The sequence below is a fragment of the Spinacia oleracea genome, chromosome 5, assembly GCF_020520425.1.
Source record: "Spinacia oleracea cultivar Varoflay chromosome 5, BTI_SOV_V1, whole genome shotgun sequence".
NCBI classification, from domain to species: domain Eukaryota; kingdom Viridiplantae; phylum Streptophyta; class Magnoliopsida; order Caryophyllales; family Amaranthaceae; genus Spinacia; species Spinacia oleracea.
In genome coordinates, this window is record NC_079491.1 from 52,723,679 (window position 1) to 52,867,857 (window position 144,179).

The 144,179-nt window shown below is 36.1% G+C and overlaps 6 protein-coding genes, 2 long non-coding RNA genes and 1 other non-coding gene across 16 annotated transcripts; 2 read left to right on the forward strand and 7 right to left on the reverse strand.

Annotated features, from left to right (window-relative positions):
- Positions 1 to 18,067: 18,067 nt before the first annotated feature.
- LOC110775016 (uncharacterized) lies at positions 18,068 to 21,478 on the reverse strand. Of its 2 annotated transcripts, none has more exons than XM_021979620.2 (6): positions 21,301 to 21,478; positions 20,553 to 20,730; positions 19,308 to 19,907; positions 18,777 to 19,212; positions 18,582 to 18,663; positions 18,068 to 18,414 (listed from the first exon to the last, which is right to left on the reverse strand). In XM_021979620.2, exons 1-6 carry the CDS (start codon positions 21,328 to 21,330, stop codon positions 18,208 to 18,210), a joined length of 1,533 nt encoding a protein of 510 aa, XP_021835312.1. In that variant the 5' UTR covers positions 21,331 to 21,478; the 3' UTR covers positions 18,068 to 18,207. The 2 variants fall into 2 exon arrangements, with proteins under 2 accessions (XP_021835312.1, XP_021835313.1); XM_021979621.2 differs by lacking the exon at positions 21,301 to 21,478 and adding an exon at positions 20,925 to 21,256.
- Positions 21,479 to 29,984: 8,506 nt separating this feature from the next.
- LOC130462257 (small nucleolar RNA R71) lies at positions 29,985 to 30,090 on the reverse strand. Its single transcript, XR_008922357.1, has one exon. It is a non-coding gene; the product is annotated as a small nucleolar RNA R71 (small nucleolar RNA).
- A 9,957-nt stretch (positions 30,091 to 40,047) lies between these two features.
- LOC130462075 (uncharacterized) lies at positions 40,048 to 43,828 on the forward strand. The gene is made up of 4 exons (XR_008922207.1): positions 40,048 to 40,125; positions 40,700 to 42,255; positions 42,356 to 42,451; positions 43,667 to 43,828. It is a non-coding gene; the product is annotated as an uncharacterized lncRNA (long non-coding RNA).
- Positions 43,829 to 44,718: 890 nt separating this feature from the next.
- Positions 44,719 to 45,513, forward strand: LOC110775018 (uncharacterized). The gene is made up of 2 exons (XM_021979623.1): positions 44,719 to 44,865; positions 44,977 to 45,513. Exons 1-2 carry the CDS (start codon positions 44,719 to 44,721, stop codon positions 45,511 to 45,513), a joined length of 684 nt encoding a protein of 227 aa, XP_021835315.1.
- Positions 45,514 to 58,493: 12,980 nt separating this feature from the next.
- Positions 58,494 to 60,033, reverse strand: LOC110775017 (uncharacterized). Its single transcript, XM_056830350.1, has 2 exons — positions 59,666 to 60,033; positions 58,494 to 59,373 (listed from the first exon to the last, which is right to left on the reverse strand). The coding sequence occupies exons 1-2, from the start codon at positions 59,903 to 59,905 to the stop codon at positions 59,263 to 59,265; spliced, it is 351 nt and encodes a 116-aa protein (XP_056686328.1). The 5' UTR covers positions 59,906 to 60,033; the 3' UTR covers positions 58,494 to 59,262.
- Positions 60,034 to 66,578: 6,545 nt separating this feature from the next.
- LOC110775014 (putative hydrolase C777.06c) lies at positions 66,579 to 87,760 on the reverse strand. Of its 2 annotated transcripts, XR_002529633.2 has the most exons (11): positions 87,388 to 87,760; positions 85,344 to 85,479; positions 84,547 to 84,674; positions 79,102 to 79,249; positions 78,909 to 79,014; positions 77,094 to 77,152; positions 68,059 to 68,094; positions 67,859 to 67,968; positions 67,445 to 67,506; positions 67,299 to 67,354; positions 66,579 to 66,992 (listed from the first exon to the last, which is right to left on the reverse strand). XR_002529633.2 is itself a non-coding variant. In XM_021979619.2 (10 exons), exons 1-9 carry the CDS (start codon positions 87,567 to 87,569, stop codon positions 67,449 to 67,451), a joined length of 963 nt encoding a protein of 320 aa, XP_021835311.1. In that variant the 5' UTR covers positions 87,570 to 87,723; the 3' UTR covers positions 66,579 to 66,992; positions 67,445 to 67,448. The 2 variants fall into 2 exon arrangements, 1 of the variants encoding a protein (XP_021835311.1); XM_021979619.2 differs by lacking the exon at positions 67,299 to 67,354 and having other exon boundaries at positions 87,388 to 87,723.
- Positions 87,761 to 95,415: 7,655 nt separating this feature from the next.
- Positions 95,416 to 96,435, reverse strand: LOC130459142 (uncharacterized). Its single transcript, XR_008922088.1, has 3 exons — positions 96,318 to 96,435; positions 96,098 to 96,214; positions 95,416 to 95,748 (listed from the first exon to the last, which is right to left on the reverse strand). It is a non-coding gene; the product is annotated as an uncharacterized lncRNA (long non-coding RNA).
- A 1,696-nt stretch (positions 96,436 to 98,131) lies between these two features.
- Positions 98,132 to 99,881, reverse strand: LOC110788435 (MADS-box transcription factor 17-like). Of its 5 annotated transcripts, XR_008921364.1 has the most exons (6): positions 99,595 to 99,876; positions 99,399 to 99,498; positions 99,258 to 99,299; positions 98,615 to 98,989; positions 98,321 to 98,369; positions 98,132 to 98,206 (listed from the first exon to the last, which is right to left on the reverse strand). XR_008921364.1 is itself a non-coding variant. In XM_056828950.1 (5 exons), the coding sequence occupies exons 1-5, from the start codon at positions 99,648 to 99,650 to the stop codon at positions 98,178 to 98,180; spliced, it is 276 nt and encodes a 91-aa protein (XP_056684928.1). In that variant the 5' UTR covers positions 99,651 to 99,881; the 3' UTR covers positions 98,144 to 98,177. The 5 variants fall into 5 exon arrangements, 2 of the variants coding, with proteins under 2 accessions (XP_056684928.1, XP_056684927.1); XR_008921363.1 differs by having other exon boundaries at positions 98,615 to 99,299; positions 99,595 to 99,856; XM_056828950.1 differs by lacking the exon at positions 98,615 to 98,989 and having other exon boundaries at positions 98,144 to 98,206; positions 99,595 to 99,881.
- An 8,709-nt stretch (positions 99,882 to 108,590) lies between these two features.
- LOC110788437 (uncharacterized) lies at positions 108,591 to 116,247 on the reverse strand. 2 transcript variants are annotated; one of them, XM_056828655.1, is made up of 4 exons: positions 115,765 to 116,247; positions 113,183 to 113,544; positions 109,720 to 109,784; positions 108,591 to 108,710 (listed from the first exon to the last, which is right to left on the reverse strand). In XM_056828655.1, the coding sequence occupies exons 1-3, from the start codon at positions 116,172 to 116,174 to the stop codon at positions 109,756 to 109,758; spliced, it is 801 nt and encodes a 266-aa protein (XP_056684633.1). In that variant the 5' UTR covers positions 116,175 to 116,247; the 3' UTR covers positions 108,591 to 108,710; positions 109,720 to 109,755. The 2 variants fall into 2 exon arrangements, with proteins under 2 accessions (XP_056684633.1, XP_021848767.1); XM_021993075.2 differs by lacking the exons at positions 108,591 to 108,710; positions 109,720 to 109,784 and having other exon boundaries at positions 112,946 to 113,544.
- Between the last annotated feature and the right edge of the window lie 27,932 nt (positions 116,248 to 144,179).

Here is a 144,179-nt window from a genome sequence, read left to right on the forward strand (position 1 = left end):
ATTGGTTGGCCAAGTTCAAAGCCAAAATAGATTGTGAGAAGCAGAAGGTTCACTTGAGGTCTAGCCTAGGCAAAGTAGTGTCATATCGTCGTTTTGGTAAGCCTAAGAACATAGGAATCATCACGGCAATGGAACTCGTGAAGCTAGTCAGTAAAGGGAACCCAACCTTCTTATGTAATGTGAGGAACCTAGAGCATGTGATCAAGGATCAGCCTGAGGATATTGCAGTAGTCAAGGAATTCCTTGATGTATTTCCAGAAGAGATCCCGGGGATGCCTCCCAATCGACCTATTGACTTTACCATAGATTTAGTGTCTGGAACCGCCCCTATTTCAAAAGCACCTTATAGAATGGCTCCAGCAGAAATGAATGAGTTAAAAGGCCAACTAGAGGATCTATTGGAGAAAGGCTATATTAGGCCAAGTGCATCGCCTTGGGGAGAACCAGTGTTGTTTGTGAAGAAAAAGGATGGAAGTATGAGGCTCTGTATAGACTACAGGGAGCTCAATAAGGTCACAATCAAGAACAAATATCCATTACCTAGGATAGAAGACCTATTTGACCAACTAAAAGGAGCAGGAATCTTTTCAAAGATCGATTTGCGTTCGGGTTATCATCAATTGAGGATCACTGACCACGACATACCAAAGACCGCATTCAGGACTAGTTACGACATTATGAGTTCACTGTTATGCCTTTTGGGTTAACCAATGCCCCTGCAATATTTATGGACTTAATGAACCGTGTATTCCATGCCTATTTGGACAAGTTCGTAGTGGTTCTCATAGATGACATCCTAGTGTATTCGAAGAGTGAAGAAGATCATGCGGAACACTTGAGATCGGTGTTGAGTACCTTGAGAGATAACCAGTTGTATGTCAAATTCTCAAAGTGTGAGTTTTGGTTGGAAAGAGTTGCATTTTTGGGACACTTTGTATCTAAAGAAGGAGTGACAGTTGACCCTTCTAAGATTAAAGCTGTTAGTGAATGGCCTACACCCAAGAGTGTGACTGACATTCGTAGTTTTCTGGGATTAGCTGGCTACTATAGACGATTTGTTCAAGACTTCTCTAGGATAGCCAAGCCCATGACTACCTTGATGAAGAAGGAAACCAAGTTTGAATGGAGTGACCAGTGTGAGGAAGCATTCCAAGCCTTAAAGACGCGATTGACAACCGCGCCAGTGTTAACCTTACCAGATGAGAGTGGTGCATACGATGTGTATAGTGATGCCTCTAAGAATGGTTTGGGGTGTGTATTGATGCAAAACGGGAAAGTTATTGCGTATGCGTCAAGGCAATTGAAGCCATATGAATCCAATTACCCTACCCATGATTTAGAGCTAGCGGCTATAGTATTTGCATTGAAGATATGGAGACACTATCTGTATGGTGTGAAGTGTAGGATATTTACGGACCACAAGAGTTTGAAGTACATCTTCACACAGAAGGATTTGAATATGCGCCAACGAAGGTGGTTGGAGTTAATTAAGGACTATGATTTGGATATCCAGTACCATGAGGGAAAAGCCAATGTAGTTGAGGATGCCTTGAGTAGGAAATCAAGTCATAGTGTTAATGCGTTAGTAGTTGCTAACGAGCTGTGTAAGGACATGCAGCGTTTGAACCTTGAAATAGTAAGTGGTGGAAGCCTTGTGGGAATAATGAATTCCTTAACCATCCAACCGTCAATATTTGATGAGATTAGAGAGAATCAAGCTGGTGATGTAAAGTTGGAGCGAATCAAGGAAAAGATTTCGCAAGGTAAGGAGTTAGAATTCCGAAACCATGATGATGGAAGTTTGAGGTACAAAGGCAGGTGGTGCGTGCCTCAAAAGTGTGGAGAACTGAAAGAGAGATTGATGAAAGAAGGGCATAATACGCCATATTCTATGCACCCAGGGGGTGACAAGTTGTATAAGGACTTGAAAAAGGTCTATTGGTGGCCAAGGATGAAGAACGAAGTGGCTGAATTTGTGGCTAGATGTCTGACTTGTCAGAAGGTTAAAATTGAGCATAGGAGACCTCAAGGGAAGGTCCAACCTTTAGAGATTCCAAGCTGGAAATGGGACTGTATTTCTATGGACTTTGTCACTTGTTTACCTAAGTCAAAGACTGGGAATGATACAATTTGGGTTGTGGTAGATAGGTTGACCAAGTCAGCAGTGTTTATACCAATGAAGGAAACCTGGAAAATGGAACAACTTTCTAAAGCCTACATTAAGAATGTTGTGAGGTTACATGGAGTTCCTAAGGATATCGTATCAGATAGAGATTCAAGGTTTCTTTCGAATTTCTGGAAAAGTGTGCAGAAGAGCTTTGGTACGACATTGAAAATGAGTACAGCCTTCCACCCAGCCACGGATGGCCAAACTGAAAGGACTATCCAAACCCTGGAGGACATGCTTCGGGCATACGTTATTGATTTCCAAGGAAGTTGGGAAGATAGCCTAGATTTGATTGAGTTTTCCTATAACAATAGCTATCATGCGAGCATTGGAATGGCACCATTTGAGACTTTGTATGGACGAAAGTGTAGAAGTCCACTTTGTTGGAATGATATTAGTGAAACCGTAGTGTTGGGACCTCAAATGATAGAGGACACCATGAACCAAATCCGAACCATCCAATCAAAGATTTAAGCGGCGCAGGATCGCCAAAAGAGTTATGCAGACTTGAAACGTAGGGATGAAGAGTTCAACATAGGTGATAAAGTGTTGCTCAAAGTGTCACCAATGAAAGGTGTCATGAGATTTGGGAAGAAAGGGAAGTTAAGCCCTAAGTACATAGGCCCATATGAGATCTTAGAAAGAATCGGAAAGGTAGCTTATAGACTAGCCTTGCCTATGGACTTGCATAGAGTGCATAATGTGTTCCACATATCTCAGTTAAGGAAATATATCCCGGATAAATCGCATGTGTTGCAACCGGAGACCATAGAATTAGACCAAAGCCTAACCTTTGAGGAAAGACCTGTCAAAATCCTTAATAGCAAAGTGCGTAGTACGCGTACTAAAGATGTGAAAATTGTCAAAGTGTTGTGGTCTAATCAAGAATCTGAGAAGCCACTTGGGAAGTGGAGGACGAAACGAGAAAGAAATATCCCGAGCTTTTTCCCGAGGTTAGTTGAGTTACGGGGTCGTAACTCGTGTCTTTTAAGGGGGGGGTAGAGTGCGATAGAATTTCGCGCTTTTTACCTTGTTTTCCCCTATTTTATACTTAATTTAGTGCTTTCTATTGAATTTGCACTTATTATTGTCCTGTTTAATCATGTAAAGAGTACAGCAACTTAAAACTTTTGTAAATGAACGTATTAAAAAGTCTCAGAAAGTCTCAAGTTGAGTTGAATTTTGGATTTCCGAACCCAAGTTTCGGGACGAAACTTCTTTTAAGGAGGGTAGACTGTAATACCTCGTATTTTTATAATATTTATAAATATATTTTATTATATTTATAAAGCATTTTGTGATTTATTAGCATTTAAATAGTATTTAAATGTATTTAATGAATTTTAATTAATTAGAATATTTATTATTTTAATTAATTACGAAACGAATTTAATTCTTGAGTCGGGAAATTAAATGAGTTGCAAATGATTTTTAAAAGCTTCGGGTTTTAAATAAAAGTCCAGTTCGTTTTATTAATCAAGCCCAATCCAAACAGTTTAATTTAAATCCTAAGCTAGCCCAATTCTTTTAATTCCTAAGCCCAACTAAAATATCCTAAGGCTAGCCCATCAAGGGATTAGGGAGCCTATAAATAGGACTCCCCATCATTAAATAAACCCCTAAAATTTCATAAAGCCCCTTTTGATTTCTTGCACCTCACTCCTCTCCCTCTCTTCTCTCGTCCGCACGCACGCATCCGTGCTCGTGCCTCGTGCGCTCGGCCTCACGCCCCGAACGCTGCCTCGTGCCCTCGTGCGCTCGGCCTCACGCCCCGCACGCTGCCCTTGTGCCCTCGTGTGTTGTCGCGCCCAGCGCCCAGCACTCCCTCACTCCCTCTCTCGCCCTCGCGCGCCAGCGCCCACACTCGCTCGCTCGCTCTCCCTCGTGCCAGCGCGCGTTGTCCCTCTCGTCCCTCGCCCGCAGCCTTGTTGCGCTGCTGCTGTGCCTTGTTGTTGCTCGCGTGCTCGCGCACGCCTTTGCTCTCGCCCCTGCTCCCGCGCGCACGCCCAGCGTGCCGTGTGCCATGTCCCGCGCGCAAGCGCTGCTGCCTTTGTTCCTTTGCCCGCGCGCGTGCACACACGAAGTGTGTGTGTGTGTTGTTCGTGTTCGTAATTCAATTCCTTTTTCGCCCAATCACCCTAATTCGTGATTGTTCCGTGCTATAGGCCGGATTGTTATAATTCTCTTCTTCCTTACCTATTCTATTTAAATTCCGTATTTTAAATTATTATGTTAATATTGTTTTGAGAAATTAAAATGCTGGGAACCGGTTATGAATACCGTGGTTTGAGGATTTGTGTGTTGTGATTCATTAGGTTTGTTTTAATTATTAAAGGATGAATTTTTAGATTTGTTTATTTAATAAAGCATGGATTTTTATGATATTAAACTAGTGTTATTGGGATTTTCAAGTTAGGGTTTTAACCTAGACCTAATGAGTCAATTGATTAGCATAATTAGGTGATGATTTTAATTATGATAATCAATTATATTTTCAGATTTGAATAAAGGTTTAAAGTGTTGATTTTTATTGATTTTAAAGGTGGAAAAAGTATGTTTTGTACTAGGGATTGATTTTGCAAATTGAGACGACTTTATTATTGAAAAACGATTGAATTCTAAAGTCTAAAGGAAGTTTTAAATTTTATAAAGTTGCTGGAAATTTAATGAACATGGAAATAATTTAAGTTTCATTATTTTGATGATAGGAGGTGATTTCTAGTTGAGTGCTCGTTATTGCAAAGTGGCCCCTACGCTTAGGTATTCAAGGTACGTACAAGTCTAGGGCGACCACACCTTTTTGTCAATGACATTACATGATTGTTGATTATGTGAATTACATTATGTGAAATCATGTTTATTTTGGTGAACGAGCATGTGTTTTGTGATGTTGGATTTATTGAATTAATTGTTGAACAAGCATGTTGAAATTATTATGAGTATGGATTTCATTGTCAATCATGTTGTTCAATATTTATGCATGTATGGTTCAATTCACATGCAAGGGATGGATTAATTATTTGTATGCTATTGTACGGGATGTCTAGCATACTTTGAGCCATTTATTTATACCTCGTTGTACTACTTATTTTACCACATGTGAAGGGTTAGCTCACGTAAGCCACCGCACATGTAGGGTTCAGTTGGGAATATTATGTATGAAATGAATTAGGATTTGTCGTGCAAGGGCACAACCCTCATGTTAATATGCATGATGTGGAGTCTCACTTTGGTGAGGAGGAGCATGGTAGTAATATCACAAGTGTCTTGCTTGGTTGGTCACAAGTCTTAAAGCATTAAAATAAGATTGTTTTGGTTGTCGTTTATTAATTGTATGTATGCATGTTGTCGAGTCTTGAGTTCGCCTTTATTAAAATATTAATAAACGTAAAGTGCAACTGGAACAAGCTTCAAAACTCTTGGAACGTATATACCTTGAGTATGAACAATGGGGGAGTCTTGCCGGAAAGCTCGTACTGTTAGGTTATGATACATATGACAATTCATAAATCATGCGGAAAAAACCATTAAGCCAGGAATACATATTATTTACACATAATCATATAGCATAATTTAGATGCATACTCTTTGTTGCGTGCCTTCCCTAGCTGCGCCCGAACCGAATAAGAACAAGTCTTTAGGACTCCAAGTGTCGTCCCTCCGTAGATAGTCCACTTCACGTCCGGATCCGCCTTAAGATTGACCAACTAGAATCGCCCTTAAGGTACTATTATTTTCGGCTAAAATGGGCAAGAGTTATGGCTGATTTTTCTGCTTAAAAATCCTAGTTTTGAATACTTGAAAACTTATGTATAAATAATGACCCATAGGCCCTTATTTATAGAGGTATGGAAAAGGAATTGTAATCCTACTAGGATCTGGATTTGTTAATTAGAACTTTATTAGGACTCTAAATAACAAAGCAATTCTAATAAGATTAGGATTTTAATCTTCGCACGAATCCCAATAGAATTAGGATTTCCGGCATACGCATCGCACAAGCCGTGCACCCGCGCAGGCCTTGCGGCCCACGACAAGCGCACAGCCCATGTGCGGTGTTGCGTGCGCGCGCGCGCCCTTGGCTGGGCCTGGCCTTGCGCTGGGCCTGGTCGAGGCGTGCGTTACGTGCGGCTCGCTGGGCGATGGCCTGGCTTCGTGCTGGGCCTTCGTCTAGCGGGCCTTGTCCGATGCTAATTCGTACGATACACTTCCGATTAAATTCCCGATTCCGGAATTCATTTCCGATACGAACAACATTTAATATTTCCGATTCCGGAATTAATTTCCGTTTCGAACAAATATTTAATATTTCCGTTTCCGGAATTATTTTCCGATTCCGATAATATTTCCGATTCTGACAATATTTCCGTTTCCGGCAATATTTCCGATTCCGGCAATATTTCCATTTCCGATAATATTTTCCGATACGTACCATGTTTCCGTTTCCGGCAACATCTACGACTTGGATAATATTTATATTTCCGATACGATCCATATTTCTGTTTCCGGCAATATCATCGTTTCCGGAGTATTCATTTCTTGCCTGTGACGATCTCAGCTCCCACTGAAACCAAGATCCGTCGATTCCGAATATCCATAGATGGAGTATTTAATGCCATCAAATACTTGATCCGTTTACGTACTATTTGTGTGACCCTACGGGTTCAGTCAAGAGTAAGCTGTGGATTAATATCATTAATTCCACTTGAACTGAAGCGGCCTCTAGCTAGGCATTCAGCTCACTTGATCTCACTGAATTATTAACTTGTTAATTAATACTGAACCGCATTTATTAGACTTAACATAGAATGCATACTTGGACCAAGGGCATTATTTCCTTCAGTCTCCCACTTGTCCTTAGGGACAAGTGTGCATTTCCTAATTCCTTTGTCGCTCGATGCTTGCTCTTGAACATAAGGTAAGAGTTGTCATCCTTATTATGTCCAGAGGTGTTTCTCGGTTTCAGAGTTCAACTGATCAAATAGACAGATAATCATAGCCTATGATTCATCCGAGCACGGCCATGCATTTCACAGTTTCTAGCTCTCCGAGTGGCCTTGTACAACTTTTAAGCATCTCATCCCGATTTATGGGAGGACAATCCCAATCTTGCGATCTTGAGATTAGACTTCGTTTGATAGGTGATTACCTGAGCGTTGCCTTTATAGCCTCCTTTTACGGTGCGACGGTTGGTCAACGTCAAAGCAACCAGTTCTCAAACAAGTAATCTCAAATCACTCAGGTATTGAGGATTTAGTGTCTAATAATTTTAATGAAATTTACTTATGACAGATTCTCATCTCTTACAGTAAAGTTTCATAGGTCTTGTCCGATACTAGTCTTCCCAAAGTAAGTATCTATGCAAATGATTATGACATTGCCATGTCCACATAGTTCAAGAAACAGAACTACTAGTCATCTTGCATTCTAATCGTCTAACGTTTTCTATGCGTCCAATTTTATAGAAAACTCCGACTAGGGACCATTTTCAACCTTTGACATTCAAGTTCACTTGATAGACATTTCTTAGTCACAGGACTGGTCCTGACAGTCTATCTTGAATATATCGTCAAATTGAAGGGACTCATCATTTAATAAACCACAAATTAAATGGAAAAATGAATTCTTTTCATTTATTGTGAATGATTAACCAATAATGTTTTACAAAGATTTAAACTCTAAAACTTTAAAACATTAAACAGAGACATCAAAGCCATTCTCCAATATGCTTGATTCCCATAGCTGCAGTGTGCGAGTTGTGCTTCGCCTGCGGCAGAGGTTTAGTTAATGGATCTGATATGTTGTCATCAGTACCAATTTTGCTTATCTCGACTTCTTTTCTTTCAACGAACTCTCGTAGAAGGTGAAATCTACGAAGTACATGCTTGACTCTCTGGTGGTGTCTAGGCTCCTTTGCCTGTGCAATAGCTCCGTTATTGTCACAATACAGGGCTATTGGTCCTTTAATGGAGGGGACTACACCAAGTTCACCTATGAACTTCCTTAGCCATATAGCTTCCTTTGCTGCTTCATGTGCAGCAATGTACTCCGCTTCAGTTGTAGAATCCGCAATGGTGCTTTGCTTAGCACTTTTCCAGCTTACTGCTCCTCCGTTGAGGCAGAAGACAAACCCAGACTGTGATCTGAAATCATCTTTGTCGGTTTGGAAACTTGCGTTCGTATAGCCTTTAACAATTAATTCATCATCTCCACCATAGACCAGGAAGTCATCTTTCCCAAGCCAAATCTTGACAGAGTTCAACATAGGAATGTCATTTCCGATAAGTAATATGTCGTCGACATATAATACTAGGAAAGCAATTTTGCTCCCACTGACCTTCTTGTATACACAAGATTCGTCTGCGTTCTTGATGAAACCAAAGTCACTGACTGCTTCATCAAAACGTATATTCCAGCTCCTGGATGCCTGCTTCAATCCGTAGATTGACTTCTTTAGCTTGCATACCTTTTTAGCATTCTTTGGATCCTCAAAACCTTCAGGCTGTGTCATAAACACAGTTTCTGTTAAAACGCCGTTTAAGAAAGCAGTTTTGACATCCATCTGACATATTTCATAATCGTAATATGCAGCGATTGCTAACATTATCCGAATAGACTTTAGCATTGCAACTGGTGAAAAGGTTTCATCATAATCCACACCGTGGACTTGCCTGTAACCTTTTGCAACCAATCTAGCTTTGAAAACTTCAAGTTTCCCATCCTTGTCCTTTTTCAGTTTGAAAACCCATTTGCTTCCAATGGCTTGGTAGCCATCTGGCAAATCGACCAAATCCCATACTTGGTTTTCAGACATGGAGTCTAATTCAGATTGCATGGCTTCTTGCCACTGCTTGGAGCTAGGGCTCGTCATAGCTTGTTTGTAAGTCGCAGGTTCATCACTTTCAAGTAATAGAACGTCATAGCTCTCGTTCGTCAAAATACCTAAGTACCTTTCCGGTTGAGATCTATATCTTTGCGATCTACGCGGGGTAACATTTCTAGATTGACCATGATTCTCACCAGATTCTTCTAAAGATCTCTGAGTTTCATCCTGAATGTCATCTTGAGCATTCTCTAAAGTTTGTTGTTCGACTCGAATTTCTTCGAGGTCTACTTTTCTCCCACTTGTCATTTTGGAAATGTGATCTTTCTCCAAAAAGACACCATCTCGAGCAACAAATACCTTGTTCTCAGATGTATTGTAGAAGTAATACCCATTTGTTTCCTTTGGATAGCCCACAAGGATACATTTGTCAGATTTTGGATGAATTTTGTCTGAAATTAATCGTTTGACGTATACTTCACATCCCCAAATCTTAAGAAAAGACACATTTGGAGGCTTTCCAAACCATAACTCGTATGGAGTCTTTTCGACAGCTTTAGACGGAGCTCTATTTATAGTGAGTGCAGCTGTATTTAGTGCATGTCCCCAAAATTCTAATGGAAGTTCGGCCTGACCCATCATTGACCTGACCATGTCTAGCAAGGTTCTGTTCCTCCGTTCCGACACACCGTTCCATTGTGGTGTTCCAGGAGGAGTCAATTCTGATAGAATTCCACATTCTTTCAGATGGTCGTCAAATTCATAGCTCAGATATTCACCGCCTCTATCATACCGCAGTGCCTTTATCTTCTTGCCTAATTGATTCTCTACTTCACTCTGAAATTCCTTGAATTTGTCAAAGGATTCAGACTTATGCTTCATTAGGTAGACATAACCATATCTACTGAAGTCATCAGTGAAAGTGATAAAGTAGCTGAAACCACCTCTAGCATTTGTACTCATTGGTCCACATACATCTGTATGGATTAAACCCAATAGTTCATTTGCTCTTTCTCCAACTTTAGAGAAAGGTTGCTTTGTCATTTTGCCAAGTAAACATGATTCGCATTTACCATATTCCTCTAAGTCAAATGGTTCTAGAATTCCTTCCTTTTGAAGTCTTTCTAAGCGTTTCAAGTTTATATGGCCTAATCGACAATGCCACAGATAGGTGAGATCTGAATCATTCTTTTTGGCCTTTTTGGTATTTATGTTATATACTTGTTTGTCGTGATCTAATAAATAAAGTCCATTGACTAATCTAGCAGATCCATAAAACATCTCTTTAAAATAAAACGAACAACTATTGTCTTTTATTAAAAAGGAAAATCCCTTAGCATCTAGGCAAGAAACTGAAATGATGTTTTTAGTAAGACTTGGAACATGGAAACAATCTTCCAGTTCCAAAACTAGCCCGGAAGGCAACGACAAAAAGTAAGTTCCTACAGCTAATGCAGCAATCCGTGCTCCATTTCCTACTCGTAGGTCGACTTCACCCTTGCTTAACTTTCTACTTCTTCTTAGTCCCTGTGGATTGGAACATAAGTGTGAGCCACAACCTGTATCTAATACCCAAGAAGTTGAATTAGCAAGTATACAGTCTATAACGAAAATACCTGAAGATGGAACGACTGTTCCGTTCTTCTGATCTTCCTTTAGCTTCAAGCAATCTCTCTTCCAATGCCCCTTCTTCTTGCAGTAGAAGCATTCGGATTCAGAAGTGGGTTGACTGACCTTCCTCTTTACAGATTTGGCGCCAGTTTGCTTAGTTGGGCTGGCCTTGTCGCCACCTTTCTTAGCATTCCTCTTCTTTCCAGATTTCTTGAACTTGCCCCCACGCACCATAAGCACATCCTGCTTATCACTTTTGAGCGTCTTTTCAGCGGTCTTCAGCATACCGTGAAGCTCAGTGAGCGTTTTGTCCAGACTATTCATACTGTAGTTCAGTTTGAACTGATCATACCCGCTATGAAGAGAATGGAGGATGGTGTCTATAGCCATTTCCTGAGAAAATTGCTGATCCAGCCGACTCATATTCTCAATGAGTCCAATCATTTTGAGAACATGTGGACTTACGGGCTCGCCTTTCTTAAGATTGGTCTCAAGAATTTGCCTATGTGTCTCAAATCTTTCGACTCGAGCCAGATCTTGGAACATGTTCTTCAACTCACTGATGATTGTGAAAGCATCTGAGTTGATGAACGTTTTCTGCAGATCCGCACTCATGGTGGCGAGCATTAGACATTTCACATCCGTGTTGGCATTAATCCAACGATTGAGGGCTGCCTGAGTGACCCCGTCGCCTGCGGCTTCGGGCATCGCCTCATCTAGGACATACTCCTTTTCTTCCTGCATAAGAACTATTTGCAAGTTCCTTTGCCAGTCAAGGAAGTTTTTCCCGTTCAACTTCTCCTTTTCGAGAATTGATCGAATGTTGAATGAATTGTTGTTTGCCATATTAAAAACTACAATTGAAAAGAATAAACAAATAAATAACCATTCACAGTTTCTCTTAATAAACTTAAATTCTAGCATACATGCATAATTCAATGTTTATTAAGCATTTTATTCAAGTTATGTGTTCCGGCAGGTGTGAATAAAATGATTCCAAGATCCTAAAATCATTGAAGAACTAAGCACAGTTTGTCGACTTAATCCTAAAACATCTTAGGTAAGTAAAAGCCTTTTGCTAATAGTCTAGAAACTATTCTTGGTTGATAGGTACGTCTAAGAACTTATTAGGTAAACCTATCGATTTTGCCACGACATAAAAGGACTCCTTACTTATATCGTTGAGTTTCACCAAAACTAACATGTACTCACAATTATTTGTGTACCTTGCCCCTTTAGGACCAATAAGTAACACCTCGCTGAGCGAAAACTATTACTAGATTGATGTAAAGGATATCCAAGCAAGTGTATATTTTGGCATGGCACCTTTTAACTCAATTTTTAAGTTTGGAACTTAAGGCTCTTACTATGTTGGTTAGATTTTAAGTGAACTAAAATCCTTAATCATGCAACATAATCAAGCCACAATCTTATACATAATTAAGACATATTTAAAGCAATAAATAACTTAAAGCATGCATAAGATAAATGTGATCTAGTATGGCCCGACTTCATCTTGAAGCTTTGACTTCAAAGTCCGTCTTGAAAATCTCCGTGGGAGGCACCATTTTCTTCAAATAGGATAAGCTATAATTAAAACTAATTACAACTATTTGATGGTATGCAGACCATATTTGAATTGAAAAACAACTTTGGTACTTTAGACCAATTACATTCAAATTAATGGTGCGCAGACCATATTTTCTATCCTATTTGGGCCATACTAGTCAGTTCATAACCTGCAAAACAGTACATATACAATATATACCATTCACCCATTCATTATCATGAATGACCCACATAGCTGGTTAGTAAAACACATTATGCATCACGTAAACATTTGCAGCAATTAATCAAGGGCACCAATAATCTACCAATTATTCAGTCCTTATTAATTCTAATCAAGTTGTTTTAACCTTAAGGATTTGTAGACCTAATCAAGAGTTTATGACTAAAAGGGCTCCCACTTAAACCAATAAATTCATATGCTTTACTAATTTTAAACATAAAAATGTATTTCTAGTCTAACCGGAAACATACAAATTTAATTAAAATTTAAAGCTCATATAAATTTATAATTGAATCCAAAAAGTTTAATTTAATTTCAGTCGTATTTAAATTAATTCATGATTTTAATTTTAGTCAAATAATTAGAATAAATAAAATTTATTATAATTACAATATTCAAAATTAAAATCCAAGAAAATAATTTAAATTATTAATTTTAAAATTAATTAAAATTACGTAAACTGAAAATTTCAAATTAAACATTCAAAACGATCTAATCGCAACGCAAACACCCTACGCATCGCACGCCCATGGGCCACACGCACACAGCCATCGCTGGCCATGTGCGCGCAGCCCATGCGCTCGTCGCATAGCTGCTGCATCTTCCATCGCAAGCCATCGCACAAGTGGTGCTCGCTGCGCGCGCGCCAGCGCTTGACGCACGCGAGCCATCGCTCGCTGTGCGCGAGCAATTGCGCGCGATCAATGCTGGGCGCAGCGCTCGTGGCACGCGAGCTTGCGCTCGCTGCGCGCGAGGCTGCGCGCGCTTGCGCTAGGCAGTGCGCGTTGTGGCGCAGCTCGCTTGCTGCCCACACGCGACTGCCATGCCTTGCCTTTGCCCATGCCCATTCATCCATAGCTCGTGGCCCACGACACAAGGCAGGGCTGCTGCCTTGTGCTCGTGCACCATGCCCCTGCTCATTGCATTCGTGCCGCACGGGCGACGAGCTCCCTTGCTCGTCGTCGCATGCCCGCACTATACAACACCCCTTAAGGGTAACACGAAGCGTCCATTGCTTTGTGCGTGCAAGTTATATGAACGAATCGCATAAAAATTTAAAATTTTTATTTAAAATTAATGACAAATTAATAAATAATATTAATTTCATAATTTTAGGGCGAAAAATCGAAAATTTATTATTCAATTGATTTCCGATTATCATGGATTCAAGCCTAGGTCATAAAATTTAAAATTTATCATAAATTTACAATTTTTATGGTGGTTTTTAATCATAGGTTTCTAATTAAATTATAATTAATTATGAAAATCAAATTAATTCTAAATTATTCTAATTTTCAACAAATTAATCATAATTACAAATTAGATTGCATAATTAACAAGGCTAGGCATTCAAACTTTTTAAACATATACAGTAGGTCAATCAAAAATTCAAGATTTATCAACAAGAATCGCAAATATTTAATTTAACATCTTAAATTTACGAAATTTTGCATTCGAAAAACTAAAACCTTCGAAAAGTCATAGTTAGGCTTCGAATTTGAGAATTCTGGGTTTGGCAGAAAAATATTAATTTTGTCAAAATTTTAGAATGCCTTTTACATGCGGAATTGACACAAAAATCACTCGATTTGGATGAGTAACGAAGAAACTGCCGAAAAACTGCGTACGTAAAATTAAATAAACGCAATTTGCAATTAATTAACAATTACGAAAATTAATCACCCCTTTTAATTCTTGCAAATTTGTAATATTTAACCATGTTCATGCAATTTAGATTATGAAAATAATAAGAGGCTCGTGATACCACTGTTAGGTTATGATACATATGACAATTCATAAATCATGCGGAAAAAACCATTAAGTCAGGAATACATATTATTTACACATAATCATATAGCATAATTTAGATGCATACTCTTTGTTGCGTGCCTTCCCTAGCTGCGCCCGAACCGAACAAGAACAAGTCTTTAGGACTCCAAGTGTCGTCCCTCCGTAGATAGTCCACAGCACGTCCGGATCCGCCTTAAGATTGACCAACTAGAATCGCCCTTAAGGTACTATTATTTTCGGCTAAAATGGGCAAGAGTTATGGCTGATTTTTCTGCGTAAAAATCCTAGTTTTGAATACTTGAAAACTTATGTATAAATAATGACCCCTAGGCCCTTATTTATAGAGGTATGGAAAAGGAATTGTAATCCTACTAGGATCTGGATTTGTTAATTAGAACTTTATTAGGACTCTAAATAACAAAGCAATTCTAATAAGATTAGGATTTTAATCTTCGCACGAATCCCAATAGAATTAGGATTTCCGGCATACGCATCGCACAAGCCGTGCACCCGCGCAGGCCTTGCGGCCCACGACAAGCGCACAGCCCATGTGCGGTGCTGCGTGCGCGCGCGCGCCCTTGGCTGGGCCTGGCCTTGCGCTGGGCCTGGTCGAGACGTGCGTTGCGTGCGGCTCGCTGGGCGATGGCCTGGCTTCGTGCTGGGCCTTCGTTTAGCGGGCCTCGTCCGATGCTAATTCGTACGATACGCTTCCGATTAAATTCCCGATTCCGGAATTCATTTCCGATACGAACAACATTTAATATTTCCGATTCCGGAATTAATTTCCGTTTCGAACAAATATTTAATATTTCCGTTTCCGGAATTATTTTCCGATTCCGATAATATTTCCGATTCTGACAATATTTCCGTTTCCGGCAATATTTCCGATTCCGGCAATATTTCCATTTCCGATAATATTTTCCGATACGTACCATGTTTCCGTTTCCGGCAACATCTACGACTTGGATAATATTTATATTTCCGATACGATCCATATTTCCGTTTCCGGCAATATCATCGTTTCCGGAGTATTCATTTCTTGCCTGTGACGATCTCAGCTCCCACTGAAACCAAGATCCGTCGATTCCGAATATCCATAGATGGAGTATTTAATGCCATCAAATACTTGATCCGTTTACGTACTATTTGTGTGACCCTACGGGTTCAGTCAAGAGTAAGCTGTGGATTAATATCATTAATTCCACTTGAACTGAAGCGGCCTCTAGCTAGGCATTCAGCTCACTTGATCTCACTGAATTATTAACTTGTTAATTAATACTGAACCGCATTTATTAGACTTAACATAGAATGCATACTTGGACCAAGGGCATTATTTCCTTCACGTACTCCTACTAATGATACAAGACGTTGTTTCATTTATATTATGCGCAGGAATTTCGTCGGTATGGCCCGACACTCGGTATGGCCCGATTTTATTATCATTATATTTGGTGTTTGGTTGACTCCCATCACCTTTTCCCTTTGTGGATTATTCTTTTGGCCCGTTCGAAGCTTATTCTAATTAAATTATGAGTCAAGAGTCGAGTCAAGAGTCGAGTCTTGTATCTCATGATTGTTTGAATTGTTATTATATGGCTTTTGCATGTTGGTTAGTATTTAGTGAGTGATGCATGCTTAGTTTCATTACTCTATGCTTGTAAGTACTCAGCTTTTGCTGACTACGTGTTTTGTGTGTTTCCGGTCATGGCCTTTGCCTTAATGACCCTATGATGATCCATCATTTGCACTTGCATTGGTTGGGAGTAGATTAATATAGCAGGTTGGTAGATCAAGTACGATCGAAATCATGTGGCTTGGGATGATTGAGAGAGTTGCATGTTTTCGTCTTTTGAAACTATTTTCTTTAATATTTTAATTATGTTTGAAATGTTTGGATTATTTATACTTTGGGTTTTGGGCCATTATGGTTCCAAATTGTAGGAGGCCTCGATATTTTATTAATTATTGTTTTTAAAAGTTAGTTGACATTTAATTCCGCTGCGTAATTCTGGTAATAGCCTTAACCGTTATCACGGTGGCGGTAATGCTTTAGTAATTCATTTATTTTAAGTTGGAAAATGGTTTTATAAAAGCAAGGAATTATTAGGGTGTTACATAGCTTGCTGTTTCTCGCTTATATTTTCAGTGTTTAAAAAATCACCTTTTGATTTCCTTAAAGTTAAAAAGATCCCGTAAAATCTTATTCATAGTTAAAATGAAGACAAAACGTTGCTCCAAGGGTTCGAACACGTCACGCAGGCTGAAGGAAATATAGGAAGCATTGCAGTGACCACTGTAGCAAGGGGTATCAGCACATACAATATTGTAACATTATTTTATTTATCTATTTGAATGAGAACAGTTCATTTTTGTTTGATTTCTAGAAAACGAATATGATCCCTTAATTTCAAATTTACAATTTGTTAATTTACGAAACCATAAATTAAGTCAGTGTTTAAAAAATCACCTTTTGATTTCCTTAAAGTTAAAAAGATCCCGTAAATTCTTATTCAGAGTTAAAATGAAAAAAAGATTGTTGATATCAGGGATCGAACACGCCACGCAGGCTGAAAGAAATATAGGAAGCATTGCAGTGACCATTGAGGCAAGGGGTATCAGCACATAACCTTTGGTAAAGTAAATTGTTTTATCTATGGCTGCCATAATTGTATTAGAATCACTTTTTTTGATTCTATAAAACAAATGACCCCGTATATTCAATTTACCTTGATTTCATTATTTTTTAAATGATCCCGTTAAATCAGAGGCATATAAAAAAAAGATTGAAGAACTTTAAGATCTAGGTTATTCATCTGGGTTCCCAACCCGCCGCCTACTTCCTCACTGACCGCCTTACCATCACCGTCATCACCACCCTGAACAAACCTCCCTTCTCTTTCGAATCTCTTATTTCTTTTTCCTTCTAATATTACCCCTCTTACCCTAGATTCCGGCCGGAAATAAGAACACCAACGACCCACCGCCGTCGTGGTTTGACTCCAACAACCGCCCTTGGGTCGAAGACCACAACCGCCAAAACCCTAAACCGTAATCTGGGTTCATAAATCTGGGTTTATGAAGAACATAAGAAAATCAAAGTTTAATTACAAAAACTTTAATTCAACCAAAAACTTTAATTCAAGGAAGAACGTGAAGAAAGGAAGAATATGAAGAACAGAAGAAAATCAAACACCAAGAACTGAGGAGATCACGAAGAACGGGAGGGAACACTGAGAATGGATGAAAAAAATTAACCCAAAAATATGTTTTCTCTCTCCTGTTGAAAAAAAAATATGAAAAAAAAATAATGCATTAATTAAGTTTATTGTAATCTGTGTAAAATTTGAAATTCAAATTTGAAATTAAATTTGAAAATTTGAGAAATTTTAAAAAAGGAAGACATCTTTAAAGATGCCATTTCAGCCAATGAATGACATGATGTACAAGATTCCATGTACTCTAGGAGTACATATAGCACCATCCCCATATTCTACTTTTTCATACACTTTTCCACTTTTCCAAACAATATATTTCACTTTTCTTAAAATCTGTGATTTTAGTCAAACAAGACTATAATTTTGGAATGGAAGCAGTAGTATTAAGTTGGAAATTCATTTGCTTTCAAGTGAGATTGTGTTGTGTGTTTGAGTTTTGATCGACGCACTTTTTTTATTTTTTGTAGGAGTATGGATATGGACATTTGAGATGTCCCGTGTGATGTTGCGTCAACCTTTCTTACTAGTACGGAATAGTAGTTTTACCAACCGAGTATATCTGCATACATGAAGACAAAAGGAGTGTTCCGTATCAAACAGGTAACAGTCTTTGTTTGAGAGTACAAAATCTGGAACCCAGTGCAGTTTTGCAAACATTATAGATGGTGAGATCCTCAAATCAATATTATAGATAGAAAAAAAGTAATCAAAGAGTACAAAGAAATCATCTAATATTAATGATCATGTATTCATGTTAGGGGAAATTATCTTCTCCCTAGCTACGATTTAGAAGCAATCTAATTCTTAATATCTATCGCAACAAACCACAACATATATAATGGGATGATGGGGTTCGACCTGTTTGTCTGATGTATTCTGCTTGTGCTTCAGTTTTCTCAGCTTGACGCTTCTTCTGGGCTTCAGCTGCTACTCGTTTTTCTTCTGACCTTTTCTTAGCCGTGGCAATCTTTTTCATCATCTTCACTTGAGAGTGTGTTCTAAGCCGCTCAACTTTAGCCTGATCATCATATTCATAACAACAGAAAAGGTCAAGCAACTAATTAAGCATTAACTTGGAATCAAAAGATTGGATATCAATGCAATCATCTTAATACATCATGATTCACTATAATATTTGCAGGTTGGGATTTGATTTGAGAAAATAGCTACAGATATAGGATATACCTCTATTCTCCTCAACTCTTGCTCCAATTTCAGTTTCTGTTGGCTCTCCCACGCTTGGATTTTGATTTCCTCACGCCTATACCTGATATTAAATTAGCATTTTACTGGTGAGATAAAGTTTCCCCAAATGACTAGAATTCCCACAAGAATATTTATCAAGTATAAAAATCCAAGTGATGGAGCAATGTAAGAGACCTTGCAGCATGCTTTGATTTTTCGGCCTCTTCCCAAGCAGCAGCGCGTTTCTGGTTTTGAATATGTTCAAGTTCAAGTTCGTCAGGCAAAGAGATTTTGTCTTTCTCATCTTTACTTGCCCAAGCAGCTATATTCATCTTGCCAAGCTGAACACCAAGGGCTACAATTTCTCTCCTAGTCTTAACTTTGAGCTCTTGTTCTGATAACTGTTTATCACCTTTCTCAGTTAGTTGTTGTGTATTAATATCAAATGTATGCTCAACAGGAGTACACGTTGGTTCCCCTGTTCGAGGAGTGGATGGAATAGATGACGTGGGACTGCGAAACGGGGTTAAAGACCCATTAGGTGTGGCTGTTCTTGAAGGCTCTAGACTTGTGGCTGGTGTCATTTCTGTTCCCATATCCCTCATTGATATCTCTCTAATACCAGGGCACCCTACATTAGTACAATAACACAATTGATGAATATAACAAATTCCACCATAAAACTCAAAAATCCAAAATACTGCATAGACAAGATTTTTTTTATACCTGCGACCTCATGTGCTGAATTCATCACATTGCCAACTTGTCTCAAATCCTTGCTTTCATTTGATTGAACAGGAATAGATTCAAGTCCAGGGTGAGCAAGACTGAACCTTTCTAAACTAATCTGACTTGTAAGTTGGCAAAATTCATTCGGTTTCATTTCTGGCAGTCTATAGCTAGCAGACTCCGGAGCTACCCTAACCATGTTGATTCCACTCAAACGGGGACCTCCATTTTGCGAGCTAAGGCTCTTAGAATTATTACTCTGATTGACTTGCTTACACATTATCCATTTCTCAGCATCATTCCACTTAGAAGACGTAGGCCTAGAGAGTGACCGTGTTAAGGATCTATGTGCTCTTCTTTCCCCATTATGGAACTCAAAGCTTGATGAACTAGCATTACTGTCATAATCAAGATTCTCATCTTCATTACATTTCAAAGGGTGGACTGCACTTGAATTCCCACTATCACTTCTAGCCGTTTGGTGTACCTTAACATTACTCGAATCCATTTTTTCTCTTGCCGGGCAATGATTCTGATTTTGTAACGAACTTGAAATTGTTTGCCCACTCAATTTCTGTGGAGGTTCTAGACTTATACCTGTTATATAAGGACACAACAGCAGCATAGATAATGTTAATTCATTTAAAATGTTTACTCACTAATTATGCTGTCCTAGCCTAATTACCCTTATTTTATACAACATATTAGACATTTCATAAACTATTGTTGTTTGCGTTTGCCACTCCGTTTAAGTGGAATATGTTTGCAAATTCAACTATGAAATGCCAAAATGTTCAAATTTCAGTGGACATCCAAAATAGTATCTGTCACTATTAATTGCACTGAGGGTGTATACAAAATATAAAATACTCCCTCCGTTTCTTTATGTTTGAACTTTTACACGTTTATTAACGTATAATAAAGATTCTTTTTATTTTTTTACTGAAAATAAACTCAAGTAAAACTTCAATCCACTAATCATTACAACAACCAATAAGATTATTTTATTTATCAAAATGAAAGCACAGAGATTGCTAACTTAACATACTTGGTAAATTGTAAAGAAATTTAATGAGTTGATAAAATTGGACCAATTAAAATTAAAAGACTCACAAAAAATGATAATATAATAAGTTTATAAAAAGAAAGATTCTCACACGTAACAAACATTGTGAAACACCATAAAAGAAATACGCAACAAACAAAAAGAAACGGAGGGAGTACAAAATAAGAAAAACATACCCGAGTCATAAAAATGAGCATCATTATTGGAGGAAAGCAAGCTGTTGTTAACAAACTCAGAGTCTTCAAGTCTTGAAGGAGAGGTTCTTGATGAATTACAATTTGACCCATCCTTTTTCTTTTGGTGGGTTACTCCCATTAACTTTGCTCTCAGTTTACTAGGAGATATTATACCAGTCTGCAATACCCACAAAAATAAACATTTAATTATTAGCCAAAAATTTCCCACATTCCCAAATAATATTTGACTGTATTTATTTACTGAAATCAAGACAAAATCCCATTCACAAACAAAAATAAATTCTAAAAAATTTCCTCCACACTCCTTCAAATTACAGTATCAACTGACTACTCGTTGAATTTAATTGTCACCTCACTCATTCAAATTACATTGGCTGATTGGCATGACTAATTATTCGGGAGAGAGGGTGAAATGGCGTGTCTGAAATCATTCGAAATGATTAAAGGAATGAAGAATCTAAGTTAAATTTGAATTCATCCTCCTACTCATCAAATCACTTAGTAAGAATAATAAATTAAGACCAAATAAAACAAATCCACTCAACAAATTCCCAAAAAGCAATTTGACTGCAATGATAATTGGTTCATAAAAATATCTAAAAAATGGCACTACGATGGACGAGCTGAAATCAAAATGGTTGAAAAGTGCAAGTCAAATTCAAATAATTCCCCCACCTAACCAAAATAATAAAACAAAAAGTTGAAGAAAAAAAAGGGTGGAACTGACCTGAGGTTTATCAATTCTTTCGTAGTCCATTAAAACACTGTGTTGATCGATCTATTGTGTTTGTTTGTGACTAAAAGTGTACGAGTCTGAGAGAGAAGAGAGAGAAGGAGAGGATCTGGAGTGGATTGGATGACACAGAAAGTAGAATAGATGTGTTTTTATTAAGTGAAACAGACACGAGGGGAGAGTGTGAGAGGCCACCTAAAAGTGGGGGTTCCCATCTTTTGACCACCCTCGTCACCCCTTTGACTTCCACCTCCCTCAATATGATGTGTTTCCCTTTTCAACCCGAACTTGAACCGTCTCGAAAATATTAAACCGATTAAGATCCAAACTCGATAACAAACTGTCATGCGAGAATCCGAAACGTTTCTACCCGAATCGAATGGACCCAAAATCCGTAAATGACTCGATTTTTTTCAATCCGAACTGTTTCAAACCAGAAAAAACCCATTTACAACCCGAACAGTTTCAACCCGGTCCGTTTACAACCCGAACTGTTTCAACCCGGACCGTTTACAACCCGAACTGTTTCAACCTGGACCGTTTACAACCCGAATTGTTTAAACCCGGAACTTTTACAACCCGGACTGTTTCGAACCGAACCGTTTACAACCGGTAACCCGTTTACAACACGAACTATTTCAAGATACATGTTGATTTAACTTAATCGACTTAATTCCTTAACAATTGAACTTGTTTGTCTCGTTTTGCTGTTGAACATGTTAGTCTCGTTGCTGTTTAAACTAATATATTACTATATACTAAAAGAGACACCAGAAATTACACATGTCATTTCCTGGTGCGATTTTTTCCCGAAAATTTTTTAAAATTTATTTTTTTACTTTAAAATATATAAGTTACATTACGTTTTTATTAGAAAACTATAATAAAAATATATTTTAATTACCATAGATGTGTACTTCATAATATATTATTGGAGGAAAACTAAATCAATATTATTTTATCATGTATGATATAATTTTATTTATGTATTATTATAACTTTTAATCTAATAAGAAATATAAAAATATTGATAAATGAAATTTTAATGTTAGTCTACTATTAATAATATAGTACATGGTAACTGATAAGTAAGAATGTTAATTAAAATAATAATACATAGTAAGTAGACTAACATATAAGTTTATTTATCAAGATTTTACTCAATTCAAAATATGTTGTATTTGACTAACTCGGTTATGCTCGGGTCTTTTCGAAAATTAGTCTTGAGTCATTCGGGTTTGGTTAACGTTGTTAGATCGTTCTACATACAAGCAAACGACTATAATTTTAACTTTGTATAGTAATATGCAAATTTAGTTCATTTGAATATTTTTTTTACACAACTTTGAATTTATACTTTTTCATATATCCTTTTTACTTTCATGTTTTCCTAATATCACAAGTCTTTTAGTTACTATTAAAATAATAAATTATTTTAGTAATAGCCGTGCGTTGCACGGGCTCTAAACTAGTATTAATATATGGTAAACTTGTTTTTAAAATCTTTACAAATTGAGTACGTTCGTTCTCATTATCGATTATTAATTACAACGTTATTAGTTATTATTTCATCAATTAATGTTTCATAAATACGAAGTGACAAATTCTATTATTCATTATTTCATCGTTATCCATGATAAGACTAAGTCGTATACTCCCTCCGTCCCTTAATACTCCCACCGGTTTGACCGGTGCGGAGTTTAAAATATTTGAAATGACTTATTAATTTAATGGGTGTTAGTTGATAGTGGGATATTTTTTAATATAGTTAGTGGGAAATGTGTAAGAGGTGGAGAGTGGTGGGTGGGGTGTGAATTTTTAAATGATTTTTTTATAGGGAATATGGGTGTAGGTGGGGTTAGTAAGTAAGTGTGAGAAATAATATAATATTGGTATAAATTTCCATTTATAGAAACGGTGCAAGTATTAAGGGACGGCCTCAAAAGGAAAGCGGTGCAAGTATTAAGGGACGGAGGAAGTACTATATACTCATTAACTCTACTTGTCTTAAAATTTAACACTTTTAAAATTTAGTTATCGTTGTTGTCTTTTAATTAAGACATTCATATTATAATATAAACGTATTGAAAATTGTGATTTTAGTACTAACCCGATATTGTTTATAATTTGTATCTAAATTGCCCTGACCAGACATGAACCCGACCCAATATGATATGAACCTGTAACAACCCGGCTAAATCCTTTTACAACCCGACGTGCTCCAATCCGAACCGACATGACCCGATCCGACAATAATCCGACCCGGCCTGACCCGACCCGATAAAACCCGATATGAATTCGACCCCATACAACCCGTATAAACTCGTTTACAACCCGAATAAACTCGTTTACAACCCGACCCAATATGACCCGAACCGACATGAACCCGACCTGATATTAACACGAACCGACATAAACCCAACTCGATATGCCCGTGTCAACCAACCCGAATCCAAACGAACCGTTAATTTTTCAACCCAACCCGATAATCTAATGAACCCATTTAAACCGGAACCGATAAACAGACCCAAAACCGATAAACCCGACCCGAAACCGATCCGTTTGTCCGAATTTGACACCTCAAGCTCTCGGTATTTAGGGCAGAGGTTTGGACAAGCCATTTAGTTAGCGCAGAGATTGGAAAAAGTTTAGTTACTAAACGGAGTAATATTTAAACCCTGCACAAGAAAACAAAATAAAAGTAATGTGTTAATATTCGGACAAAAAATCACAAATCTGTGTAGTCTTGTACGGTTTGTATTCTTTGTAGTTTGAAGTATAGTTGTTGCGATATTCACATGTTGCCTCCCTTTCGGCAGTAGTCAATTTTAAATAAACAATTTGTCCTACTTTAAACGTTTCATACATTAATTGGCCGTAATCATAATTATTTATTTATTGTGTTCATACTCTTTCTTATACAGAAAATAGTTGAGTGGATTTGGTGTTTGTGAACTCCTTTCAACGCCACGAGTTTGAATTTTTCTTTGCATGTTTTGAACTAACTTATAACCATAATCTAAATAATAAATATAAATATGAATACTTTTCATTGTTGACTGACATCAAGATTATTCAAACAACAAGGAAATTTTGTTTTAAATTCTCCAACTTTATTCCATTATTAATGTGTTTTTCTTATTGGCATCAAATTCTTCCAAATTCCAATTATCATTGACTGTGTAAGTATGTTCGTCATGCAATTCGATGACTTTGAAATTGTATAAAAGTAAACGATTATTACACTTTTAAGAAGGTATTAATTTTGTTTATTGAAATGTATAAAACACCACTTTAACGTTATCATTTATTTGATGATCGGAAAATTGAGCACTATTTAGGCTCTGATCTTCTCAGTTTTATTTGGCTGAATGGAGCTGAACTAAACTAAATGGAACTAAACTGTACTAAGTTGAACTTAATGGAACTGAATGAACAATAAATGATAAATAATAAATAATACACCTTTTGTTCTTGATTATTAGTCCTGCTTGAAAACTTGACACTATTCATAATTGAAAAGAATGTTCTAATTTCTTTTTCATACGTATTTCAAAACATATTCATGTTAGATCTTGTTTTATTCGTCTCAATGTGTAGTTTCAAAATATCAATTTTTATATTATTTTAACATACGTATTTGGAGATATTTACGTTAAAATATTGAGTTAAAACGGGTGAAAAATTCAAAATAAGATTAATATTTAGAACGAATGGAGTAAATAATAAAATAATAAATAATGAATAATGAATCTCTATTATATAAGTGAAGAGGTGAGACTATTTTAGTAAATCCACTTTTAGTGTCCCTCTTGGATTACTGAAATATCTTCCACACTTATAGAATAGAGAATATAATGACAACCTACCGAATAGAAAAAAGCCCAAAGAAGCATTTTCATAAATCTATCCCCTTAAATAAATTCTTACAATTTTAATCAATCTGTTTATATGCGTTCGGCTCTATTTAACTTATATGTTTCTTATATTCGCACACATCACATGTATATTATACTTTTTACATGTTATTTATTCTTATATTCGCACGCATCGCGTGCATCGAAGACTAGTATTAAACAATGAATCGTGCATAACGAATACTAAATAAAAAATCATATACAAAAAATAAATACAAATAATAATAATACTAATAGTATTAGTACTAGTAATAGTAACAGTTATGTTGTGAAATAAAGAGGAAGAGGGGAGAAATAGGGAGAAACAACTGTGTATTTTATTCCTTGAACAATAGCGTATATATACATACAATAGAATAGGGTTTTCTTGGAGAACAATAAACCTTAGATCTAAAATATTTCGGAAAGATACTAGGGGTATAATGGGCGCGCATCCACATAATATTTCATAACACTCCCCCTTGGATGTCCATTATTGAAGATTATGCCTCGTTAAAATCTTAATAGGAAAACCTTGTGGGATAAAAACCTAGTGAAGGAAAAAGAGTACACCATTCTTCATAATACGCTTGAGATGTTGCCTCATTAAAAATCTTACCAGGAAAACCCAATGGGACAAAACCTTAGTTTAGGGAAAAAGAGTGCAACCCGTATTTCTCCCCCTGATGAATACATCATTTGAGATCTTCTAGTGCAATCAATCCAATATTGTTGAGTAACTTCTCAAATGTATCAGCATGGAGTTCCTTGAAAATTGATTCTCCAAAGTTTAACTTGAATCTTCAGTTCTTCACTTGAACATATGAGGTGAATATTTATATCACCAATATTTTAAAAATAATACTTGTATGATCATGTGCTTTTATCTATCTTATTCGATAAATTTGTTTTTGATTTTCCCGATGCATAATATAATAATATTTTAGCTTCACCTGAATAAATTCGTTTTCTTGTACAAAACTTATCCATACATATTGGACATATATACCTTATTATGGAGGTCATAAATTAGTTTTCGATCAATAATGATCAAGCTTTCTTTGGTCATATGCTTTCATGGAAATACATGACAAATAACAATATCATCGTCCATTGTAAGGACATTATATACCTTTATCTTATATTTTAAGATAATTCATATCTATACAATAATTTTTTCATGAATAAATTAATATGTATATTTCATAACTCTGAGGTGCTCAAACTACTGGTTGAGACGACATTCCAAAAACACTCTTTAAGAAGTTTGTTTGATAACATCAATGTTGTGACATTCATATGCAAAACGTAAAGGGCAAGATGTTTAAGAACATCATGTATAAGTTCTTCAGGAACTCTTCTTATTTAATTTTCATGATTCACAACATGCTATCAAAACAACATTATATGTTTGTTTCGCAACTATTAGTCAAATGGAGTAGAAGCCTCTTTTATAAATTTTGTAAATTTGTTTTACCATTCTTTGGATGATATTCATATGCGGGATCATAATAGTTTTGAAACTTGTTCATGCAATATGAAATTATAACTGGATAAATCAAAATCATACCATGATAAAATATAAACAAACTAAATGCATGATGAATGATGCGTTTACCTACAACTTAAACATGCACATGAATGTAAGACTTAAAAATGTAAGACACTGTAAAGTGTGGATTTAAAAATCCATTTTATTTGCTGGACTTCTGGTCCATGATAAACTTTTGCTCATCATTATTTATATTTCGTTGGACTTCTGGTCCATGATAAGCCAATGATCGTTATCATTATGTCAACATCATAATGGGCATATATAATTCAGATCCCTTATTCACAAGTCCATTCCTTCATGCATATGCAAATTATTCATCGGTTCCATCATATACCGGTATCATATAATTCTTCCAAAATACAGTTTGCATGTTGTTTTACAATGATATCTGAATACATTTCCAATTGGTACCATTTTAGTTTTTCTCATATCATAGGCCATCTATTATAATTCACATATCTGTATCACTTTTGGGGCATTTCATACACTATGGTATTAATATTATTATTATTATTATTATTATTATTATTATTATTATTATTATTATTTATTATTATTATTATTATTACTATTATTATTATTATTATTCAAAAGTCTCAAGATTGTCAACTGCACTATCTTTTCATATAACAAATCTTAAATTGGAACTGATCATACAATCTACACTCCAGGTGTAGTGATTAAAGGAAAAATTAGCAAGATCTATCTCAATGTATGCACATAATATCACTATCACTATGACCAAAATGTATCTCTCTATGCCTCTGAATGGGTTGTAACTGTATACAAATCTAATCATATATGTGCAACATATCTTGATAATATAGACAAAAGTTGGCATATAACTTTTCAATTACCATTATAGGGATCAACTTATAAATTCAATTTTTGCAATTTTTCCAACTTACTCCAATTCTTCTCCCCCTAAGTTGGTAAAATATCTCAAATATAGGGGCATCACGATTCTTAACCAACTTATTATTTAATTGTGTGATGAGCGGCATTTATGTCACTCTTAGCTTAGGATTTAATTTCTTATCGTTTTTATTATGATTTGTGTGATTTTTGTGTAGTTTTAGTGCCATTTATATGCTTTATTCCACCTTGTTCTTTTATAGGTATATATTCAGAAAACGTGGAGTTCAAGGGTAGATTGTGCAAGAATCAGGCATGTGCGATCAAACAGGAATTCCGTGTGCTTGCACACTGAAGGAAAAGAGTCATAGAGGAAGATTCCAGTCTGTGCGCCCACACAGAAAATTTGTGCGCTCGCACAGACCTGATGCCAGATTTTGGGAGTAACTGACAAAAGTGCGCGCTCGCACGAGAATCAACGGCGCGCCCGCACAAGTTGTTCATGCGCCCACACAAAAGAAATGTGCGACCACACAAGGGCTGGAAAAGGAATGGTTGAAAAGAAAGCTTGTGCGCCCGCACAAGAATTATGTGCGCTCGCATAGTACTTAGCTTCTGAATCGTCACTCTGTGTGGATGCACAGAATTTCTGTGAGCCCACACGAACTTCTTGATGCGCTCGCACAAGGGTATGTGCGCCCGCACGTCGGCGCGAGATGGCCCTTTTTAGGAATTTAAACTTCTACTTTTTGGAAACATAGTTTTTGATTTTATTATTTTCATAAAGTTAGTTGCAAATTCTAGTGAGAGAAATTCAAGATTAATTCAAGTTTTGCTTTCAAGTTCAATATTCTTCAAGCATTTAGTAACTTCTCTTCTCCTTAATCTCTTCAATTCTTGCCTACTTTCCTTAATTGTTTTGATTGTTGAATTTTGCATTTTTTTTCAATTTAATTTCAATTGAATCATTGGAAATTCTAGTTTAATTGTTGTTTGATTTGCAATTTCGTTTTTCAATTCAATCATGATGATCAATAGCTTTCAATTTCTAGCCTAATTACCCCCTCAATGTGTAGTGAGTAGTCTATGCTAGGGTATGGGGTGAAGTTTGGGGATGTAGAGTTGAATTCATGATGATGTTGTGATTGAAAATGGATTTGGTGATTAGGATCTCCATGTCTAATTAGATTGGTAGTTTCAAATCCTAATTCTAGTTAGTTGATTGGAATTGTTGTATGCTAGTTTGTCAAGAGATTGAGGATTAGCATAAGCATATGGGATGAACTAGTTCTATTTGGTAGATGCCTAGTCTAGAGGTCACACGAGAGCTCTCCTTCGGATTTGCCAACTCAATGCACTTTATCCGAGAGGTGCCGAATGCAATATTTGGTTGTTTTCCCCCTAATTGTCATTCCCTTGCAACATTGATTGATTGGAATCCTACATTTCCTAATGAACCCAAACCAATCCCCGATTTCCCTAGCCTTTCCTTATTGTTTGCTTATCGTATTAGTCTTGATCTCCTTAGTTCTTTACAATTAAATTCAAACTTACTTCTAGGCTAGCTTGATAGTTTAAACTCGTTAATCTCCGTTCTCTTGGGACGATCCCTAGCTTACCACTATAGTCAATATAGTTGGTATATTAGGTGGTTTATAAATATTGTTTGTTAGGGCGGTATCCGTTTCAACGACCGAAAATCGACTTATCAAAATGGCGCCGTTGCCACGGAATGGTTGTTGTTTTTGAGTTTAGTCAAGTCTAGTTTAACCAAAATTTCATTATTGTTTTATTTTCCTTGTCATTGCTCACGTTTCCTTGAGATTGTATGCAAGATAGGGGGCGCACTCATCATAAGCCTCTCTTCCCTCTCGACCAAGAGTTAGAGAGGACATTGCCGAGTTTAAGGCGAATTCGAACCCGATCCTCAAGCTACAATAGATTTGATCCTTTGAGCGAGATTCCGGACCAAGAGATTTCAAGTCCTACGGTTGAAAGTATGGCTCTACCGGTGAAGAATTTAGGCATACCAGGTGCTTTTGAGGAAACTTGTGGAATACAAGCCTCGACTACCAATGCCAATAATTTTGAGATAAGGCCCGCCTTGATCACCCTAGTCCAAAGCCACCCGTTTTGCGGGAAAAGTAGTGAGTCGCCGCATGAGCACTTGAAGCAATTCGAGCAGTATTGCGACACCGTTAAGCATAAAGGGGTGACTTCCGAGTATGTTAGATTGAAGCTATTCCGGTTTCCTCTATTGGGGAGAGCCAGTGATTGGTTTGACAAGGAGGTCAAGCCAAACTCACTAAGAACTTGGAACGAGGTCACAAGTGCATTCCTTAGTAAGTTCTACTCGCATGGGAAGACCGCGGAATACCGACACAAGATACAATCCTTTGAGAAAAAGCGTGATGAATCCCTATTTGAAGCTTGGGATAGACTCAAGGAGTATCAAAGGGAGTGTCCTCACCACGGAATACCAAAGTCTCTCCTCCTCCAAACCTTTTATTTGGGACTTAGCCCGACCTCCTAAACAAGCCTAGATGCGGGGGCAGGTGGTCCAATCATGAATAAAACGGAGGACCAAATAGAAGAGATCATCGAAGATGTCGTGAAAAACTATCAAGCATGGAACGTGGGAACGAGGAACTATGAGGGTAAAATCAAGTATGAAGATGGAAAGGGTTCGACTTATGCTTTGGAGCAAGCCAATATCATTGAAAAGCTTAGCTCGAGACTTGAGAAGCTTGAGAGTGCTCCTAGTCAACCACCATCTCCATCAATAATTCCTCTACCGTCGGCCACCCTTCTCACTAAGGGGAAGGGCAAGGTTAGTTCCTACAACACCATGCCTCTTGATACATCTTTTTGTGATATTTGTGGTGAGCACGGTCATTTTCCTAGCATGTGCCATTTATTGCATAATGTTTCATATGTTGAACATGGCTCATCTTATGAGCAAGAATTTGACATGGAATATGTGTAGACACCTACTTTTGTCCCCATTTCCGAAAGGGAAGGTTCGATGATGGAAACATAAATCTCCACTTGACAACGGATCTCCTATAAAATAACGAATCTCAATCACCCTTCTCGTTTCACCCGAAACCTGCTATTTATAGAAACCTGCTATTTATGGAAACCTGCTAAAAATGGTAACTATCGTAAAGGGTAGCTTCTAAAAGTGGCAAGTCATAAAAGATAGAAAACTGTCAGAATTAGGTGTTGCACTCCAACATAAATCCTAAATGAGATAGAAAACTACGAGAATCCTATTCCTAATATGATTCGGAAATAAGAGTTACGTATTAATTAAAATCCTAACGAGCCTAGAGTTCGTAACGGGCCCAGACGCATTCCGTCGTAAAATTGATACGCACCAAAAGACTCGATTAAGTCTCAAACACTACGGATTTCAGGAATCCGAATCTGACTAAGAAAACAGCCCAGACCCTATTTTCAACGCCTGGCTTTGGGCGCCGAAATCTTCGGCGCCCAGGCCTGGGCGTTGAAAATACCTGGGACGTGTTTTTTCCTAATTCCTCGAGGATTAGAGTTCTACAATTCTATCTTTCCACGAACTCTTTTCTATAAATATAGCCCAAGTTCGACGTGAAAAAAACACAACAACACACAATTCATATTCTGAGTATTGACTCCAACCCCTAGCCTAAGCCTCACGCTGCAAAATTGTTCACGCGTTCTGTCGCAATCGATCCATAAATCGAACAGAACGTATCCTGTCCCATAATTTGAGATTCGTTAAATAAAAAGGAGAAATAGCAAAGTCAAAGTGGTTAGTTTTCTGAGAACCGTGACGCACCTCTCAAGGGTGCGTCGTAATGTGTCCCTTTTCTATGATTTAATTGCTTTCCTCGCCCTTTTTATGAACTGTTAAACTAACTAAATCTGATTGTTCTATCACGCCTAACAAATATAATATTTTTGGGAAATTGGATTATCATGCTAGGTCCCTTAATGCTATTTAAATCAGATAATCGCGATCGATCTAGTATTATATGTTGCATATTGCTAAAATCAACTCAGATTAGTTTAATAGTTAACGCATGTCCCTTCAATTATTTATGCTGAGCTAGTAAGGATATCCTGCCTCTGGAGTTATCGACGAGCGATTACTCCTCTCGGTAGTTACAGTCCCCCGAACCCTCAATCTCTACCTTGCGGGTGTATGTTGAGAGATCCCCACACCAGGGATCACAAGGGAACCTACGGCCGTCGTGGTCAAACATAATTGCACTCCCTTTATGTCACGATAACCGGGTTTTGTCAGTTTTTCTCATTGTCGTTAAAAACTGAATGGCGACGCCTATATTACTAGTCAATTGGGTGTAAACTCACAGGAAATCCAATTACACTTGATTGAATAAAAAGAAGCGTCACACCCACGAGGGACGAGGTCACGCATTAGCCTCGTGCTTTTTCGACCCCTTCACAATATGCAAATTATTTAAATGAAAGGTCTAGGTACGATGGTCCCCCAAACTCAAACTTCAATAGACAAGCTCCTAGAGGCCCTCCTATGCATGACTATCAAGGTGGATCCTACCAAGGCCAAGGCCAAGGAGGAGGGTTTGATAATCAAGGTCGGGGTAACTATAGGGGGCAAGGCTTTCAAGGCTAAACTCCCTATGGTCAACCCCATGGCCTAGGAAATTAATCTCCTTACCACCAAGCTAGTTATAACCCAAACTACCAAGGTGGAATGGGCTATAACTACCAATATGGGCAAGGTAGAGGAGTTTCTAGTGGGGGCTATCCATTGAATTCGGGAAACGAATATGGAAATTCTGAATATCCTCCTCCCGGATTCAATGCACCTACACTACAGGAAAATAATACATATGTAGGCGGAATAATTGTGACGGTGTAACAAAGGGTCGCAAGAGTTTTGGGGCGCGAATACTACTTTGCAAATTGCGACGGTTTAGAGCGTCGCAATTTATTACGACACATTAAAGCGTCGCTATTTACCATAAAAAACACGTGAAACCCACGTGTTAATATTTCGCCAAATATTTTCCCCAAAAAGATATCCCGCCTAACTCTAATTACCCTGCTCCCACACCCTGCTCCACGATTTTCTCCCTCAAACAACCGACTCAACCCTCACTCTCAACAATCAACTGCTCTCTGAAACATTCCTAGAGAATCGCTCAAGCTCTCGGAATCCCCTCAATTTCGTCGGCAAATCCTCAAATTCGTTCACAGTTTGTAGCAATAATCTCATTCCTCTCAATATTTAAGGATTGAAATCCCAGCTGGTTAATTCGTATTCATAATTTCCCAAACAAAAACATCTCAAGCATCTATAAATTAGTGTTTTTTTATAGAGAAATTCGTCTGAGAAATTCGTTTGTGGGTTGTAGAATTACAGCTTGTTTGGTTTGTCAGATAGATTCGCCCAATTCATTCAAGAAATTCTTGAAGGTTTGTTTATTTTTTTACTTTTGTCGCCGGAATTTGTGTGTTTGAATTTTTTTATTCATACTGATAGTAATTTTCTTGCAATTTAACAGATTTATGCAAGAATTCACCATATTGTTATTATGTTTTAATTTAGGGTTAATATGTAGCTAGTTTCGATCATGGCTGTATTTTAATTACTTTTTAATTTCTATTGGTTTTCTTAGTCATTTATATTGCATATTGATCCTAGTTGTTTTATGTTTCTGCTTATTACAACAGAGATGCTGATGTTGTTGTTTAATTTCTGTTTAAATTTCAATGCTTTTACAAAATCATCAATAATGGCCGAGTTTTTCATAGAACCGTAGCTTAAATTTCCACCCCTTTAATTTTTATTCTTTTTTTGGGTGGGATTTTTGTTGATGAGCTTCTGCGATTACCGGTGCTTTGCACGACTACTCTTTTGCAAGCCAACTGAACCATGTGCTTCCTCTGATAGTCAATTATCACACCGTATGGATTGCGTGTATGCTCATTACCTTCTGATGTATCAACCAAATGTTAGGGATTAGGATTGACTCGGTCTTGCTCTTCATTTTACCTGCTCTATTGGTGGTGAATCTCCATTAGTTTTCTTAAACATCATGAACTCCTTTTTTTAATGGTAGCTTGAGAACTTTGCCATCCTGAAACCAGGTACAGAATGTGTTTTTCAAGCTGCCGAAATTGGCACTTATGTCACATACTTCTTCAGAGGCATGATTTCTAAACTAAAATGAAGTTAGTAACCAAAAAAGGGGTTTTTTCAAAAGCCAGACCAAAGTTTCATGAAATCATACATCTGAGAATAGATTTACAGTCCACTTATCCAAACAAGTGGTTCTTTAAATTTTTTTTTTTTTGGTAAGTTGAATCTTTAGGTTCAAAAACTTATCTAGCGTCGTGAAATATGTGCTGTTAACTTTCAACAGTAGTGTTGTATGTCTTTGCAAAATTACCATGAATTTGCTCTTATAACACACACTGACACTCTTGCTGTATACTACTTTTCAGTTTTGAATCTGCTGAGCTCGGGACATAAGAGTTAGCTTAAAAGCCCTTGAAGCATCCTGGGTCGTGTATGCTTCTTTGTGCCATTCATTTCCCTTAAAATAGGAAAACGTAAACAATACAAAAAAACACCATTATATGAATAAACTTATAATATCTTTGCTGTTTGTTTTATTTGTTACCCTGGATTGTTGTTTTATTAGTCCCTATTATGAATTTATGATAGATGACTCAACCAATGTTTGTTGAAATTTGAAAGCTTGAATTTTATGTTGGGTTGGACGTTTTCTTTTCATTAGTTTTGATACTTGGTAGCTTTAGAGTATTGGTCTTGGCTTCGGATTTTTGCGTTTTTATTAGCAAATCTGGGTGCAGGGTCCTCGACAAGTCATTTCAAGAAGCTCCAAATGCAAGATTCTTTTTTAAGGAGCACTTTCGTCCTCTGTAAAGTCAGAAACACTTCCCAAAATATGACTGTTTGGCCACATTTCTGTTTTTTGCTCATACAAGCTGGTTTAAGAGCTTGGCAAAACGGGGTCTTATAATCTTATGGTGAAATTTATTTTTCTCTTAGGCTCCGTTTGGTAAGGAATAAAACGTTTTCATGGAAAACGATTTTCCTCATTTCAATTATTTTACGTTGTTTGGTTTGGCAAAGGATGGAAAATAATTTTTCTGCAGATAGTAACTGCAGACTGTTGTGCGGTATGTTGTGTTGCCGGGTTGCCTCTACATTTATGTTCTTATTGCCAATTGTGCTTTTGCAAATGCATCATGTGAAGGTTGCATACCTGAAGTTTAGGCTTTACTATCTTTCTCAATTTCAATGTTGCTAGCTACTAAAACCAATACTATGGCCCGTGAATTTGTTTTGGGTATTCCCCCCTCCGACCTCTTATTAATCAAACCGATTAGTTTGTGGGTGGTTTCATTGGATGAGATTTTTTATATTTTACTCCTGTTTATAACATCTGATATGGTTGAATTTCCCAAGATTTTTCTTGCATTTGGTGATTTCTGACTGAATATAAATGCATATTGTTGTTTTGATAGGTTATCCTAACCCACAATAGGTAAGCTGTATATAACTAGACTTTGCAATATTTGTGAATACTGGGAAAATAAATTTACCTTAACTAGTAATACAAAACCATAGTAATCAGTTAACAAGAGATTAGACCCTAGATATTAGGTAATTTCATTAGACTTAGATGCTACTGCTTGATGGCATTCACAGTAACAAAAATTTGACTGCTATCCCTGAAATCGCCTTGCAGTGGGCTCTTGTTTTTCAATTAAGGAGCTCAAGGTACTTTACCTTAGACAATGTAGAAGTTTTTGATAGATTATCAGGCTTTCTTAGGATTAGCTTTTCTCGAGTTGACATGTTTTATTCTATGTTTCAGGTTGCTTACATTCTTGAAAGTGTTGGTCTTGAAGGACTATGCTATACTTGCATTCCGAAGTAATATTTTAAGGTAATATGCCACGGTGGATATTATTTATTTTTATTAATGTATGCAAGTAATTATAGTTGAAATTAGCAAGTTGTCTAAACAATTGAGCGTTCTCTTTTGGAGATTAATTTTAATCAACATCTCATTGCAGAACGTCATATTGAGGGACTAGGGCTTAGGGTTCTAGAAGAAGTGCTGGTATTTTAATTACTTTGTATTAGTTGGTCATTGACTCATTGGTATGTTGGATTGGAGATTGTTGAAGTTTGTGATAACTTAAAAGAGGATTTTGTGATTCAGCTAGCTGTTATGTTGCCTTGCGAAGTTTATCAGGATTGATCTGTGCTAAGATGATCGGTGTTAATGAAGTGCTGGCTTGTGTTATATTTGATATTAGACTTGTTTATAGTATGTGTCACCAGTGCTGCAGAAGGCAAACAGATCCTTTGGCAGTAAATTAACCTTAATTTCAGATGACTTTGCTAATTTTTACGTGTCTTGGTTGCAGCGGCTGCTGGATTGAACAAAGCTGCATCCAGTGGCACATCTCTAAACACCCGAAAGTTGGATGATGAAACTGAGAATCTTGCTCGTGAGTGCCTTCTTTTTTACCTTGAATTGACAATTGCAGACATAGTGAAATTTGAACTTGAGGCTTTTGCCGGTGTTGTGTTTTTGCAATAATGGATTGAAAATATGTGGATTGACAGTTTCGACACAGTTGTGCTTCACATTTATTCATCTACAAAAAAATACACCCTCTTCCTCTTAATCATAGGCCTCGTTTGATTGGGAAAAACAAATTTTCTCTATTTATTAGGTTTTATTTATTTTATATAGAGGTGCTTATTTTACTTATATCTATTTTAAAGTTTATTTATTATTATTATTATCGCTTATAATATTATTTTTTTCCCTATAGAGAAGGCAAACAAGATCAATATGTTTAGCTACACTTTAGGTTCTATTGTTAGAAAGAACGACATTGTATTCTTCTGTTGAATTATTTTGAACTTGCGAGTAAGGGTTTATGGTACAGAGTCGTTACCTAGATTTTTTTAGTGCTTCTCTATGGAGCTGTTTAGAGTATTTTTGAACACACGTGAACTTTTTATCTCTCTGTTGATTTTAGAAAATAGATAATGCTAATAACATCACAATAGATCAGTCCTAGGCTATTTACGACATAGAAAATAGACCAGTCCTGCTCTGATCAGTCCTGATCAGATCAATCCTGATCAGCTCAGTCCTGATCAGATCAGTCCTGATCAGCTCAGTCCTGATCAGATCAGTCCTGATCAGCTCAGTCCTGATTAGATCAGTCCTGCTCTGCTCAGTCCTGATCAGTTTGCCTGTGCAGAAAACAAAATAAAAATCTGATGAAAAACAAAGAAATATAGATTTCTCACTCCATTGTTTTCATTAAATTTTCACATCAAAATGTTGTTTACACTTTTTATGCATGTTACTTTTCAATAGTTCTGAAAATCCTTGCTAGAAACGCAGGATCTGAGACTTCGTTGCTATAAGCTGAGGAACTTCCCATCACCAGAATCTGTACAGTCGTAATTTGTGTTTGCTGAGTAATTCATAGAATCGAGCTTAAATTTGCACGTTTTTTACATTCTTTTTTAATTAATTTATGTAATTAATTGATGTGAAAATTAGCCCTGTCTAAATCATTGAGTGCTTATATTATTCAATACCCAGGCTTAATTTTGTGTGATTCAATAGGCTTTTTTCTGTATCATGCTGTTTTAACTTCGCTTGGGTACGTGTTAGATCGATTGAGAAGGGTGCTGGTCCTGATTTGCTAGTATATATTCGAGAAATCAGCTTCTGCGAACAAATTGCTTCTAACTGTTTCAGCTGTACAGGCCGTCATCCTGCAGCCATTGGGTAACAAGGGAATTGCAATTATACGAGGTGATACAATAAGGGGGTTTTCCAGTGCTGACCAGGTGTGCTTTTCTCTGCTTCATAAGTTCTCATTTGTTTTGTATACTGAGGTTCTTGTAAGTATTTTACTATTAATTAGATACGAGTAAGCGACAGAGTACCGTTTACTTTGGTTTCTTTTGGCACAATGTAGTTGGATTTAGCATAACCCTCCTCATATTGAACAAATTTATTGTTTAAAAATATGATTGCTGTAGAATGCAACCAGAAAATACTGCCAAGAAAGGCCCTAGGTGTGAATTTGATTGGCTAGACAGACCATTTTTGTTGTTAGAGTGTATGGTTGATTTTCAAATACTGGTTTTTGTGAATATTTGTTCAGTTCCTCGACTTTTGCGTATTGGTAAACGGGTTCAAACTTGCTAAATTATATCATTGGGAGAAAGGGGAATCAAATAATTTTGAGCTTGTAACTTTAAGCATGTTCCTTAATTTCTTGAACTATTAGGGGATGCTGTTATTAATATAGTTTGTACTATGTTGTACCGGCTTACTTAACCTCTATCTAATTGTGACTTTATGTTGTCTAATTTTGCATTATTTCGTTACGTAGTGGACGGAGTACAAGTTAAAACAGAAGGGGAGGGTAATTTGGTAATTTTAGTTGACGTATTTATGCCACTGTATGCTAATATTGAACTTTGAACATTTCCACCACCATATTAAGTTATCCACATCCCTTTAAACAACTACAATTGTTATGTAACTTTGTATTTCATACCAGAAAATCCATTTTCCTCCAAACTGGGAAAGTAACAACTTTCAAGTTAAGTAAAGTGGCTCTTTTATAACCTTTTATCTATCTCTTTTATAACCTCTAACCTTTATTCAGTTATAACCTTTAATCTATTTGTTTTACCTTTAATTATACTGAAAATTTTAATGTTAGAATGGTTTCTGTGATTCTTTGTTAAAGAGATAATGTGTGCTTCAATTGAAACGTTGATGCAGCTGTTCAAAAGGTTACAAGAAATGGTTCTTTTAGCTAGCCCTTTTTCAGTAACTATTTGAACCTGTATTAATGACTCTAAGTCAGTTAGACAATAGAGAATACATGCTTTTTAGATCTAACTGAATGGCAGCGAATTATGAACAGTCACGTAAAAGGCTGTAGAGCCAAAATGTTCTTTCCAAGAGCTTAATGGAACATTTGTCGCCAGGTTCACCGAAAATATGTTCAAATTTTCAGCAATTTGAGGGATACATCTAAAATCTAAAATTTTACAAGATATTCAATGTAGAATTTGTAATGTCTTTGAAAACTGTTTGTAGTTGGACCGGTTAGGATTTAGCAGTACTTTTCACCCTCTCTATTAGACTATTTAAAATACTTTTAATACAAGATACCAACCCCGGTAAAGAGATATTTTCCTAAGTTTCACAATGTATCATGTTTCACACCACCCACTGGCGAAGGAGGATCACTAAATTGACGTATTTTTCTGCATAATCCTCTTCTTAGTACGGTCCTCATTAGACAGATGGATAGAAAAACTATACTTCGTATAATTTAACACCGAACTTCTATTTGAAAAAGTGAAGCCAATCCAAAATATGCATTTCTTCAAAAAAGTCAATCTAAGTTATAAGACTGTTCATTAGATTCTTCTATTATTGCACTCTGTAAAACCATTAAGGGGAAAAGAAACAAGAGAGATTTTTCTAGGTAACTGTGCATATTTGATTCTGTTTTTCCTGGGTTTTTCACTGAGTTGCTGTTTCTGCTTGTTAGTAAGGGTTGTGATTGAATTAGAATGGAGGGTAGCATAGAATTTGGTGAGCAGATTTAACTGATGATGTTGTATTATCTATAGTTGTTGCTGGAGTAGCAGCTGATATGAATAAGGGAGGTGGGAGTTCTAGCTACTTAAGTACTAACCAAGAAGGGCTTGGGATTAAATCTCCTGAAATTTCAAAGACAAGGCCCATGTCAACCCCCGGTAGACCTCCCAAGATCCCTGCTGAAATTACCAAATTATTGAAATTTCTGTCTCTCTAAATTCTATCCAATGTCTTCTGCACATTCCCGTCCAATAAATTTGATATGCAAACAGGATTGCATAACGCTCCTTCTATGTGATTATCAGCAACTGCAAGGTGCCCAATAATATGATCGAATTTTCACCTGGTATGACCTCAAAATCTACAAAATGCAGTAGCCAATAAATATATATTTCTTCCTCCTTTTTCCCCTCTAACTGTTATTTTTCTTCTGTTTTATGGTACAGTGAGATGCTAGAAATAGCTGAAAGACATGAATTAGTTATGGCCAGGGGGAGGGAAGCTGTATGCCTGTAGGAAAATAATCATTTTAGTCTTATCTTATTGCTTCCATGTATGCCCTAAAGAAAGCTTTGTCATTTTCAGGGTAGTTAAGGACGACCAGCCTGTATCATACCGGACAACCACAGCAAAGGTGCTCAGATATTTTTAGTTTCCAGATGTTGATGCTATTTGATTGTAGTATGTCAAATAGCTTCGAGTTTGTGACTTCCTTAAATTATTACTGATTTTCTTAAATTTCTTTCAGTCTGTATACCAATGGATAATCAAGCCTCAGAGTGTCGCCAAAACTAATGAGATGTTTCTTCCTAGGCGAATGTCATTTATTTATGACATGGTAAGTTGCTGGATAAGTGTTATTGTACTTTTATCAGTTTGTGTGGAATACCTCATTTAGACACCAAGCTGATGTTATATAAACTTGGATAGGACTATAAGGGGTGCTCTCTTTACCATCATCATTCTTTGACAATAGTATATGGTAAATGAAACAAGCTTTATGCTGCTGTCATAGGCTTGTTCTTTTTTAGATCTGGTGTTTATCTATGATTCTTTTGTATTAAGAAAGTTTCTAGTCTGTCAAGAAGTTTCAGTTCTTATTTCTGATTCTATATCATAATATAATTAGCATACTGATTTTTACTTAACACCTGGAAGACTATCCTCCAAGGATCTTTATTTAATCATTTCAGTATTCTTTTGGATCTTTGTTTTGTATGATCTCACTGAAAATCATATAAAACATTTTCTATTTAATATAGCTATATTTCTTTTGACTCTTATACATATTATGTATAAATTTACTATAATTTATAGTATACTAATACTCCCTTTTTTTGCGAACTATTTGATTTTTACCTAAGAATCACAAATGACATATACCTCTATTTTTCATTTCTTTATCCTGTCAGGTTGGATGCAAAGCTCTTTGTGTTGACTGATAGATTGATTAATTCTTGAATGAGCCCTATGAAAGCGTGATCCAATGTAACAACTTTGACGGATCCGAAACATGATATTGTTTCATGGAGCACAATTATCACAGGATATGGAAGTCATGGAAAAGGGGAGATGGCTTTAAAGATGTATTCGGATTTTCTAATTTCAGGGAATCAACCAAATCGTGTCATTTTCCTTTCTGTTCTCTTCTCTTGTAGCCACAATGGGATGGTTTCTAAAGGTTTGAGCTTATTCAATTCTATGACTCGGGATTTTGGAATTAAACCAGAACTTGAGCATCGAGCTTGCATCGTTGATCTGCTCTGTCGAGCTGGAAAGATTGGGGAGGCATATGAATTCATTTGGAAAATGTTCTCTAACCCTACAATCGATGTTTTGGGCATACTTCTCGATGCATGTCGGATGAAGGGTGATGCTAAACTTGGAGAAATTGTTGCAAGAGATATGATGATGTTGAAACCTGCATGTGCTGGAAATTATGTACAACTAGCTCATAGTTTTGCTGCTATGAATAAATGGGAGGGGGTGAATGATGCATGGACTCAAATGAAGGCTCTTGGACTTAAAAAAACTCCCAGGTTGGAGTTATACTCAGCAACATGGGGAAATTACCACATTTTTTAATGGTCAGAGTGATCATCCTCTCAATGAAGAAATGATGTGGGTCCTGGAAATTCTTGGTTATCAAATGGAAGAACTGAGGTTCAAGTTCAACCTGAGTAGCTGTGATCTGAATAACATTTTCAATGAAATTGATGTTTAAGGCTACGTTTGGTAGGGTGTAAAACGTTTTCATAGAAAACGATTTCCCCTTTTCAATCATTATACGTTGTTTGGTTTGGCAAAAGATGAAAAACAATTTTCCATATCTCTCTCAAAGATGGAAAAACCTTTTCCATTTGAAAGGGAGGGAAACCACTTTTCCTCCTTACCCCCCTTTCCCATTCCCTTTTCCATTATGTTCTCTATTGGAGAGAGAAACTAGATTGGAATTGTATTTTCCCTTGGAAAATGTTTTCCATGGAAAATTATTACACTGAAAAAGTTTTACACCAAACCAAACGGAGCCTAAATTACATGAAATTTTTGGGTGAACAGGTCCTATTCGAACATAATACTCAGCATACTTGGAAAGTTAATTTGGTGACAACAGTCTGAGTCATTCAGTCATCCTAAAGATTCATCTTCCAGCTGATGTCTGGTACTGCAGACCTGTGTGCCAATTACCAAGGTCTGGGGTAAATTTCCCAATCAAAGTAATACTAATTGAACATATAGTTGGTTAACTTGTGCAAATATATAGGGAAGATTTTATTGTAGAAGTGATTCTTTGACAGTAAATCGGTTCACATTAGAGATGGGAAGTATGTATCTTATCTGTACGTGTTCTATAATTCCATTCACGTTTATGTGTTGACATATTGATGGTTAACTTGTGCACAGATCGATGCAGGGGTGATTGTATAGCTTCTACAGGTGATTCTTTCATCTGTAATTGCTTCTACAGGTGATTCTATGCTCCATAAAAAAACTAGTCACTTTAACTGATAAATTTAGTATACTTCTTGGTATGAGTTATGAAATTTGTGTTTTCTATTGCGATGCAGATCAACCATTTCTGCAGGTGTATGTTCGAGTGTCACAAGTATGTAACTGGGAGGAAAGTCATGCAGGAGACAATTGTGAAATGATCTTCATGTGATGTAAGTATCCATCATTCCATCCTGTTCCTGTAAGTTAGTGATTAATAGAGTATATATTCAAGTAATTATCCCTGTCTCTTGCGAGTAGTTGATATAGCATCAGAATTCTGTCATCTTGAAAGTAATTTCTGGTAGTAAAAATATTTGCACAGCTACAAGTATAATAAGTTTGCAAACATATTTAGGCTAAACTTTCGACTGCCAGATTAATTATAGATTTATTTCAAGTGAAATCATGGCAGTTATCAGATTAGCTTAAGTTATTGTTCTTGGTTATTTTTACCTCAATGAAATACCTCAAAGCATCAACTAATTCGCTATATAACCTGCCAATCTTTGCAAAGCTTAACAGTTTTGGTAATAATTAGGCTTTGAACATGACAGTGGGAGGAATGTTGAATGAAGCTATTAATAATTTTAAATGACACTAAATATGGATTAACAGAGCTTTTAAAAGACACTAAATATGGCTTAACCATGGTCATTAAAATTCCACCTAAAAAGGATTAGGCTCCAAATTCGATCGTGAGCTCATACCACAACAAAGTACCCAATTACCATCATAATGTGTAAGCCAATTCTAGCGTAGAATGTTAAAATAGAGAGCTAGGCCGCTGGTAAACTCTTGAGCACCTGTCTTTTGGTTGTGTCTACAGTAAGGCTGCTTTAGACCAGATTAAGCAGTGGCTAGGGATAAGAACTTCAAGAATTGATCTGTTATACCTGCTGAAATGGCTACAGAAGGACTGCAAAGGCTCTAGATTCCAGAAAAGGGTGCAGTAAACTGCTGTTCCTGCCTTAGTAATACTAATATGGAGAGTTAGAAGTGATGCAATTTGGAATTTTGAAGTTATACATACTGATTCTTTTGTAAAAGTTGTAAAGGATACCATAAAGAGCAGGATAGGAAGAATCATAGGGAACTAAGTGTAAATATCACAGATCTCTAGATGCGACACCTAGACTTTCTTTTTCTTTGTTTCATTTTCAGCGGAGATACCTTGACCTTTTTCTAATAATGTTCATGTATGATTGAATTTGCTGAACTATAATTTATCTCATTATTCAAAGATCGTAGATTGAATACGTGTTTGCTTGATCTACCTTGAAAAATATAATTTTAGTCATTCAAATGATATTGTTCATTTTCCTTTGATTTTAAAATGTGTTCATCATGCTTTTATATATATATGACATATTAAATTTTCTTTGCAGATTATTGATGATTCAAGTGGTCATGGTATATGTAGATCAAGATCAACAAGTTATCTTGAAGCTAAGCTAGCATAGCAATAGGTTTACTTGGTAATTAGTTTGTACGTAGTCAGAAGGTAGTTTTTATTTAGTTTTAGACTATCTTGTAGAAGAAATGATGATAGGAAGTTGTTTTGTTTTAACATATTCCTTTTATTTCAGTTAACTAGACTCTGGAAATTAACTTAATGTATGGATGATTTATATTGTTATATGTCACTTTTTCTAAATTAATCAAAGCACGACATTACGGTGTTTTATGATAATGTATTACGTAGAGTATTTTATTACTATCATCTATGGTCAATATATATTTTATAAATAATTTGTGATTTTAGATTAATTAATATGATGCAAATTATAACGCTCCAAAGGGTCTAAATTATTTTGGAGGGAATGAGGAGAACTCGCACGAAAGTAAACATATAGGGACTCTAATAAGAGTCTAAATATTTCGGGTGTCTAAAGCGTCTCTATATGGTTTATAGTGGCGGAGAAATGTATCTATAAGCGTGCAAATAGTGACGCTTTTTGCAGTCTAAACTATCTATAGAGTCCCTATATCCCAAATAGCGGCGGCGAAATTCATCGATATTTTGCAAATTGTGACGCTTTAAAGCGTCGGTAAATAGTGGCAATGAAAATAACGACCCTCTCCCAAAGTGTCGCTATGTGAAATAGCGACACTCTTTACCGTCGCAATTTGTCCCAAAATGCGTCACAAGGTGCCGCGTTTTTTTGTAGTGCTAGGACCTATTGCAATTAATTTCCACCTAATCCTTTCGGATTTGGTAATGCTCCTCCACCACTCCCGCCCCCTAAGTCTAATCTTGAGGCTCTCATGGAGTCGTTTGTGGGGGCACAAGCCAAAAAATGTGGAATTTGAGGATGGTTTCAAGCAATCCAATACTCATCTCAAGATGATTGAAACTCAACTAGCTCAACTAGCTAATACCATCAAAGAGCATCAAGTGCACACATGTCTCCCACCCCAAGGTCAAGCAACACGGCAAATGAATGCCATTGTGACTAGGAGAGGGAAGGCTCTAGGTGATGGTGTTAGAGCTAGTAATGTCCCCGAGTCAAAAAGGAAAGAACAAAAAGGGGTTGTTGAGTCAAATGACGATGATGTGGTAGAAGAGGAGCATCACGTTGATGATGTGAGTGATGTTCCGAAGCCAACGGAGGCTAGTCTTTTACCTCTCGCCACTCCTAAACTTCCCTACCCCCAAAGGTTTATGAGACACAAATTGGATGTTCAATTCTCATAGTTCCTTGAAGTTCTTAGGAAGTTACATGTTTCCTTTCCCTTTACGGACGCCTTGAAACAAATGCCTACCTACTCTAGATTTCTTAAGGAAATTTTGAGTGGGAAGATAAATTGCGACGTAAAGGAAACGGTCAATTTAACCGAGAATCGTAGTGCCATTATTCTCAATCAAATGCCCCCAAAACTCAAGGATACGAGTAGTTTCTCTATCCCTTGTGCAATCAAATCCCTTGAAATTGGGAACGCATTATGCGATTTGGGGGCTAGTGTTAGTTTGATGTCGTACTCGGTATTTACTAAACTTGAAATTGGAGAATTGGTCCCTACCAATATTACATTGCAACTTGCCGACCGATCGGTCAAATATCCTATTGGAAAGGTTGAGGATGTACCATTGAGGGTAGGTAAGTTCATTATCCCCGTCGACTTCGTTGTGCTTGATATGGATGAGGACTCTCATGTACCTATTATTCTTGGTAGGCCGTTCTTGGCCACGGCGGGGGCCATCATTGATGTGAAACAAGGGGTAATCACCTAGAAGGTGGGAAAGGATAGTATTACTTTTAATTTGACTCATACTATGCACTATCCTAGCTCACCTAGTGAAAATTCTTTCTTTGTTGACTCCCTTGATCCCCTTGTACATGACATGCATGAGCACTTGCTCATTACTAATGATCCTCTTGAGTTTGTTATCTTGAATAGGGAAGGTTTAGGGAATATAGGAGTTGAAGCGGCCACATACAAGGAGCAATTGAAATCTACCCCACTTGATAACCAACCCGGGGAATATTGTCTTTTGCTTGACCGGGAGGATGTTCTTGATGACCTAATGCAACGAGATGGTAAGGAAGCTCCCAAGGTTGAGCTCAAAGCTCTACCTTCGAGCTTGAGGTATGTCTGCCTTGGTCCTAATTCCTCCTTCCCCGTCATTGTTAATGATAATTTGGATGACGAGCAAGTCCTCAAGCTCGTTCATGTTTTGAGGCGGCATCAAAGCGCTTTGGGGTATACCATAGATGACTCGAAAGGTATAAGTCCGACACTTTGCATGCACCACATTGAACTTGAGGATAATTCCTTCCCTCATTGGGATAGACAACGTAAGCTTAACCCACCAATGGGTGAGGTGGTTAAGAAAGAGATTGTCAAACTCTTGGCGGTCGGGGTCATCTACCCTATATCCAATAGTAGGTGGGTATCCCCGGTCCATGTTGTTTCCAAGAAAGGTGGGATGACGGTGGTAAAAAATTCACAAGGTGAGCTAATTTCTACCTGGACGGTTACCAGGTGGAGGATGTGCATTGACTACCGTCAACTTAACCTTTCCACCAAGAAGGACCATTTTCCTTTGCCCTTCATAGATCAAATTCTTGAGCGACTAACAAAGCACAAGTACTTTAGTTTCCTCGATGGTTATTCTGGGTTCTTCCAAATCCCCATAAACCAGGAAGACCAAGAGAAAACTACTTTCACTTGTCCATATGGAACATTTTCTTATTGGAGAATGCCATTTGGGCTTTGCAACGCCCCCAGGACATTCTAAAGATGCATGATGATCATTTTCGGTGACATGCTTGAGAAGGAGATGGAGGTTTTCATGGATAATTTTTCGGTAGGTGAGGCCACCTATGATGAATGCCTCCTCAACCTTGAAAAGTGGCTTAAGAGATGTGAAAAGGTTCATTTGGTGCTTAATTGGGAGAAGTGTCACTTTATGGTGCAAGAGGGGATAGTCCTAGGGCATAAGGTATCACACCTTGGTATTGAAGTGGTGATATGTGTGTTTTATATAGAGTTTTACCCCTGTCCCTTAGTACTTTTATGCATCAAATGAGCTCTTAGGAGCTGTTTTTAGTACTAATATGTGTCATTGAGTGTGCCTTGAGTTTCAGGATTGATTAGTGAGGAATTGGTCTTTTTAGACCCGTTTCATGATGATTTAGGCCACTACATGAACTCGAGGAAGTTCGGGACCATTATCGTCAACTTTCGGGAGCCTTAGATGCTGATGGTTGATCCCCGGGAGTTAGACTCGGTGATATGGGAGAAGAATCATCACTTTTGCAAATCGCCCTTTGAGCTAAGGGCGAAATGCGAAGACCGGGCAAAATCAAAGAGATTTGAAGACATCGTTGCGCGCCCAATCGGGCGGGGCTCGCCCGGTCCGGATCGGGCGGTCAATCTGGCACTGCCGTGGACCTTTTGCAAACCGCCCGATCGGGCCGACTATCGAGCACATCGCCCGATCGGGCGACGCCAACCTCCTGCAGTTTTTCGCGAGTTTATTTTCCGTTTTTGAGTGTTATTTTGGGCAAACTATAAATACTAAGCCCTTTTATTTTAGTAGACATCTCTTATTCTAGGAGGGTTATTTAGTTTTATTTTAGTTTTCTCTCAAAATTGTTCCAAATATTTAGTTTTAATTTCAATCAAAGCTTTAATTTTTATTTCCTCCTTTCGTTCTTCGTTTAGGTATTGATTTCTATCTTGCTTTATTAATTGCTTTTTATCATGTTTTCCGTTATATTAATTGCGCTGTTATTTGTTACCATGAGTGAGTAGTCTATTTTCTAGGGTTTAAGGGACCATGAATGCATGATTGAGATTAATTGTGGACATGATTAATTGATTAATTAATTGAAATTTCTATAGCTTATTATTATTGCTCGTCAATTATGTCCGGCCGGACTAATTTGATTTGAGTTTGATTAACCTTAGATTATGCGCCGAGAGGTATAAATCTGATGTTTTTGATCTGTGGCTATTAGATAGGAATTATTTCTAGTACATAGCGAGAGCCTGCTAGTTATTTTATCCTAAGGAATTCATAAGATTCGAGAGATGCATGTTTTCCTAGTTATGATTGTTAATTGATTGTTGTTGTTCGTTGTCTAATCCCGGGCTGCATTTGTGGTGAACAGCTGCCCTAGATTCCCTTAATATTGTTATATTCCATTTTGATTATTACCTTAGTTTAGCATACAAACCAAGCCAAACCCTTTGTTACCAGTAGTCTAGATTAGTTAATTAGTAGTAGAAAGAACATTGTTTCCCTGTGGATTCGATCCTGACTTCCCTTGCTACCTGATATGTGTGTTTTATATAGAGTTTTACCCCCGTCCCTTAGTACTTTTATGCATCAAATGAGCTCTTATGAGCCGTTTTTAGTACTAATATGTGTTATTGAGTGTGCCTTGAGTTCCAGGTTTTATTAGTGAGAAGTTGGTCTTTTTAGACCCGTTTCATGGTGATTTAGGCCACTACACGAGCCCGAGGAAGTTCGGGACCATTATTGTCGACTTTCGGGAGCCTTAGATGCTTATGGTTGAGCCTCGGGAGTTAGACTCGGTGATATGGGCGAAAGATGTTGATGATTGCAAATCGCCCTGTGAGCTGAGGGTGAATCGCGAAGATCGGGCGAAAGAAAAGAGATTTGAAGCTTTCTGTGCGCGCCCAATCGGGCGCACTTCGCCCCGTCCGGATCGGGCGGCCTTCTGGGTGTAGCTGCGAACATTTCGCAAACCGCCCGATCGGGCGGAATTTGGCCCGATCAGGCCGACTATCGAGCGCATCGCCCGATCGGGCGACGCCAACCTCTGATGCTTATGCGCGTTTTCTAATTCCGGTTTTAGGCTTTATTTTGGGCAAACTATATATTCTAAGCCCTATTATTTTTAGAGACATCTTTTATTCTACTTTCTAGCACTTAGTTTATTTTAGTTTCTCTCTAATTTCTTCAAACACTTAGTTTTTAATTCTAATCAAAGATTCAAGCTTTATTATTTCCTTGTTCTTCAATTTGATATTATTTCTTACTTTAATTTATTTTGTTGCTTTAATCATGTTTTCCATCGTATTAATCGCTTTGTTATTTGTTATCATGAGTGAGTAGTTTAATTTCTAGGGTTTAGGGGATCCATAAATGCATGATTGGGATTATATGTGGACTTGATTGTTGATTATTGATTATAATTTCTATAGCTTATTATTATTGCTCGTCAATTCTGTTCAGCCGGACTATTTTGATTAGAGTTTGATTAACCTTAGATTATGCGCCGAGAGGTATAAATCTGATGTTTTTGGTATATGGCTATTAGAGAGGAATTTTTTCTAGTACATAGCGAGAGCTTGCTAGTTGTTTTATCCTAAGGAATTCATAAGATTCGAGAGATGCATGTTTTCCTAGTTATGATTGTTAATTGATTGTTAATGTCCATTGTCCAATCCCGGTCTGCATTTGTGGTGAACCGCTGCCCTAGATTCCCTTAATATTGTTATATTCCATTTTGATTATTGCCTTAGTTTAGCATACAAACCAATTCAAATCTTTTGATACCAATAGTCTAGATTAGTTAATTAGTAGTAGAAAGAACATTGTTTCCCTGTGGATTCGATCCTGACTTTCCTTTGCTACCTAGCTAGTGAACTTAGGTTATTTTTGATAAGGTGATACGACTTAAGCCTATCACTACCCAGCTAGTGGACTTAGGTTTATTTTTGATAAGGTGATACGACTTAAGCCTGTCAAGTGGATAGGGCGAAAATTGAGGTAATTGAAAAGCTCCCTCCTCCGGTCAATGTTAAGGGCATCCGCTCCTTCCTTGGGCATGCGGGTTTCTATAGAAGGTTCATCAAGGAATTTTCGTTGATTGCAAGGCCCCTTACTAATCTCCTTCAAAAGGAGTGTGATTTTCAATTTGATGCCGCATGCCTTAATGCTTTCAATAAGCTCAAGCTCGCTTTGGTTTCCACTCCTATCGTGCAAGCCCCGATTGGTCCCTCCCTTTTGAACTAATGTGCGATGAAAGCGACTATTCAGTTGGGGGTTTCTTAGGTCAAAGGAAGGATAAAAATATCCATGTCATTTATTACATGTCCAAGACACTCAACCAAGCCCAATCCAACTATACCACCACCGAAAAAGAGTTCCTTGCAATTGTTCATGCCTTCGAGAAATTTCGGACCTACTTGGTGGGTTCAAAAACCATTGTGTACACCGACCATGCGGCCAGCCGGTATCTTATGGCCAAGAAAGAGGCAAAGCCTAGGCTCATTCGGTGGGTTCTCCTCCTCCAAGAATTCGACATTGAGATTCGTGACAAAAAGGGGGCCGGAAATGTGGTTGTCGATCATCTTTCTGGACTTGATCAGTTTGGCAATGGGGATATTGATGATTTTCCAATTGACGACGCCCTGTGCGATGATGCTTTGTATATGGTTGAAAGCTCCTCTCTACCTTGGTTCGCCGACCTTGTGAACTACCTTGCTTGTGGGGCAATCCCGGAGGATTTCTCCACTCAACAACGGAGGAAATTGAAGTATGATGCTAGGAGATATGTGTGGGATGAGCCTATTTTGTTGTGAAGAGGCCCGGATGGGCTATTACGGAAGTGTGTACCTAATGATGAGTTTGCTAATGTTCTCCGCATGTGTCACTCCTCTCCTTGTGGGGGGCACATGGGGGAGGATAAAACCGCCTCCAAGGTCCTACAAAGCATGCTATGGTGGCCCACTCTATTCCAGGATGCTTGGGCCTTTGCCAAAACTTGTGATCGTTGTCAATGCACGGGAAATGTATCTAAGAAGCAAGAGATGCCCCAATCTTCCATTATCGAGCGAGAGGTGTTTGATGTTTGGGGCATTGACTTCATGGGACCTTTTCCTTCTTCATATGGCAATTTGTACATATTTGTGGCCGCTGACTACGTTTCTAAATGGGAGGAAGCAATCGCCTCACCCACCAATGATCATAAGGTGGTGCTTTATCTTTTCAAGAAGATTATCTTCCCCCGTTTCGGAGTCCCTAGAGCGGTGATAAGTGATGGAGGATCTCACTTTTCTCATGGGAAGTTCAAGGCCCTTTTGAAGAAGTATGGTGTGAGTCACAAAGTCGGTTTGGCATACCACCCCCAAACTAGTGGTCAAATGGAGGTCACCAACCGCGAGATTAAGTCGATCCTTGATAAGATGGTTGTTAAGAACCGGAAGGATAGGGCCATCAAGCTTGATGATGCCTTATGGGCTTATAGGAAGGCTTTCAAGACCCCGATTAGGATGACCCCGTACAAGCTTGTGTATGGCAAGAATTGCCATTTGTCGGCCGAGCTAGAGCATAGGGCCATGTGGGCCATAAAAACATTGAATTTCGAGCTTACTTGTGCGGGTGAGCGTCGTTTACTTGACCTCCGTGAGCTTGAAGAGCTCTGAATGAATGCCTATGATTCGCCAAGTATCTACAAAGTTCGTTCCAAGCAATATCACGATGCACTTATTGATAAGAGGGAGTTCAAGGAGGGGGGTAAAGTTCTCCTCTCTAACTCTCGATTGAAATTGTTCCCGGGAAAGCTCAAGTCCCGTTGGAGCGGCCTGTTTGAAGTGGTGAGATTTTCCCCCCATGGTGCTATCGAGAATTGGGGTCGTGATGCCGGAAATTTCAAAGTAAATGGACACCGGCTCAAGCATTATTTTGTAGGTGATTCTAATGGCACTTTTGCCATTATGGACCTCCAAGACCCCCCATGAATTTGGGGGGCACCGTCAAGCTAGTGACGTTAAAGAAGCGCTCCCGGGTGGCATCCCGTGGCTTCTTGATTCTTTTTGCGTTTTTCTTTTTGTGCGCTCTCTTGGTGTGGATATCATTTCATCCACCATTGCCATGCCCGATTATCAGTTTGGTGAGTTTGTTAGTTATTCCGGATCTTTGTGGGACTTGCTCCCACGACATCTCCGGTAATATCCTTCTAACTCTCTTGCATTCTTTGGGATCAGGCATACTTCATGTGGGGCATTGGTTGGATGGGTAGCTGTGCCCCCTCCTTGTTTCGTTTTAGGCCTTGAGGACATGGCCTAATTCGAGCTTGGGGAAGATTTTATTGTGTGGTTGCCATTATTGTGTGGTTGCCATTATGATTTCCATATGTTAGATTGCGTGCTTTTGTGTGATTTCGTGCATATTTCTTGTTTAGTTTCATTGATTTTAGGTTCTTTTGTTTTCTTTTCCTTTTGTTTTCTTTTCTTCCTTTTTGTTTCTTTTCTTTTTCGTTTCCTTACCCTTTTCTTTCCTTTTTCTTTCTCTTAGTCAAGGCAAGTTTTTCTAGATTTTTAGGATTTATTCTTGATTCGGGCATAATAAAATTGGAACTTGTAGGTTAGAATGCTTTTATTCCTATTTGGTAGAGGTGTGCACGGTTTTGAATGTCTTGGTTCGAGTCTAGGATTTAGGTGTAAAGGTAGTCGGTTAGAACTTTGGATAGCATGAGTCTTGAACCTTTGGTTTGTGGTAAGACGGTGTCGTTCTCTCTAGTGACTTGAAGCCGGAGAGGAGAGTAATTGCTACCCATATGTGAGGATCTTGTTCTTTCTATCCCAATTCTCAAAAATAAATATTGAGTGGCATGGATCCTTGGCATTGACTTTCCCATATCCTGAATTTGACTTTTTCCTTCCCGATATCGCGACCGAACTACTTTAGGGAACGATAGAGGCATTTCTTTCGGTGACTATTTTTCTTTTTATAGATTAGGACATCATTTTTTTTTCTCTTATATTTTTGTTTGCATTTGCCCCCTTGATAGCCATTTGAGCCTTACCCCTTCATTTCTTATAAGCTCATTACAAGCCGATTAGCCTTTGTTTTATTTTCACCCTTAGAAGTGATAGTGAAGCTAGTGTAATTGTGCTTTGTGGTTTTGAATGTTTATGCAAATGGTGAGAAACGATGGTTGTTGGTTAGAATGGAAATTTTGGAGAAGTATTTTGTATATATTGAATAAGAGGAAAAAGCAAAAGCATAAAGTTTAGAAATAGCCAAAAACAGAGAAAAGCAAGGCAACGAGAAAAGTTTCATTTGAAACACAAAAAAAAGAGAAAATCAAATCAAGAAAAGTGCAAAAAGAAGTATAGTTTAGTTTTGTTTGTTGAATAAGCTTGGGGGTGCCCCAAATAAGGGGTGTGAATTTGTTTTGGTTCTATTTGCTTGAGTAAGGTTCATTTTGTGCTTCACTTTAGGATTGAGCTCCAATTACCAAATTATCCACACCCTTACCCCTAGCCTAAACGTTACACCATAAAATCCCTCTTGGCCCTTTAGAGTTGAGTCATTGTCGATGGAGGGAGGAATTTGTCAAGTTTATGGAGCGGGATTGTCATGCCGAGATGTCGAGTAGCTTTCTTTACTCTCTTGAAATTCTTGTCTTTTCCGGCGCCTTTGCGGCGTCACGAGAAGCTATCTTTGAGGGTGAATAGGATCTAGAGAGTTAACGCGGTAAGATCGGTTGAAGGGGGATAGATGAGTGCAATTCCTTAGTTATCTATGCTTCACACTTGAATCTTTCACTCGATTTAGGACATTAATTAGCGTGCATTCGTTTATCGATTTAGGAATATTTGTATCCTTTTGTGCTCGTTCCATAATAAAAGTCCGGTTCTTGGATTTTTGTAGTTTTATTTTGCTTTCTTTTCTTTTCCTTTCCTTTCTCCTCTTTTCTTTGCTTTTTCTTGGTTTATTTTCCTTTTTAGGTCTTTCCTTGTCCAATTTTTAGAAGAGTTATGGGTTGAACTCTTTGGAAACCCTTGCGAGATCCCACTCGCCCTCATGAGCGATTGTGGGGTTTAAAGAGCTTGTTGCATGTGCTTAAATGCAACCGTGATTTCTACGAAAGTGAGTTAGCTTGTATATTCTTGTAGTTCTTGTTTTCTTAGTTTCTAGATTCTCAATAATGAGCTCGTTCTTCCCTATTTTATGCTTAGTTTGCTAGAGACTAGAAAACGCTTAGCTTGGGGGAGTTTGATGAGCGGCATTTATCTCGCTCTTAGCTTAGGATTTCTTATCGTTTTTATTATGATTTGTGTGATTTTTGTGTAGTTTTAGTGCCATTTATATGCTTTATTCCACCTTGTGCTTTTATAGGTATATATTCAGAAAACGTGGAGTTCAAGGGTAGATTGTGCAAGAATCAGGCCTGTGTGACCGCACAGGAATTCCGTACGCTCGCATAGTGAAGGAAAAGAGTCATAGTGGAAGATTCCAGTCTGTGCGCCCACACAGAAAATATGTGCGCTCGCACAGACCTGATGCCAGATTTTGGGAGTAACTAACAAAAGTGTGCGCCCGCACGAGAATCAACGGCGCGCCCGCACAAGATGTTCATGCGCCCACACAAAAGAAATGTGCGACCACACAAGGGCCGGCAAAGGAATGGTTGAAAAGAAAGCTTGTGCGCCCGCACAAGAACTATGTGCGCTCGAACAATACGTAGCTTCTGAATCGTCGCTCTGTGTGGACCCACAAAATTTATGTGCGCCCACACGAACTTCTTGATGCGCTCGCACAAGGGTATGTGCGCTCACACGTCGACGCGGGATGGCCCTTTTTACGAATTTAAACTTCTACTTTTGGAAACATATAAATAGTTTTCGATTTTATTATTTTCACAAGTTTTAGTTTTTGGATAGTTTAGAATTACATTTTCAGAAAGTTAGTTTTAAAATCTAGTGAGAGAAATTCAAGATTAATTCAAGTTTTGCTTTCAAGTTCAAGATTCTTCAAGCATTTAGTAACTTCTCTTCTCCTTATTCTCTTCAATTCTTGCCTTACTTTTCTTAATTGTTTTGATTGTTGAATATTGCATTTGCTTTCAATTTTGATTTCAATTGAATCATTGGAAATTCTAGTTTAATTGTTGTTTGATTTGCAATTTCGTTTTTCAAGTCAATCATGATGACCAATAGCTTAATTTCAATTTCTAGCCTAATTACCCCCTCAAAGTGTAGTGAGTAGTCTATGCTAGGGTATGGGGTGAAGTTTGAGGATAAATTAGGGATGTAGAGTTGAATTCATGATGATGTTGTGATTGAAAATAGATTTGGTGATTAGGATCTCCATGTCTAATTAGATTGGTAGTTGTAAATGTTAACTCTAGTTAGTTATTTGGAATTGTTGTATGCTAGTTTGTCAAGAGATTGAGGATTAGCATAAGCATATGCGATGAACTAGTTCTATTTGGTAGATTCCTAGTCTAGAGGTAATGAGAGAGCTCTCCTTCGGATTTGGCAACTCAATGCACTCTATTCGAAAGGTGCCGAATGCAATATTTGTTGGTTTTCCCCCTAATTTTCATTCCCTTGCAACATTGATTGATTGAACTCCTACATTTCCTAATGGACCCAAACCAATCCCCGATTTCCCTATCCTTTCCTTATTGTTTGCTTATCGTATTAGTCTTGATCTCCTAGTTCTTTACAATTCAATTCAAACTTACTTCTAGGCTAGCTTGATAGTTTAAACTCGTTAATCTCCGTTCTCTTGGGACGATCTCTAGCTTACCACTATAGTCAATATAGTTGGTAGATTAGGTGGTTTATAAATATTGTTTGTTAGGGTGGTATCCGTTTCAACGACCGGAAATCGACTTATCATTGTGAAACAAATTTCATTTCTTTGGGAGGATCATTTTCAACAAAATTTATCTCTACTGGAGAGTATTATCCATGGGGAGGAGTATATTGTGCAGTTGTGGATCGTTTCTTTATTCTTGTGCTGACTGATAATACCTCATCAAGACATTTTTATATAAACATAAATAACTTTCATGTAATTCCACTAGATGGTGATCTTCTGGATCTCCAAAAACTTTAATAGTGAGAAGTAACCAAAACTTTTCTTTTCAAAGTTATTTTGATGATCTTCCGGTCATCTAGTAGTGAATAACATATAAGATATTGTGGTGAACTTCTGGTCACTTATTACAAACTAATATATAATCTCTTGAAATTTTCTTCTAAACAAACTATTAAAATCACAATCCAAATATAGCTTAATCTCAATGTTATGTCATGCCATTTAATTCATTTCATACATCGAACATGAGAGAACTTCAGCACATTATTTCTTTCATATCAAATGAAACTTCAGGTTTCCATAATGGGTAATTATTAAACCCGGATGGCCTAATTTAATTATCACATCCAATCACTTTTCTGAATTTAACTTTTGGTCAGTTTTCCAACACTATGATAACTTTATTAGACATACTTTATGCATGACCATGAATATGATGTGGTATAAGAACACCAACATGTGTTTCTTTCTACTATTGGCAAGACAATCAACTAATGTTTGATCCAATAATAACTCATACTCTGTCAGAGCATTGATTATAATCTCGATATATGCTAACCTTGTTAGACATTTTATACTCTTCTGGAGTATTGTATATAATCATGGTACATATCAATTTTACTAAACATAATCTCTTCTTGAGATCTATCAGAATGTATTACTTGCTCGAATTTCCCATTATCAATAGTTGCTTCTTTCCCTTTTTCGAAGATTCTTATATTTGGAACCTATTGATCTACCACGCTTCAGGCGTTCTCTAAGTTCACTAGCAACTGATGTTTTACTTTTGGGACATCAAATATAATTGGAGCATTTATATCTGATATATAGTCAATGACATTTATTCATATCCATCTCAAGGAATGTATCATTCGAAATATATAATTATCATGTGACCAGCTCTATTAAATAAAACATTGATATTTAAGTTAATGTATGTACCAAACTGACCATCAATGCATTTTATTATTCATGTGCAAGGAATACATAAAATAGTGGAATAAATATTATCTCCCCCTAATCCTTGCATATGGGGGTATGGAATTAATCTAACAACCTTTAGAACTCTTGCACCGTTTTAGCCATAAATTCTATTGGCAATGTCATGTATCAACCAAAGTAAAACTATTCTTATAAAACTCTTACCTATTTCTCTTGCCCAATTATATTAATATTTATATTGAAAATTCTTAAAAGTATGGGCATATTGAATATATTTTACAACTGAGCTGCTCACAATGTCACGCTCAATTTCTTAAACTAATAAAACTATTTCTTTCTCAAATAGATATTATATACGCGATCATGTTTGCAATTCTTATGAACTTTTCTACGAGTTATATAAAAATAACATCATGCAAACATAATTATTATTCTTTCAAGTATGCAATGTCTCATTCACTTCTGGGAATGAGCTAGTAAGTCTAGTTAGCTATGAATCACCAATTATCAGCTAGAATTTGGTATCAAGAATATCCACCCAAAATACAATATATAAGCTATTCAAAATATTTTTGTATATTCTATTCCATGACATTGCGCTTATAAGATCACATTAGTTATGTGAATGGTGGATAATCTAGTCAACATACTATACAAAATATTAGACATTTTAGGTCACGTACATGTCTTCCCATTATTCTTAAGGGTTTCAGGTCCATGTGTACAAGAATTTCATGTTCAATTTACATAGCAATCCAATCACCCAACTTCATGTAGGTATATAAAACGAGTATAATTGAATTCAATCAAAATATCGATACTAAAATCATGATGGTATGTTTCATAATTGTATCAACACATAAGTATACTAATAACATGACCATGGTATAAGTTAATTAAAATACATGTATATGAACAAAATTTGGAACTTCTAGCCCAAAATAAAATAAAATAACGTAACGGAGCAAGCAATTATAGAGCATTATCTTGCAAGTTACTAGTATTACACTAATTGTCTTGCATATTTTGTAAGAAATCATAATTACTATGTCATATAATAATCAATTAGTTATTGTCCTTACAACTATAATTCATCAAATGCATCTTCAAACAAATACTAGCATAATTTGAGGTCAACAATAAACAATATGTGATCAACAAAATTATGACGTCATGCATGTATTAGGAACATCATGAAATATTCTTAATATCAATTTACATACATTATAGTATTGTCGTACGTAGAAACAAACCAAAAAAAAACTCTCAGATACGTACTTCACAAATTATTAATATCATAGAACAAACAAAAAAAACTCTTGACGGATTTAAACTGATACGAGTATATGGACTGTATGGAGATAATTTTGTTTGTTTATTCCAGACATTTGATTCATATGCGGATCCATATAGCAGATAGACATCACTTATTAATCATGCATGTAATTCAGTGGAGTGTTATACGGATAACAAATTCAATATAAATCATTCATTATACATGCAATCTAGTGGACACCAATTGTAATCCGCTTACGAATTGATTATGAGGGTTTGAGACTTTAGACAAAAATCATATCTCAGAAAATTAGTCAAGTTAATCACTTTACTATAAATCACTACATATTAATATAAATCAATTACTTTACACATCAAACAAATCATTAAATACTAATACTTGCGGTGGATAATTAATAAGAAATATATGGACTTAAACGAACATATTCAAGGTGCCGCAATTTCTTTGTTTATAATTAATCAAAACGGGCAAATAAATAAATAAAACAACTGTCAATTAATCATGAATATGATATTTATAATTTTTCAATACTAGGAAAATTTTAATAACCCGTACCTCATTGATAGATAACTTCCTTTGTTTCCCGTTCCCTCAGTCGGTTAGGGTTTGGTGCTGATAACGTATTGTGAAATAAAGAGGAATAGGGGAGAAATAGGGAGAAACAACTGTGCATTTTATTCTTGAACAATAGAGTATATATACATACAATAGAATAGGCTTTTCTTGGAGAAGAATAAACCCTAGATCTAGAATATTCCGGAAAGATACTAGGGGTATAATGGGCATCCACATAATATTTCATAACATAATAGTAATAGTAGTTGTTGTGGGTTTCCAATGAGCTGATGATGAGGAGGTATCCGGTCCAGCACAACACGATGTCCGGTCTGACTTGCAAAATAAGAATATATTCCTCTCGGAATATTCCCTCCGGTCCCCAGAAATAGTAAAATTCCAAAACATTTCCAATGGGTTGAAATTACCTTGAAATAGTCCAAAATTAAAAAACTTTCCTATACTGGGTTGAAAATCCCCCCAAAAATACAAATCCCTCATTCGGTACTGGTTGAAATCCCCTTGAAATACTCCTAATTTAAATCTTCAAATTCCAAGAGCTTCCAATGGGTTAAAAACTCCCCTGAAATAATATAAGTTCTAAAAGCCTACGAAAAACAGGTTGGAATTCCCCTAAAATAATACAATAGCTTCCACGGGTTGAAATTCCCCTAAAATAAGCCTTGTCCAAATCTAAAATAGAATGAAGCTCTTCTAGAAATATTTCCAACGAGTTACAAGTCCCGGTACAAGTCAAAGTACAAAAGGGAGAGACCCCCAAGATAACTAAATACAAAATCCAAACTCATCACCTTGTTGTAATTTCCCAAAATGCCGTAATTACAAAAATAAACAAAAATTATGAAATTCGATTAAGAAAGACCTATCCTACCGTAGCGATTATTCAGATCAACCTCAACAAACTCAACGTCAGAATCGTCCATTTCTTGCTCCGAACTTGCGTCGTCATACCATACTTCAACCTTAATTAACCCAGAAATTACAAATAAAATAATCGCAATTTCTCAAAATTAATCAAATATGATCTTCACTTCCAAAAACTGTTTTAAAATTTTAAATCAAAACCAATTGAAAATCATTTAAATTTTAAAATAATAAATCCTAATTTAATGATTTGATGTTGGTGTAATTGGTATTTTCACGAAGAAACAGAAAATGGAGAAGAAAAAATGCAAAAAAATGCAAAAAAAAAAATGCATTTGAGATATAAGAGGGATAATTGAGCAAAGAGAGGAGAGAGTATAAAGGAATTACCTGAGGATGAGATCGAAGATGAGAGAGAACTGAAGACTTGAGATCTTTGAGTGAAGGGAGAAGTGAGAAAGTATGTGAGAGTGAACGGCGGAGGAAGTACGCGAAAGTTTTGTGTTGCAACTGTAAAAGTGTAAATGGTGTATTAGTCTTTTTGATTGGAGACAGAAAAGGTGGGATTACCGAAATGCCCCTCCCCTCTTCACTTATGTAATAGAGATTTGTAATGATCTTGTGACCCATTTGTATATAAAAAAAAAACGTTTGCGTAAAAAATTTAAACCCATAAATTTCAAATTTCCTTTTATATTTTTTAATTAAATATTTATTTAATAAAATTCTAAGCTCAACGGAATCTTATTTATCCGACCTTCGTCTATCCCAAATGATTAAGAATAATAGAAGAGTTCCCAAATAATGAAAATTGTGAAAGTTAAATACCCAAAATTGGATTTTTTTTTTTTTTTTTTTTATATATTCACCTGTTTCAGAATAAATGGAACATTGTGAGTTTTTTGTTCCTTTTTTTAACGAGAAATCGGCAAATTCAAAACCTTATGAGTTAATAATATATCTCGTTCTTATTTAAAGGCGGTGTATAGTAAATATTGTACATCGAAGTAAAAATTAACTCAAAATGTTTAAAAGTTATCTATTTTTTAAGATAAATTTGTTCATTATAATGAAATTTATCCCTTAAAGTTCATTAATAGTGTGTAAAGGAAATCATTCAACCCTTTAAAATATTTATTCATCAATTTTTTTTCATAATATAAAAGTTAATCAAAACATGTTACAAGTTATAAAAAACTAGGTAAAAGTTATTCTGATGTTCCTCTATTCCATAATGTTCCATAATGTTCCTCACTTTTCCTATATACGCGGTCTCCAATTCACTATTTTGACAATTAATATTTTTAGTTTCACATTAGTTAAAAATTATAAAAAATTGATATTTAAAAAATTTACATTGAAAGTAATCCAATAAGATCCCATAAGTTAATATTGTTTCTATTATTTTATTTACCATTTAAGGTCAATGTTTTTAAACTTTGACCATATAAACAGTAAATATGAGAAACATTATAGAATGGAAAAATATAATAAATTTATTGTACACTTTATGCATGCAAGACCTTTAATAATATTCATTACATTAAACACCTTCAATGGTTTTTTTTATTTGATGGTGTTTGTTGGGGCGGAAAAATACCGTTCTCGTGACGTGGAAAGGTGGACCCATTCAAATGATCATATGGCAGCCATCAAAGCAATAATAAAGGCAAAGCTGAAATCAAGGGATGGTTACAAGCATTGAATGATAGGCTGAAATCAAGGGACGGTTACAAGTACTAAATGATAGGGGAGTTACACCCAATAAATCCATGATTAAATGCTTGTTTTATTTTACACTCAAAGATTCATATATAAATACGAATTGTAGGCTCATTTCATGTATTCCATTGACACTTCATAATAATATTCTACTCTTGCTCTCTCAAACCTATTATCGTATTATAAACATGATCATACACTACCTTATTGCTTAATAATATACTACACCTCTCCCCTTTCCGTAAGAGCTTTCCATCTTTGTTCCCATTATCTTTATATTATCTTGCTCATTCGGATTGTTAGCATCCCCTCCCTCTGACGAATTCGACCCTAGGAAGAATTTGTCCAAAACAATTTGGCGCCCACCGTGGGCTGACAATCAAGAATAGCCTGATAATCTTATCCGTTCACTAAAAATAACACACTTCTCCACCATGTCCGCATTCCCAATCTCATCCAATGATGTTACTCGCCGTCTCAAGACCATGGAGACGCACATCAACCTTCTCTAGAGGGAGGATGAAGTTCTACAAACTCATATCAGACCCGCAACCTCCATCGCCACCAATTCCAGGCACCAGTATCGTCGAGACACCATCGGCCTTAACCGTCGTATCGATCTCGATTGGCGTGTCGCCCACTAAACCCCTTTGTTCGAACCATTTGGTGCCCCAAATGGTCATGTCCTCGAGCAGATCCATGAGTACGAAACCTTGGCAAACCCACCTCGTCATCAGGAGATGTGTCGAGACCGTGTCGTCATCAAAAGAAGTGTCGAGACAGTTTCGTCATCAAAAGATGTGCCGAGACCGTGTCGTCATCAAAGTACGGGTCTAGGGGCAGCATGTGTATGATAACAAAAGATGTGACGAGACAGTGTCGTCATCAAAGTACAAGTCAATGTTGGAGCGCGCGTCGATAGAGATGTGTCGATATTGTGTCGTCATCAAAGTATGGTTCGACATCAGAGTGTGGAGTGATGTCAAATAACCCAGACATGACGAGTTCGTGAAGTGGTGTCATATCTATGCTGACTGACTAGATCGTCTTCATGAAGACCTCAATCCTTGACGAGATAGAAAATGGGTAATGGATTCCCCTACTATCAAATTTAAATAACTGTTTTGCTTCGTTCCATTAAATTTGTGACAGGTGACAGTCATGACATTGTCATTCACCAAGAGAGCGACATGCCGGAAATGAGGGAGAACATGGAAAACACCACTTGACGCTTGAAAATTCTTAACAAACAATGATGCTCCTCGACGGATAATAGAGTTAGCCTCCACTCTTAGTCATGTTATTTTAACAACTCACCTTAGTGTTGTTGTTAACCGGTTCACCTTTTCAAATGACTAAGCAAACGAGATACGCAAAAGACCATGTTGTCATTGTTTGTCGTCACAGATCCCAAACCATTAATGTCGTCAGAAGGGTTAATATTGTGACACCCATAAGTCATCTCCTGATGCCAACTCCATGTCGAGGCAGTGCTGGCTCAACATCAACTAGTAACGTCTCTGCAAAAGAATGTTTTTAAAGACGATCAAGACAGTGTGGTTCACTAACAAGGACACGAAGACGTCAACAACCATCAGAACGCCAAAACCAGAATGTCAAGGACATACGGAAAATTCATCATAGAATTGCAAATACTCGACATCAGACATTGGCATACGACATCTTATTTGTGTCTAAGTCCAACTTAAATACTTTCTTGAAGTTGCCACATGGGGACGATATAGTATACTTTACTCATACTCATGATCTTAAATATTGATCATAATCTTATTTATATGCTGCAACTAACAATGCAATTATATAATTTATTTTTTGTGACAATATCGCACACAAGACTTTGATTGCAGGTATAATGTTGATGATGTCTGCTTACACTGTCGATGACATCCGACGAAATTGTCGATGATGATTGACGACACTGTTAACGATGACAACACCAGATTGGATTACATCAAAAACTTGTCAAGATCAACAAAAGTAAGGAACTACCAGTCTACTACATCATCATGAGGAAGCCCGGATTATCTGGCAGGATGTCCAAATGGGGCATACAACTAGGATGTTACGACATCAGGTACGAACCTCGTACAACGATCAACTCACAGGGTCTTACAGATTTTATGGCTGACTTCAGCACAAGTATGCAACATGAAGTCGACCACGAAGTTAACATGTTGTCAGATGCCACTACCCCACCAACATGGACTTTGTTCAAGGATGGATCTTCCAACATGCGGGGGACATGGCTAGGACTTGTGTTAAATTCGCCACAAGGGGACATGATAGTACAATATATCTGCTGCGAGTTTAAAGTTACCAACAACAAAGCAGAGTACGAGGCCCTAATCTTAGGATTGATGCTAGCTCGCTACATTTACATTCGACGACTTGAGGTATGCTGTGATTGATTATTGATTATTAGTCAAATTAACGGTTCTTATGCAGCAAAAGATTCCAAGATGCAAGCCCACCTCGAGGCAGCCAAGGCACTTGTCAAAAAAAATTAATTTGTGTAACCTCCAGCAAATCCCAAGAGACCAAAACACCCAAGCCGACGCACTAGCAAACCTAACATCAACCGACCAAACTAACCCATTTTTTCTATTGTACACCTCATGCATCCAACCATCACAAAAGAGACCTTCTCAATCAATGAACAACCTTCCACAAGTCAATCACCAACTCCCACATCATGGAGAGACCCATATATCCATTGGCTCATACACCAACCAACACATGATATTATGGTCCGACAGGACGACACCCAAAACAGCAACCAACCACACTCCATTTTCATTACTGTTCGGATGTGAAGCGGCGATCCCACCTGAAGTCGAGATTCCAACAACACGCTGCCAAGGATTGAATGGCGTCATACCAACGAAATATTGCAAGAAGTTACAACAAGAATGTACGAGTTAACTCTTCCAGCAAGGCGACTAGGTGTTAAGGAAAGTCTTCCCCAACACCAAAGATCCGCAACATGGAAAGTTGGCTCCAATATAGGAAATCCCTTATTGTGTCGAAAGACGAACAGGTCATGGTGCATACGAACTGGCAGAAAGAGATGGAAAACCAATACCGAGAAGTTGGAATGCGACACACTTAAAGTTGTATCATTTCTAGTCACTAACTCATTGTGTACAAGTATTGTTTTCTTTTTTGCAAACACCCCACTTGCAGAAATGAACAGGTCACTGTTGCTGGAATTAAACCGACGACTCCGAGACGTGGGACAACACAAACCCGTCGCAATCACTACGCAGAGGATAACACCAACGTTAGACGATTCCTAAACCAGCTAAGTAACTCAACAACTCGATCCTCTCTTATCTTATTTGTCCATTTTCTTACAATTATTGACTTAAGCATCGGAGGGCCGTTGGCACACCCAATGGTCAACTTTGACGACTCTAGCTCGTCTTGCAGAACAAACAATCTTGACGATCCATCCTGGAACAACTTCAAGGCGTATACATACATTACAGAAATCCTGTTGAACCATGAGAAATAATTTACAATTGCAATTGCAATTACAAAGTTACACTTACATTTACAATTTACATCTTACAAATTGGGCCATACAAAATGCTTGGGAAACGTTGACCAATGCAAAATGCCTGGGAAACGTTGGCCAATACAAAATGCCTGGGAAACGTTGGCCAATATAAAATGCCTGGGAAACGTTGGCCAATACAAAATGCCTGGGAAACGACTTACACATTACATATTACAAACTATAAGTTACATTGTACATCTTACAGTTTATATCTCTACAGAAATACAGGATCATATTTCCTACACCTTACATTTTGCAAGTTTACACATCTATTTGACAGCACAACATCCGTCGTGCTGAAGTCATCAGAACAAGGTCAAGTGTCGAGAAACCTGCAAAAAAGACAGCAAACCAACAACAAACAAGCAAACACACCAAAACCCGGCCCACATATGCCACACACAATTAATACCTGAAATCCATAAAATATTTCAACAGATCTGTTCCCTAAAAACAAGCCAAAACCAGACTGCCGCCCTCAAGGCGAAACACGGCCACAATGTTTTCTGACCACCTACGGGTCGTCCAAAACCAAACCAAAGTATTCTTAACAGTACCTACAAACACTTATATTAAAATTTTATCGGGGGGGGGGGGGGGGGGGGGGACTACTCCAGAGGATCTTCCGGGCCTGCATTCTCCCTTTGCTCGACATTGTCGGGTGCCAACTCGACTTCGGCGTTGGGACTGGCTGCAATTGCGCCCCCCCTCAACGTCTTCGTCGTCACTCTCGGCACCAGGGGGGACATACTCCTCGGGGAATGCAGTTTTGAACTGGACAATGTCATCCTTTGGAGTCCAAACCATCCTGCTTGCCATCCAAAAAAATCCTTCATCAAACTCAGGTTGAACATCGAAGTCGACATTCTTTGTTTGTTTACCATCACCTGGTACCGTCTCAACGTTGGTGTTGGGACTTGTGGCAGTTGCGCCTACCTCAACATCATCATCTTCATCCTCGGCACCAGGGGGGACATACTCATCAGGGAATGCTCGACGAAAGTCGTTGATATCAGCTTGAGGGGTCCAACCATTATGCTTCCCATCCAAGAATTCCTTCATCGAGTCGGACCTAGTCTTCCACATATAATAACTGGCACACTCCCAATTTTTCTTCTTGACCTTTTCCAACGACGCCTTCAACTCGGCATTTTCAGCAGACAACACCTCCATGTCGTCATTCAGAGTTACAACATCAACCGACGACTTCAGCTCGTCAACCTTTAGCGGAACGACCTACCAACCCCTATAAAAACTCCAACCATGGACGACTCAGTCTCGTCACCCCATATCTTCTACTTATTTATTTTAAATTACATACTAATGCTAATCGTGTACTTGTTAATGTTGTAATTTTCTCAGGAACGGTTGGCATTCTTATTGTCATCTTTACATCTTACCGGTTGGTAAGAAGTCGGGAAGTTATTGTCCTTCCTTTTTGAAGATTAAATTCATTCTCTCCTTTGAGCTTCTTGGAAGAATTCAAAAATGGGTTTGGGACAATTGTTGGGGCGTAAAAATACCGTCCTCGTGACGTGGTAAGGTGGACCCATTCAAATGATCATATAGCAGCCATCAAAGCAGTAATAAAGGCAAAGCTGAAATCAAGGGATGGTTACAAGCATTGAATGATAGGCTGAAATCAAGGACGATTACAAGTAATAAATGATAGGGGAGTTACACGCAATAAATCCGTAATTAAATGCTTGTTTTATGTTACACTCAAAGATTCATGTATAAATAGGAATTGTAGGCTCATTTTATGTATTCCGTTGACACTTCATAATAATATTCTACTCTTGCTCTCTATTATAAACATGATCATACACTGCCTTATTGCTTAATAATATACTACCCCTCTCCCCTTTCCGTAAGAGCTTTCCATCTTTGTTCCCATCATCTTTATATTATCTTGCTCATTCGAATTGTTAGCACCCCCTCCCTCCGACGAATTCGACTCTAGGTAGAATTTGTCGAAAACAATGTTCTTTATGAAAATGATGAGACAATAACTTTTAGTTGTATTACCCTGTCAAAAAATATCGCAGTAACATATATGGGAAAAAGTTGAATATTCTAATAATATACTCCCTCAATATTTTTTAGGGGTTACGAGTTGACCAACACAAGTATTAAGATTTCGGGCAGCATTTTGTATACATGACTAAAGCAACTACATTAGCCCAGAGCTTTTTTTTCCTCTGTATAGAAGTGTATCTCTGTATGAAGGGAAAAGGAATCAGTGAATACCAAGATCAAAAGCTTGAGAAGTCCATCTGCAAGTGCACGACGAGTTCGTTATGTCATCTTGAGTTCAAACCTTTGACCTGATATTGCCGATATCTTCGACCTATATGAATGAAATGTCCGATTGCCCACCAAAGAAGACAAGAAGCAAGTATACTTGTACCTGATCTGCAATGATACCAGTTTTAACGCAGTTTAAAAACCTGGAGGTGATTTAGCTGGCTGCACGAAATTAAGCTCCCCATGAAGTTGAACATCAGGGTCGCACTTCATGAAGTTGCACTTCTAGGCAATTAAATGTTCTGAGAAGTGTATAAAACTGTTTGGTTGAACACAAGAGGTAATAACTAATAAATTACCAACGGGGCTAGAAGCCTAGAAGGCAACTCTTTTAGACCCAAAATAAAAGATTATTTTTTTATTCTCATTTTGTAGGAGGTAGAACTTTGTTAAAAAATATATATATATTACTACCTGCAGTGTCAACCAAACAACTCAACCTTCAGTACTGCCCTAGAAAAGATAACTTCCTGCACATTTATTATCAATAAACAACCACTTAGTTGTTTTTAATGATCGCGATTCACCATAAGATAGTGGGGTTTAATAAGAGATCTCACCTTGTCAAAGATCTATGGGGATTCTTAGACCATCGTGAGCTAGTTGAACCTGAATTCCCTCCCTTAATGCAAAAATGAGAGAAAACCAATCAAATAAATGTGTTATCAACTTGTCAAAAACTCCACAAAATTTGAGAAGTGAACAAAATCAGTATCCTAAACTCTTGCCTCAGCCCCATATAAGTCACAAAAATATTTAAACATGAAGCCTATTAACCAGTTGGGACAAAGGTATATAATATGTTCACAATAAGTCCTCAGCAGTCAGCACAAAAGTAAACACTAGCAGCTATGCTAATCTAATGATGTCCTTCTGAACGAATACAAACTTCTAAGAACTAAAACGTACACAGGTTTTATCTAAATCTTGTGGCAGTTGAGAATTTAAAACAACAGGGAATATCAGTTCACTACCTGCTTGACCATTCAGCAAGAAAAGTGTTGTCATTATGGTGATCAAATTCATGGGTCATTCCAATTAACAGAGCACGCTTTGGACAAATTCTCTTCACCGCATCAAGAGTCTGAGGATAACCAAAGCCACTGTAGTCATATCACACGATTGCACATACGAGATCACATAATATATTGTTGGACTCATACAGGTAGGTTACCTGAGAGAAGCACAGGTGAGTATTATGCGACCCATTCTGCAAAAAAAAAAATGGAAAACGACGGAGCCAGACATTAATAAATTTACGTCTAATATACCAATGACAAACAAATAAATATAGACTTATCATTTGATAGTGAAGTTGCTGATATAAGGCTAGTGGTCTGAGATACAAGTCATGCGACGGCACCACATGTATAACCACAACTCCATACCATGTTGTATATCCCTAATGAATTAGCAATTAAGAATATCATTTGTCTTTACAAACAGAAAATACTTATAGATTTTGAATTAAGAAGGAAAAATAGACGCTATCAGTCCCAACTAATAACTACGGCCGATCAACTTTTAAAAGTCTCATCTTTTACTAACTCACAGCGATCCTAGCTTTGGGGCTCTCCACTTAAAATGGTCCTCAACATGAGTAACCTGTTAAACCGGTTAATAGTGCCAGGTATCACGTGTCACGTTCACTGTTACCTGATTCGCTAGTATGACACTATACGAGTACACAATTCGCTACTTAAGTTTCTAAATTAGAGAAAAATTGTACCATTTTCATGTTATAAACTTATATTTCACCTTCTCGGTTCGCGGTTCGTGGAGCGATTCGAGAATCAGGTAAAACTGTGTTTGCGTTATTTAAAAAATAATTTTGTTCTTTTAAAAAAGAAAAACTACTTTTTTTAAAAAAAAAAATTGACCATGGGCTTAATTATTTTATTTTTTAAATCCTATCGGGGGCCTAAATTATTTTTTTAGTGGACCCGAGGCCTAATTAAGGGTTTTTTTAAAATAAATAAATTCCAGTTGGGGGTTTCGACTAGGGACTTAATTTGTTTTAATTCCGACCGGGAGCTTATTGTTTTTTAATTTCATCCCTAAGTTTTTTTTTCATTTTGATCGCGGGCATAAATTTTATTTTTATTCATTTCATTTTTAAAAAAATAAATAAATTCATGAAGTATTTTTTATAAAAAAAACATAATTTTTTTTTTTGGTCAAGGACCATTAAGTGGAGACCCCCAAAGTTAAGACCACCCTGAGTTAATAAAAATTTGTGATCTTTTAAAGCTAACCGGTCATATGGCCTCAATTTTCCCTTTAATTAAATTACTTTATCTTTTAAATATTTATCTTTGAAGTAGGTAAGCCGAGTGAACCAAAGCTTGGGCTAGTAACTACTCCATATATGGCTACAAGGGAATAAAAACTTAGACTCATACGAGGAATACAATAGATCCTTCCCGATCACGAGATTGAAGCACAGATACCAGAAGCTTAATTTGTAATGTAATCTAATTCTTATCAACCATAGAACTCTAAGATATAAATAACTTTTAATGTAAAATAATCATTATTTTAGTGAAAAACCAAAATAAGATTCTCCTAAAACCAACAATGATAAAAATGACAACTACTATTTTATCATTAAACATTTTCCCTCTTAAAGTCATATTTTATTATTCCCTTGTTATGCTGTTTACGTACTTTCTAGTCAAATAGAGGATCGACACCATATGTACTTGTCATTATTGATCGGTTTGGTCAAACCATCTGCTAGGCTATCTTTGTGATTTTTCTGTATATCTACACTTCCTTCTTCCATCTTTTCACGAACAAAGTGATATTGAACTCGTATGTGCTTTGTCTTTGAGCGAAATGTTGGATTCTTTGCCAAGTGCAAACTGCTCTGACTATCACAAAATAAAGCAATCTTCTCTTATTTATGTTCAAGCTCCTCCAATAACATTTGTAACCAGATGGCCTCTTTGCTATCTTGTGTAGCTACAATGTATTATGCCTCTGTTATTGAAGTAGCCACGATGGATTGTAGTTTTTTACAGCTCCTCCAGCAAGAGTAAACACATAACCCGTGGTGGATTTACTTTTATCAAGATCACCGATATAATCTGAATCTGGGAACTACTTGAGGTTTGAATCAAGATTAAAGGTATGCAAATTCACCGCTGTCTCGGAAGAACTACTTCAACAAGATCTCGTGCATTCAACATGCAAGATTGTAAGCCAATCTTTACACCTCTTCCTATTAATTTAAAGTATGAGTCCAAGAAATGAAGCGGAGAGGATGGACAAGACCAGACATTGCACAAGCAATGGGAGAGGTTAGTAGATATATGGCAAATCCTGGTATAGAACATTGGAATGCTGTAAAAGAGGATCCTAAGATATATCAAGGGTACCTCAAATGTTGCATTATGTTATGGGGATAAGAGTTTAGTGTCAAGAGATATGTTGATTCAGATTATGCAGGTGATCTTGACAAAAGTAAATCCACCTTGGTTATGTGTTTACTCTTGCTGGAGGGGTTGTAACTTGGATTTTAAAACTGCAATCCATCAACAATAGAGGCATAATACATTGCAGCTACACAAGCTAGCAAAGAGGCCATATGATTGCAAATGTTATAGGAGGAGCTTGAACACTAACAAGAAAAGATTGTTTTGTTTTGTGAGTCATTAGTCAGAGCGCTTTGCACTTGGCAAATAATTAAACATTTCACTCAAAGACAAAGCACATACGAGTTCAATATCACTTTGTTCGTGAAAAGGTGGAAGAAGGAAGTATGGATATACAGAAAATTCATACGAAAGATAACTTAGCAAATGCTTTGACCAAACCGAACAATGACAATTACATATGGCGTTGATCCCCTATTGGTCTAGAAAATATGTAAACATCATAACAATTAACAAGGGAATAATAGAATATGACTTTAAGTGGGAGAAAAAATAGTAAAGTTATTTTTTTATCATTGTAGCTTTTAGGAGAATTTTATTTTAGTTTTTCACTAAAATAATGATTAGTTTACTGATAGACTATGAAATAGCCAAATGTAAATATTGGCAAATAATCTAATTATAGCAAGTGTATAATATCACTTGTGTACATCTAAAATATGAAATCGATACCTCACAAATAAATAATATTTTGTGGATAAACAAACAACCCTAATGAAGGAAATAATAAATGTAACGTAAGAAAATATAAACTTTTCTTAAACTAAACTTTTATATGATGTGAATTGTATTGAATGAATTCTACATTACACTTCTACACATTTATAATGAATTAAAAAACTAATTAAACAATGATTTACATTGTTTCTATAACAACCGACAATCTTGTTTCCTATAATTAACTAAACATTAACAATAGAAATTCCATTCTAAGAAACAAACATTAACAATAGAAATTCCATTCTAAGAAATAAACATTAACAGTAGAAATTCCATTTTAAGAAATTTTATTTCATTCTCTCCTTATGTTTCTCTTGTCGGTTCACATTTCTCACAATTCTCCATCTCGTTCATAATTTGAGAATATTCAATTTTTTGGACGAACAAATTGCATCATTCTTATCCGGTTGCACCATTTTGACAATGATTGCCTGCGTACCCTCGATTGGGATCAAACCAATCGTAGTTCCATTAATTCTTCCATGTAGTGCTTAACATGTGACAATGTTTAGCAATTCCAAACAATGTTGCTTCCTGACACAACTTTGGTTAACACATCTGCGGGGTTCTCATTTGTATGCACCTACGTAAGAGAAATACCACCTTCTTCTATGACATCTCGAACAAAATGATATCTCACATCTATATGCTTGATACGAGCCTGGTGAACCTGATTTTTAGCCAAATGAATTGCACTTTGGTTGTCACAACTCAGATTCACACATTCCTGCTTCAACCCCAAGTCATCTAGAAGTCCCCACAACCACAATGCTTCCTTGACTCCTTCTGCAGCCATGTACTCGGCCTGTGTAGTAGATTGAGCCACCGTGGCCTGTAACATTGATCGCCAACTAACTGGAGCACCATGTATTTTAAATACATAACTAGTAGTAGATCGTCGTTTATCTAGATCACCGGCATAATCAGAATCAACAAAACCATTTACCTGACATGTATCTCCACCAAAGCACAAACCCGTGTCAACAATACCTTTTAAGTACCTTAAAACCCATTTCACAGCTTCCCAATGTGCTTTTCCTGGATTCACCATGAATCTACCGACAACATTAACTGCTTGTAAAATATCTGGACGTGTACACACCATGGCGTACATTAAACTGCCAACTGCACTAGCATAAGGTACATTATCCATGTATGTCTTATCTCCTAAGGTAGTGGGAGATTGTTTACCAGAGAGTCTAAAATGTGGAGCCAATGGAGTTACCACTGACTTAGCACCTTTCATCCCAAACCTTTCAATTACCCGCTCAATGTATCCTTTCTGGCTCAAGAACAATTTTTGGTTTGATCTCTCTCTTCTAATCTCCATACCCAGGTATTTTTTTTGCAGCGCCTAAATCTTTTGTTTCAAACTCTTCACCGAGTTGAGTTTTTAAACTATTTATCTTCACCTTTCTTTTTGAAGTAATAAGCATGTCGTCCACATACAATAGAAGGTAAATATAACGGTTTTTTCATGAAATGCCCCTGAGGTTTGCAATAATGCACCAAATACCCCTGCGCGTTTCAAAATTCATAGAATACCCCTATTTAAACTTAAAGTGCACCAAATACCCTTGGATTTAACGGCCGTTAGTACTCCGTTAGCGTTAATTTACGTTTATGCCCTTATTCACCCAATATTCTACATTTTAACTTTTAAAAAAAAATCTAATGTCTTCTCTCTCATCTCATCTCCTCTGTTCTTCTTAATTACTCGCCCCTCTTCTTCTTCTTCTTCTTCTTCTTCTTCTTCTTCTTCTTCTTCATCGTTTCTCTTCTCTCGCCACCGTCTTCTCCTTCCTTTGCTGCTGCCGCGCTTAGTCCTCTCCTTTCGCCGCCAACCTTCAACCTTCGTCGGCGGAAATGGCGAAAATGGTGGATTCGCAGAACTACCGAGCTTGTATTTCTGAGTAATTTGAGGTGAATTAATGCCAATCCTAATTAACACTTAATGAACCCTAATTAACTCTAAATCCCCTCTCTCCTCTCACCCACCTCTCTCCTCTCAATCGCACATCTCTTTTTCCTGGGTATCAAAATGGTGAACCCAACCACAATTTTTCCTTCTCAAACCATCTTCATCAAAAATCAATTGCTAACTCAAATCCCAAATAATCGAACCCAAATTTTCTAGTGAATTGAAATCGTGAATTGAAGTTTGATGAACAAGGGGAGGTTTCTGTTAGGTATGGTGATGATGAATATTATGAACAAAGATGAAATTGAAGATGAAATTGTGGATATGTGGGTTAGGCATGTGCCCATGAACATGAATTCAGTTAGGGTAAGGTGATGATGAAGACAGTAGGACATGAATTCATATTTCTGTTGAAATTGAAGATGCTGAATTCAGATTTCATGTTGCCCCTATTTTCTGGGCTGATTTTTTTTGGAATTCGGGGGTTGGATTCGAAGGACGGAGAACAAAAATTGATAGTGTAGAGAGCATAGAGGGTAGCGCAACAATTAAGAGAGAATATAGAACTAGATTTTCGTTTTTTTTTTTTTTTTTTGCAGATTTTCGTTCTCGAATTCGTTCTTCAGCATTTATGTTCTTCTCTTTGGTTCGAGGGAGCATATGAAATTATAGGAGATTTTGGAGCAACATTTGTTTGTGTTTTTCAGATTTTGATTTTCGTTGGTTTTCCTATTTTAGATTTTGGAGCTGAGTTCTTCGTGAGCATAGAATAGCAGCGGCAGTAGCAAGGGGCGAAAAACAACAGAATTTAGGTAGATTAGAGAGAGATTATAGACACTGGAATTCGAATTTGTAGTTTAGATTTTCGATTTTAGGAATTAAACTCTCAAAATTTAATATTCTCTTCTTCAATATTATGGGTTTTGTTCTTCAATTTTCAGATGTATTGTTCTTCAAATTCAATTATTAATGGTATAAGCTGTTTGGGTATTTGGTGCAAAAAACTTTGTAAATAGGTGTATACTATGCAAAAAGTTTATAAATAGGTGTATTTGGTGAATTATAAACATGACTTAACGGAGGACTAACGGAAAGTCATAATAGGGGTATTTGGTGAACAATACGGAAAAAATAGGGGTATTCAATGAATTTTGAAACGCGCAGGGGTATTTGGTGCATTATTGCAAACCACAGGGGTATTTCATGAAAAAACCGTAAATATAATCACCTCCACGAAGTTTACGAATGTATACACAACAATCATAATTACTTCTAGAAAACCCTTGCTTTAACATAAAGGAACCAAATCGCTTATACCACTGCCGAGGATATTGCTTTAATCCATAAAGTGATTTCCTCAAGCGACATACCTGACTCTCTTTACCCTCAATCTTGTATCCCCTCAAGTTGACCATCGACACATAGATTTCCTCATCCAAATCACCGTCTAAGAAGACTGTCCCCACATCAAGTTGTTCAAGCTCAAGATCACCATGAGCAACAAGACTTAATACCACCTGAATAGAAGTATTTTACCACCAGAGAAAATATCTCATTGTAATCAACACCTTCTTTCTGTGCAAATCCCTTGGCCACTAACCTAGCCTTATATCTTATACCATCGGTCTTGGAAGGATCCTCATTTCTTTTATACACCCACTTACAACCAATAGCATTTTTTCCTACGGGCAATGGGACTACCTCCCATGTCTTTTATAAAGAGATTGCATCTCTTCCTCCATAGCAACCAACCAACTCTCTCTATCCTTGTCTTTGATAGCTTGTTTGAAGGTGACCGACTCATCATCCTCCACCGAGAGTGCATATTCTACCAAATTAACCTGCCTATAATGCCTCAGAGGTTTGTCTGACCCAAACTTCTGGACTTATTTAAAATTTCTCTTTGGCCTAGTGGTTGCCAAAGATTCCTGTTTCTGTTGTTGTAACACATGTACATTTTCCCGCTGAATCTCCTCATGTTCAAGATCATCCTCCTCATGAGTTTGATTAACACCAGAATGCTCCACCTGAACATGACAAGAATCTGGTTGGTCTCTAGATTATATCTCCACTACTTGAGTATTTAAAATAGTCCCGACATCTCCATTATTTGGCACCATAGCTTTAGATAAAGTTATCATAGATCTTTCATCAAAGGTCACATCCCTGCAGATTACAAATTTAGAATCCTCTATACTCCAAAGGCGATAGCCATTAACGCCTTCGGGATACCCCAAGAATATTGCTTTATTGGCTCTTTCATCGAGCTTGTTATCCTTGACGTGATAATAAGCTGTGGACCCATAGACTATAAGTCTCTTGTAATCTGCATGTTCCCTGACCACATCCTATAAGGTATATCACCATCTAAATAAGAATGTGGGGATCGATTCACTATTAGCAAGCTGTAGCAAACGATTCTGCCCACCATTCTTTGCCCAACCCAGAATTAGAGCGCATACACCTACCCTTCTCAAGTAGTGTACGATTCAGTCTTTCTGCGACTCCATTCTGTTATGGTGTTTCTCTGACTGTCCAGTGTCGAACAATGCCTTATCAAACCGTACAGTTTTTAGCTTTCGACCCGTTCTGTTCTCAACCATTGCTCTCCACCGCTTTAAGATATCGAATACCTCATTCTTATGCTTGAGAAAATAAATCCAAGCATATCTAGAATAATCATCAACAAATATAACAAAGTACCTGGAACCACCCTTGGAGTACACAAGAGATATTATACACTTGCTATAATTAGATTATTTGCTAATATTTACATTTGACTATTTCAGTCTATCATTTACATTAAATGTTATTTAAAAAATAGCTTAGAGTTCTATGGTTGATAAAAATTAGATTAGACTATACATTAAGTTTTATGTAATCATTTACATTATCTAATTTCAATACAATATTTTACATAGTAAGCATTATCATTTCTTAGATAATTGTTTCTTCTTAGCTTATAAAACTATTTTCTTCATTATTTCCAATTTCAACTTTAGTTGTTAAACACTCAAATTCCCTAACACATGGGACCTAAGACCTGTGACTTCCCTTGATACACACTAAACAAGCATCACAAAGTTCCAATCTTGAGAAAGTTTGTTCCTCCTATATACTTGAACTAGGGTGTCTATTTTACTTCCTCCATTTCCTCGAAATTGCAACATTTGAGAGAGAAGGCACATTTTTTTACTGGAAGGAGCTGTCTCAAAGAGCTGGTGGTATTTTTTGAGTTGCCATACTAAACCATGTGTTGGTGCCCTATTTTCTAGAAGGATACGACTCCGGTGCTACACCAGACATGATTTGGTAGTTTAGGCAGAGACACGTTCCGTTTGCGATGTTAGTGGGTGGTGCTTGAAAATATGAGGTGACTTCATTGGTATATGGCAGTATTCTTTAGTCCCACCTGATTTTCATTCAATGGACCTAAGAATTTATTTGAAATGCCAAAATTTTGTTTAGTGTATGATGTATTAGAAGTTCTAGCTTTAAGTTTATTGTAATTATTCTGAAAAGGTTGTTCGAAGGGACTCCAAATTGGGTCACCTCTCTATTCTGCTTGCAACCAGGCTGCTGTATTTACAGATGTTTTTATATAGAACTTATTGCTGTATGATTAGTTTAAAAGTTACCAGAATAGCCAGCAACTTCAAGTTAGTTTAGTATATAGACTACAAGTACTACCATCAATGAAATAACTGGGAAGATTAATGGAAGTCTTGCAAGTAATAAAATGGACTCCTTTTGCTTTGAATTAGATTTCTCACTTGGGAAGGGCACGGAGATTACAAAAAGTAAATTGAGAGAGAAAAGTAAGAGAAGTTGTGGGAATGCAAAGATCAAAATCTCACCTAAAACGGCAATATAACTCTTCTATGGGACATCCATTGAAGGGCAAGTGTGAAATATATTTAGAGATAGAGGGAGTAACACAATTCATATAGCATGCGTTAGTTTTTCATGATCCGAAAATAACCAATCAGAGATGGAAATTTAAAAGGGAAAGTCAATAAATAGATGCTTATTCAACTTGGCAATCAGATTCTCGTCCACAGTGTACACATAACCTATATACCAGTTTCATCGCAGTGAGTACAGAAAATCCAAACAAATTATCTTACTAACCTTGTAAAGTGTATCCAAGATAAGAAGGTCCAACTGCCCACCACCACTTTTAGAGATAACTGCGAGACAAATGATAAGTTTTGTGTAAGACCGTCTTACACTCATAAAGCCGTAACTATCAACCAGAAAACCAGAACTATTAACACAAAAATCATAATTGTTGACACGAAACCTGTAACCATTAACACAAAATGATAACTATTAACACAAAACTAAATATTAAAACGAGAATCTTATATTCTTATATTAACACATTTTTTAATTGGAAAAGATAACTAACTAAAAATAACTATTCGTATAAAAAAATACTAAGCATTACTATATGACAATAAGAGTGTAACTTTCTAATTATAAAGTATAACTAGTTGATCATAGAGTATAATTGTAGTCTTATAAGTGCAACTCTCTAACTATGAAGTATAACTATTTTATCATAAAGTGTAACTATTGTCTTATACTCATAAGACAGTCTTAATTTAAAGCTCATACAGACAAATAGCTTTATCAATTTGGTTGAACAAGTATTGATTCAAAATCCAAATCATTCAAACAGGTCAAGCAAACCCACACGAAGTGTGATATTCAAAGAGAACCGTGAATTTCAATCCCAGTACTTAGGATTAAGGTATGTAGTTGATTTCAATGTGTCTGCATACTGCTAAAGAGTAAGAACCAATCCCGATAACCAATATGTCCAAGTCTTGTGATTATTCTGATTAAGACATTTCTTCAGGGAATCATACAAGGGATTCCAGATCACAAAGGGCTGAAAAATCCAACAAGGGATAGAGAGACTTTACATAAAAAAGAAAAAAAAGGACCGGAATAACTACAATTTACTTCTCTTTTACAAAGTCAAATAAATTTACTAATACATAGAACGTGAAATATCCCAGAAAGGCCCGTCTAATGGAAACCACCACCCAGGTAACGCCCGCGTATTTCAACGAGAACACCAGGTGTCATGCTCTATGCTTTTAAACAGACTTTACCATTTTTTGGTCATGGTTTCCATTTCTCTCTAGGTACAGGTTAGTGCAAGTAGTGGGTCTTGCAAACCCAAACTACGACATAAACATGGTCAAGTTTGGAACACTACAGCCTTTTCTGATGACCATTGAGGTTGTCAAGAGTAAGTGGGGTGGTTCAAACTCCCTTCATTTTACTTATTCAGAATCCAATAGACTGCTTTAACTATTCACCTTCATGCCCAGGTTGTAGGGTCTAGTGTAAAATGAATGAGAACTGTGATTGTACCTCTTTCTCTCTCGCATTCATACACAACTGACACACACACCAGCGCAGGTAAACACGCAGGCGTGGGAGCACGAGAGAGATGCCAAAATTTAGTAAATCCAAGTGATAACACAATGTTGCTTAGTTCAGATGAAGAAATACAAGATTATATTTTATGATTGAGTGGTGCCTTGGAAGAGGGGGATTCTTCACTCCTGAACAGAGTGAAGACAAAAAATCAATCAAACATAGGCAAATGGAGAGAGAATAAACCATGAGGAAGGGTAAGTTCGGTGGATCTAAGTGATAACAATTGTTGCTCAGATGAAAAACGGAAATAATACACTCACTAGCCACTGTGGCAGGACCAAACCATGAGATATCATATACACAAGCTTTTCGCACTTCAGACCAAAGATGTGGATTTATCTAAGAAACGTGTTCAGTACATGAAGGGAAATATCAAGTTTGACGATAAAGTGGTGCCCTAGTAAGACGAAGATGCTTGAACATTGTGAAGACAAAAGATCAAACAAAACTATAAAATCTAAATAATATCAAATGGTGAAAGATACTCACGAGCCTCTGTGCTTGGGATAAAACGAGAGACATCAGATATGTAAGCTACTTCGCACTTCTGACCGAAAAGGAAACCCAATGCAACGTAATCTTCACCATGCATCACCTATACAATTTTATCAATTGACATAATCAGTAAAAAGGAATAGTAGTTAAAAGCATAAAAGAGAAGAGATGGATTGAAGCAAGTTACTGGTAAGGGGGCGAATTGCAGGCCCGATGCGAAAAATGGTTTCTCGTGATCGCTCTCAATTATTTTCCAGTCAAGCTGAGCTACTCGTCTAATCTCCTGGCCTTCTTTAAGTTTTTTCTGGACCAGGTAAGGAAATTTCACAGCAACACTGAGGGAAAAAAAGCAAAATGACGATTATCTAGCTGAGCAGCAGTAGCATTTAGTTTAATCTGATTAGGCATCGCATTTGTCCAACGTCAAGATATCAAGAAACCAACTTAGTTTTGTATGATAAGATCTCATAAGGTGGTACACAGCATCACCGTATAGTAGACATCTAAACGCCTATGAAGCAGAAAAAAGAAGGTTTCATATCTGATTGAAAAAGGATGTAACTTCACTATATAAGTTCCACAATTTTGCTTGCGTCCTGACACCCCTTGTTAAGACGTGGATGGGATGGATAAACCAGATTGAGGTCCTCCAAGAATTATCTAAAATTCTGAATATAAAAAGTTAAAAACGAGAGTTAAGTTTTGGTTTTGGAAGAATTCTTGGCAACAAACAAAGACTTTTGACCATGACTCTCTAAAATTTATTTTTTTAACGGCTATGAAAAGTAAAGGAGTAAAGAGATATAGGAAGGCACCGAGAGGTCCACCAAAGCATGCTGAAAAGAACTCCAATCTAGCTTCACATCCTAAAGGACCACGTTAGAGAATGCACCATAAGCATGACTACAAGGAAAGTTAAAAACATACCCTTTTCCATTAGTTCCCTCACTAGATTTTGTAATCTCTGGATTAGTCAACAATTTTCTTTCCAAATGGATTAACTGCGATTTCTGCATATATTATACCTTGTGCCTCAGAAAACATACTCCCTCTATTTTTTTTTGTTCTACTCACTTTCTGTTTTGAGGTGTTATTTTTGTTCTACCCACTTCAATTTTTTACTAGCACCTTTTTACCATTTTAGAAAATATCTACATGTCCAAATAGTAGCCTAAGTACCGCACCTAAAAAAATGTAAACAAAAGAATGTGTTTTATGGGTTTCTTTTATTTTTCCTCCAGGGCGAAGAACAATAAACAAATGATGTAAACTAAAACCAAATTCTCAATGCACACAACTATTTGATTCATGAACTAATCCTTTAATCCACACTGAATAAAAGTAATGGAAAATTTGAATCACAAGGACAAATCCACAAAAGAGAGTGACTAAAAGACCAAAAAGAGAATTTCTCATTAATATGACACTACCAAAAAAAGCAAATGAGGTTCTTGACCCTTACATCATCTATCTAGGGTGGCTTACAAAGATAAAATTCCCTTAAAGGACATGATGTCTTATACATTGGGTATGACAATTTAAACATTGACCATTACAGAATAGTATGTTAGAGAACCACAATCCAATACACAATGATAATGAAAGTACAGTTTGTAGATAATGTAAGCATATATATTGGTGATTCTTGATACCCAAAAATGTAGCAATATCTCCGAAGTCCTAACTCCAACTCCTAGACATTTCCAATGGATATTGGTCCCATTGCCCCACAAGAAGGTTGAAATAGATGCATGATGGTAGATGCATATGAAAAGGTCATAGAAGGGGTGCTGCTTGCCAAGGATTCTTAATAAAATCCCCATTTCTTATCTCCAAGGAGGGAGAAGAATAAATATAATTTCCCAAGGGCTTGTGTAGATAATACGAGTACTCCACCTTTCCTTTATTCAGGAAGTCGAGTTCTAGCACGAATCCTCAAAGACATTACCTCATAAAAGAGATGTTCTTAGACACCAAAGTACCAAAAAAACACCCTTCTCCCTTCAAGTTTCCACACACATTCTTAACTCATCAGGTGATCTCTATCCTCATTTCCCACCCGTACCTCTAACCAAAGAAAATCTCTTATATATTTTCAATATCTCTTTGCTTCAAGGCTTCAAAACAGATGGAAATTTTATGGTTATACTACATGATAATAACCCCGACATCCCTAGAAAAAGGGGAAAAAAGCCCTCTTCCACCTAACATGGACGTAACTCCTATAAGCTCTCCATGATAATGACTATACAAAGATCTTCATGGTTATTTGTGGTTGTACCCTCAATATACAAAGGGCCCAGGTGGGCATGGACCAAATTTAATATCCCAAAGCATAACTTTATCAAATGGTTGGCTATGTTGGGCAGATCGAGTAACCTTGAAACACCCAAAATAAAAAGCATAATCTACCACATGTTTATGGACCTTAGAAAAGCCACAACAAAAATTAATTCTCTAAATCTAAATTTTATGGTAAATTGGGTAATGGTGATAAAAGGACAAGAAATCTATGAAGAAAAATACAATTAACAAGCTACTTAAAATGGCCAGAACAATTTGAAACCCGATTAATGCCTTGTTTCAAAAAATAAATTTAACCTTAAGTCTTCTTTTAACAAACTATCATACTTTACCTCTTCATATTATATTGTTTTAGCTTTCATACGCTATAGAAAATTAGAAACCCTAAAGAGGAAATGGCAAAACCACAACTTAGTGAGTATTGCCTACCTACTCTTCCATGTGGACTATCTCCATCTCTCCCCCCCCCCCCTCCCACTCTCGTCCCCCAACCTTAAGTCTTCTTTTAACAAACTATCATACTTTACCTCTTCATATTATATTGTTTTAGCTTTCATACGCTATAGAAAATTAGAAACCCTAAAGAGGAAATGGCAAAACCACAACTTAGTGAGTATTGCCTACCTACTCTTCCATGTGGACTATCTCCATCTCTCCCCCCCCCCCCCTCCCACTCTCGTCCCCCCCCCCCCCCCCTCATGTCTCAACTGTTAAATGCCAATACCAAACCCTGTTGCATTCATAATCCCAGGTATACCAACTACATTCTTTCTGAATTCAGTGCCCGCTATTTCAGAAGATTTTGAAGTCCACTATCTAGGGATACAAAATCATGTCTCCTACTAACTCAAAGATAAAGATTGCTTGAAAACTCCAGCCACCACCAATAATCTACCTGACATTGATCACACAAACCCATCTTCATCATGGTTGTACCGCTTAACAAGTTATATATTTTGTCTTGAAAACATAAGCCTATGAATAATTTTGGGTTTATCCGTGTTTTTTCTTCAGTTTCTATTTGTGGTTGATCAATTTTTGATATGTTAATGAAAACAATTTATGATGATAGTTTGTTGCAATTATTGATGATTTTTAGGTAGGGAATGCTGAAATTGAATTCATTTTGCAAGGTCTAATGCCTTGATTATAAGGTATTATGATGTTCTACTTAATTAACGTTTGAACTATTTCACACACAAAAAGAAAAGAAAAATTGAACTACTTCAAATCACTTGATAATGAACTTTTGTACTATGTACCATTTCTGGATGATATGGTACCAGATGTGAACTACCCCAACCAACCTCTAGTGGTAGATGCAACCTAACCACTCAAAATTAGTATTTGGAACAAATCAACTAGTAGTCTAGTACAAGAACTTTTTTCATTGGAAAGTGAAATAAGATGGATTTCTAAGCTTTACTCCCTTTGTCCCATTTTAGTTTGCACACTTCCCTTTTTTATCTGTCTCAAATTAGTTTGCCCTGTTTCAAAATTGGTAATTGGCTCACTTTTCTTTATTAACTCTCTTCCCACTATTAAAAGTAAAGGTCTCCGACTGTCTCTCTTTCGATATAAAGTACCACAGTATTTCCAATCACATCTACCATTTTATTAAAACAACACTTGATCACCAAACACCAATATACCTCCTATAAGTATTTGCCATGATAAATTAACACACTATATTAGGGTACAATTCTTTAATTAAGTAGCTAAACAACCAAATCTAATTAAGAAAAAGGTCAAATATAAATCATATAATTATTCCAAGCCAAAATTTACTTGTATAGAATATTTTTTTCTCTAAACAGTCACCTTGACAACTAACCATATCACATACTTCCTCTGTTTTTTTTTACTTGCACCATTTTCCTTTTATGGGAGTTGCATATTAGTTGCCCCATTTCCTTTTATGGTAGGTTTTCTGTATTCACACACTAAATACCTACTTTACCCTTACATTTCACATTTACCATTGTTACCTAACCTTTTTCCTCTCTTATTTTTGTCATCATATGGGCAATTTTGATGTTTAAAATTTCTTTATCTTTGGGCTCAACCCAAATGGTGCAAGTAAAAAAAAAGGGAGTTTATATCCAGTTTGAAAAACCACTTGTCGCTCTAACAACAACGTAAAGCCACAGCCAGTATTAATTCCCAAATGAATACTACAGAAATTATCCTAGGCTTTAATTCTACAGTGGGAAATAAGACAGAAAATTTGGTGCTACATAAGTATAGTATAGTCATTACAGTGTAATCTAAAGATCTGTGATCCTAAAGAAATTCATGCACTTGTTTGACTGGATAGCTTCAAACAGCCATACATCCAAATTATTATACCTACTACATCCTCTCTTTTTTTACTTGCAACATTGGTCACTTTCACGCATGTCAATGCACAACCTTTATCATTAATATCTTTAATTCTTTTTAGAAAAATTATAAAAACTGATATTTTTAAAATACACATTGAGACGAATCTAACAAGATCCATATGACTATGTTTTATCTTAAGTATAAAATCATCAAGTGTAGTCAAAGTAGAATGTGCCAATAGTGTAAAAAGTTCAAACGTTGCCAGTATTAAAAACACGGAGGGAGTAAGTTTAGCATGGCATCACTCTAAAATAGTTGTCACAAACATCAGCTCTTTACCTCCTGAAATGGAGTTGTAGATTCTGAAATACCAAGGCCAGTTACCGGGTCACAACAAAACCAACCTCTTGGACGTATGTGACTTCATTCAAAATTGTGCTTGTGCAACAAAGATCAATCACCAAACCTATGGCTTCACAATACTCTGGTTTGTGTTGTATTCATTTTCTTCTGTCGACTACCGACAAGCTTTTTCCCAGAATCTCCCTCTGCCACCTTTCCCCAGCAGAAGTTAGACCCATTTCTCATCAACTTCCTATTTTAACACTTATGTCTGAGATATTTTACCTTCAGACTTGGTATCAATCACCTTGACAAGACTCAACTGGGTATGATAAGACAAGTATTGATTGGTGGTTGGTTCATACTAATCCCAGAAAAATAAGATTTTCCAAAAGACATCACTCGAGGCAAACCTCCAGGTTACATAGCACAAAAGAACTCACTCTTACTTCCCAATTCTTCAACTCCCAGACCTGACCTCTCACTTGCAAGACAATATCCAACCTATCAAATGCAACCTCACTATCGTAACTCAATAAACAATAATAAGTATGTTGGGAGCACAATAGGTGGTTGACCAGTGTAAAGCAAAGACATAGAAACTACGACTATGGTAGTGAATATAATATTCATCTTGGTACTCCTTAAGAAAGCTCCATACCTATTCATAGAATCCTGGGTGAGGTAAATTGGAGTCGGACTGATGTCATTAGTGGTACTGAATGGTTGTACAGCTCGGATGTCGTCCAGACCAAGAATTGCATCTGCATGCTCATGCGTCAAAATTATCTGCAGTTGATCCAATACTGACATCTTAGACTTCAGCAAGTGAGGATATAAAAATCAAAAAAGATCATGGCAGTTATAAGGTTGGAATTTAACTCGAGATAAAGTTTTACAGGAAACAATCTGCTAAGCAGGGTTTAGCTCAAATTTTAATTTTATAGTTCTAGTTGATGCAAATTCTTCCACGTGGTATCATACTTTGCAGGTTTTTCATATGTAAGATGTAACTTTTCTTTTGTTTAAATGTTTTACCCTTTAGCATGGCATAAATAATCTATAGAGATGGAAGTTACACCTCAACCAGAAATCTCTCCTTCGTTACAAAAAAACCAAACATACTACCTCTGTTCCTGAAAGTTCTTTACGCCTTGCAATATGTGTTCAAAGTATGAAAACTTGACCGTAAATTCTCACTTGGTCTCGGTATGTATTTTCAGGATATTAACTTTTTATAATTTTCACATACGGAATTGGATATATTAGTGGTGATAGGAAAGGGGGTAGTATTTGATAACAATGGAAGAAGAGACAAACAAATAGACAAGATCTATACACACCCAAAATACAGACAAAACACTCTTCATTCAAATGTTTAGGAATAATATAAAAGGTTCATAGAAGTTGTAATTAGCATCGAATTTCAAAATTTTGAAGGTTCAAATGTTAACTCACAGAATCAACCCGTGGAATTTTATGTAAGGTGAACCATCGAAGTACTGCCTCTCTGAATGTCTTCCCAACGTCAATCAAGATATAACTATGCTCACCATCAGTCTGGCAATAATCAATAAGTAGAGATGTATTGCCCCTGAAAATCAAATAAAAATAAAATTACACAGCAGACCTTACAGTCCTTAGTTTTAAAAAAATAAACAGCTTAATTTTATCTTCAAATATGGACAGAAATTATCCAAAGGTTAAATACCAGGAAGACAACGTTGTACACATGATAGTTTATTGTCAGCTCCTTACAATAACCTGAAGTCTGGCTACGCAACAGAGACATACATATAAAAACATTCATTTCTTACACTTACAATTTATAGAGAAATGAAGACCCAAATAATGCCAATGACAGCTTGAGCTGCAATATGGATAGCTTCATTGGAAAATCTTTCTTAAAAGGAGGTGAAGCGAAGGCAAAGAATGCCGCCTAATCTTTATTCTTTTAGCTAACAATTCATAGTTACAAAGACTGGAGAATTCACAATGTTCTCAAGAAATTATATCTTAGCAGCTGTTAGACGTAAACAAATAAGGCATAAAGTAAACTAGCAAGCCCTCCTCCTCCCCTCTTCCTATGTATAGATCTTTTAAAGTTTAACACATTCTTGTTAAAGGAAAGGATACGTGCATCGTGACTTGTACAGTTGTAGTGTTGTACGAACTCCACCAGTAGCAAAATACACATTGGATATCATGTCAGTTTAATAATCGTTAACTGAAACATCTATAATGACACCATAGATCATAATTGACCAAGTTAATAAATTCAATGCCTATTGAATTCCTTGCTTTCCTCTACTAGTTACCATAAAAAATAAAAGAATAAAAAAACCATACCATTCCCCAACTCACCGTACCAGAAATATTCTGTTGGCTCTTTCCCCATCTCTCTTCCAAAGCTCCAACTACCATCATCAGTCAAAACTAGGAATAGTGACTAGTCCTTCAGATATCACTTTATTACCACAAGTGATCTACAAATGCCACTCTTCCCCAACACCAAGTTTCCTGAGCACGGTCTCAAGTCTCAACTTTCAACGAATCACCATGAATCATACTGACTTTAAGCGCCCAGCCGCCCACTAGTAAAACATAATAAATCCTCAACAACCTCATTCTCATCTAAGAAGGAAAAGCATGTTGCCCATAGTTCAGAAAAGGATTAAATTCATACTCTTGCAATAGGGGTCATCATTCTCCTGTAACTTGTCAATCCATTTTGCTAGTGGTACATCAGCATTGTCAAAATAAATCTCTGAATTCAAAAGTAAGCCGAAACATACCTTTGCAGAAAACTATCATTATCATTTGAACTTAACTTGTTGATTCTCCTAAGCATATACTATCCAAAAATAAGAAATCAATGTATGAGACTATTGTGTTGGGAGAAAAAAAACAATTCTAGAGAAGTGATTTTCCAATTTCCTTTGTTTGGTTTGTAAAGGGTGGAAAACATTTTCCTTTTGTAAGGCTGGGAAGCCACATTCTCCTCCATACTTTTAGCTCCCTTTTTCTCTCCTCACATCCATCCTCTCTCTACCATTACTATTTATCCCCACTACCCTATCATCTACATTGTTATCCTTGTACGCGGTACGCCTAACCCAAAACGCCTCCAAAGTTTTGATGGAGCAATATGCAAAACTATCATAAAATTCTTTTTCGAAAACTATTCTACAACAAATCTCAAGGTTCCTCAATAAGTACATTACTGAAATACTATAACACTCCACGTCACTCTAACTTCAAAAGCCACAATACACTTTTCGTCGTGATCTAACAATGGAGTAATTTCCAGCTTCCATAAAATTACTAGCACACTCAAAACGCTAAAAATTAAACAAAGAAATTAAGAACAAAAGCAGATCTATTACCACATTTATAATCGAAAAAACTGCAGAACACGCAAAAGAAATCCCTATGAATCAAGATAAACTGAAATGATACGAAAGTTGATTACGAAAATTGATTACGAAAACGAGAACAATACCGATAATTAGGGTTTTGGTCGGGGGAAATGGACAAGGACTGAACACAAACAGAGCAAGGTGGATCAGAAGGCTGGATCAAGCACATCGCATTTGGTACAGCACTGGAGCAACCTGTTCCCATGAATATCAGCGCCGATGAAGACGGAGACGACTGCTCCGCGGCTGCGACGCCGTTCTCCATTTTCCGGGGGAGGAGAGAGAGAAACTCCGTGGGAAAACAGAGAGATGGAAACAGAGTTGTTGGTTTGCTGATGTAGTGGACAGTACAGAGGGGAGCGTGGATCTTGATGGTTCAGTCAGTATATGCTTGACCAACGGCAAATTGGATGGTTCACCACTTCACCCCATTGCACAATTACAGCCGTTTTGTTTACCATAGAAAAAAAAAAAGTTTCAACACTAAGTCCCTGTTCTAGACCTGATCAAAAGGCGGACTAGGTCGAGTCGAAGCTTTAAAAATCAGCCCGTATCTTGGGTCGGGTCGGGCCAAAATTCAGGCCGGTTTTCCATGCCCAAACCCACTGTTACGGGCCTAAAACATCGGGCTTTTCGGCCAATTTCGGGACGGGCCAAATTTATAACTAAAAATGTAGTTTTTACATTTTCCAAACCCGTCAAATTTTTTTAGTTTTCGGGCCGGGCTCCAAAATCGGGCCTAAAGTGGCTGACCAAACCCAAGCATTTCACATATTTCACTTTGAGTAAATATAGCCATATTTTCTCAAATTCTTGTGAAATGGGTAAGTCATAAAATCCATCTTTGGCTCATGAACACAATTGTCTAGGCTCTTCTAACAATGGTCCATTTCGATGTCATGTTCAACAAGCAAGACTCACGTGTCTTAAATTAACCAACTTTCAAATATCCATTCCATGGAATCTTATAATGTTGTCTTGTTGATATGGTCGTATGACATTGTCAAAGATATGTGGAACACAAATCAAAATACTTGATTTGAACCTTCTGAAGTTTGAGCGTGAAGAGATTTGTTTGTTTATTAATCAATCATATGACTCAACCCTTAAATGACCATTTAATAAACACTCAACGAATGTTTTTGTTTACTTTGAATGTGAGTTTTTCCGTTGTCCAAACAGAAATTGTTTATAATGATTAATGGAACAATAGTGCCATTAAGTTCCAGCCTTTAGAAGGACTTTAAAACAAACATGATGACCCTACAGCTAATGTAGCACGACTTTGCTTCATTTTCCACTTGTAGGTCAATAACCAGACTTAGCTCCCGGATTTTGAGTTTCTAACGAAAGTTTGAACCTCAAGCGGTAATCTAATACCATAGGAGTTTATTTGCTAAGTCATTTCTCTTTAACATAAACTTCAAGGTAGAAATAGAATTTCTGAATTCATTTCTTTTGTTCCCGTTTCCTATCCTTTCTAGCATGTTTTCTTATAGTCCAAAAGATTTTACTCTTAGCTTAACCTTCTTACTTTGTTACGTTTACAAAGTTCCTTTCTTTTATTCACTTTGAATGACCAAATCGAATGAGTCTAGTTCATTATTGAATCAAAAGAAAATTGGTTGTTAACCATTGTTTACATGAGCCTTTAGCTCAATACTTCATTATCCAAAACTACCCAGTATTCTGAATATATGAGGTCTAATTAGTCTACCATTCAAACTTTAGTTTGAAAACAACCATGAAGATCACTATAAGAAAATAGCACCCAAGATACCCTCTCATTCTCCTTTTCTTTGAGAATCGCTCTCAAAATTAGTTACCAATCGATCGAGAGAATATTGTCGTTCTATTATCCCAACGCAATAAGGTTGAAGACTTACAATTCTACAAAATGAACTAGCTAGCAAAGAAAAACATTTATCATACTTTAATAACTTGAATAAAAGCACTCACGCAATCATTAAAGCTAAAAATGAATGAAACGATTCCAAGACCCTAAAAGTCCTAAATCCTTAAGCAGCTTTGACATGTCTTAAGTCTTTTAAGATTCTAGGTAAGCAAAACCTATTGCTAGTAATCTCCAAATTACTCTTGGTTAATAAATTTATTCCATAATTTATTCCTTTGCCACAACATATGCCATTGTTGTTTGAGTTGAAACCACAATCAACGTGTTCCTTTGGGATACCTTACCGTCTAAGTCAATTAAAATAGCACCTCGCTTTGGCGGAAACCTACTACCTTAGATCCTTAGATTTTTGTAAGTGCTTGATTTGGAAGGCAATTTTAAACTCAATACTACTTTGGACCTAGTTGTTTCTATGTTGGTTCGATTATTTAGTGAACTAAATCTAATCGAGCATACAAACAACATTCATGCATAATATACATTCATTCACAATATGTATAGTGCATAAATTAATTTTGGTGAACTAGTATGGCCCAAAACTTTGTCTTGAAGCATCCAATCTTCTTCACATTGTTAGCTTGGCATCGTCTTGAACTTCATTCAATAAGCTAACTTAAAGTTCTAAATTTTCTGGAAATACTTTAAATAATTAAATAATTACATCAAAATTTCAATGGTACGCAGACCATATTTAAAACTTTACATTCAAAGATAAAACAGTACGCAGACCGTATTTAACTATCCTAGATTGGCCATAGTAGTCACCTTGAATACCTGCAATATATAAAATATATTCTATGCATTTCATCCATTCGTATCCTATAACGAATGGCCCAAATAAATATGCAAGTATTTACATGATTTATTTAAAACTCACGTTCACACAAAACGCGACCTAAAAGAGTAATAAATTCCGAATTATTAATCCTTAGAATTATTCTAATTAAAATTTAATTTAATTTAATTAAATAATGGTGCCCTACGGAAATAATTATTTCATTTAATTTCATTAAATGGATCCCACTCAAACCAATATTTAAATTTGGATAATTTAATTTTAAATATTTAATTAAACTCACGGCCCGGCCCAAGTTAAATAAAATAAATAAATAAATATCCACCGTTAGCCATTTCATGCAAAAAAAATATATTTAAGCCCAAACGAACAAAATAGCCAATTTTGTGCAACACGGGCTAGGCTTGCGCCCAGCCCAACATCGCCAAGTGCATTGTGACCATACGAGGCCTCGAGGAGCAACGCCCCTGCCTCGCAAAGCCCACCGCACAACACCGCAGCCATGATGTTGTTTCTTGCTGCTTTGCTTGTCGCTGCTCGCAAGCTAAGGCCAGCGTTGTGCCTTGCTTGCTCGCTGCTTCGTCGCTGAGCCAAGGCACAGTTGTTGCCTTGCTCACTGCTTAGGCCAGCGCGCGCTGGCATGCCCATCTCGCTTGCTGGTTGCCTCACGTTGCTGCGCCAAGCTACGGGGAGGCAGCGCGCATGGGCTACGCCCAGCCACACGCACCGCACACCCATCGTTCCGCGTCTTTGGCTCGTGCCATATATACGAGCCAACTAATTAAAAAAAAATTAATTTCACGAAAATTTATTTGCATGACGTTATTTTTCTTGAATTTAACAAAGTTAATCGTTATATTTTCGAAAAATAACAAATTGGGTGATTTAATTAAGTTTCCAACAATCCAATTTCGCAAAATTTATTAAATCTTGGCTAACAACATTCAAATTTAAAGAACGATCATTATCAACAAAAATTTGAACATATTTGATAATCCAATCCAAAATTTCAAATCGTTCTGAACATTTAAATTTCAGATTTTTATCAATTTGGTTTAAGTGACGATTAAAATTAACGAATCTAATCAAAATTTTAATCCAATAATTTTTAAAAACTTCCATTTATCATGAAATTATATTCCCTTTCCCAATTAAACAAATTTCCAGATCTAAATTATTAAAAAAATCAATTTACGATCTAAAAATCACCAATTTAGGAAAAAATAAAATTAGGGTTTATACTTAACATTTATGGCTGAAAATTTCACCATAATTTTAAATATACCCAAGAACAGTAGGGAAAAATTTCAATTGATTCCGAGTAGGTTAGGTCGTGCAATTAATTGAAAAACTTTCCAAAATTGTTAATTTAATTCATTAATTAACAAAAACGCGAAATTCGAGGCCTGTTTTTGTGATTCTGTTTTCATGAGTTGATCTTAGAAAGTCGTTTTCAATAGATTAGGGTTAGAAAAATTGAATTTCCGACAATTTTCGAATTCAAAACATATTCTACGATCTATCCAATAATCCAGAAATATTTCGTAAATTCATGAAAAAGTTCAGAAAAATTCGACAAAAACAAAAACATATTAACATGCTAAAAAGTACTTAAATACATGTTGCTCTGATACCACTGTTGGGGAATACAGTTAAATACATATTAACGCAGGGGAATAATCCCCAAAGCCAGGAAGCATGTATAAAGTACAGATTAAGCAAACTTACATTTGAAGCGTGTTTTCCCTAGTTCAACTATTCACGAACACAAACAAAGAACTCCAATTGTCGTTCCTCTACTTGGTTCACCGACACGTTCAGATCCGTCTTGAGATTCGTAGCTTAGACGTCACTCAAGAGTTTTTAGCTTTTAGGGAAGAACAGTACGAACAGAGGCAAAGAGAGAATTAGGGTTTCTCTTTAATTAGGTTTTACTGAACGTACGTGAATTAGTTTTTGTGTTGTTGTTGGAAAAAAAAAATAGGAGAGGTGGAGTGTTATAACCCTAAGGTTATAACCACTACAAAAAAAACGCGGCACATTGTGACGCTTTTTGGGACAAATTGCGACGGTATAGAGTGTCGCTATTTCACATAGCGACGCTTTTGGAGAGGGTCGCTATTTTCATTGCCGCTATTTACCGGCGCTTTAGAGCGTCACAATTTGCAAAATATCGATGTATTTCGCTGCCGCTATTTGGAGTATAGGGACTCTATAGATAGTCGCAATATTTAGACTGCAAAAAGCGTCACTATTTGCATGCTTATAGACACATTTCTCCGCCACTATAAACCATATAGAGACGCTTTAGACACCCGAAATATATAGACTCTTATTAGAGTCCCTATACGTTTACTTTCGTGCGAGTTCTCCTCATTCCCTCCAAAATAATTTAGACCCTTTGGAGCGTCACAATTTGCATCATATATATCAATTAATCAATTAATCTAAAATCACAAATTATTTATAAAATATCTATTGACCATAGATGATGGTAATCAAATACTCTACTACATTATCATAAAACACCGTAACGTCGTGCTTTGATTAATTTAGAAAAAGTGATTTATATAACAATATAAATCATCCATAAATCTCCAGAGTCTAGTTAACTGAAATAAAAGGAATAGTTAAAACAAAAACAACTTCCTAACATCATATTTTCTACAAGATAGTCCAAAACTAAATAAAAACTACTTCCTGACTACGTACAAACTAATTACCAAGTAAACCTATTGCTATGCCAGCTTAGCTTCAAGAGAACTTGTTGATCTTGATCTTCATATACCATTACCACTTGAATCATCAATAATCTGCAAAGAAAATTTAATATTTCAAATTTATATATATATATATATAAAGCATGATGACACATTTTAAAATCAAAGAAAAATTAACAATATCATTTGAATCACTCAAATTATATTTTTCAAGGTAGATCAAACAAACACTTATTCAATCTACGATCTTTGAATAATGAGCTAAATTATAGTTCAGCAAATTCAATCATACATGAACATTATTAAAAAAAAAAGGTCCAGGTATCTCCGCGGAAAATGAAACAAAGAAAAAAAAGTCTAGGTATCGCGGCCAGAGATCTGTGATATTTACACTTAATTCCCTATGATTCTTCCTATCCTGCTCTTTATGGTATCCTTAACAACTTTTACAAAAGAATCAGTATGTATAACTTCAAAATTCCAAATTGCATCACTTCTAACTCTCCATATTGGTATTACTAAGGCAGGAACAGCAGTTTACTGCACCCTTTTCTGGAATCTAGAGCATTTGTAGTCCTTCTATAGCCATTTCAGCAGGTATAACAGATCAATTCTCGAAGTTCTTATCCCTAGCCACTGCTTAATCTGGTCTAAAGCAGCCTTGCTGTAGACACAACCAAAAGACAGGTGCTCAAGAGTTTACCAGCGGCCTAGCTCTCTATTTTAACATTCTACACTAGAAATTAAGCAGGAATACATAAATATTTATACTCCTGCAGACACAAATTTGGTGTGCGTCTTTGTGATATTGGGTCTGCTATCCACCTGTTGTAGCCCTTGTAGACGGGTTTTCCTTTCTCATGTTTATCAGTCTGTTTAGGTTAAGATAGTGTTGGTAATGATTTTTTAAATGATTTGGAGAGTCCAGCTGTGACAAATACTGAATCTTAAAGAAATTAGCTTCTACTTCTGTCTAGTTTTCCCCCCTAATACATTGTCTGTAAGGATAAATCATGGATGATACCTCTAGACTCAGTTGAAGAGTGTTTCTTCAATAAACCATGTGCTTCTCATACAATACTATTACCTCAACACAAGTAACAGTAAACAAAACAGATAGAAGAAACTTCTGTATTGAGCAACAAGACATCAGATAGCCTGTTCATATAACTAGTATGGAGCTGCTACATAAAGATAAGTGAACAGACCAAAAACAAAACAGACTATAGAATTCAATCAAACATAAAACAAGCTTTACTATGCGCAACTATAACTCTTTATAGTAGTTGATTTCAGACTTATCTATCACTTATGGTCAGAGTTCGACTGAGCTTTTATCAGGAGAGTAAGTTGGTGCTGTCTTGGCTTGGCTTACACATTATGATGGTAATTTGGTACTTTGTTGTGGTCTGAGCTCACGATCGAATTTGGAGCCTAATCCTTTTTAGGTGGAATTTTAACGACCATGGTTAAGCCATATTTAGTGTCATTTGAAAGTATTTAGTGTCATTTAAAATTATTAATAGCTTCATTCAGCATTCCTATGTTTATTTCAGATTGTTTATGTGATGTGGTGGTTTGATACTTTAAACTTTGAACACTGATTTTGTTTGCAGCAACTATATTTGCTTATGGACAGAGAAGAATTGGCAAGACATATACAATGCGAGGAATTATAGAAAAAGCTGTAACAGATATTTACAACCACATAATGAATGTAAGGTTCTGATCATAGAAAGTAAAAGCTCGGTTTAAGCTTAGTATGTTTCGTCCTATAGTTGACATGTCAAACTAATCGCTTCTCCCATGATTACAGACCCCGGAAAGAGAATTCACTAGCAGGATTTCTGGACTAGAAATCTATAACAAGAATGTCAGGGATCTTCTCTTCTCAATTGTGAATCTGGTCGCACCCTTAAGCTAGAATCTAGGACCGATTAGTGTGTTGGAGGGGAGAGATTGGTGTCTATGCACAAAACAGCTAAGTTGGGTCCACATAAGCTAGAAATTCTCATTTGTTTTGAAAATAGTAACTCGCCCCTTTCCAAAACTGTAACAGAAATACAAAAACATGGAAACAAATGCATACACGCCCCAGTGTAATTTGTAATCTTTGAGTGTTAGTTTAGTTTGACAATTTGTAATCTTTGAGTGTTAGTTTAGGCCTTGCTAATGCTTACATGCATGGTTTGTGATTTTTAAAACGTAGCATCACAAAGAAAGACTTTCTCAACCTTAAATGATTATTTGCATACAGCTTCCCTCCCCCCTGGCCATAATTAGACTATAATTAGACTGGAAAAACAAGTGACAGTGCCTCTCCCTTATGCTTTATCCCAGTTTAAATTAAAGAGTAACAATTCATGTAAACAAATCAGAACAATACTCAAGCATAGCAAAATAGAAATGCATGATTTAAAAGTCGTCAGAAAAGCAATCAGTGTAAAAATATTAAGAACATCAAACATCAAGCTTAAACAAACAGATAGAAGCAATATTAATCTACACTGAAGTTTACACCTACTCATTTATATCATTTTACGTAAGGCCATGTGCTTTACACCAATTGAAATGAGTTGATGTTGAATAATATTGGTCTTTATTGATAATAACTGATTTATATTTATTAAAAATGATTTTACTGATCAATGTTCAAACAAGGCCACGTATAGATGCATTTATATCCATTTTATGCATTCCTTTTTAAGTCTTAACATTTGTGAGTTGTTACAACTTACAAAAGGGAAGTCGGAAACTTAGACATCATAATTAATGTAACAAGCATATATACAGGAGTCAGATTGAGAAGATATAACACTTACATTATCACTTACGTTGTGAACTTGGATGATTTCCTGGATCATCTTCCAAAAGTATGGATTATTGCATTAGTTTTCTGTGCAAACAAACCGCTCAAACCATTTCGACTTCCCCAATCACATCCACGGCCTTTATCAAACTCGCAGAAAATGACATATTAGAGTTCTCCTCTGCATCATATTTTGATATGTACCTGCTCATTAATAACAAAATTTCAACAATTAGATAATGGGACAGGAGCCACAATGTCTTCCTCTATTAACATCGATGTCAAGAGCTCAAGAAACCTACAGCTATCCAGTTTTGTATGTTACAACAATCAGATTAGAAAAAAGATATTGAAAAACCTTTGTAAAAAGTTCATACTTAAAAACCCTGTTGTGAGTCTTGCTAGACATGTTTCAAAATAAGTACTAGTTACCTGAAAATATTTTCTACCTTCACAAGAATCTTTTGGCACGGAGCAGTAATAGTTTATCCAATAGAACTAATTAACTGAATTTACATAACTCTAAACTGCGTAAACAAACGCTTGTGATTACCTGGAGTACAAAAAGTCCATCAGTAGCCAACACAGACTCACAGTAGCAAAAGAACTCCTCAACGTATTCATGTCCTAATCTACTAATTCATGTCTTTCAGCTATTTCTAGGATCTCACTGTACCATAAAACAGAAGAAAAATAATAGTTAGAGGAAAAAAGGAGGAAGAAATATTATATTTAATGGCTACTGCATTTTGTAGAGAATTTTGAGGTCATACCAAGTGAAAATTCAATCATATTATTGGGCACCCTGCAGTTGTCGGTAATCACAGAGAAGGAGCGTTATGCGATTCTGTATGCATAACAAATTTATTGGACGGGAATGTGCAGAAAGGCATTGGATAGAATTTAAAGAGACATAAAACCAAACAAGTCAACCTCCTTCAACAATGATGCCACTAGACAACGTAAGCTGTTAAATTTCACACAAAACTGCATGATTGATGCATAAATGAGTCTACAGACCCTCATCTAAAAGATGTTCTCAAGAAATACGGATATGACTAAGAGGCATAAACTACAAATAAATATTAAAATAAATTCTCGTTTTTTTTGAGTGCAACTCGAAATCTAATGCGTGTTTTCATACAAAAAATAAGACAAGTAATCAACATTCTCATCGTAATGAAAACAGACCTTAACTAGCAATATAATTCAGTTTGTTTTGATAGGCAACACAAAAGTTCTACAGATGATCTAGGTAAATTTAAGTCAAGTTTGTTTTGATTGATAGATGGGAATATTATCGTTAACAAGTTAAAAGATTAGACTCACTGAATAGCAACATATTTAGGGACTAGGGCAGGTACAAAGTCAATCAAAGAGTAAGAGGATGCTCAAAAACTCAAAATGCATGCAGGAAGCAGTCCATGTAAACCTCGACACTATGTAACTTCAATCCAAAAACATAAAAAACATCTTTCCATAGTAAAGAAACATATCAGTCAATATGGCAAGAGGGTGACATTAGCATCTTTCCAATGTGTTTATTCCATAAAATTTAAATCTTATTGTATTTTGAACTGTTGTTGAAGCATCAAAACTCTTTTTCCTTTTGTTCATTGGTAATACAGAGAATACTAAGCGCGACTTTCAGCTCCATAATGAATTTATATTTTTAATACTATTGAGAAACACAAAATGGTTGTTCATGACCAGCGCATGACAGGAGAAAGATAACCAATTACAAAGTGTAATACATGATATAAGAAAGTTCAACAAACTCTTAACTTCATAGGATTTGTGATGAAGGGAAGTTCTTAGCAAAGAAAGTAAACCTAGTCCAGGTACTTAGCATGTGAATCAAAGTACACTTTGAGAATCTAGATAAAAGAATCTAATTTCATGGCTAATCTTCCATAAATTCCACAATAAAGTAAATGGTGAATCTAAGTCACGTAATTCCACAATGTAATGGTGAATCTAAATCACAGAATGCCACAATGTGCTGGTGTCTACTAGATTGCAGGTTCTAGCTTCACGGTTGCTAACAAAATCATTGTGGACTACAAGGCCGTCACTTATTTGTTAAATACACTGAAGACCAAGAAGGTACTCTAGAGATAATGAATAGCTGCTTCATGGATATCAGCATATCCACAGGGGCACGAGCTTCATGTATGAGCTTGAATTGGTCATGTGACGGGGGGGGCAATTATGTGGAGACAAGAAAGAACCCAAAAAAGCTATGTTACATGATTCAAAATAGATAAAAAATTCAAGCAAACTCAGAAATTAGATTATACTTTCTAAAGGAACAAAGTCGATACTCTTTTTAGTCAGATTATCAGGTATGTTTTAGTATGAAGCACGCATAAAAAGGTTACTGATAGTGTAGCTTAGATATATGACTAAAAGACTTGAGAACTGACCTGAAGTTTCTCTTAAGAACTTTTCAGTCTTTCACCATACTCCTTTACTTCCTGGAGACCTTTATGTAACTGCAAGCAATCCCATATTATAAAAAAAATAATCCTTTAATCTTCAAATGCCCAAACCGACATCGAAAAATGTGCTAATAAAATCATCCAAGTATATACCTTAGTCAGCCGCATTTGACGTACTGAAGATTGTTTTTTTTAGCAGAAATCAATAACTCGTCCAATTTCTATTATCGCCATAAGGTTCAGGTAATCCAGAATTAATACACCAAAATAACGATCTGTTTATGCTAAATAAGCAAAAAGGAGAGTGTTGAATACCAGGGATATTTTTTCCATACCAGCTACTAGTCGTTTCTTCTCTTCTAACTTCAGCTCCATTTCCGATTTCTGATAAAGAGATATTATTAGTCGCTTTTGAGTTCTGATAATACAGTCCAATGAACGAAACCTAGAAGACTATTATAAAGCTCCTTGTGTATGAAATGATATAGCTCTTCGCCAGGAGAGGAGTAGACTCGCGAGTAGACTATTCCACACTCGCGAGTGGTTGACTAAATATTTATAGCTTATTTTATATATGATGTCAAGTTGTTAACTAAGTGCCACACATATACTGTTGGATATTAGATTACCAAAACATGCTATTTCTGGTGCCAATTTGAGCAGCAGCTAGCAATGAGGCAGAGAAGGACAACCAGATAGACTCTTCTAGGCTTCAGCACTACCTCTCGATTGCTTTCCTCTTTCGAATGTTGTCACATGGTAGCCTGAATGTAAGAAGCAACAATTTTAAATCAAACCATTTGAAAAAACTAATTTATGAAATTTGGGGAAAAGAGGAGTACCCTGGCCTAGGTGCAAAGTAACATCAGAATATGTTTTGTCGAATTCACTGTTGCAGTCTCCATCAGAACCTGAAGTCCCGTTCGTCGCAGAAGAAACCTTGGTTGCTATGGGGTAGTACTCAAGATACATAGGTTTCGGGCGTTCAGATGGTGTATGAAATCCTCTAAGCTCATAAATCTACAGATCATAAAAATACAGATTTAAAACTGCTATATTAGTCCACCCCACACAGTAAAACTCGATCACATGAATGGGAGAAAGAAATATAGTTACTTGTCTGGTAAGGCCCTCTGCTCCTAAATTATTAAAAAAATAGGTAAAAACTGCATCTTTAGTCTTAGGTAAAACACATAGTACCATGTCACAAGACCAACAACATACATCAAACAAAAATTATAACTATTTAGTCATATAAATACTGTGAAGTACCTGCCTGCGTGAATGCTCGGGTTGTTCCATCAGCAATTGGTCCTGCAGTAGCAAGTACTCGCATAAATCGATATTAATTTGGGTGCTTGTCGTACAATAATAGCCTCAAATAAAAGGGAAGGCACTACAAACTACAGCCACCTTCTTAGCTTTTACAGACAGTAGGCTTTCACTGAGTTGCTTTTCCAGCTGCTGCACTTCTTTCAAGCTCAAGTTTGATAAATCTTTACCCAGCATCCTCCTGTAATTGACAATGGTTGTTACTAGCCCGGCCTATGACAGAGTTTATAATAAAAGACCACAAACTTGAATCAATGACAGTTTTGAGGACATATACATTTGTCTCAATTGGAGTTTTGTTATCCTGTCTTTCAGACTATCAATCTCCTTCATATCTTCTCCCTGCAAATAAAAAAGAGATCCAAGAAAAAGAGAATAGTTTGATAAGAGAGGCTTGTTTATACAAAGTAAGCAAAGAATTGTCTAGCTGGCCATAATCAACAGAATCCATGCCTGACATTAACTAGATACTTAAAAAAAAAATCTAACTATACAAGTTATGCAACAGAGAAACAAAGGGAGACATCTTTGTAATCATCAATCAAGTATGAAAATATAAACACTTCATCGGGAACTAAAAATAGAATTTGAGTCAAGACCCTTGTATCTCAATCACGAGTGTTGTCTTTCCGCTTTGTACCTTAAACAAGACCAGTAAGGATCGTTGAATTTGGTCTCAAAGAAGGCACATGTGACGTGACAATGTAATACCCATAATACCTAGCCATAAAGGACATATTCCAACCAAATAAATGTGGTAACTTCAAAAAAAAAACCTCTAAAAAATTCAAGAAACAAGCAGCAACATAGCATCACTCCTTGTTACAAATGCACACTCAGCTAAATTATACTATTTGTCGATTCAGTGCTCCTAAAAATGCTTAATTTATCAACTAGGTGATCCCAATGTAGAACAAAATTCATAAATTTTATGCAAAAGTAAACCTTAATTTCCAAAACCCACTTCAGAAACTTCAATAGAAAAAAATAAAGACCTAAAAATAAAACCCAGAGATAAATTAAAATTAATCAACAAACAAACTAGAAATAAACCCTAAATTCAAACTTAAAATATGTTGAATTTTTATATAAATATTTTTAATTGCCTGAAATATACTATGAGTAGGTAGACAAGAAAGTTCAAGCACAAAAATTTCGGCAACAAAAATGAAAACAATAAATAAAATCAAACCTTCAAGAACTTCTTCGCGTGAATTGGGAGAATTTATCTGACAAACCAAAGAAGCCGGAAATCCAAAACCCGTAACTTAGAGCGAATATCTCTAACAAAAACACTAACTTATTGAAGCTTGAGATGGTTATATTTGGCGAATTGTGAAAACTATCAATCAGGGTTTCCCTCCTTTTGTATTGAGAGGAATGACAAGATTACTAGCAGATTGCAAAAGAAATTGAGGTGATTCGTTTGTGCTAACCTGTTGTAAACGAAATTAAGGGGATTCTGAGATGACACCAGCGATTCTCTGGGAGTGTATTCAAATTTTCCAATGAGCAGTTGATTTTTGGAGAGTGTGGGTTGACTAGGTTGAGTGTTTGATATGTTGTGGGAGCAGGTATGGGAGAATTAAGCGGGGTTAAGGGGGGAAATTTGGCTAAAATTATAAGCGAAAAGTTATAGTTTAGCGGGCTTAGCTGACATGTGGGTACACGTGTCTTTTATTTGCTAATAACGACGCTCTATAGCGTCCTTATATGCTACGACCCTTTAAAGCGTCAATATTTGCAAACTCCTATCCGCGCCCCAGAAATCCCTGTGACCCTTTCGTGAACCGTCGCAGTTAGTCCGTCTAGATTTGTATGTTTTTTCTCATAGTGAACATGACTGGCCAAGGCACAAGGCTTCAACCGGCCAGCTACACGCACAAGCCTACGAAGCAGCGCGCACAAGGCAACGCAGCCGTGGGCCTTGGGCCTCGCTGCTTGCTTGCTGCCATCGCTGTTGTCCGCGCGCGCCCAGCCGTGGCCTTGCGAGCTTGCTCTCGCTGCTGGCGAGCTGCTGGCTCGTTGGGCCTTGCGCGCTTGGCTCGATGGGCCGGCAGCCTCGTCTTGCTCGTATCCGTGACCAATGCCTTACGGCTATTGTTTATCGTATAGTACTTGACAAATCACCATCGTACGACACGATTATTCGTTTCGCCTAGCTTACGAATATTTGCAATACGATATACGATTCCGATTCAACATCATATCTTATATTTATGTTTTTCCGAACTAATTCCCGAAAAGCTATTAAATGAATTTCCGATTCATTTAACCCGATGATATATTACATGCCATTGGTGTGACCTTATAGGTTCGGTCAAGAGTAAGATGTGAGCCTAATATAGATTAGAACTCACTGATCGAAAGCATTCCTCTAGCTAGCTGTTCTGATCACTTGATCTCACTGAATTAATTGTTCGTAATTAATCTGAATCTTAGTATTTGTAACACCCCGACAATTCTCTCTTTTCTAAAATAATCTTTTAATATAAAACGTAGAGAATTATCAAGGCATTATCGCCCGTGTGAAAACATAACGGCTTATTCAGAATTTTGCAGCGGAAAACATAAAACTAATTTGAGGTTTATAAGTAATCGATTACAGGTTTAATCCCAAAAATCATCCAACGAAAATAAGGAAATATAAATAGTATGACAAGTTTAAAGTCCCAATTAACAAACCCAAGTCAACTTAGCAAATCAAAACTAAATACAAGCTCTCTATTCCCGATCCCAATGATGCAACATCTTCCAACCTGCAGATGGACAATGCTTATTGATCCTTAGAGACTGCTCACCAAAGATTGGGTCATCACTAGATCAATAAGGCATAGCCATGATCAACATGCACAAGCAAAAGCACGTAATCAGCAAAGCTGAGTACTACATACTAAATCAATAATAATCCTAACATGATTCTATTAAACGAACAATCATAACATGATGCTGATGAAACATAAGTAAGGGCAAACGACACATATTAATTTGAATACCACACTTGACTAGACTAAGCTAGACTGGACTAGACTTTTATAACAAGAGTATTATTTTAATTGAAATAGTCAATGGACTGAGTTGTCTACTAAAAACTTCTTCTTCTTCACTAAGGAAGACGAGGTACGGGCGCGACTCCGTAAACCCCAATGACCTGCGATATCGAGGAACTTTTAAATAAAAATAGAACCGGTGATCAATCCGGCCCCAGAAAAAGCCATAGGCGACCCATGACCCCAACTCCTGATTGTCCATCACTTTAGACGTGCACAGTCTAAAGCTATTGCTACTCAGTTTCACTTTACATGATTTACAAATTAAACTCTGTTATGACTCAAAAATCACATAAGTCATACAATCAACAATTATTCTCCACTGTTTTTATCTTGGAATTTAGTACGTGACCACAAATATGTCAATCAAGACTCATTCCAATTAAATCCAACCTTTCCTTTAATACTGATCAACCCCTCTATATGGGTATAAGGTTTCAACTTACTAAACAAGGTCCTCGGCCCTTATAAAGTAGTGAAAAGCTAAAAGGGAAACAATGAACGATCGATCTGAATCAATATATATAATAATCTAATGTTCCCAACCAACATGTTCGCATCAATCATCCATACTAACATGCTATAATTCTCATAACGAAATATATATGCTTAACATGTCCATCCAACAATATTAAACATGCACTTCAACATAACCTAGTTCATCAACAATTTCAACATAACCAAGTTCCTTAATCATTTCAATATGGTTTCAACAAATCACACTCATTCCAAGCACACAGGTATGTACGTACCTTGTGTAAACAAACCGATAGGCCACTTTAACGAATTCAAAAATCGCCTACAAAGAATTCTCCGCCTAAAAACAACCAATAAAATTCCCCAATTAACATCCAACAATTTACAGCAATACTAAAGTATTCTAAATACATCCCAAACATATTTTGAACCATCCCAAATATCGAAACTTAACTAAATAACTTCCTAGAATAGTAACTATTAAACTAATGATCCCAAAACGTTCTAAACTCCAATAAAACATCCCTTTTAAAATTTCCAGCAATATAGAATAATTTCAAACGTCCACAAAACATAATCAACGTTCTTAAAATCGTAAAAATAATAGCTTTAATAATATATAGTCATTCTATTATGATTTAATCATTAAAAACCTTAAAAATTCACACTTTAATAATTAAAAACTCTTATTTCAATTCAATTATGTAATCTGAAAATTAAATTATTAATTAAGCATAGTATATAATCTGAAAATCTAACTTAATCATAAAAGCTTATAATTTATATTCAAGAAACATGAATTAAATTATTAAAACTCCATTAAAACCCTAACTTAACGTAATTAACAAATCTGAAAATAATTAAATTAATTTCAACAACATATAATCTGAAAAAAATTGATTAAACCATAACGATTATAATTTTAATTTAAGAAACATAAATTAAATTAATAAACATAATTAAAACATCAATTTGTTTAGGGTTTAAGAAAATAACCAATTCAAGAGGGAGAGAAGAGCTGGCCGGCGGACAGGCGGTGGCTCGCGGCGAGGCTGAGCAAGGTGGTTGCATGCGGTGGCGGCACGCGATGGTGGTGGCTGCGCGGATGGGCAGAAGTCAGCCACGAAAAGGAGAAGGACAAGCAATGAAAAAGAACGAAAATAGAAAGAAAAGGGCGGAAGGAGAGAGGACTACCGTGCGCGGTGGTCGGGGTTGAGCTGACGGCGAGGAAGACTCACGGCGGTGAGGCTCGTGACTGCTGCTGTTGCGTGCGAACCGACACAACAAAAGGAAGAAGAATGCAAGAAATTAGGAGGCAAGGAACGATGGAGAAGGAGGTCGAAGGAGCAGAAGGTGAGGAGCCTTACCGGCGGCGACGGACTGGTGGTCCGGCGACTGAGCAGGACGCAGTGGCGTGAAGGAAGGAGAGAGAAAAACGGCTGAGTGTTGCTTGCTGTACGTGAAACAGAGAGAAAGAAAAAGGGTTTTAGTGTTTTACGTGAAAATGGTTTGGGTGGGGTTTTGGCTTTGGATTTTAATGTTGGGCTTTTCTAAGTGGGCTAGAATTAGGATTTAGCTTTTATGATTCGAATCCAAAACTGAATAGGATCATTTTCTAAATTCAATCAATTTTCGTAATTCAAATTCTTTTCAACTTAAAATTCTAAAATTATTCTTGATTGCACAAATCGTTAAAATATTTAGAATATATTTAAATAAAATTAAATATACATTAAATATATAAATATAATAAAGTTCAAAAATCGTTAAATATTTAGAACGTACTTAAAATAAAATAAATATACGTTAATTATATATTTATTACTTAAAATTCATAAATTCTATTTAAATATAAATAATATACGTTAAAATATATTAATAAAATTTATAAATTTACGGGGGATTACAATCTACCCCTCTTAAAGGAAGTTTCGTCCCGAAACTTGACACGAAATTTCCCACATTTTCCCCAAAAGCTTTTAACTTATTCTTACTAGAGAAGTACTTGTGCCACCTATGTGCACTCTTTTGCCAACTCAAAGTTGTTTGTGTTACTCATGAACACCTTTTCTTATGCGGAGAGTCTATTTGTTTTGCCTAAACTTGTAAAATTTGCTAAAATACGCATAAAATGCATAAAAATACCATAAAAATAGGTAAAAAGCGCGAATTTCTATCGCATTCTACCCCCCTTAAAGAAAACGAGCTACGCCCTCGTAACTCACATCAGAGAATAGCTAACCAAAATTCTCTTTCGACGAATTCTATTCTCAAAATTCCTATTTCATTAAAACTACTAACTTTAGACTTTTCACAACAGATGACGAAACAAAAGAACAAGTCACCCACGAACTAAATAATGCTTAACTTGTGCGGAGTAAATAGAAAAAGTACCAGAATCTATATCGGTAGATCGTTCATCCTCATTCTGATTCATCATGTACAACTTTCCTGGAGCCTTATTCGGGTTGTTGTTATCATTTGCAGGCTTATTATAGTATTCTTGATTGTTTTGTGCCCCTCCAGGCTTTGAATTTTGAGCTCCAGACTGGTTAAACCTCACTTGGTTTCCACCTCCATTACCATTTTGTTCCTTTCTGTGTTTAGTGAAGCACTCATACTCCCTATGCCCCCTTTTCTGACAATAGTTGCAGGTCACTAATTCTCCTTTGCAGTTCTTACCAGGGTGATTGTTACTGCACATCTTGCAATGATGCACTCTCTTAGATTGGTTCGAGTTGTTGTGGTGCCCCTGATTGTTTCCTTCTTGGAAATTTCCATTTCCATTCCCATTTCCGTTTCTATTCCTTTTAAAGTTTTCTTGGTTACCCCCAGCATTAAAATCCTTTCTCTTTTCCCCGATTACCACAGTTTTCTTGTCCCTTCTAGACTGCAGACCATAAATATGAGCAGCTCTCCCGTACACTATGTCTAAGGATGTAAAGGTTTCTCCACCTAATCCCAATTGAATTTCATCAGTCAGCCCTTGCTCAAACCTTGAGCCTTTAGCTCCTCAGTAGCTACCACCTCAGGTGCAAACCTCGATAAAGCTATAAACTTGCTATAGTATTCAGCAATAGTCATATTCCCCATCCTAAGGTTGATAAACTCCTGCGCTTTCTGCTTTCTCATAAAAGGAGGATAAAACTTCCCCCTCAAGGTAACTATGAATGAATCCCAATTGAATCCCTCAACAGCACTTAGTCTATTTCCATTTTCTTTCCACCACAAATCGGCTTCATCTTTTAGATATAGGACAGCTTGACTTACTCTCATACTCCCAGGGCAACTCACAGCCTCAAATAGTTTCTCAAATTCCCTAATCCAGTTTTCCAGGAAGGTAGGGTCTGCTTGTCCCTTGAAATACGGTGGCTTAACCTTAGAAAGTCTTTCAAACATTTCCCCTGCAGAATCGGGGCGCTCAGTTCTCTCCTGGGTTAGCTTTTCCGCTAAGAGGCGAATCGCAGCAGCTAGATCATTGTTGTTGGCCATTCTAGAACGCGACCTGCAATTAGTATACTCTACTTTAGGTTTGAAACATCACCTATACGTTATCCCATACAATTTAATACTTGAATTGACCATAAAGATCGCCTCAACCAACAATGTTCACATTAATACACATCATTTATGAAGGCACGACAATCGTTTACAAAGGTGCAACAATCGTCTACAAGATGCAATCATCATTGAAAAATAATCATACTCAATAATTCACGAAAGACATTCCCACACTGCACATAAGGCATAACATTTTGAATCATATTGGTCATGAGGGTCTAGAATGGCTCTCACTTCCTTTATGTACTCAAATTATTTAATATTAATGTGGCAATTAAATTGATCCACAATTCACATTGAGTATGCAAACAATTAATCCACGACTTACTACCTAGAGGTTGGAGTATTATGGAATCCTCAAAATAGAATAAAGAACAATTCCTTGAAAACTTTAACTTTTATTGCTAACTCCATAGAGGTTTATTACATCCTTGAAAATAATAAAGAACATTTCAAACTTCAATAAACTTAAACCTTAAACAGTTGTAGCTTTGCTACTTATTCTTTAAAACATAAAAGAGCTAATTAACTATTTATGACTTCAAAATATTTGTGGCCTCTTGCCTATCCATTGCTCCTGAAACTTGCGGAGTAAAATTTAGATCTCAAGATCATCAAATTTTTTTCTCAGGGTCTTCATCTTCTTCCATATCTTCATCTTGATTAGGCTCATTTGCCGCCTGTTCACTTTCGAGCTCTGCATCTGAATCACTAGAAATTTCAATGGTTGGCTCATGGGCCACTAGGTTAGGATTCTCTGCCTCAACACCTACATTCTCATTCTCCACAGCTACATCATTTTCCTCTAGGTCATTATTTACACTTATTCCCATAGGTTCTTCTGTAACTGAATCCCCAACATGACTCCCTACGATTTTACCGTCTCTAAACCCACTTTCTGCCGCTTCAATAATGGTGGTCAGAATTTCTGAATCATATTTCCATCTACCATCCCAAGTCCCATACTTAGTCAAGTTTGGAGTTCCATTATCAGAATGCATGTCTTTAAACTTTTCCTTGAGTTCTAGGTATGGAAATTTGTTAGGTAAGCAATTAATGATAGTGGCTGCTATGATATCCTTTCTCATTAAGATAGGTTGCCCTTGAACTTTAGCATAATATTCACATCCAAACATGATTTTCTTCACGTAAATATCAGGGGTTTCTATATCAAGTTTCTCGAAGGATCCTATGTTGGTATACTTGGAAAGAAACATTTTATTCCTGAAATAAACAATTCAAGGTCTCACTAACGATTTTCCAGCCAAAACATAAACAAGGTTCAATGATCAATAAGTTTGGTGGAATCAAACAATTCTTTATGCACATGTAAATGTAACACTTAAACAATTAGCACACGCACGTACATAACAATCAATTTCTAATGCTAGCATTGACTAGCCACTAATGCACATATAATTCTATCTTATATGCCCTTCTTATACTACCCATCTCTCATAAGCTAAAGCATTGGAATAATTTAAATAACAAGGTAAAAGGACGCTAATATAATAAAATTATAACATAGAATAATAACATAAATAAAAATATAAAATAAATAAAGTAAAATAAATTAAGGAAATGCGTAGCGAATAAATTAGAAAATAAAGTTATTAATTCGAAAAAGATTTATATTTTCTAATAACGAATTCTAACTCTTGGAACAACTAAAAAAAAATGTACTCATTTTTTTTTTTTTGAATAATAAATAATAAGAAAAATAAAAATGTCGAAAGTATCACTTTAACTTTAATAATAATTTGATTTCGAACTTAAATAAGAAATATTATATACTTTCAAACAGGATAAAAGGAAATCGGCCCCCCAAAAAAAAGTACCAATTTTTTGAACACTATAATCCGTAGAAGCTCGATTTTTAAGAAATTGATTTTAAATTACTAGATAGTTAGGCGCCTAAAAATTTATTAAAGTAAAACCTTAGCTTCTAGATACCACTTTGTAACACCCCGACAATTCTCTCTTTTCTAAAATAATCTTTTAATATAAAATGTAGAGAATTATCAAGGCATTATCGCCCGTGTGAAAACGTAACGGCTTATTCAGAATTTTGCAGCGGAAAACATAAAACTAATTTGAGGTTTATAAGTAATCGATTACAGGTTTAATCCCAAAAATCATCCAACGAAAATAAGGAAATATAAATAGTATGACAAGTTTAAAGTCCCAATTAACAAACCCAAGTCAACTTAGCAAATCAAAACTAAATACAAGCTCTCTATTCCCGATCTCAATGATGCAACATCTTCCAACCTGCAGATGGACAATGCTTATTGATCCTTAGAAACTGCTCACCAAAGATTGAGTCATCACAAGATCAATAAGGCATAGCCATGATCAACATGCACAAGCAAAAGCACGTAATCAGCAAAGCTGAGTACTACATACTAAATCAATAATAATCCTAACATGATTCTATTAAACGAACAATCATAACATGATGCTGATGAAACATAAGTAAAGGCAAACGACACATATTAATTTGAATACCACACTTGACTAGACTAAGCTAGACTGGACTAGACTTTTATAACAAGAGTATTATTTTAATTGAAATAGTCAATGGACTGAGTTGTCTACTAAAAACTTCTTCTTCTTCACTAAGGAAGACGAGGTACGGGAGCGACTCCGTAAACCCCAATGACCTGCGATATCGAGGTACTTTTAAATAAAAATAGAACCGGTGATCAATCCGGCCCCAGAAAAAGCCATAGGCGACCCATGACCCCAACTCCTGATTGTCCGTCACTTTAGACGTGCACAGTCTAAAGCTATTGCTACTCAGTTTCACTTTACATGATTTACAAATTAAACTCTGTTATGACTCAAAAATCACATAAGTCATAAAATCAACAATTATTCTCCACTGTTTTTATCTTGGAATTTAGTACGTGACCACAGATATGTCAATCAAGACTCATTCCAATTAAATCCAACCTTTCCTTTAATACTGATCAACCCCTCTATATGAGTATAAGGTTTCAACTTACTAAACAAGGTCCTCGGCCCTTATAAAGTAGTGAAAAGCTAAAAGGGAAACAATGAACGATCTATTTGAATCAATATATATAATAATCTAATGTTCCCAACCAACATGTTCGCATCAATCATCCATACTAACATGCTATAATTCTCATAACGAAATATATATGCTTAACATGTCCATCCAACAATATTAAACATGCACTTCAACATAACCTAGTTCATCAACAATTTCAACATAACCAAGTTCCTTAATCATTTCAATATGGTTTCAACAAATCACACTCATTCCAAGCACACAGGTATGTACGTACCTTGTGTAAACAAACCGATAGGCCACTTTAACGAATTCAAAAATCGCCTACAAAGAATTCTCCGCCTAAAAACAACCAATAAAATTCCCCAATTAACATCCAACAATTTACAGCAATACTAAAGTATTCTAAATACATCCCAAACATATTTTGAACCATCCCAAATATCGAAACTTAACTAAATAACTTCCTAGAATAGTAACTATTAAACTAATGATCCCAAAACGTTCTAAACTCCAATAAAACATCCCTTTTAAAATTTCCAGCAATATAGAATAATTTCAAACGTCCACAAAACATAATCAACGTTCTTAAAATCGTAAAAATAATAGCTTTAATAATATATAGTCATTATATTATGATTTAATCATTAAAAACCTTAAAAATTCACACTTTAATAATTAAAAACTCTTATTTCAATTCAATTATGTAATCTGAAAATTAAATTATTAATTAAGCATAGTATATAATCTGAAAATCTAACTTAATCATAAAAGCTTATAATTTATATTCAAGAAACATGAATTAAATTATTAAAACTCCATTAAAACCCTAACTTAACGTAATTAACAAATCTGAAAATAATTAAATTAATTTCAACAACATATAATCTGAAAAAAATTGATTAAACCATAACGATTATAATTTTAATTTAAGAAACATAAATTAAATTAATAAACATAATTAAAACATCAATTTGTTTAGGGTTTAAGAAAATAACCAATTCAAGAGGGAGAGAAGAGCTGGCCGGCGGACAGGCGGTGGCTCGCGGCGAGGCTGAGCAAGGTGGTTGCGTGCGGTGGCGGCACGCGATGGTGGTGGCTGCGCGGATGGGCAGAAGTCAGCCACGAAAAGGAGAAGGACCAGCAATGAAAAAGAACGAAAATAGAAAGAAAAGGGCGGAAGGAGAGAGGACTACCGTGCGCGGTGGTCGGGGTTGAGCTGACGGCGAGGAAGACTCACGGCGGTGAGGCTCGTGACTGCTGCTGTTGCGTGCGAACCGACACAACAAAAGGAAGAAGAATGCAAGAAATTAGGAGGCAAGGAACGATGGAGAAGGAGGTCGAAGGAGCAGAAGGTGAGGAGCCTTACCGGCGGCGACGGACTGGTGGTCCGGCGACTGAGTAGGACGCAGTGGCGTGAAGGAAGGAGAGAGAAAAACGGCTGAGTGTTGCTTGCTGTACGTGAAACAGAGAGAAAGAAAAAGGGTTTTGGTGTTTTACGTGAAAATGGTTTGGGTGGGGTTTTGGCTTTGGATTTTAATGTTGTGCTTTTCCAAGTGGGCTAGAATTAGGATTTAGCTTTTATGATTCGAATCCAAAACTGAATAGGATCATTTTCTAAATTCAATCAATTTTCGTAATTCAAATTCTTTTCAACTTAAAATTCTAAAATTATTCTTGATTGCACAAATCGTTAAAATATTTAGAATATATTTAAATAAAATTAAATATACATTAAATATATAAATATAATAAAGTTCAAAAATCGTTAAATATTTAGAACGTACTTAAAATAAAATAAATATACGTTAATTATATATTTATTACTTAAAATTCATAAATTCTATTTAAATATAAATAATATACGTTAAAATATATTAATAAAATTTATAAATTTACGGGGGATTACAGTATTAGACTAATGCACCTTTGGGTGAAGGACATATTTCCTTCACCTACGACGATCCACCATTTGCACTTGCTTTGTTGGTGCGTAGATTTTTAAAGCAAGATTAGTAGAGGTAGCTTGCAGTGAAGTAATGTCAGCATTGCGAATATATTTTGAGTGTATTTTTAATTGCATAGTTTTATAAACTCTGTTTTTAGTAGTGTTTAGATAATTTTTTATAGTTCATAGATTTATTTAAAATTGGATTTTTATTAGAGCCTTAATGGTTCCAAATTGTAAGGAGGACATTAACTATTTAAATTGGTTTTAAAAGTTAGTTAATAGTCCAGAGTGTTATTCTGGTTCATAGCCTTAACTGTTATCACAGTGGCTGTAATAGTTTAATACGGAGTAATTCCTTTATTTTATTTAAGAAAATAGTTTTAGAAAAACAAGGAATTATTTTGGTGTTACAAATTTGTGAAGAACTTTGTTGATCTCGACCTTGGTGCTTTAATGAAGTGTACTCGATAAGGAAAAATGAGTATTTTTGAGGAGAGAGAATGCGTATAATAGGGGAGAGAAAAACAAAGTTAAATTTGCACCTAATGAATTCAACATATACAAGTTGAATTTCAGAAAACCGAATGAAAAGTTTAGTTACATTTGTGAAAAACTTGGGTGAATATTAGTTTGGATCTCTAATGGAGTCCTTTTGAGAAGAAAGAAAAAATTAGATCATATATAGCACCTACTTTGTTGAACATAAGATATGTTCTCATATAACGGAGTGATGTCACGTATGGGAGGTGTTCTCACAAGAACAAATGGAATCTAATTTTATGTATTGATTTGAATAATACGGTGAGTGTGTGTTTTTTTTTTTTTTTGCATTGACAACACTTAGCTTGAATTTGAGTTTAGGTCAACATGGGTCGGGGTAAATTGGATAACGAGTTTTGTCTTTTAGGTAGTTTACTATTGTTATTGGGTAATATCAATTTTTAGGTTGAATGCATGATCGGTTGGGTTAAAAGTTGTCGGATGCATATCAGGTTTCGGGTTTCTTCGGGTTGTTAGGGGATACGGTTCGGTCATTGAATTCACGATTAAATCGCATTTCAATTCAACATTGGACCTATTCGGGTAAATCTGAGATTTCTATTTCTCGAATATTATATATTCTTTTCAAATGCCTGTTGGTTTCGGTCTATTTAGCGGGTCAGGCCATTTTCTTTACAATCCTAGTGTAGTTATTGGGCCAAAGTGTCTGCCAAGTTTGTGTAGTATGCCTTAAGTGATGGAAAATTTTATGTAGATGTGATATGGATGATCAATAATCCCTCTGTTCTTTTTTGAATGACACAATTTTGTTATTACGTTTCCTAATGAAATATTTTAATCATACTATCTTTATTTATCTATTAGTAAAAATTATAAAAACTTGATATTGTAAATCTATATAATTAGACGATAATAACAAGACCCCACATGACTATATTTTTTCTTAAGTATAAATCACAAGTGATTGTCAAAGTAGATTATATAAGTAGTGTCAAAAGTCAAATGTTGTCATCTAAAATAGAACGGATAAAGAATTATTTATAAAATAAAAAAAAAAAAATGAATAAAGTATTTATTTTCAAAAATCTATGGATGAAAAGTGAAACAGAAACTTTATACAATCATAAGAGCAAATAAAAAGATAGATACATTTGAAGCTGATGAAATAGGTTGAAACATAGTGACAGAAACACAGAAAATAAAGTTATTTATGTTGCACCATTTAGTGTAAAATAATGATTCTGTTGTTCTTTAATAAATCCATGTGTATCATTATTAGAGCTCAAACCTTGAAATTTCTCCTTGGCCCAAGCGATGGCTTCAACAATATCGCTCGCTTCAGAGTTGTTAGTTTCACCAATTTCATAATTCACTTGATTACCAACATAATTTACAATTGGTGAATTGGACAAGAGTTGCACATCATATTCACCAATACATTCGATACCGATGTTCTCCAAGTTGGTTGTTTGTGGAGTACCGGTTCGGGAATACCCCAAGTTTTGTATCATGTCATCTGCATTGAACTTATCGTTGCCAAAATAGGGTACAACGTTAGACCATGCAAAGCCCGGTAAATCTTGCTTCATCTCATTGTTTTTGGGCATGGACAATGTGGATGCGGTACATCTACTTGGCATATTTAGTGGCCTGAAAATTCACAAATCACACTTATAATTAAAATACGTATTTCTAGTATCACGTGTCAGGTATGATCTTTTCATTCATAAAAAATAACTTAGGTAAACAAAAGGTCTTGTACGTATAAGATGTAAAATAAATTTATTGTATATAGATATAACTTCATTTCATCCACCTTTTTGTATCTTTTGACATGTTTTGATTAACTTTTACTCCCTCCGTATTTATTTAAGAGATACACTTGGCCGGATACGGATATTAAGAAGAACAATTGAATGAAATAAATAATAAAACAAGTGGGGTTGAGTAGATATTTTAATAAGTAAATAATTAAGTGGGGACCATGTCATTTTGGGGTGGGAATTGAAGTGGGGTGGGTTTCAAAAATTATTTGTTTAATAGGATGGTGGGTCATAAGGTAAATTAGATGTATTATTTAATTATATGGCGGAGAAGTTACTAAATATGGCAAGTGTATCTCTTAAATAAATACGGCCGAAAAAGGCAAGTGTATCTCTTAAATAAATACGAATGGAGTATATTATTGAAAAAAATTGATGGATGAACATTTTAAAAAGATTAAATTTACATCCATTCTTAAATTGAGTTGGTCCAAACTAAATTTATTGTGGATCATGCCTTAAAATAAAGTGAACAACTTATTCCTAATTTATTTTGGCATTTTATTATGATTGTTATGAAAAAAATATCAAATTAGTGTCGTTGATACATGTTGTGCTTGAATAATGTGATTTTAAGTCACAATTCGCTTCAAAAAATGGTTACTATGTCTAAAAAATTTGGTGTTTAATTTATTATAGTTACTGTATGAAAAATAAAGGTACACGCGTGTAAAAAGTGTGCTAGAGAAAATTATTGATTTTGGATTCACACTAATATCATTGACCAGGCTCACGCAAGAATAATCTTTAAATTAATATATTATTAATAATTTTGATAAATTTTACATTATAGATAACTTTTACGTTATTTCGGGGTACATTTCATGCATTTTTAGCAATATTTATTACATACCACCGTTAAATAAGAATTGTTTTATTCAACTTCTTGGTAACATTAGGTAGTTCTTAATTTAAATATTAGAGTTATAAAGTCATTTTCAATTTTAATTTAGATAGGAATATATATTACTAGACTTTAGCCCGTGCGATGCACGGTTTCTATTAAATTGTTACGTTAAATTAAAACTCCTACATATATCAACTGTTATATTTTATATATTAGATTAAATTGATTTTTTTTATTTTAGATTGAATTTCATTTTAGATTTTTTTTTTTAATTATTATAGTGTTTGATTATGGATGAAATTGTATATATAATTATTTAGTAAAAATATTTACGTGGCACCTAATTATTTATCTGCGTGGCATTCGACTTTTTAATTCAAAAATAATTTTGAAGTCTTATTTTTCATTGGCTGAAACCATTAGATTTCCTACGTGGCGCTCTAATATTGGATTAATGTTTGATTTTGGATTGAATTTTATTTTAGATTAGTGTTTGATTTTGGATGAATTTTATTTTTGATTTATTTTTTAATTATTAGAGCGTTTGATTTTGGATGGAATTGTATATATTAGTAATTAATTAATTAATTAAAATGTCTACGTGGCACCTAATTAATTATCTACGTGGCACTCGATTTTTTTAATTCAAAAATAAATTAGAAATCTTATTTTTCATTGGCCGAAACCATTAGTAATCTTAGGTGGCGCTCTAATAGTTCAGCAAATATACCTCCTTTATATATGTATATTAGATTAACATTTCTATCAATATTTCTATGAATATTATTAGTATACCCAAGTATTAAGAGGTGTGAAGGAACTATAATTTTCTTTTGCAAGATCAATTATGTGGTGGAAGAAAATGTAAACTGAATTGCTTAACCGCAATATCCCTCCGATCTATGAATTGCTATTTGATTCTTATTAGCTCTTGAATATTTTCTCTACACGGTGAAGTTATTCAAGTCAGTCCAGGTAACTACAGGTCGAGGGTGGCCATATGTTGGGCTTTTATGAATATTATTTAAAACATTAAATTATCAAAATCAGTTACACTTTAGCACAACATAAAGCGACTATTTTAACATAATCTAGCTAGTTTCCCTTAAAAAAAAAGGTAATAATGGCATTATTAATAATTGCATGCATGGACATGGTGATCTAAAAAGTAAAAACATACGGAGTAGTTTAATAGTTTACCTGAGATTGGAAGTGTAAGACGCAAGAGCAACATCTTCCTCAACAATAACCGCGGCATTCCGAAAGTTATTAAGTTGATTAAGCTCATCAAAACTCATAACAGATGAAGAAGTAGACTTTGATCTACACATGGATTTCATCATCTGCTTCCTTTTAGATTGTATGTTTTCAGGGATCACAAACTCCGGCAACCTTCGACCTGAAATAATACCCGGTGACTCCATTTCTGAACAAGGCCTAAAAATCTCATTGTAAAACAAATCATTACTAGAGAAGTCAGCAGACATTTTCCTTGCTAGTACACTTCTTGGCGGGCCCCCGAATACATCATTGAAGTCTTCGGGTTCTAGAGCCGTACCGGTGCCACCCATCCCGGTGATTGCCATGCTCTTGCGCCAAGACTCATCCATCTTTAATTTTTGGTGTGGAATATAATGGATTAATGGTGATAGGATTAGGAGGAGACAAACACTGATATAGATGATGGCCTGATGGGTGTTTAAGAGGTAGGGTTATATATATATATATATGTATTCAAGAGGGAAAAAGATGGAAATGCCGCCTTTTTACAAAAAAAAAAAGAAAGAAAAGGTTAGGCTATTTTGTTTTTGCTGTTCTGGAAAGATGAGTTGATAATTGATTAGTGTTATGGGTTCCACACTTCCACTACTCCACTTCAATACAACATTTTTTGTTGCTTGTTTTGCAACTTGTTGGATTGTTACGTTGCTTAACAGATTCAAACCGTAATCATACGTTTATGAGAACTCTCTTATTGTGAGAACTTCTTTTATCATGAGAACCTTTATGCGTATTTGTCAAACTATATATGCATAATTTTTGTACTCTATGTGCACATGTTTTCAGCTAATTTTGCACCTTTGTTATGTGAATATAATTTTTGAGATACTGAAACACTTATAAAATACGCAAATTATATTTAATTCAAATAATATGCACATATACTTCAATAAGTATGCGCATAAATAATGTTTGAGTGTTGTGGTTTTTTTTTTTTACAGCAATTAGATAATACTATAGGTACGTTATCAGCTATATATAGTTCAATACAATCAATAGTACTTTGTAGTATTAGATTAAGTTATCCTAAGTTCTAAGTTGTAAGTATCAAAAATAACATTTTTTACTCTAGATTACTATAGCGTAAAGTATAATTGATAGAATAATTTGAGATACAATTTGGCAGTTTCAATGGTGGCTTCAAATTTTACTTTCGATGGCGTCTAAATTGGAAGTATTTCGGAGTTCGGATTTTACAACTTGAATGGCATCCTATTGTTCTTAACATAGCTGAAGCAGAGGGTAACTCTCAGCTCTTAGCAGCAACAGTTGATATTGGAGTTATAAAGACAGCCGCAACACTAGTTGACATAATTGGTAGGAAGCCATTGTTGTATATGAGCACGATTGAGAAATACGATTAGAGTATCCATGAGTTTTCCATTCATGGGAAAAGGATAAGTCCAATTTGTATGAACAAAGTAAATAATTGTAGAAAAAGTTGGATAAACCCTTAAATAAAAAATAATTTTGTATGCAGTACTATATCAACCGAAAGGGGAAAGGGATAAAAAGAAATAAAAAATATGACAAAAGGTCTTGCACGCACAAGATTTATTATAAATTTATTGTACGCTGGGATAATTTTATCCATTTTTTTTATAACTTTTAACTAGTATGTGTCTTTACTAATGCACAAAATTTTTGTAAAATTAGAAAGCTAAAAAATAAAGTATTGGATTATATAAAAATTACTATGCATGTTGAAAATGATTATATACATTTGGAGTAGTTATGAAACTTATAAACCAATTTCCCCTCAAAAAAAAACTTACCAAACCAATTTATATACGTTTATACTACTGATCATTAACATTTTAAATGATGTTAGAATATTAAAACGTTGGTAGATGTTTAAGGCAACATGACCATATTGATTTAGCTTGGTAGGTGGGAATTGAGATCTCTTATTCCTCACCACTCTAATTTAATAATATAAATTGGTTAAAAAAAACGATATGTGTATATGTAACGAAAATTTGTTGTTGTTTAATTAAGATTATGATATTATTATTTTGGTTTTAACTAAAATATATACATAAATTCTATGTTGTGAGATTAGGCATCATATTGTATGGATTTTTTTTTAAAAAATATGCTATAAATTATCTATTTATTACTTTATACTAAAATAGACACCAGGAAGGACACATGTCACTTTCTGATGCAGTTTTTTTCAGCCAAAAATCTATTTCCTAAAATATTTCTACTTTATATTTTATTTATTTTATTTTATATTATGTTTTACAAATGTTTTATGTATGGAAAAAAAATATATATCATTTTAAAATATGACAACAATAGATACCACATAGTAATAACTTTATCAAAATTATTTTGAAAATATTTTAGTCAAATTGGTATGTATCAATAATATAAATATATATTTACTAAATATTTTTATTAAAGTAGCACATAGATTAAGCATATAAAATACGAAGTACGACGAAATTTTCATATTAGATGATTAAATGAGTGTGCCCAAAATTTATTAATTATGTATTAGCTTTAGGGGATATTAATATTTTATTCAAAATAAGATCAAATAATAATTTTAGAATATCCGGGCGTGTACGGGATATAATCTAGTTTTCATTAAAAGAGAGGTAAATAAGAGAACGACGTTTGTCAGCTCCACGTCAATTTACCTCCCATTTAGTATAGTACTAGTATAGGACCTGTGCGATGCACGGTTTACAAATTTTAACTTTAAGTGCGAAGTTAAATTAGTTTAGAAAAGAAAAAAATATTTGTGGATTTTTCATTCGATCTCATTTGCACCCGTCACCCACAATTGCATAAGCTGTCATTATAATGTTTAAAAGCCATAATTATGGCAATCTACCCGCGACTCTGCGAATACATATATTTACAATGAGAATGCCAATTTAAGCCCGCAAAAAGAATGGTTTCATCTAAGATGGATCAATAATTTTGCTGTCTAAAATTGTAGAAAATAGTCCCTCGTAACTGAAACCATTTTCCAAAAATTTAAACTTGTAAGCCAATTGATCACCTACCTATCAACCCCTTGTTTAACATGGTTTTCAGTTATGCTAATAAAACTATATGCTTAGTCCAAAAGTTAAATGGAAGGAGAGGAATATAAAATGAGATCTCTTCTTTGGTGAGACATGGTCTTGATACTCTTTTGGAGGATGTGAACCCTTGAGGTGGCCAAACAGTTGCCCGATATTTCAATACTTCATGTTTGATCCCTTTTTCACCTTATAATCCAATCCTTTGATAGAGTATCTTATTATTGATCGAATTCTGCACATTGCTTTCAATAATGAGCCAACAGTAAAATATCAACTATCAACTGCTCATATATACATATAAATGGAATTAAACTTAAAATAGAGTGAAAGAGATAGAAAGTCACCAGAGATCTCGAGGCAGTCGGCAAAGTTTAATTACGCCTTGATAAGTTGATAGTTAATTTAGGATGAGAAATGCAATCCAAGTGAGTATCTGAAAGTGAGTTACTTATAAGGTATGTTATGAGTTAGATGACAAACTCATTTCAGCTACACTGGAAGAGAAGGTGGAGGGAGAAGAGGAGAGATTAGGAATGGAAGAAATTAATTCATTGAAATAAATTGAATTAAATTGAATTAAATTTGGAGGTTATAGAAGTTGAAAGGGAGGATCGAAGATTTTCGAGGCGAAGTTGAAGAACTTCTTCAAAAACAAAATTGAAAAAATGCAAATTGAAAGAAGATAAATATTAGGTATAGATATATGTTGGGCCAAGTGTCTTCAAATTAATGTTGTTGCTTACGTGTCCGCCACGTGTCTTCAAAATGATGTTGCTTACATGTCCTTGAAATGGAAATGGTTATGTTTTTTAAATACTAGGTATTGATTGATTGATTGATTGATTGGGTTACTTGTTATAAGGGAGATGAGTTACTATCCTACTTGTTATGAGTTGCTACGTTTTAATCATTTCAAGTTAATTATTGGGATATTTCATGAAATACCCCCGAGGTTTAAGTTAATTCACCAGGTACCCTCGTTGTTTCAGTAATCTACCAGGTACCCCTCAGGTTTCATTTTCTCGCATGATTTAACCTTGCCGTTAAGTGGCCGTTAGAAACTTTTTTTCACCAGGTACCCTCGTAATTTATTTCACCAGGTACCCCTGAGGTTTTTTAGATTTTCACCAGGTGCCCTTGTGCTTTATGGTAATTTCACCAGATACCCCTGCTCACCAACGGCTAGTTTCACCAGGTTTTGTTCTGTAACAATTGCTGGGGGAGGGGAATATGAAGTGAAAGAGGGGGCTGTCAAATACCCTATTAAGTTTGATGCAAGGACTTGTGGTTGTGGAGTATGGCAAATATCTGGCATACCTTGCAGACATGGCCTTAGGGTTATTTACCACCAAAGACTTGAGGCTACTGATTTTGTGTCTCACTACTTCAAAGGGCAAGCATACAAGTTAACTTACTCAGAGCACATACACCCCATGCCTGACCCAACCCAATGGCTTTCTTTTGACCTTCCTATTATCCTCCCACCACCCATGAAGAGGGCATCAGGTAGACCCCCTAACCTGAGAAAAAGAGGTAAACATGATCCAAAAAGGGGAAAGAGAAATAGCACTGTGAGGTGTGGTAAGTGCAAGGAGGTGGGACACAATGCAAGGACATGCAGAGGTGGGGCCACTGCAAAGCAAAAGAAGGCTGCTGCTGCTGGTGGTGGTGGTGGTGCTTTTGGTTCTGCTGGTGCAGCTGGTTCTGGTGCAGCTGGTTCACAGCAAGGGGGAGATCAAGGTGCTTCCAGTTCACAGCAACAACGTAATGCATCAAGTAAGGGAAAAAGGAAGCGTACTTGATTTTGTGATTTATGCATAACTTTTTGCTAAACTTATCATGTATATCTTTTGCCAATGGGAGCAAGTTTTTGTAGAGCTACACTTAAAGTTTTTGCGTGTCGGGGGCACACTTTTGTAAAGCTACTTAATTCGGAAATGAAATATCATATTATTGATGAAATGTCATCATTCACTTTCTCATTACAAATACTAGAATAAAAAACATTACAATGCCAATTTTGATAGTTCCATGCATTAATTTCTTTTGCTGCTTGAGTTTCTTCTTCATTTGGTGAATTTCTTCATCCAAGCTTCTGTTTTCTTCAATTTCTCCTTCCTTTGTGCTACCTCTGTTGTTTCTGATTGGCAGTGGTTGCTCAATGCTTCCCTTGCACCACTTGAAGTTGTCACATAAGTCACACTTGTAATATAGTCTTTGAGGATTTTTCATTGTTTCAGAACTTCTTATTGCAAATTTTTTCCCACATATGTTGCATGTTTTGTTTGGAACTAAAACGTATGAGGATTCATACGTTGTAGAAGAAGATTGGGATTGAGAATATGAGCTCATTTGAAGGTGAGTTGGGAATTAGGAAAAATATGAGTTGGTTAAGGGGAAGAACAGAAATTTGTAGTGAAGAGTTGCAGCGGCTCCCCCTTTAAATAGAGAAGGATTACGTTGGTGAGCAGGGGTATCTGGTGAAATTACCATAAAGCACAAGGGCACCTGGTGAAAATCTAAAAAACCTCAGGGGTACCTGGTGAAATAAATTACGAGGGTACCTGGTGAAAAAAAGTTTCTAACGGCCACTTAACGGCAGGGTTAAGTCATGCGAGAAAATGAAACCTGAGGGGTACCTGGTAGATTACTGAAACAACGAGGGTACCTGGTGAATTAACTTAAACCTCGGGGGTATTTCATGAAATATCCGTTAATTATTTTATGAAAGTGGGTTAAATAATTATTATACAATAGATGAGTTATTATTTTACGTACTCTCCTTATTAAGATATCTATACACTAAACAAAAGAAAATTCTATATTATGAATTGTATATTAATAATTAATACCCGTACTTGCTAATTAATAAGGTAATCTACTAATATATATTAATAGGCATATTTTGAATAAGTCAATATTAGGAGAAGTTATTCTTATGTTATATTGTATTTGGAACCATATGATCTTAATATTCTATAGTAGATTATATTTAAATATCATCTGAATATTCTATATTAGATTGCTAACTATATTCTAATGTATCTAATTATGTAAATATATTAGGAATTTAGTTTTTTAAAAAAATAATTAATGTTTTTACACAGGGACATTTGTCAACTCCAGATTGAGCGTCCTGTGTTTTAGTAGAGTATATAGATAGATAGATATAGATAGATAGGTTATTATATAGATAGATATAGATTAACAATGTAAATAAATTGTGAAATGGAGGTTGTACAATCCAACTCCTGTCCAACGTAATATCCATCTGAAATACCTAAAATACCTTTACCGGCAGTGGCAGATGTTCCTTGTGAGTATGGTTGGCTCGATCCTTCCGGACGAAAAATTCCGTAGTTAATTTTAGTTACAACCCCCTAAATTTGGCTTAGAATTGTATATATATTACTTAATTTTTTTACAGGCTCCTCATAAAACTGTTCAAGATCCAGCATGGTTTCCTGGCCAAAACAATATCCGGAGCTTACAGCTCTGTTCAAGACCCGTACACATGTACTCTAAACCGTCCTTGTACGTGGCCTGTAAAGCAATTATAAGAAAAGTTTAAAACAAAGTCCGATATATTAGATAATCCTATATTACGAATAGCTTAACACGAGATGTTTCAACCTTAGAGAACAAATTAAGAAAGACTAGTCTGTCTTTAATTTGAGTCTTAATTTGGACCACAAACATCACATGAGAAGGTGTCCCTAACATGGAGTAATGGAGTATACAATGTTCCATAAAGTTTGTTTAAAATTATGCCATAATTATTTCTTAATTTTACTTTGCTACGACATTATATTATATATTTTATTTATTTATCGATCAACCTGGTTATTTTTAGTGTTGTTGCACTTTATGGTGTTTAGATACTAAACAAAGTTTAGATTATAACTAGTGTGTGGCATGGGCGTTGCCCTGAGTTTTGATATTTATTCGGGTTTATTTTTGAAAATATATGCCCATATAGATGGTGTCTTCATCGAATTGGTGATGATGACACAAAATTATTGACAGACCAACAACCTTTTCAATCTGAAACCCCACATCAGACAATCAAAACAAAGTTGAATCATTTTCTTCATCATTAGTTGATTAATTACTTAATCTCCGTCAATGTTTCCCCTCTTAGTCATTATTACACTCTATTACCCAGATTTTTTTGTAATTTGAGGCCTAAGCTAGGAAAATAATAATTATACATTTATAAATCATTTTATTTTTGCACTCATTTTTATTAAATTTATTATTTATTGTAAAATCAATATTTATGTTAATATGGAAATACACAACATAGGTTTGTAGTTGGTTAAGATGATAGGAAGTGTAACTTTTAACAAATAAGGTATGGTGTTCGATCCTTACTACACGTTTTTTGATTGTAAATAACATATCATAATGTTGATTAGTTAATGATGACGTGTCATAATAAGGAGAGGTATACGTTTTTTAGAACGTCTTTTTAATACTCCCTCCGTCCCTTAATACTCGCACCGTTTTGTCTGGACACGCTTGCCAGTGCACAACTTTGACCACCAATATCTTTAACTATATATTATAAAAACTTATAGAAATATTAATATTTGGAAAATATATATTAAGATGAAGCCAACAATATATTATATACTAACATTTGTTTTCATATACTAGAAATAAAATAGGGTCAAAGTAAATTATGTGAATAGTAAATAAAGTCAAAACGATGCGAGTATTAAGGGACAGAGGGAGTATATCAGTAAAGATTCTCTTGTTCTAACTTTGTGACATCTACTAAATCAGAACAAGCAACACTTGTTTGATTTTGTTTCTATAAAATAATATTGTGTTTCATTATTGATTTCATTATGAGATTAAGTATATATGAGTATAACAGCTTTTGCGAGCAGCTTTTGATTTCATTAAAATGTGTAAAACTCATCGTATCATAAATATATAATATATAGGGAGAACACTCTTGTGAGAACACCTTCTTTATATGAGAACACTTTGTTGTGTGAGAACATATCCTAGGTTTAGTTAATGGATATGTGGGTGTCAATCTTGCTTATCTCGACTTCCTGTCTTTTAACGCATTCTCGTAGAAGGTGAAATCTACGAATTACATGTTTGACTTTCTGGTGGTGTCTAGGCTCTTTGGCCTAGGCAATACCTCCGTTATACTCGATTCTGGTTCGGTTCGAGCGGAACTAAGGGAAGACACGCATCACATATGTATGTACCCTAATTATGCTAAATGATTATGTGATATACTTGCATCCTGACATTATAGATTTATTCGTTGGGGGTAGGATATAATGTCATGATCCAAGTATATCACATAATTCTCATCTCATCTCATCTCATCTCATCTCATCACATATCCTCCCCAACGAATAAGCCTTCTTTGTAGTCCCAGTCGTGGCATTCCAGCCATTTCATACTGTTAGGAAATAAACACAACTTAGTTAAGTTGACAAAAATACGAAACGGACTTGTTTGATTTAATATATTGTTTCCTAGTTTAATTAGAATTGTAATTAGGAAAGTAGATATATTTTGGTATGTAACAATCTCTAGAATTATTTAGACTTGGGGAGCAAGTATAATTCTAGTAGACGTGGGTTTCTAGTTTAGCCTATAAAAGGGGGTTTAGGCCTAGCTAGAAAATAAGAGCGGAAAATACATTGGTGAGAGGAATCATCAATTGAGGGGTTATTATGTTATTTTGTAGGAACTTAATGATACGATAATATTTGAGGTGAGGAAATCTAAATTTCCTCATAAACACTTGTGTCTATTATTATTGTCTGTGCTATTTGTCCTATATTGTATTTGCAGGGTTTGTTCCCAATCGTTCGTGGCACGCGTTTGGTTATAACAAACTGGTATCAAGAGCTGGGTTTAGTCATGGATGATTTCGGGAACAAGTACAAGGTAGAACTTTTTAATGGGAAGACGAATTTCTCATTATGGAAAAGTACAATTAAGGATATTCTTATACATCAAGGTCTTCACAAGACCTTGGAAGATAAAAAGCCTAATTCGGTAGACAAGGACAAGTGGGAGGATATGCAACTACGGGCTACTAGTACGATCAGATTGGCTCTTGCACCGGAGATCAAGTACAACGTCTTAGAGGATAATAATCCAAAAGAGTTGTGGGACATATTGATTAAGATGTACGCATCTAAGTCATTGGCCAACAAGTTGTTCTTGAAAAAAGTCCTTTATTCACTCGAGATGGAGGAAGACAGCGCACTACAAGATCATCTGAATAAGTTTAATGGATTGATCACCCAATTGGGGAGTTTAGATGTGAAAATCGAGGAGGAGGACAAAGCAATTTTATTGTTGGCATCTCTCCCTAAAAGGCATAACTCTGTGATAACTAGTTTACTTGTAGGGAAGACAACAATTGCTTTGTACAATATTGTGGTGGCGTTATTCGAGGCGGAAAGGTTCATGAAGCAAGGGGATCATCATCAATCCATGGAGGAGTAGGATTGATAGCGGAGGGTAGTAGCAATAACTGGAAAGGCAAAAAGATGACGAGCAATACAAACCCTAATATCAAGTGTTGGTACTGTGACGAGGTAGGACATATACAATCAAAGTGTCCTAGGTACAAGGAAGACTTGATGGAGTTGAGGAACGGAAGGGTTAGAGGTGCTGCTACTATTGCTATTGATGAGGATATGGCTCTAATGGTGGAGGAGAGTAAAGATCCAAAAGAGGGTTGGATTTTAGATTCGGGATGCTCACAACATATTTGTTGTAGGAAGGAGTGGTTTAATTCTTATAAACAAAGTGATAGATTGTGTGTTACCTTGCCTAAAGGGGAAGAGGCTAAGGTTAAGGGTCTAGGTGAGGTTGAGATCAAGACACACGATGGAAAGACTCAAAAATTACGAGAGGTGAGGTACATTTCGAGACTTGATCGCAATCTTATATCTTTGGGTCGTTTGGATGGCTCGGGTTATGCTATTCATATTGAGGGAGGTCGTTTGGAGGTCACCAAGGCTAGGAGTGTGATCTTGAAGGGACGATGTAACATACAAAATCTCTTCATACTTGAAGGAGGTAATGAGGGACAAATTTTGGCTCAAGGGAAGGCAAGCTCCGAAAGTTGTTCGTTAGTTCGCGAAGAGACTAAGTTGAGTTTAAGGGAAGGTTTGTTAGGAAATAAACACAACTTAGTTAAGTTGACAAAAATACGAAACGGACTTGTTTGATTTAATATATTGTTTCCTAGTTTAATTAGAATTGTAATTAGGAAAGTAGATATATTTTGGTATGTAACAATCTCTAGAATTATTTAGACTTGGGGAGCAAGTATAATTCTAGTAGACGTGGGTTTCTAGTTTAGCCTATAAAAGGGGGTTTAGGCCTAGCTAGAAAATAAGAGGGGAAAATACATTGGTGAGAGGAATCATCAATTGAGGGGTTATTGTGTTATTTTGTAGGAACTTAATAATACGATAATATTTGAGGTGAGGAAATCTAAATTTCCTCATAAACACTTGTGTCTATTATTATTGTCTTTGCTATTTGTCCTATATTGTATTTGCAGGGTTTGTTCCCAATCGTTCGTGGCACGCGTTTGGTTATAACACATCCAACCCCTGCCGTGAGTAATCTCAAATGGGAGAAGGTCAGACTCATCTTTGCCACTTCTCTTGGCCGGTTGTACTTGTTGGAAGTAAAGCGTGGAAAAGAGCTTCGCGTGGTAATACCAGACAGAGTGACCCGATCGGGCGCGAATTCTAAGAAAACGAGGAAGTTTGAATCGCCCGATCGGGCGAATATACCTGTTGTTTTGTTGTTGCACACGCGCCCGACTGGTCCGGTCAGAGTGGGTGGAGGCCAACGTGAGGTTTTTTTGTGAGTCTTTGCTTGCTCGAGATTCTTTTGTAACAACTTATTTAGTGATCTTAATTGGATTTAACCCCTTGGTCTTCTTATGATTATATTCATAAGTGATTCTCTTTTATGGTTTGGGGTTGATATTTCATGTTCTTGAGTTAATCATCTTATTAACTTTCTATTAACGACATTGGTGTCTTATGACCTTTGGTCATCTTGTGGTTATTACAATTATATGTCTCCCCTCCTTCTTCTTTTCTGATTTTGATGGATGGTTATTATCCTTGTTTAAGGTAATATCATAACTTTTCATTTCATGAATTAAATCTATTGGTTAGTCATTGATCTCTTTATATATTTGGGCTTCTTTGTGGTTGATTTTCCTCAAACCTTTTTAGCTTTCTTCACATCTTTGATTGAAATATTATACATATAAATATTCTTCTTTTTGGAAAACCAACATGAGAAAAACATACACACTTCATATTAGTTCATGAGAGGTATCAAACTTGACTTTGATACTAGATGATCCATACTTTTCTCTAAGCCTTTTTCCGTTCCATATTCTTTAGGGCATAAGTTCGTGTGGCTCAATATCATTACCCAAAAGTGTCTTTGAAGGTTGTGTAAACTTTAGGGAACGAATCGATGAATACAATTGGGCACCCCGGTCGCATTGAATCTCATTTTCAAATCAGTGGTTTGGATACTACGACGCAACAATTCCCTAAACTCTTTTTATTCTTGTTCTAGTATTTCGCCTTGAAAACCCCATATTTACAATAATTTGAAAACGAGATACATTTCAATGGTTAAATACTTCTGTATGATTTATGAGGAAATTTATATTAGTGAGTTTGAGTGAAAGAGAAAAAAAATTTAGAAGGTTTCCAAAAATGTTTTTCATTCACGTTTTTCTGATAGTAGTCTCAAAAATTGATCCCCGGATTTGGGTCATCCCTGATTCCCTGGTCCGATTGGTCTGATATTTTGATACAATTTCCGTGATATCTTGGGCTTGATTTTCAACATTCGGATTGTCAATTAATGATCTTCATTGTCACTTTCAAATGAAACTGAATTTTCTGATTACAAAATGTCAAAAGTAAATTTTTGGAGAAGATGATTGGTGTGACTAGGATGTTGTGATGGAGAATTGAATGAAGATTTTGGAATGTCATACAATACGCATCCTTGATTTAATATCAAGAGAGATTCATTCTAAACTAATTCTTTTAATAGTTATCAAGATTATTCTAACGTGCTCAATTCTAGTATCATGATTATTCTAATGTGTTCATTCTAAACAAAGAGGAGATATATTTGGTGAAGTTGACAATAATATTATTGATTTTTATATTATCTAATGAAATTTGTTGGAATGATAACTAAAAAGTAGAGGACTTGGATTATTTATTGTGTATGAACATGTTATTACATTCTCTAGTTTACTTTGATATCAGGTTTAATTTCACGAGGAGACCTTAATTTTATTAGAGGTACGTTTTTTGTTTTTTAAAGACTAACGTGAATTATTTGTACGTTTTCATATTTCCTTTGGTAGGAATTTTAGGCTTATGACTTTATGTACTTGATTTTAAAAGGGTATTTAGCAAGTATATTATAAGCCTTTATACGTTGTCGTTTCAAGTGTTAACTTGTCATGGTAAAATTGGTGTATATATTCCAAGTTCTTTTTATTACCATGAATATTCACTACCACAAAAAAGCTAAAAGAGACCACCTAAAAACTCCTTAACAGATCTGACGATAGGTGGTCTTAAGCTCACATGTCTCTTAGGTAAAGAAACCACATTGTTAAAGGGCTTTCTTTGTTAAAACAAAGATACCACCTTTCTTTAAAAGGTGGTTATTTATGTTTTATGCATGTTATTTAGTTAACCTATATAAGGAACCACCTTTTTCAGAAAAGTGATTTCTTTAACAAATCAAAAAGACCATCTCCATTTGAAAAGTGGTATCTTTAATTTTATTTAAGAAACCACTTTATCTGAAAAGAGGTCTCTGATATTTTACTAGGGTGCATTAATAATTAACATAACTACGAAATCACTTTTTTACTTAACTGACTTCTTATGTCTTTATACAACAACAACAACAACAACAACAACAACAAAGTCTTAGTCCCAAAATGATTTGGGGTCGGCTAACATGAATCTTCATCGGAGATCGTCATTGTGACCAATCAAACCATAAAAGAGCGAGAAGTTAAAAGAATAAACAAGGAAGATCTAGAGAGAAAGTGGAATTAATGAAAGTAAGATAACAAAAAAATATTTATATTATAAGGGATAATAAAAATAAGTAAAGTTAAAATTAATAAAATAAGTACATTTCAAAATAGCTTTTTTTTTAAAAAAATTAAAAAAAAAGAAAAAAAACGCAAGAAGTAAAAGTAAGAGAGTCAAAATGGAAGATGTATAAGTCAAATGAAGTCATCAACGTATATTCTCTCCCTCCACTATGTCCTATCCAATGCCATATTTTCCTCAATCCCAAGTAGGCTCATATCGTGCTCAATCACTTTCCTCCAAGTATTCTTAGGTCTTCCCTACCCCTTGCAATTCTATAACTTTGCCACCCTTCTAGCCTCCTAACCGGCGCATCACTTTATCTTCTGCTTCCATGCCCAAACCATGTTAAACGATCTTCCATCATCTTAAACTCAATCGGTGCAACCTTACTTTTTTTCCTAATAATCTCATTCCTCAAATGATCCTTTCTTGTATTCCCACACATCCAACATAACATGCGCATCTCCGCCACATTCATTTATGCACGTGACAATGTTTCACTACCCAGCATTCCGTGTTGTATAACAATGTCGGTTGAATTGCCATGCTGTAGAATTTTCCTTCAATCTTTGGGGCATGCCTGGATCACATAGGAACCGCGTGACACTTTTCCACTTCAACCAACCTGCTTTGATTCTACGAGCCATGTCGTTATCCAATTCCCCATCCTTTTAGATAATAGATCCTAAATAACGATAATAGATCCTAATTAACGGAACATTTCATAACCTTGGACAATTTTCCCATCTAAGGTAATCGCCCATGTCTCTCTATCCGGGACTCCAGTAAACTTACACTCCATATATTTTATCTTGTTTCTACTCAACCTAAATCCCGAGATTCCAAACTTTGTGTCCCTAACTACAACTTACTTTTCCCTCCTTCTTTGGTTTCATCAATAAACATAATATCATCTAGCAACATCATGCACTAGGGTATACCATCTTGAATTGACCTCGTTAATTCGTTCATGACTATAGCAACAAGAAACGGGCTAAATGTTGTAGACACCTACTTTTGTCCCCGTTCCCGCAAGGGAAAGGTTCGATGATGAAAGCATAAAAACTCCACTTGACAACGCATCTCCTATAAAATAAACGAATCTCGATTCCCCATTTCATTTCACCCGAAACCTGCTATTTATGGAAACCTGCTAAAAATAGTAATTGCCGTAAAAGGTAGCTTCTAAAAGTGGCAAAACATAAAGGATAGAAACCTGTCAGAATTAGGTGTTGCACTCCAACATAAATCCTAAATGAGATAGAAAACTGCGAGAATCCTATTCCTAATAGGATTCGGAAATAAGAGTTACGTATTAATTAAAATCCTAACGAACCTAGAGTTCGTAACGGGCCCAGACGCATTCCGTCATGAAATTGATACGCGCTAAAAGACTCGAATTAATCTCAAACTCTACGGATTTCAGGAATCCGAATCTGACAAAGAATTCGGCCCAGACATCACTTTCAACGCCCAGAGCTGGGCGCCGAAATCTTTTACGCCCAGCCCTGGGCGCTGAAATTACATGGATCTCTATTTTCAACGCCCAGCCCTGGGCGCCGAAATCTTTGACGCCCAGAGCTGGGCGCCGAAATTACCTGGGACGTGTTTTTTTTCCTAATTCTTTATGGATTAGAACTCTGCAATTCTATCTTTCCACGAACTCTTCCCTATAAATAGGCCCCTAGTTTCGACGTGAAAGAACACAACAACACATAATATATTCTGAGTATTGACTCTAAACCCCTTAGCCTAAGCCTCTCGCTGCGAAACTGTTCACGCGTTCTGTCGCAATCGATCCATAAATCGAACAGAACGTATCCTGTCCCATAATTGAGATTCGTTAAATAAAAAGGAGAAATAGCAAAGTCAAAGTGGTTAGTTTTCTGAGAACCGTGACGCACCTCTCAAGGGTGCGTCGTAATGTGTCCCTTTTCGATGATTTAAATGCTTTCCTCGCCCTTTTTATGAACTGTTAAACTAACCTAATCTGATTGTTCTATCACGCTTAACAAATATAATATTTTTGGGAAATCGGATTATCATGCTAGGTCCCTTAATGTTATTTAAATCAGATAATCACGATCGAATTAGTATTATATGTTGCATATTGCTAAAATCAACTCAGATTAGTTTAATAGTTAATGCATGTCCCTTCAATTATTTATGCTGAGCTAGTAAGGATATCCTGCCTCTGGAGTTATCGACGAGCGAATTACTCCTCTCGGTAGTTACAGTCCCCCGAACCCTCAATCTCTACCTTGCGGGTGTACATTGAGAGATCCCCACACCAGGGATCACAAGGGAACCTACGGCCGTCGTGGTCAAACATAATTGCACTCCCTTTATGTCACGATAACCGGGTTTTGTCAGTTTTTCTCATTGTCGTTAAAAACTGAATGGCGACTCCTATATAATTGTCAATTGGGTGTATACTCACAGGAAATCCAATTACACTTGATTGAATAAAAAGAATCGTCACACCCACGAGGGACAAGGCCACACATTAGCCTCGCGCTTTTTTCGACCCCCTCACAAATGTGGAACATTGATGCACTCCAACCGTAATGGGGAATTCTTCGGTCTTACCAACACTAGTTCGCATACTCGTGCTAACTCCCTCATACATGTCCTTGATGATATCAATGTACTTCCTCAGAATTCCTTTCCTGCTTAATTCCCACCAAAGCATTTCCCTCGTTACCTTATCATACGCCTTCTCCAAATCAATGAAACCATATGTAAATCCTTCTTATCTCGATAATTCTCCATTAGTTTCCTTATAAGATGAATGACCTCCATAGTCGATCTCCTACACATAAATCCAAACCGGTTCTTCGAAATCTTCACAGTTCTCCTTAATCTTTGCTTAATAATCCGCTCCCAAAGTTTCATAGTTTGACTCATTAGTTTGATTCATCGATAGTTGGCACAATCCTGGACATCACCCTTATTCTTGTACAATGGAATGATAGTACTTATATCCCACTCTAATGGCATCCTATTACTTCCCCAAATCTTATTGAAAAAAGTTGTTAACCACACAACCCCTCTCTCTCCCAAGCATCTCTAGACTTGGATAGGTATGCCATTGGGCCCCACTTCCCTATTGCGTCCCGTCTTTTTCAATTCCATTTCAACTTCTCTCTTTTGAATTTTCCGCATAAAGTCTAAGTTAACCATATCCCGAGGGATATTTGTATCTTCAACATCGCGTCGTTGATCCCCGTTGAACAAGTTATCGAAGTAGAACCTCCATCTATCCTTGATTTCCTTATCTCCCACCAAAACTTTTTGATTAACATATTTCACACATTTAATCCTCCCGATGTCTTTAGTCTTTCTATATCTCATTCGAGCAAGTCTATAGATGTCAGTTTCCCCTTCTTTTGTATCCAATCTTGCGTAAAGATCCTCATTCGCCTTTGTTGTAGCCTATCTTACGACCTTTTTTGCTTCCCTTTTAGTCTCCTTGTACTTCTCGTAGTTTTCATCACTTCTACATTTTCCCAGCTCATCCGAGCAAGTCTATAGATGGTATGAGTGCTTATACGGGAAAAGTTCTTCTTAACAAGAGTTAATACGGCATAACTATTATGAACACGGGATGAGACTTTAGGAGAGATTTAGAATACCAAAGAGGAGAGAGAATTCATAATATCAGAGGTGTGAGAATGAATTGATGATAATTGGGGTTTAGGAGGGATGTATTTATAGTGTAGACTGGTAGAATTCCGATAGAATTAGGATCGCTTAAACCAGATTTAAATCGCGTCTGCATCCAGGTGAAACTTTATTGCGCGTAAGAAATTTCTCGCGCGTAACACCTGGGCGCAAGAATATTCTCGCGTTGGTTTTTAGGCGCAGGAATATTCTTGCGCTGCCTAGATCCGCGTTTTCCAGGAATTTCGATCTTCATCGGGACATAACTTCTTCATACGAACTCGGTTTCTAGCAAATAATATCTTGTTGGAAATCTACCGAATCCAGCTTTCCAATGCCACTGGTCTTGCACCAATATGCTTCAATCTCAAGTTATGGCCCGAAGAGTGAAGGTCGGTCCGTTTTGGCTAAGCCCAACTAAATGTATTATAATTTATTTGTTTTATATCGGATTTGGGCTTCTGATAAGTATATTAAAATTTTATTTCAAGGCCTAAACAACCATGTAATGTGCATGATCCAAATCATAATTTATAATACTAACTTTGACTTTGCAAAGACGTATCATTTGCTAACAAGCTAACGAGCGTATTCTATGCACTCGTGAGTATGTTTAAGTAATTTGGGTTAACATTTACATGTTTTGTGCCCAAGAAATATGATTTCGGGAAGTGTTATCATTAAAGCTATGTTATTATAGAGTGTGGAGGCAAGCACTAGAATGTTGTGGCGCGCACATATGTGTTGTAACGCTGACAACTATATTCTATCTTTCTATCGATGCAACCACATATTAAGTCATATCGGGATGCGAATGTGACTAAGTACGTGTCCACTCTATTTTAGGATGCTTTCTATTTATGGAAATTACTATACTTATCAGGTTCTACTCCAGATGGTCTTTTCAGTCAGTCCAGGGTCGTTCTTCAGCTAATTAGAGTACATTGTTTACAAGTGGGTTATAATTTCATCATTGAACTTATCGCTTCTAGCCGGAGACCAAATGTAGGCGTCTACACCTGGGCATGATCATATCATTGCCTCCATGTCAACAACATAAATCTAGGTCATTCATAGTCCCAATCCAAGGGTGTGATCTACACCCTACACGTGTCTCGTAAATATAATATATTCACAAAGATGTCACAAATGGCCCAAATAATCCCACTATATAATTCTCTTGAATAACGTCTCGATGCGACATGACACTTATCCTGTCACAAAAGATTAGCCAATCAACTTGCTCGTTGCAATTCTTTTTTAACCTAATACTATATACTCCAAATCCTAAGGGACAAAGATCATTCACATTCATTAAAAACCTACCTTAATTATTAAGCTCTCTGTTCTCTCTGCTTTCTCTCTTTAAAGGCACATACATACTTAAACACCGGGAGGGAATATCCCGAAAGGAATATTCTTAACTTGCAGGTTAAACCTGGTGATCAAGCTTCATTGGGTCGAGTATCCTCGGCCAGTGGCGGAACCAATTCAAACCGTGGGTTTGCAGTTGCGTACCCCTCCTATAATTTTTTTTTTAAAATATCCAGAAATAAGAAGAAAAAAAATATCCAGAATTAATAAGTACTCCCTTCGTATTTTAAAAAGAGATATACTTTGACCGGCACACAGTTTTAGGAGAGTGAGTTGAATTTATTAAAATAAGATTAAAGTGGGGTAGTGGGTGAATTATTTATTATACTCCCTCTGTCCCGGAATACACGCACCGGTTTTACATTTTGCACTATTCACATAATTCACTTTGACCCTATTTTATTTCTAGTATATGAAAACAAAAGTTAGCATATAATATGTTGTTGGCTTCATCTTAACATATATTTTTAAAATATTAATATTTTATAAGTTTTTATAATATGTAGTTAAAGATATTGATGGTCAAAGTTGTGCATTGACAAGCGTGTCGACTCGAACCGGTGCGAGTATTCTGGGACAGAGGGAGTATTAAAAAGATGATGTGAGTAAGTGTGAGGATCACAAGAAAGAGAGAAATATTAATATAATTGGAAGTGGAGACCAAAATATGTCAAAAAGAAAAGTGTATATCTTTTAAAAATACGATAGTTTAAGGAAAGTGTATCTCTTTTTAAAATACGGAGGGAGTACTGTGTAAACTTCTGAAAAGTATTCCCAACTTCCCAAAAATGTCCCCAACTTCCCAAAAGCTTTGATATTAAATAAAAATTTAAATAATCTATTTCCACATTTCCTTTTTATGTAGGATCTCACTGACACAAAATCAGAAAATACAACAGTAAAGTTTTTTTGTTTTTATTCGAGGGAAGGCATTGTCAAGTTGACATGTACTTAAACATTTGTATTGTATTTAAATTTTTAGTTTAATTGTACTCTTTTGTTATACTTCAAGGGTAATTTGGTTTAAATTTCTTTTTTTTCAAATGAATCACAAGGAAATGTAATACAAATGGGTGTAGGGGGTTCGAACCTCAGGTCTATTATACACAAACTCTCAGTCTTAACTACTAGGCAAAAACATAATTGATGGTTTAAATTGATAAGTACTTATAATAATTTAAAATTCTCGATTTCTCGCCTAACCACTATTATAATTTTGTATACCCTATTTTTAAATCCTGATATACCACTGCCCTCAACACATCAAAGAAAAAACACCACATAAAAAGTTGTTATAAATGAAGAATGTGTGTAAGTATGATTTTTTATTTGATACATAGGAAATGTTCTTTCTTATGATTACAAAGTGATATTAATAAATGTAAATTCATAGCTGTGCGGTTGAGACTATTAATCCATAGCTTTGCCTTCCCACTCAATGAAAATTGAAAAAGCATCTCCATAGTCTGCTCTAGTGTTAGATTCTTTTGCTTAACAGTGGCACAATATTGAATGAAAGACTGAATATGGAGATTAGGATCTTCACCCTTTTCCCCACCGAATTGGTGTCTCTCAATCATATTTATCAGCTGGGGTTCAATCTTGAAATTCTCGACCGCAATAGAAGGCATGATCGCCTTGGGAAGCACAGACAGACTTGGCTTAGAATAGTCTGTAAGCCTTGGTGCAGGTGGGGTGGTGGTGGTGGTGTTTGGTCACCCATCTCTGAATCTGTATGGAATAGATTTCCAATCAGATGGTCGGATTTAGAGTCTGAATAGTCTCTCAACTGTTCAACGAATCTACGTCGTCTACGAAAGGTCCGTTCAAGTTCAGGATCGAACGAAGTCAGATCGCTGGTATGGACAGTCCTGGGCATAAACAAGCAAAAACTAGAGAACAGTCGTGAGATCCGACCTCAAGGAACGGGAGTTCCTTGAGAAGTAACAAACAACAATCTAGAAATAACAATTAATAACAGAAAATAAAACCGTTTACCTGGCAACGGCGCCAAAATTTGACAGGCTTAAGTCGTATCACCTTATCAAAAATAAACCTAAGTCCAAGGGAAGTCAAGATCGAATCCACAGGGAAACAGTGTTCTTTCTACTATTAATTAACTAATCTAGACTACTGGTAACAAAAGGTTGGATTGGTTTGTATACTAAACTAAGGCAATAATCAAATTGGAATATAACAATATTAAGGGAATCTAGGGTAGCGGTTCACCATAAATGCAGACCGGGGTTGGACAACGGACAATAAAAATCAATTAACAATCATAACTAGGAAAACATGCATCTCTCGAATCTTATGAATTCCTTAGGATAAAATAACTAGCAGGCTCTCGCTATGTACTAGAAATAATTCCTATCTAATAGCCACAGACCAAAAACATCAGATTTATACCTTTCGGCGCATAATCTAAGGTTGATCAAACTCAAATCAAAATAGTCCGGCCGAACAGAATTGACGAGCAATAATAATAAGCTATAGAAATTATAATCAATCAATAAATAATCAAGTCCACATATAATCCCAATCATGCATTCATGGATCCCCAAACCCTAGAAATTAAACTACTCACTCATGGTAATAAATAACAAAGCGATTAATATAATGGAAAACATGAATAAAGCGATAAAATAGATTAAAGTAAAGAACAATACCTAATTGAAGGATAATGAAATAATATAGCTTGAATTTTTGATTAGAAATAAAAACTAAGTGTTGAACAAATTAGAGAGAAAACTAAATTAAACTAAGTGCTAAAAAGTAGAATAAAAAGATGTCACTAAAAATAATAGGGCTTAGTATATATAGTTTCCCAAAATAACACTCAAAAAGGGAAAAGAAACTCGCGAAAAATCTGCAGAGGTTGGCGTTGCCCGATCGGGCGTCGCTTCGCCCGATCGGGCGATGTGCTCGATAGTCGCGGTTTGCGAAAGGATTAGAACAGCTCCCAGACGGCCGCCCGATCCGGACCGGGCGAAGTGCGCCCAATCGGGCGCGCACGGAAGACTTTTATTCCTTCTTCTTCCGCCCGATAGTCGCGTTTCGCCCTCAGCTCACAGGGCGATTTGCAATCATCAACATCTTTCGCCCGTATCACCAAGTCTAACTCCCGGGGGTCAACCATAAGCATCTAAGGCTCCCGAAAGTCGACGATAATGGTCCCGAACTTCCTCCGATTCGTGCGGTGGCCTAAATCACCATGAAACGGGTCTAAGAAGATCAATTTCTCACTAATCAAACCTGAAACTCAAGACACACTCAATAACACATATTAGTACTAAAAAAGGCTCCTAAGAGCTCATTTGATGCATAAAAGTACTAAGGGACGGGGGTAAAACTCTATATAAAACACACATATCAAACTCCCCCAAGCTAGATCCTTGCTTGTCCCTAAGCAAGGAAATCATCGATGAATACAAGACCAACTTCACCCCTAACATATTTCAAAAACGAAAGACATAATTCAAGGCAAAATCCAACAAGCATGCATCAATGTCAACCAATCAAATCCACCCAACAACAAATCCTCCCTAACAATCGTCACGCAAAGCGAACCACAAGTGAACAATGGAATTCAAGACTGAAGGAAATATGTCCTTCACCCAAGGTGCATTAAGTCTAATACCAAGGTTCAAATTAATTGCGAACAATTAATTCAGTGAGATCAAGTGATCGGAACAGCTAGCTGGAGCAATGCTTCCGATCAGTGAGTTCTAATGGATATTGAACTCACAACTTACTCTTGACTGAACCTACAAGGTCACACCAATGACACGTAACAGATCACCGGATTAAATGAATCGGAAATTCATTTAATAGCTTTTCGGGAATTAGTTGGAAACGTATTATACGATACGACCTTTGTCGGAATCGTATATCGTATCTCGAATATTCGTAAGCTGGGCGACACGAATAAATCGTATCGTACGACGGTGATTCGTCGTATACGATACGATAAATAATATATCGGAAACATATAAAATCGCGAATACGAAGGGCATCGGAGTTGTCGGCCCGTCGAGCCAACCACGTAAGCGTGCAAGGCCCAACGAGCCAGCAAGCTCGCGAGCCAAGGCAAGCCCATTGGGCGCGAGCACGCAGCAGCAAGCAATAGCGCACAGCATGACGAGCGAGCAAGGCCCACGTCCCAGCTGCTCGGCGCGTGCGCTGTGGGCTTCGGCTTGTAGTGTGTCGCTGGGCGCGGGCGTGTGTCCGTGTTGCTTGGCGTGCACGGCTTGCTTGTAATACCTCGTATTTTTCTGTATTTATAAATATATTTTATTATATTTATAAAGCATTTTATGATTTTTAGAATTTATTTCGCATTTAAATATTATTTAAATGCATTTTTAATTAATTAGAATATTTATTATTTTAATTAATTACAAAACGAATTTATTATTTCAAGTTGGGAAATTAATTGGATTTCAAAAGTAAAACGATTTTAAATGAATCTAGCCCAATTCAATTTTAAGTTCAAGTCCAAACAAATTAAAGCAAGCCCAACTTATGTTTTATGAAGCCCGTAAGGGAATCCTAAAGCCTAACCCATCTTTGAGTTTCCTAAGCCTATAAATATAGGTGCTCACCCTCAAAATCGCTCTCTATTATTCATTAAACCTAAAAGTAAAACCCTAACCTAAATTTCTCTTTCTTTCGTCGAACTTATGTTTGGCCATTTTTCACCTATTTCCGTTCGTTTTCAGAAAATGGTTTCTTCTTCAAAGTTGTAGATCTCAAAAGGTTCTTGAACTTTGCTTCAAGAATAGATCGATTCCGAGTTATAGATTAAAAGTTATGAGCATTCTAACTTACTGCTGCAGTATTTCACTTTTCTCTTTCTCTCCTTGCCCGTCGCCCCTCACCCGAGCACTCAGCACGAGCGCTGCTGCTCGTTTCTGCACCCCGTGCCTTCGAGCACCATCCCTAGCACTCCCTTGCTGCGTTGCTCGTGCTTTGTCCCTCACACTCCCTCTCTCGCCCTCGTCGTTGCAACCTACCCGCACAGCCACACCTTGCGTGTTGTGGTTGCTGTTGTTGCCGTGTGTTGTTGCTGTGTTGTGGTGCCCTCGCCCATACACACTCGCACACTCGCCTCTCTCCTTCCTTTCGTGCCTGCTGCGCCGAGCCCTCACCACCCATGTTGCTTGCTTGTTCGTTGTCCGCACACGCAACACACCCTTCGTGTGTGTTGTGTGTTTGTTTGTGTTCCGTTAATTCTTTTTTCGCCCAATCACATTCAATTCGTGATTGTACCGTGCTATAGGCCGGATTGGTATAATTCTCTTCTTCCTTACCTATTCTATTTCAATTTCGTATTTTAAATTATATTAATATTATTGGTTTTGTTTAATTAAAATGCTGGGATCGGTTATGAACACCGAATTTTGAGGATTTGTATGTTTGAATTATTGAAGAATGTTTTGGATTGAAATATTATAATTTTCAGATTTGAAATATATATTAAAGCTTCAATTTTTATTAGTTTTAATGGTTTAATTACAAACTATGATTAGAGTTTTAATCTTAGCCTTATGGGTGATTGATTAGCATAATTAGATGATGAATTTAATTATGATAATCAATTATATTTTTCAGAATTTTATAAAGACTTAAAACGTCGATTTTTAATGGTTTTATGCATGAAAATAAATTAATTTCATGCTAGGGTTTTAAACGATTGATTGAGACTATTATTTTATTTATGAACGTTTAAGTTCTAATTAATTCAAGTGTTTTAAAACTAAACAAAGTTGCTGGAAATTTAGTAAGCATGGATAATAATTAAGTTTCTCCATTGTGTTTATAGGAGTTGATTTCTAGTAAGTTGTGATTTGCACAGTGGTCCCCGTACTTAGGTATTCCAGGTACGTACAAGTCTAGGGCGACCACATTATTTGTCAAGGTACATTACATGATTGTTATTGATGTGAATTATATTATGTGAACTTGGTGAATTCATATTTGGTTTAGTGAACGATCATGTGGATATTTATTATTGGAATTATTGATTCGTTGGTTGAACAAGCATGTTGGGACTATTGTGAGTATGGATTTCATTGTCAATCATGTTGTTCAATATTTATGCATGTATGGTTTGTTTCACATGCAAGGGATGGATTATTTATTTGTATGCTATTGTACGGGATGTCTAGCATACTTTTGAGCCAATTATTCGTGCCTCGTTGCACTATTTATTTTACCACATGTGAAGGGTTCGCTCACATAAGCCACCGCACATGTAGGGTTCGGTTGGGAATATTTTGTATGAAATGAATTAGGATTTGTCGTGCAAGGGCACAACCCTCATGTTAATAGGGATGATGTGGAATCTCACCTTTTTGTGAGAAGGAACTTGGTAGTAATTTCACTACGTCTGGATTTATTGATCACAAGTCCTAAAGGATTAAAATGAGACTGTTTTGGTTGTTGTTTATTAAATGTATGTTTGTTTGAGTCTCGAGTTCGCCTTAATAAAATATTAATAAACGTAAAGTGCAACCAGAACAAGCTTCAAAACTCTTGGAACGTATATACCTTGAGTATGAACAATGGGGGGAGACTTGCCGGAAAGCTTGATCTCCTACTAATGATACAAGACGTTGTTTCATTTAAATTATGGGCTGGAATTCCGTCGGTATGGCCCGACACTCGGTATGGTCCGATATATTATTTATTATTTGGTGTTTGGTGGGCTCCCAACACCCTTCCTTTATGGAATATTCTTTTGGCCCGTTCGAAGCTTATTCTAATTAAATTGTGAGTCAAGAGTCGAGTCAAGAGTCGAGTCTTGTATTCATGATTCGTTTGTTATTTATTAAATGGATTTTGCATGTTGATTAGTACTTTAGCTAGTGATGCATGTCTATAGTTTTATTTCACTCTAGCCTTGTAAGTACTCAGCTTTTGCTGACTACGTGCTTTGTGTCTTTTGGTCATTGCCTTCGCCTTAATGATCCTATGATGATCCACCATTTGCACTTGCATTGTTGGGGAGTAGATTAATTTAGCAGGTTGGTAGATCAAAGTACGATCGAAATCATGTAGTTTGGGATGGTTGAAAGAGTTGCATTATTTTGTGCTTTTAAACTATTTCAAATTATACTTTAATTATGTTTTGGAGTTTATGGATTTTTAATACTTTATTTGGTTTTGGGCCGTTATGGTTCCAACTTGTAGGAGGCCTCAATAAATATTATTTATAATGGTTTGAGAGTTAGTTAACATTAAATTCCGCTGCGTAATTCTGGTAATAGCCTTAACCGTTATCACGGTGGCGGTAATACTTTAGTAATTCCTTTATTTTAAGTTGGAAAATGGTTTTATTAAAGCAAGGAATTATTAGGGTGTTACATTGCTAGCCGGCCTTGCTTCTTGCTTGGTCGGTTAGTAAGGTTAATAATATAACCTTACAACCTTGTTTCCAACACACACACAATTCATACACTCAAACCCTAGAGACACGGAGAACCCTAATTCTCTCTGTGCCTCCAAAGCGAGTTCTTCCCAAAAGCAAAGTATCTTGATCAATTGTCTAATCTACGATTATCAAGACGGATCTGACGTGTCGGTGAACCAAGTAGAGGAACGACAAATGGAGTTCTTTGTTCGTGTTCGTTGACAGATTATTGTGGAAAACACGCTTCGAATGTAAGTTTGCTTAATCTGTGCTTTATACATGTTTCCTGGCTTTGGGGATTGTTCCGCACATGTTATTATGTTTAACTTTATTCCCCTACAGTGGTATCAGAGCCTTATGCATTCAAAGCATGAATTAGCATGATTATTATTTTTTTTGCATCTATCGAAATTTTGGATTTTTTGTTGATTTTTCGGAATTTTTTACGAATTATTGGATGAATTGCTTATAATCAGGTCCGAAATAAAAAATCATCGCTTTTTCGATTTTTAAAACCCTAATCTGATGGAAATCGATTTTCTAAGATCAACTCATGGAATAGAATTGCGAAAACAGGCCTCGAAGTATCGTTTTTTGGGCGTTTTTGTTAATTTTTCATTAAAAATTAAAAGTGTCGGACAGTAATTCAATCAAAAGGTCGACCTAAACTACTCGGAATTTCTTGAAATTTTGACACAATGTTTCTGGGTACATGCTTGATCTATGGTAAAAATTTCAGATTTTTCCGATGAGTATAAACCCTAGTTTTTCCATTCCCCAATTCGTAAAATTTGAAACGCTAATTGAATTTTAATTAATTTTGGTTTAATAATTCGGTTAATTGGGGAAGGGGGTATAATTTCATGGGTTGGTGGCTATTTTTAAAAATTATTGGATTAAAATTTTGAATGGTTTCGTTAATTTTAATCGCACTTAAACCAAATTATTAATAATCTGAAATTTAATTGTTTATGAACGATATAAAGTTTCGGATTTTATTAATTAAAATTTCAAACTTTAAAGTTGATTCGATCGTTCTTGAAAGTTTGAATATTGTTAGCCCTTGATTTATTAATTTTACGAAATTGGATTGTCGTTAAAGTTTATTAAATCGTTAAAAATCGTTGTTTTTCGAAAATAAAAATCGTAACTTTTTTTTGAAAAATAAAATTAATGCAAGTTCGTGAATTAAATTTAATTTTAATTAAGTTGGTCCATTTTACGAACCAAAAACACGAACATGAGCATGATGGAAGTATGGCTCGTCGAGCCATACGAGGCCATTGTGCTCGACCGAGCCATGCGACACGGGCAGCAGCAGCTATGCTGCGTGCCTCGTGCGCGCTAGGCGAGGGAGGGGCAGGCGAGGTAGCTTGTGGGGCTGCGACGAAGCGAGGCGCAAGCCTTGCTACGTCTAGCACTCACGATGCACAACACGCAGCGCAGGGGCAGCGATGCTGCGGGGACGCGGTGCGCGCGCGTGCGCTGGGGCTGGGGTGTGCGAGCCTTGCTCGTGCGCTCTTGGGCCTCACGCAAGGCAAGGGCTGGGCGCAAGCCTAGCCCGACTAAGTAATTGGACTTTTCTTGTTAAAAATATTTTAATTCGTTGAGCTTCGTATATTTGCATTAATTTGGGCTAACGAGATATTTAATTTAATATTTTATTTGCTTGGGCCGGGCCGCGAGTTTTAATTTAATATTTCATAATTAATTATCCGGAATAATTATTTGTTTGAGTGGGAGCCACCAAATGAAATTAAAATGAAATAATTATTTTTAATTATTTTCGTAGGTCGCATTATTTTAATTAAATTCAATTTTAATTAGAATAAAGTCTAAGGATTAATAACTTGGAAATTGATTAATCTTTTAGGACGTGTTTATGTGAACGTGAATTTTAATTAATTCACGTAAATACTTGCATACTTACATGGGTCATTCGTTTTAGCACACGAATGGGTGAATGCATAGAATGTATATTTTATGTAATGCAGGTAATCCAAGTGACTAGTATGGCCAATTTAGGATAGTTAAATACGGTCTGCGTACCGTTCTATCTTTGAATGTAAAGTTTTAAATATGGTCTGCGTACCATGGAAATTTTGATGTAATTTTATTATTTTCAAGTATTTCTAAGTTTAGAACTTTAAGTTAGCATTTGAACGAAGATTCAAGACGATGCCAAGCTAACAAGAAGGTGATGAAGATTGGATGCTTCAAGCCAAGATGTTTTGGGCCATACTAGATCACCATTTATTTATGCACTTCTATATATATATTATGCGTGAATGTATGAATGTATGTATGCTTTGCATGAACAAGTTGTTTCTTATGACTCGATTAGATTGAGTTCACTAAATAATCGAACCAACATAGAAACAACTAGGTCCAAAGTAATATTGAGTTTAAAAAAAAAAATTGCCTTCCAAATCAAGCACTTACAAAAATCTAGGGATCTAAGATAATAGGTTTACGCTAAAGAGAGGTGCTATTTTAGTTGACTTAGGTGGTAAGGCGTCCTAAAGGAGCACGTTGATTGTGGTTACAACTCAAACAACAATGGCATTATGTCACTACAAGAATATGTATCTTTAACGACAACCTATTTACGACGGGTCAAAAATCCCGTCGCGAAAGCCTTTTGCGACGGGGCTAACAACCAAACAAGGACGGGAA

What these genes read in the sequence shown, in the direction of transcription:
- LOC110775016 (XM_021979620.2), bottom strand. Translation starts at nt 21,330, where the DNA reads ATGGACTACGAAAGAATTGATAAACCTCAG. An exon ending in AAAGAATTGATAAACCTCAG is followed by an intron (nt 20,731 to 21,300) that starts GTCAGTTCCACC and finishes TGGGTATTGCAG; the next exon opens with ACTGGTATAATATCTCCTAG. An exon ending in AAATCAAAGCATGCTGCAAG is followed by an intron (nt 18,664 to 18,776) that starts GTCTCTTACATT and finishes ATTTAATATCAG; the next exon opens with GTATAGGCGTGAGGAAATCA.
- LOC110775018 (XM_021979623.1), top strand. Translation starts at nt 44,719, where the DNA reads ATGAATGCCATTGTGACTAGGAGAGGGAAGGCTCTAGGTGATGGTGTT. An exon ending in AGGAGCATCACGTTGATGAT is followed by an intron (nt 44,866 to 44,976) that starts GTGAGTGATGTT and finishes CAATTCTCATAG; the next exon opens with TTCCTTGAAGTTCTTAGGAA.
- LOC110775017 (XM_056830350.1), bottom strand. Translation starts at nt 59,905, where the DNA reads ATGGGTCACAAGATCATTACAAATCTCTATTACATAAGTGAAGAGGGG. An exon ending in ATCTTCGATCTCATCCTCAG is followed by an intron (nt 59,374 to 59,665) that starts GTAATTCCTTTA and finishes GGGTTAATTAAG; the next exon opens with GTTGAAGTATGGTATGACGA.
- LOC110775014 (XM_021979619.2), bottom strand. Translation starts at nt 87,569, where the DNA reads ATGGAGAACGGCGTCGCAGCCGCGGAGCAGTCGTCTCCGTCTTCATCG. An exon ending in ACCCAGGATTCTATGAATAG is followed by an intron (nt 79,250 to 84,546) that starts GTATGGAGCTTT and finishes TTTTTCCCTCAG; the next exon opens with TGTTGCTGTGAAATTTCCTT. An exon ending in TATCCCAAGCACAGAGGCTC is followed by an intron (nt 77,153 to 78,908) that starts GTGAGTATCTTT and finishes TTTGTCTCGCAG; the next exon opens with TTATCTCTAAAAGTGGTGGT.
- LOC110788435 (XM_056828949.1), bottom strand. Translation starts at nt 99,650, where the DNA reads ATGAAGGAGATTGATAGTCTGAAAGACAGGATAACAAAACTCCAATTG. An exon ending in TGTCTGTAAAAGCTAAGAAG is followed by an intron (nt 99,300 to 99,398) that starts GTGGCTGTAGTT and finishes TTGCTACTGCAG; the next exon opens with GACCAATTGCTGATGGAACA. An exon ending in CCGAGCATTCACGCAGGCAG is followed by an intron (nt 98,933 to 99,257) that starts GTACTTCACAGT and finishes ACTACCCCATAG; the next exon opens with CAACCAAGGTTTCTTCTGCG.
- LOC110788437 (XM_021993075.2), bottom strand. Translation starts at nt 116,174, where the DNA reads ATGGATGAGTCTTGGCGCAAGAGCATGGCAATCACCGGGATGGGTGGC. An exon ending in TCTTACACTTCCAATCTCAG is followed by an intron (nt 113,545 to 115,764) that starts GTAAACTATTAA and finishes GTGAATTTTCAG; the next exon opens with GCCACTAAATATGCCAAGTA.